Genomic DNA, 144,179 nt, shown 5'->3' with positions numbered 1-144,179 from the left:
TTAGGTTGAATTTTTCACCACCATTATTGCATACCAGGCAGGTTAATAATAAGTTCAGTAATTTTTTGCTCCCTCTGGAAGAGACTCCTGTCACAAGTGACATTCGATATTCTTTAGCACATGAGATAGTTTGTGATTTACCATGTATAGATGGAGAGGACCTACATAGGGTGGTATTGTTTTTAACTACCTTGCATACAGCATTTTCATTGCAATTACTCGACTTAGAATCACTGCTATTTATGGCATATAGTAAAACTTAGGGTATTTTTCGCACCATTTGGTACGAAATTTTGATTTTAAAGTATCCTTGGCCAATTATGATTAAAACAATTTGGAGTCGCTTGACAAATTTGCAAACCTTGAGGGACTTAATACAATTTTATGTGACTCGTCAACAAAGGACAAATGAATTCTTGTCAAGTTATATCCGCGAAGTGGATATTTATTTTCATATCTTTCCTTTAGATTGGACACAGGATAAACTGGTTGAAACTATAATAAATGGACTTAGTATGAATACTCGTTTGCATTTAGTGTATTATTCTCGTCCGAGGTCAATAATGGAGTTTATTACTATTGCTCAAGAAATATGGCCTATGGAACTTCGTGATTTTTCGGACAAGATACAACCTTCTGTTATTTCTAGAGCCACACAAGTTGAAATGATTGAGGATCGATTAGAGGGGGTTGAAATTTCTGTGGATGTTGAGTACTGTGAGAGACAGAAGGATGAAGTGAGGTCAGTTCCTCGGGAGGAAGATAAAGTCTCTACAAAATCTATTAATGTATTGGATACAGTTTTTACAGTTGCTTCAGAATTGCATTTTCAGTGTTCCTTTGCAGAAGAGGAAAAGTGTATTCCTGTTTTGACTGCTACTGTTAATTCGACTTCTTCTCGTTTGTTATTGGATTCTGGGAGTTCAGTGTCATTAATATCAAGTACCTTCTTCGCAATTTTAAAACAGAAATCACCAGTAGTTCATGATGTTACTCAGGACTTATTGTCGATAAACAACCAAACAGTTCACTTAAATTCCCGTACTGAGTTGTCATTGCGTATTGGACATTTGACCTGGAAATGGTATTTTTGGCTTTCTGATTCGCTCCCTTTTCCGATAATTTTAGGGTATGATTTTTTATCCCACACTAAAGCGAGATTGTCTTTCGAGGAGCGGATGCTCTCTTTTCCATTTTCAACGATTCCGATACACTTTGAGTCTTCAAAAAAAGAAAAGGCTCCTCCAGTTCCTTCTTCTGTTAAGGTTAACGATTCGATTCCATTACAAATTTCAGAATCTTCAGATCTTCAAACTCTCATGGTACGATATGAGGATGTAATTACTGAGAAGGTGGGCACATGTAAATTGGATCCTGTTTCAATTCCCGTGATATCGGATATTCCATTTAGATGTAGACCGTTCCAGTTGAATCCACACCAAACGGCAATTTTGCGTCAACAGATTGACGACTTAATAGAACAAAATATCATCGAGGAGTGTAGTTGTGCTTATTCAAGCCCGTGTTTTCTGGTTGACAAGAAGGATGGTTCTTACAGATTAGTATGTAGTTATAAGCAGTTGAATAGACTTATAGCTTACGACATTTTCCCACAAGCTCGTATTGATTTAATTTTCCAACATCTGCAGTCTGCAAAGGTTTTTTCTTGTCTTGATTTATGTAAGAGCTTCCACCAGATAAGATTGGACAAGAAGAGTAAGGATTTGATTGCGTTTGTCACGTCTTTTGGCCAATACCGTTACACCAGAGTTCCTTTCGGCATTAACTTAGGTACGCAATTGCTGACTCGAGCCTTAGACAAAATTCTAGGGAAGTTTAAATACAAGTTCTTAGTCAATTATGCAGATGACCTCCTTATGTTTAGTCCTGATGAAGAGTCTCATTTGGAGCACTTAAGATTGGTTCTTCAAGCATTGAGGGAGGCAGGTTTGACTGTTAATCCCAAGAAATCTACTTGGATGCTGCGACAAGTAAAGTATTTGGGATACATTTTGGGGGAAGGAAAATTAACCTTGGATCCGGAGCGAATATCTGCTATTCAACAAATCCCTCCTCCTAAGAACGTTAAAGCTATTCAGAGGATTTTAGGACTCACTGGGTACTATTCAAAATTCATTCCTGCATATGCGGAGTTAACTTGCTTTTTGTCCGACAAAAAGAAAAAGGGAGTTCAGTTTGTTTGGTCAGAGGAGGACCAGGTTAAGTTTGATCATTTGAAGAGTGTCTTTATTAAATATACTGTACTGGCTTTACCTGATTTTTCGAAAGAATTTATTTTGCAATGTGATGCTTCTAACTTAGCTCTAGGGGCAACCTTGAATCAACAGGAATCAGATGGATCGTTGCGGCCAATTGCTTTCGCTTCGCGAAAACGCACTGATTTGGAACGAAAACAGTCTATATATGAGGCAGAGTGTTGTGCCATTGTATATGGATTTAAGAAATTTGAAACTTATCTTACAGCAAAACCCTTTGTTCTACAAACTGATAATCAGGCTCTTTCTTGGTTATTGCATCATCCTGAGCAGTATGGAAAATTTGGTCGATGGTTGTTGTACTTACCTCGCTTCTCATACACAGTGGAACATATTCCATCTAGATTGAATCCGGTGGCTGATTGTCTGTCTCGGATGTATACACCGGATGAATTTCAAGTATCTCAACCGCCTATTTCTAATTTTGCGTGTGCTGCTCCTAAGTTCCAGATAATTCCGTTTGATAAGGCCGATATAGTTCATCTTCAGGCTCAAGATGCTAGTTTGTCTCCTATTATTCAGGAAATCCAGTCTGGCAAAACAGTGAAGCATTATCGCTTGTTTCAAAATTTGTTGGTTTGGCAACCTTCTAAGTTGAACCATTCTCTTGTTGTGGTACCAAGTGCCTTACAATTATTAATTTGTAGATATTATCATGATGTTCCTGCAGATTGTTCACATTTGGGGGTTCGAAAATGTCAAAAGAAGATTTCTGCTCTTTTTTTGGTGGCCTACATGTGCCCAGGATGTACGTAAATACATTAAATCGTGTGATACTTGTCAACGTGCTAAACTAGTTATACGTAAACCCCCCGGTTGCTTATCATCAGAAGTCATAAAACATCCTTGGCGCCGTTTATACATAGATTTGGTCGGTCCCTTGGTGCGTTCCTCAAGGGGAAATTGTTTCATTTTGGTGGTAGTTGATGCCTTTTCAAAGTGGGTCTCTTTATATCCACTGCGATCCGCGACATCGGTACAGGTTATTGACAAACTGCGACAACTCTTCCTTACATTTGGAGCACCTTGTGAGTTAGTATCGGATAATGCTACATATTTCAGATCACGTTTATTTAATGACTTTCTGTTTGAAGCACAGGTGAAGCATATTTATACCAGCGTATATTATCCAAATCCATCATTGGCTGAACGTTTCATTAGGAATCTTAAGGCTTCTCTTATTGCGTATCATTCAGAAGACCATACTAAGTGGAATTTAAATTTAACTGCCATTGCATTTGCATTTAATACTGCCGTACATGATAGTTTGCAGACCAGTCCATCACAAATTATTTTTGGAAGGGATATTGATGGTCCCATGAATTTTCATTGGGAGCTTCAATCAGACGTAGAACTTGGTGGTCCGCCATCTGGTAGTCGGGCTCAGTGTTGGGCGGAAGCATATTCTCATCTCTTGAAGGCTTGGAATACTAGGAAGATACGATGCATCGAGAAAACCAGTTTCTTATAAGGTTGGAGACCTAGTTCTTTATAAAACTTGTCCACAAAGCAAGGCCTTACAAAATATTTCGGCTAAATTGATGGAACGTTGGTCGGGTCCGGCCCAAGTTTTTAAACTGTTGGGTTCTGTCACTGTGTTATTGGTGGATCCGGATACTCAGTTATATTTGAGGAAAGATCATGTAAGTCATATCAAGCCCTATCACTCAAGAGAAGATCCTGATTCGGATATTGCTTTGGCTGATTCTCAGGTATCTGATATAATGCAATCATCTAATGTCTCAGGTCAGAATTCTGGAATTCCAGATAATGCTAATAATTGTTTACAATCTAGTCCGGCTAATCATATTTTCTGTAGATACTGTAAAGAATCGGGACATTTGATTACTCAATGTAACAAAACACCTAAACGTTCCCACAATAACAATTTGCAATGTAGAAATTAATGGTATGTTCTTTGTATTTTTATATATCATGTATTAGGTTCATGGCATTTTCTTGGTTGTTTACTGTCTGTTCACAGAGGGTCCTCTGATGTATTTATCGAGTGTGTCATGATAGCAAGACAACGATGGTAAAATAAAAAAAATAACTATGTGTATTTGTCCAAAATTTTGTCCTGAGGTTATATGTCAGACTAAGATTCTATAGCTATATACTTATCAAGGGAGTGACCTTTAACTGTTTTCTTTAGTATGTCATTTGGATTCATATATTTTGATTGAGTAACTAAAGTATGTTCTTGTTTCTGACTAATTTTTTTGGTACTATCTATATTTTTGTGTTGAGGTTTAAAAAAAATCATAAATGATCATTGTCACATGCATGGAGTTAAAAATTTTCCTCCCAGAGATTCTGTAATAGATGGTCGTTTTTCTAGTGTTTTCCCTGCTAAATTGTCTCGTTTAATTCTCAACTCTTTCCTATTACTTCTTCTCTTCAATTTTTTTAATTTTTATTATTTTTTTTCGTTGCATGAAAATTTTCGAGAAAACTGGGACAACAAGCCTTTGGAACAACTGCAACAAGGAAACTTATAACGTTCATCTTTAAGGAAGATTTGGCATGGTTACTGGAATGTTATGCTTAATTGGATCAGCATCATCTTATGCAGCGATCATCAAGACGTCTTGGATCATCTTGAATCATTTGACAACCATCTAGAATCATCTTGAATCATTTTGACAATCATTTTGGATCATCTTGAAACAACCTTATTATGTTAACCACCGTCAGTTGTGTATCATATATTTTTGAACTCACTATTTTTTTTTGCTCTACATCAGTTATGAAGTGTTATGTTTATTATTAATTATTGCTGCGTTTGTGTCATAAAATCTGTATCTATTTTAGAGTTTTGCGAATCATGAGGATTAGTTTACTTGATATTTTGGTTATTGGAGTTATCATGTTTTTACAATAATGGAGTGTAGTTTTAAGTAATTAATTCTTGAGGGCAATTCCCAAGAAGAAGTCTTATTGGAAGACAAGGGTAATTAAGCATTTCCATAGTAAATAACTGGTTGATCTGCCTGTTAAGTTTCAAGTTGGATAAATAATTTCCGGCATAGTGGTAGTATTATAATGTTGGTCTTTTATGGATACTGAGATGCTCATTTCGGGGTTGGTTTTCTTTCATCGTCGGTTGGGGGAATTTGTAACGGTGATGACGTGAATCTGTCATTTGTAAGTCCCGGTTTACGTCATCCCATTACATTAAGTGAAAATTTCCCACCCGGGAAATTTCGCATCCATAAAAAATCCCCTTGAGGTTATTTGCCTCATTACATTTTATATCGATAGATGTCTCCCCAGTCACTTTACACCCTTTTCTTTTTTTTTTTTTTTTTTGCTAGCAACGGAAGATTGCAAACATCAGTTCGTCACATTCCACTCAAGGTTCAACGTCGTATTTGTATTTTTATTCTCAACTGGGGCAAGTCTTTATATATTGAACCGTGTGCAACCTTATATCGTAAGTTGAGACTTTGTGAACTTTTCGGCATGCATTTTAAAAGTTACGTGCTGTTATTTTGAACTTAGTTTTTTTCTTGCAACAAGGAGTCACGTCACGAAAAACATTAGTAAGGAATTGTGCATTGGATCTATTTTTTCGTGAACCAACTTTCATTTTATATAAATAATCTTGCGATAGACATTTTTGTGGTAATCGGTCACGCCCAGTTGTTTTTTTTTTTTTAATTTCGTGGTACCATTTTTTATATATATATATATATTGCATGACCAGTATTCATTTTCGAAATAATTAAGTGAGAAGTATTCGCAACTAGAACTTTCGAAGGTATGTAAGAATGCGTGTGTTTATAGTGAATTGAACTTGTGTAACAAAACTCAAATTCATACTTGCCTATTTACTGCAAAAGGGGATATTTTCTGAATGGCACATAAATGAACTTGTGTAACAAAACTCAAATTCATACTTGCCTATTTACTGCAAAAAGGGGATATTTTCTGAATGGCACATACTTTACTATTCACGCGGATTCTTTTGAGAGCCATGCCCACTTATCGCTGTTAAAAATTGTGAACCTTAATATATCGATGATTTGCGGAAGTGATTTTTTTTGCATTACAAAAAAGACGTGATAACAGATGGGGATTTTGATTGTGTCATGTGTATAAAATAAATATCATGAGTGAGAAATAGATATATACTTGTGCGTGTTCTAAGTAATAGTGTAGAACAGCGTCACAACAGTAAGCCAAAGTGCAACCAATCCACATTTGACCTAAGATTGCAATTCTGCGAATAATCATTCAATCTCAAGACATCGTAATAAAAAGGTCCTTTTACTTGCAACAACAACAAAAAAAGAGACGAATAGTAACCAACAGCGTATCTAGAATTTAATGAGCATCTAATTCTCTTAAAAAACGGGCAGAAATTTAAATTTTTTAATAATTACAATTTTATGTATTTTATAAATTAGTAAAACTCATGTATTGATTGTTGAAACGCTAAAGAACTTTATATGAAGTAAATTTTTATCTGCAATATTGCTGAAGGTAATAAAGGCGTATTTTTTAATTGGATTGTTGTTTTTTGATGATAATTTATTCTGTCTAAAAAAATACAAAAAAAATGAGAATTGTCTGTTCGAACTTAAACTGGAATTTTATCGTGAAAGCTTATTAAAAGGAGAACGAAATATTGAATCAATGTTGCTACAACTAAATTGTTAAATAAACGTGTATAGTTAAATGTGATACCTTTTTTTATTGGTGTGAGTAACGATTGGCGACGGAACTGATATAAAGGTTTGTTGTATAACTTACCGAATTTTGGAAGGGTAAAGAAGGGCGTGGTTATACATCACGTATTTCTCAAACTGTTGTTATTGTGGGAATTATTCCGTATACATATCGGTGAACCCCGTAACAAGTAAAAACTGTAATTGTTTTTCCTCGATTTTATTTGTCCATGCAAAATTATACCTCTGCGCGTATTGGTCTCGTTTCCATGCTTCCATTTTTAGGGACATCGAGGAACGGCGTTACAAGGGTCAAATTTCCTTACCTGTAAAGTATAACTCACTGAGTTATGAAATGCCGTTTATAGTAGGAGATTTAAATGATTTAAAACCTATACTTGGTCGAGCAGGATTGTGTATTCTCTTTGGCGATTGGAGAAGATGTTTGGTAATTGATACTATACAAGGGCAAATGGACAAAATATTTTGGAATAGTATTACAAGGAGATTGTACACAGACACATCGAATGGGGAATCAGCGAAGTTGAAATCTGATATTTTAGTAAAATTTAAAATTTTGTTCAATAATGACATTTCAGAACCTATAAGAAATATTAATGTTAGAATTCCATTGAAGCCTGGATTTGTACCTGTGAAAAGGAAAGGTTACAATCTACCTTACTTTATGCGTGATGAAGTAGGCAAGGCAATAAAAGATTTGTGCCAGCAAGGAATCTTAGAAGAAATAGAAAGTTCTGATTGGAGTAGTCCTGTAGTTCCTGTGCGAAAAGCAGATGGAAGTATTCGTGTATGTGCTGACTATAGCAAAACTGTAAATCCAAATGTAGATACTTTACAATATCCACTTCCAACTTTTGACGAACTTTATCATAAGTTAGGTTCACATAAGTGGTATACGAAGATTGATCTACGTTCAGCTTTTCATCAATTATTAGTCGAAGAAAAGTCTCAACGTGTTCTTACCATTGTAAATGAAGGTCATTTGTATGTTTACCGTTTGGAACTAAAATACGTTCTCAAGTATTTCAAAGAGCCATGGACACAATACTTGGTGGTATTGATTTATCGATTTATCATTTATTGATGACATTCTTTTAGGAGCAGATACATTGTATGACTGTTACAAACTAACTGTATTAGTTTTTGGAAAGACTGATGCAGTACAATGTGAAGGTAAATTAGCAGAAGTCTGAATTTTTTGTTCATGAAGTAAATTTTCTAGGAAGGAAATTCACGGAATATGGAATTTTACCTACAAATGAACATGTTCAGGCAGTGTTAAAATGTAAGGTGCCTGAGAATAAAAAGGAATTGGCGACATTCATGGGTTTAGTGGCGTATCATGCACGATTTTTGCCTAATTTGAGTTCTAGGATACCTAATCTTTATTTATTGCAAAGGAAGAGTGTACAATGGTTTTGGAACGAAGAATGCGAGAGGGAGTTTCAGCTAGTTAAGCAGCTATTAGTTTCTGCACCTGTTTTAGTAGCATTTAACACTCGATTGCCATTAGTTTTAGTCACGGATGCAAGTGGCTATGGGATAGGTTGTCAGTTGACACATGAAATAGAAGGAGTGCTGAAACCTATTGCATGTTTTTCAGCTACTTTAACAGATAGTCAAAAAAGTTACTCTCAAGCTGACAAGGAAAGTTTGTCAGTAGTGGAAGGTATAAAACATTTTCATATATATATTTGGCAGGAAACAAATTTAAAATTCTAACAGATTCTTCAACAGGTAAATCGATATTAGATCCGGACAAAGCAATTTCTCCTGCAGTTTCTATGAGATGGCAAAGATGGAGGTTACTTCTAGCAAATTATGATTATTCCATTCATTACACGAAGAATGTAGGGATAGCTGATGTCTTGTCCAGATTACCTGTGTCATGTTTAGTGAATGAAGAAGAGGATTTACCTATTTATTTTTTGGGTAATGAGAAATTGATGAGTAAAGATCCTTTAAGAGTTGATGAAGTAATTGAAGCAATGAAACAGGATGAAACATTGTTACTAGCATATGAATACACAGTGAAGGATTGGAGGAATATAGCACGTAAAGAAGCTGATGGAGAATTGAAAATTTATTCTCAGAATGAAAATGTCTTAAATTGCAATAATGGAATGTTATGCCATGGTGAGTGAATTGTAGTGCCAAAATTATTGAGAAATAAGGTTCTACAAGACTTGCACAAATTTCATTCTGGAGTTGTGAAGTCCAAACATGTTGCAAGAAAGTACTTTTGGTGGTCGAGCATGAACCAGGATATAGAGAATTATGTTCTGTCGTGCGATGTGTGCAGAAGACATTCAAGAGCACCAAATAAACAAGAGTATGTTTCATGGAAGCCCGATAATGAACCATTTCACAGAGTACACATAGATCATTTTTTCTTCCATGGATATAAATTTCTTATTTTAGTGAATGCATTTAGTAAATACGTAAATGTTTGGCAAGTTGTTCATTTAATGGCTGAAGAAACTGTTGAGAAGTTGACAAATCATTTTTCCATTTTTGGAATACCAAATACCATATGTTCTGATGGTGGCCCTCCATTTGCCAGCAGGGATTTCCAGAGATTTTGTATCAATCATGGAATAAAATTAATTCACAGTCCACCGTATAGACCATGTGCAAATGGAGAAGTTGAAAGGCATGTACAAATCATCAAAAGGTACATGACTTTAATAGGAGAGATAACAAAAGGCAACGTCAACAGACGCAATGCTTCTGTGGATAAATTCTTAAAGAGAATGTTGTTCTATCACAACAATACTGTAAATGTGATTATGGGGAAATCACCAAATGAAATTTTATTTTCATACAAAGTAAACGCCAATAAATTAATTCATAATGATAGAACAAGGGTTATTTATGAGGCAGACCATTATAAGAAAGGATCTGGAGTATATTATTATTGTCCAGAAAGAAAGCAGTGTGAAAAAGACGAGATAGTAGGACAACTATCGCACTCAATTTTCAAAGTTAAGAGGGACAATTACACAAGAAATGTTCATTTTTCATTTTTGAAGCCAGAGATTTCCAGAAGGAACGAGAGTGGAAGATATGGTAATGGTGAATGCTCGACACGATGTACTGAAGAGTTTGGTGGTGAGCAAAATCAATTTGCTAACTTGGACTATATGGAATTACCTTCTGTGGCTCACAATGAAGAAATGGAGCAGCAGAGACAAGGAGGTATGCAGGGTCTGGAGAAGCCAGGATGTTCGGAACAAGAGTCCACTGCAGCAGCATCATTTCCACGAAGGTCTGCAAGGATACATAAACCACCTTGCAGATATGAACCAGATTAGAAATGTTAAGATTATTGTTATTATTATGTTTCATTTTTGTAACCAAGGGGAATATTGTTATATATTAGTGGAAGTTTAGTTATGAAGCCATGGGCTGAAACAGCCATATATATTATTGTTGTTATAGTTACTGGTTATTGATTTTTTATATACATGTGTTATGGAGTTAATATAAAGATGTTCGAACCCAAGTGTTTCATTAAATAAGTTCTTTGAATCAATACATGATACTAGTAAGCTGCATGAAAACTGACATACGTGTATTTCAGGATAACTATGATAGATATGAACAAGAAACTGTATTAGCCTTATCTGCGGATGTTTGAAAAGTCCTGTAGTAATATCACAAATTCGTCGTTCCGGTTCAATATGAGTAATATGCATTGGCTGTAAATAGTTTTAATTGTATCAAAAATGCTAAAAGTACACATTTTACTAACTACACGACTTTCCCAATGATTCCAAATGACTAACTTGGAGTGATATTCATGTGCATTAGCACTGGCCTCCGTGATGGAGTGGTTAGCACATCCGGGAGTTCGAATCCCGGCATGGATGCTCTTTGTGAGTGTCCGTTCATCAGTTTCATCATATAATTCATCCTCAGGCGGAGCACAAAGCACGACGCCTTAGGTTGCAAGACACGTTTTTATTACATTAAGAAAAGAAAGAACATCAGAATCATCTCACCTAGGATAATCCACCAACTACAGAAAACACAAAAGAATGTCTTCCGCCTGTTCTGCACATGTGTCGCAACAGGCTGAATAGCTATGCACTACTACAAAACATCGTTATTATTTTCCTAGTTTACAGCACCATACAGGAGAGATATCCTGCTACTCGATGTTATAAACTATTCCATATATGTAGGTCATAGGCGTGTGCACGGTAGGGGGGTAATTGCCCCCTAATCACGGACGTTCGCAGATTTTTCCACAAAGGGACAAGAAAGGTATTTTTTTCATGGGGCATATTACCCCGATACTAGTGCTGTCCCCTCTAAAAACACCACTTGAATTTGAAATTATCGCATTCCTGTGTCCCCATTACATAATAATTAATGTAAATTACTATGACTGAAATATAATTATACTTGTGAAATATATACTTTTAGGTTGACCTTCGTTTTCGAGGTGTGGTCATCCTTGCCCCCCTCCCAGACGTTCCAAGCCCCTATATTATTATACTTTCACCTAGAAATTTAGTGGAGAGCAATATTGTTGCTGTTATTAAACAATATTATACACTAAAAGGAAATGGCGCAACCACAAGGGGACAGGGGGGCATTGCCTTATGCCTTTTTCCAACCTTGGACGGAAATCAATTATAGGGGGGGGCATACATTGAAGTAAAAAAAAGCAAGACTAGCAGAATCTATACTAGTAGCAGGACAAAAGGATACTCAAGACGGAATTAGTTTTCACGTCCATCTTGCATTATTTCTTCCAGACGGTCAGAATCACTTGCATGGGGTTACAGAGGGACAATTGTCCCCTCGACTTTAAATTTTATACAAATAAAAATACATTTCGTAAAATTTTCTTTCTCGCTTCGCTCGCGGTACCTGCTTTTATTGCATATTTGTCAACTTCCAAGCCGTAGCTAGGAAGTAGTAGGAGTTGGCCCTGGGCGCCGAACAATCTGATTGAGAAAAATTGTAAAAGAGAATGCCATGCCGTCTCATGAAATTTTTTGCACCCTATTAAATCAATACTGTTTTCAACTTTCAAAAATTTGGATCGAAAAATTTTCTTGCTCGCTTCGCTCGCAGTTTCTTTTCTCCAATACATTGTAAATTACCAGAGAGAAAGTAAGAACAAATAAGTAATGCAGACAGTTGCTGCTATAACAGTTTAGTTTGGAGGAAAACGAGCGCTCACATTTCAGAGACAATCTATATAATTTTTGCTGTTGGTTTGTTAAGGGGCGGATGAATAGATTACGTAATGTATTTAAATAATATGTTAATACCTAGGTATATATATATATATATATATAATATACACGTGCGCGCATGCGCGAACACACACACACACACACACACACATATATATATATATATATATATATATATATATATCACATCAATGCAAAAAACTAAAACAGTGAGATAAAATGAGGTTTTCTTTCCCGATCTGACTGAATTTTCAAGGCTCTCCCCCCCAACCCTTATCAGAGAGTCTGCGCACGCCTATGATGGTGGTACCTTCTTCTAATAATAAAAACAAATTAAAATAACTGTAATATTAAATTAATAATTAAAATATTAATTAATATTGTTATTACATGAATGGGAAAAAGACGGCATATGAATAGGAATATAACCGCACATGTTCATTATCTAGCTCATGAATAGTTCAGATCGCTTCAATTTGTATAAGAACAACTGCCCTGGCAAGGTGATTGTGAAACAGATAAGGAATTGGATATTGTTTGAATAACGAAAAAGGATGTTAGATCCATTTGATGAAATGAAAAGCTCTTAATTTAATATTTAATCATATTACTTGAGTAGTGGTGTGCATAAATCTTATTTGATACAGTCATCCAAAGTTGTTTGACCCCAATGTACTCCTTCCCTTAGAATATGTTTGACGGAAATACACGTCTCTCGATTATACGACAGATGCTAAACAAAACAAGCATATTTACATTATTTAATTTTAGTACTTCGTAAGTCTCTCGTGGAAGATTCAGACTCCCTGGACACCCCGCCTCCCCTAAATAGTAATTGGCTCTCAGTTGTATTGCGATGTTCGTCAATGTGTGTTTTTCTCGTCTATGGTTTTTCTTCTTTCAGACACTTGGAAAAAGTTTTGTCTTGTAACAGGAAACCTGTTATGGTCAGACTCTTGAGCGGGGGGAAGAGTAGCGGACAGGGAACCTTGTGGTCTGCTTCTTTCGACAGAGCAACCCCTCCCTCCAGCAAAGTGCCATGCAATGGATTTGCCTTCGAAGGGGGAAATGGAATCAATATTGGTAAGACTAGGAAGAATAAATGACATCTGTCTGCTGCTTTTTTCGAGCGACGCTGATACGGGCTCTTAATCGTTAGGGCATCTGACTACCATGCAAGAGACCCAGGTTCGATCATATCACCCCCAGCTTGGCAGAGATCAAGAAAGTGTGGGGCCCTAACCCCACACCCCCTATACACCTTCATGGTGTGGTGCAAAGCACAGGGGAGCACTTTACTTTTTTTATCTCTTCTTTGAGACCAAACATATCCAACACATAGGGATGCAAAATATTTCCTATAAACCACGATGTGCAATGACAAAACCAGTTGAACCACAAATGACATTCTGTAAGAAAGATCATAATGTAATAATTCCAGTTTTATACTTGTAGAAGGAAAATGCTCACATCATCATGCAAAAGAGGTTTCCCAGAGTTTCACTCTTGCAAAATGAGGTGGGAGGAAAAAGGTGAAATTTCTCGCTCCTCTAGCACCTAAACAGAACATCCCAGAAGAAAAATGCACAGAACATGTTTTGTAGAGAATTTTATTTACATTGATTTTTGTTGTAACCTATGTTGCTGTAAAATGCTTTTCAAGCAAGATATTTGCAAAACACTGATTTTGGGCGCCATTTTTCAAAGATGGCGGTCAAAGCAGGGGTGGTAAAGGGGTGCAAAATTAATGTGTTGTTAAGAACACTTTTACAAAGATAATAAAATTTGTTTCAGCTTTCCCGGATTTTTTTCATTTTTGGACCCCAAAAGAATCCCTTGTTGACTGGCCTAATTATGGAGAACAATTAAAATACACCAGACAACTGGTCCTCTGTTTTCTCACACACACCTGCAAGTTTTTACTTGTCTTTTTGGCAAAGAATTTCAGTTTGGCACCAACCATGAAACCAGTACCTGTATATTGCCTGACATGCATTCCATTCTCATGGCAACAATTGTGCACTTGCTGCTAATGCTTTTGAAGGAAAAATAATACTAATGTAAATGCAGTGTTTTTTTATTATTTTGCAGTAAATTTTTAATTCTGCAAGGTTTTCAATATAAATTTATATCACAGTAACTACAAATGCTAGAATTGCACATTTTAGCTCGTTTTGTTCATTGCAGCCTATGGTAAAAAAAAAACAATTTTCTATTTACCAAATAAAAGAATAAGACGGAAAAAAAAAGATTTCTTGAATGAAAAATCAGTCTCCCATGTAGGCAATGGTGGGATGAGAGGATTCAAAACAGTACCTCCATATTGGCTGACATGTGTTCTATTCTCATTGCAAGAATTACACACTTGATGCTGATGCTTTCAGAGAAAAAAATATTCTAATACAAAAGCCACGCTTTTTTTGGTGGGAAATTTAAATTCTGTCAAGGCTTCCAAAAAAATTACATCTCAGAAACTATGAATGCTACGTAAGGTAAAGTTCCCCCTGTGCCATGAAGGCACATTTAGGGGATCTGAGGGTAGGGCCCAATACATTCCTGATCTAGACCATTTTGGAAGTGATGTGATCAACACCACACTCCAGTCACCTTTACACCCTAAGGTTGCCCCCAGGTACCCACTGATTTGAGGCTGGGTGAAACCCAGAGTAACTTTATGCGGGGACAAGCCCGGAAAAATTTCGACCACACACACCCCAGGGATCAAACCTGGGTCTCATGCATGGCAGTCAGATGCCAGACCAGACCACCACAGCTCCTATGTATGCTAGAGTTACAAATTATAACTTGGTTTCTTCAGTACAGACTACGTTATGAGCATATGGTCACAAAAACTCATTTATCAAGTATAAGAAGTTGAAATGATTTTTTTAGGGCTCAGCCGATACCGAACTGGTGGTATGGCATCAGTGAGTATCGGCTAATTTTCTCTTACCGATAACAAAGATTATCAGTGGCTAGAAATGTGGGCAAAGGTAACAGCTCGTCTGAACATTTGTCCTTTTTAAAAGTCCGTTCACCCTTCCCTGTGACAGATTGGGAGACCAGCACAGGAACTTCCATAAATTTTCCTAGAAACACTGGATAATAAACCCCCACCCTCCTGAGAAGCAGATGGCAAGGTCAAAGACATGGGTAAGTGAAGGCTGAACCCAAACATGACCATGAAGGCACGTATCTGCTTAGTTAACGCTCTGGGAAATTCAAAAAATAAAAGACATAAAAATTCCTTGGCTCTTTCTACAGACCACATAGAATCAGTTCTTTGTACCTCCTGCAAGAATGCCGCGATTCTTTGCTTGCAGCAGTTCCTCTAGGGACGTTGCCCTTTTCCTCGACTTCAACCTCTCTATTGACTGGCAAGACCCTGTGAATGGAACAGCAAAGTGTATGAATGATGCATGGTTTATTGAAACTTTCATTTGTGGTTTAAACCTGAAACAACATAATTTGTTCAACACCAGGAAGGATAGCAACCTGGACTATGTTCTGTCCACCCTGAACAAAATTAGTGTCACGCCACGCAAAAACCTCCTGAGCTCGGACCACGACAGTTTGGAGGTGTTCATTTTCATCCCCCCACCCCCTACAAGAGGACGTCAACCCCTGATCCAGAAGAAGCGCTACCTGTGGAACCGAGCACCGTGGGTGGAGATAAGAATTTCCCTCGACTCCTTCCCCTGGGGCCTTTTCGAAGATGGAATCGTCGACAATGCAGTTGACCTATTTACAGCTGTCATTCAAGCAACAGTGACGGACCTCGTGCCTACAGGAAAAATAGTTTTCCATAGATTTCCGTGTTGGTTCAATTCTGAGGTGCGGGATGTACTGGCCAACAAGAAGCGAGCGTGGCAACTTTGGAAGGACTTTCCGAGTGAACACACAACACCTTCGCTGTTCATGTGACGGCATTCAAAGTATTTTCTCCGAAACAAGTATAAGAAATACATAAACAATATAACTGCAACAATCTCTGAAAACCCAAAAAACTTTTTCAATCTTATAAACTTGAGAAGAAACAATAGCAGAATTCCTGTTGAGATTACATATAATAGTGAAACCGTGGTGGGTGACCGAAGGGCAGAACTCTTAAATGCTTATTTCCATGGTAACTTCTGTCCACCGTCCTCCCTTGCAGCATTGCCAAACGTAAGGCCAGTCTGTTTCTATTCTCTAACGACGCTTGCCACTACACCCGATGAGGTGAAAAATCTATTGTCACCTCTCCCAGCTCACCGTGCTCTAGGACCGGATGATATCAATGCTGTGTTCCTCAGGAAAACAGTGCATTGTTTGTGTTATCCCTTCTCCATTCTCTTGAACAGATGTTTCTCAGAAGGTGTATTTTCCCATGCTTGGAAACAAGCTAACATCACACCTATTCACAAAAGTGGTAACAAAAATCTTGTTTCTTCTTACAGACCCATCTCCTTACTCTCCCCTCATCTGTGAAAAAATAATCAAAGATAGACTATACAAATTTGTTTCTCCGTACTTAAGCCCAAATCAACATGGTTTTCTTTCTGGTAGCTTCTGTCTTATGAACCTCTCTGTTTTTCTCTCACATGCTATGAAATGTATTTCAAATAATTCACAATTAGATGTAATATACTTTCATCTGGCGAAAGCTTTTGATACTGTCAGTCATTGTCTTCTGATTCACAAATTATGCAATACATTCAACATTCATGACAAATTTCTTATCCTGCCCACAGATTACCTTCGCGATCGCCAATAACGTGTCATTCTTCCAGGTACTGTTTCTAACTTTCTTCCTGTCCTCTCTGGAGTTCCACAGGGTAGTGTTCTAGAACCTCTCGTTCATATTATTCGTCGACAACCTTGCCGATCATCTTGCAGATCCTTTCAGTAATTATCTTATTTTCGCAGATGACTGTAAAATTTTCAGACAAATCTCCACTTCCGACAATACTCATTTTCTTCAGAATGACATACGATTTACTTCCTGGTGTTTGACATGGGACCTTACATTACACCCTGAAAAGTTTACTACTCTCACTATCTCTCTAGAAAAGAACCTGTTGAAGTCATCTTATTCCGTCTCTGGCATTAACATTCAAACAGTATCCTCTCACAAAGATCTTGGCATTGTCTTCGACCAAAAGGTCACATTTCAGGAACATATTACAGGTACCACAAAAAAGGCTATGCGTCTCTTAGGCTTACTGTTTCGTTTCACTGAAATTAGTGACATCTCAGGCCTCACCTTATACTTCAAGACATTTATTTCTCCAATAATAGAATACTGTTTGCGCATCTCGTCCATAGTATGTCCCACTCAGCTCTATAGAATCGATGCAGTCTTTCACTTTTTTCCTAGCTATAGTCCATTACAGGGTTCCCTCATTACACAATTTTTCAACTCCACATCTCCTGTCCTCCCCACCAGCGCCATTTGCAGAATGACTTCAACTCAGTGGCGCAACCACAGGGAGGGCATTGCCCCCCCCCCCCCCCACAACCCTGAACCGGTATGAGTTCTAGGAGGAGCAAACATTGACGGTCAAGTGTACCTACAGGGTGCAATTACCACCCACAACTTCAAATTTTATGCAAATAAAAATACTTTTCAATACCTGCTTTTCTTTGCCTTATCAAGATCAGAACGGTAGCTAGGTAGCAGCGGGAGTCGGTCCTGATGATCTAAATGAAAATAAGTTGTACGATTGATTGATTTGTGGTTGTGAGTCCACTTTACGCACAGAGAGGCTAATCGGGACTGGACCTACAGTTTAAATTGGGAACGACACCACTGTGCCTCCACTGGGTATCGAATCCGTGACCCCTTGATCACACGGCGATGATGTTAGCTACTACCACTACACCATCGGGGAGGCAAAAAAGTTGTAAAAGAGAGAATGCATTGGCGTCCAGTGAAATTATTTGCAGCCTATTAAATCAATATTGATTTCAATCTGCAAAATAATTGGATCCAAAAATTTCCTTGCTCGCTTCGCTCGCGGTTTGTGGTTGTTCTCTGTAATGCATTGTAAATGACCAGGCAGAGAAATAAATGATTCTTCTAAATGTTTTAAAATGTTCTAAATGCATGAACAATTGTTTCGAGGAAAGGGAGTGTGAACATTTGAGACAATTATATATTGATTGATTGATTTGTTTTATTATACTTTGCATCTTGTGCCATGTTTGGCTAATTTCCGAAGATGGGAACAAGTAATGATATGATGAAATTGATTAATGGACACTCACAAACATTCATGCGCAGGCCAGAATCCGAACCCTGGACCCCTGGCTTCGTAGCATGATGTGCTAAACCACTCCACCATGGAGGTCGGCTGACAATTTATGTAATTTTTGCAGTTGGATGTTGTGAGATGGATGAATAGGTTGGTAATGTATTTAAATAATATATGTTGTATATAATATGCATTAAAGAAACTTTGAATGCATACAGAATTTAGTGTCCACGTCGCTCCATGTTGCATATATGTGAAACATATCGTGCATGAAAGTTTACGTACATGTTAATGTAAAAAAGATTTATATTTGGAATGCATTTATCAAGCACTTTCTGTCTTTCAAAAATAGTTTATGTGCTTGTTTTCCATTATTAATGTGAAATTGAATGTGTTGAAAAAATAATTCAAATCGTTTGTTCGAACACAAATACTTTAGCACCAACTTCTACCCCTTTTTTGCATAATTTACAAGGGTAATAACATCTTTGATACTATTAGTACTACTACTAATAATAATAATAATAATGTTGGTCCCAGGTTCGAATCCCAGTTTGGACATGGATGTTTGCGAATATTCATTCATCAATTTCACCATATCATCACTCATCCCCATCTTCGCAAATTAGCTAAAAGTGGCACAAAAAGTGAAATAAAATAAAGCAAATCAATAATAACAATAATAATGTTATAATAATAACACTATTATTATTAGCTTTATGATTATTAAAATAATTATTATAAACATTATTATTAAATTATTATTATTATTGGTACATTTACGCTGGTACTTGCCGCTCCCAGACAAAAATTCATGGTTGCACCTGTCCTTCAACTATCTATACAAAATTATGAATGGCAAAATCAGCTGGAACACACACCTTCAAGATTTCCACTTTTGTGTGCCTATGCACACAACACGTAACACAAACCTATTTTACAAAGAAAAACCTAGACTTGAAATTCAAAAAAGATCTCTCCTCTACAGATTTCCCATGTAATATAATAACCTCCCATCAAGTGTTGACAAATTCAATACAGAGTACGCCTTTTGGTCCTCCATAAAAAAATGTTGTGAATAGAGAATGTATAGGTAATAGTGCAATTGACTTAATTTTGTTAATATTGTTATGTTAATTTTCTTTGTTTCCATTGTTGACAATTTCAGCGTAAAATGGCAACTTGTGCTGTATCTGAAATTTTCTCAATCAATCAATAAATAAATAAATTACAATTGTGAGGATACTATTCAACATAGAGCCTGGCAGTTTGTGGCATTATGCAAAGTAACTCAAAAAAGTTTCTTTAGGTGCTGAGTAATTAGCAACGATGACGACAGCACAAGAGAGTGCAGTGCGTGGTGTGGCATGCAGAAACGAATTTGCCAATTTCAGTCCAAAGACATTTCAGATGTGCATTTCAATGGGAACCATCAGACGCAAAACTAATCAAGGCTTGGTATGACAAGTTTCTAGTCACTGGGAGTGTTAACTGACAGTCAGGTCGATACTTGCTTGAGAACGAGTATCTACTACACACTTTAAGGGTTAAGAAAGAAGCCCACATAGAAGTGCAGGCTCTATGTTGAAGTTTTCTCACAATTGAAATTTGAAATCAGGGAGGTTCCATGTGGACACGCTGTATTATATATGCTTAGAATTCCTTCTAGAGCAGTGGTTTCCAACTTCAAAAGTTCCGAGGGCCAAAATTATATCCAGCAGTTGATCGGCGGGCCGCATTTGTTTTGGGGGGATTAAAAATTACAAAAATTGTAAGTACTGAACTGAAAATGTAGTACTTTCGCATGACCTGAATTTCTAAAATGAGGCAATAAAAACAATGGAATCACAAATCAAAATTGTATAATTACAATTTATTTCACAAAAACCCAATACTTATGGATGAATTGAAAGAAATGAAAAACACACCATACAAATAAGAATCCTTCATAGTAAGTGTTCAATGTGAAAATTGAGGCGATCTGCTTCTTTTATTAAAGTTGGAATGTCCACTTCAATTTCTGTATTTGAAAGTCTCAGAAGGTGAAGCAGTGAAGAATATGCCAGTCGGCTTCAGTAGCGATGAACTTCATTGAAGAAAAAAACACTTTCACACTTGTATGTGCTGCTGAACATCGATGTCATTTTTTGTCCAAAACTACGAAGGTTTGCAAAGCGTTCCTTTGAAAGGTATTTGAAAATCTCTGGCCCCTTTTCTTGCCTAGTTTGAAGGATTTGGTTGATTTGTTGATTTAAGTCCACTTTATGCACAGTAAGGCTAATTGGGACTGGACCTACAGTTTAGAGTGGGATCCGAACCACTTGTGCCTCCACCGGGTATCGAACCCGGGACCCCTTGATTACAAGGCGACGACGCTACCACTGCGCCATCGGAGAGGCCACCTAGTTTGAAGGAAATCACACAATTCAAGTTGGAGAGAAGCTATTTTCATTTTCAATCTTACGTTTTTTTGGAGATATTGCTCATTTCAATATTTGCACAAACTTGAACAATCAGTCGCAGTACAATCAGAGTTGGAACACTGGAAATCTCTTCGTACTTCGTGCATAGTAAAACAGATCTCTATAGCGCCGCTCTGCAGTTTGTTTCTAAACACAAAGAGTGAATGAAGCATTCGCGGAAGCTGTGGAGTTCATTTCGCATAGCGAAGGGGTGGAATGCATGGTGTAAAGAGAAAGTCACTTTAAATTCTTTTGATGATCATTATTGACTGCCAAATCAATTCTACCTGTGATATTGTATTTCTTCACAGAGCTTTCGTTCCTTCAGTAAAAATAGAACGTATTTTAATAAAAATGAATAAAATTAATGTTTTTTGCAAACTGGCTTTACGGGCCGCAAAAAAGGCAACGAGGGCCGTATGCAGCCCGCGGGCCACCAGTTGGAAACCCCTGTTCTAGAGCATTCGTGTGACATGTGGCTTGCTTTCACCATTGCCTATATAATATCAATAGTTCAGGCTTAGGTAGCTGCGAAACTATTGAGAATACCTAGAATGTTCTAGAAGAAAATCTAAACACGTAATTTTTCCGATTTTGGAATATTGTAGCAATTTCTCAAAAGGAGACAAAAATTATGCTCTGGTGTCGGTCAAATGTTCAACCAAGCCTAAACCCATTCTTCACATTACTTCCCGTGTTTTCTGGAGAACGATTTTTCCCTTGCGTATACCCTTACATGGTTCTTGGTTTGCAAGCAGACATTTATTTATTGTTGTCTTGCGTAAGGGTTGCTACTGCCATCTATTTCATGTTCACAGGGTATTACGTCCATAAATACTTTCACTGTTAGGTTATGTGGGAAAGGTTGAACACTCCCAGCATTATTAAAACATCCCTGAAGGCTTTCATTGTTGGTTAGGTGGATCAGGTTTAGGGTTTAGCACTAATGTCTAAATTTTTCCACCAACCGATCACATATTATCTGGTCTGAATCATGAAACCCCCTTCATGCTTTGTACAAATATCTGCCAGAACTATATGTCTGTGAAGACTGTATACCAACAATGGCAGCTCTCTGTGAAGTGCAAATGCTTGTGTTAGCTACTTTTCAAATCATGATTTCTCCAGTGAATAATACTTAGTGAAGATTTTAACTGTGCTAATTTGTTTCTTAAAGTTTTGAACTTAATTCCAGATTTGTTCAAAAGCACTCCCTAATACTTCTATAAAACTCGCAAAGGCCCAAGTTGCTTTTGTTTTATTGTGATTTCATCATGCCACACATGCATTTTTTACACGGTTCAATTTCAATTTATGTCTGTCAATATATACTGCAGAGTTTTAGCAATTACTTACTGCATGTTTCTTTGACACAGATTTTACACTTCCATACACTTCAACATAATTCTGTACTTGGCAACAGCCATTTGTATATTATCGTCTTAGTTACAAACTGCCTCTCCTACCTAGGTCACATATGTGAAGTTTCCGGTATCAGTTCATGGAATCTGTTTGTAGCTATAGCATGTGGTGTGGAGATGTGTACTTTCTTTTCGATGCCAAAATATTTGAAGATTTTGTTCAATAAATGCTTTTGTAGTTAAGTTAGGCAGGTCAGATTTAGTTTATTTAGCATTTTAATAATAATCCTAATGATTTTTTTGGTAGCTTAGGCAGGTCAGATTTAGTTCTCTTTGCATTAAAATATCATCCCTAAATACTTTCATAGTTAGGTAAGTCAGGTCAGGTTGAGTTTGGAACTAGCATTTTAATAATAATCCTAATTATTTTCTTTGTTAGATTAGGGGGTCAGGTTTAATTCTCTTAGCATTACAATAAAATCCCTAAATAGGGTAAAATAGAACATTCTATTTATTTTCTTCTGAGCGAGGTTCAGCCTAGGGTTGCTCTACCACCTAACTACTACTGATCACAGCCAAAATGTTTGAAGATTTTCTTCAAATGCTTTCGTTGTTAGGTTAGGCAGGTCAGTTTTATAGCCGAGTCGGCCTAGAATCCTGCAGCATAGGGACTTCCTTTATGGCAGTCACCCGCTGTGAATTAGGCCTACTATTGCTAATCTCTCCTCCCCGAAGCAGTCAACAGGAAGACAGGAAATTGTCAAAATAGCCGATCTGTGCTGTGAATGGGGGCCATCCCAAGCCTAACTCAGGAATTCTCTTTGCATTAAAATAATATTCCTAAATGTATTGTACCCTATATACTTTCATAGGTTAGGTGGGTAAGGTTTAGTTCTCTTAGCATTTTAGTAATAATCTAAATTGTTTTTTGTTTTTTTTGTTTGGTTAGGTGGGTTACGCTTAATTTTCTTAGCATTAAAATAAGATCCCTAAGTGCTTTCTAATACTTATTGCACTACTGCTGATCTCAAACAAAAACAAAGCTGGCATAAGGTAATTTTAAAGTTGTTTTTTTTTTAATATAAATAACTTTTTTTGAAAACCAAACCGTGCTCATTACTTTATGGAAGATTGAAAGTGACAATGATTGCCAAAATTCTACAATAATTAGTCTTCCTGCTAGGAGAATTTGAAAAAATCATGGAACAATTGGAAGTGTTACCCTTGCAAAAAATCATTAAACATTCGGAACTGTTACCCACGAGAGAGACAAAGTGATTAGATATCATCAGTACCATTTCATATGCAGTTAATTCTTACCCATATACCGAGACAATTCTTAATTTTCCATAGAATATCCATTCAATTTTCTTCTGCCTTGAGAATACTTATACTTTCATTTAACTAGTTAGCTCTGAGCACAAAAAGCATTTTGAATACGCCATCACTTCACATAACTATTATAGCATTAACGAAGTTATTTTTCATCCTTGATTCATTCATTCATTCATACTTTAATGGTTTTAGCTGTTACACCAGCTCTACACCAAGTGTCCTAAAAATATGTCATATATGTTACTATTACATCAAATTACAAATTTTGAATATATATACAGTATTCATATACATCATATCATGCAAAATCTAAAACTGATTATAAATACAATTGTTATATCTGGTGACTATATCAAGTTACACATTTTGAATATTTACAATTTTCATATTTCTATATTAATATCATGAAAAAATCTAAAAATGATAAATACAATTGTTACATCTGGTGACGATATTAAAGAGGCTAAAGAAGTTGGGAGAGGTATTACTTTTTTTATTAAATTCTTGAATAAGATCTCCCTTTGAGTGGTATAAAGTGGACATTGAAATATATCATGATTAGCATCTTCCTGGTCTAGATTGCACTTGCACATAGGTGAATTAACTACATTAATTTTATATAAATGGTGATTTAAACGTATGTGACCTGATCTCAATCTTAGTATTGAAACTAAAAACTTTCTGGGTAGATTAATTGTATAAAACCACGGGGTCTTATTGTTTAAATTTAGTACACTTTTATATGAATGACCCATATATGTAACTTTTTGTTTGACCCATATCTCCCAATCTTGTTGAATTTTGTTTTTAACTCTTGGTAACATATCTGTATATGATAATAATATATTCGTTCTGTGATCCATTATTCTTGCTTCTTTAGCATTTTTATCTGCCACTTCATTATAATGGAACCCTGAATGTGCTGGTATATATGCAAAATGAATTGCCCTTCCGTTTGTAGTTAACTTATCATATAATCTTATTATGTAAAGCACTAATGCTCATCCCTTATATAACTTTTTATATGACGATTGTACACTGTATAAAAGACTTTTAGAATCTGTTAATATTAGTATCCTTTTTTCTGGAATGTTATTGATGTACATCAATGCACGATATATTCCATATGCTTCTGCCGAGAAAATAGAACACTCTCCAGGTAGTCTAAACTTTTTAATATTTCCATTAGAAGAGTCAATAAAAGCACATCCTACTTCTTCTTTATTTTTTGATGCATCTGTGGATATGAATCTATAGTTCTCCCAATTTGTAAATATGATTGAATATTTGTATAACTTGTTAATGAAACATTTCTTACTGGTATTTGGTCATATGAAATTTCATAAATTGGATGTTTGCTATGTGTTAGTATTGTTGAAAATAAATCTTGAAATTCCATTTTACATTGTAGGAAAGTTGAATATTGTCCCTTTATTTTGTTCTCTTGATATAAAATCCATTGGTCTTGCATAAGTTTATTTACTGGGTGTTCTTGTGTTTCCCAGCAATTGAAAACAAATTTATTTGTAATCCATATGCATCTATACTTAAAAGGTTTCTCTATGGATTCTAAATAAACTCCAACATTGGGAGCTGAATTGATGAGTCCCAATGAAAATTTTTTCACCTTTAGCTTGTAAATACCTCATATGATCCATCCACATCAATTTTCTATCAAAATTAATTCCTAAATATTTTATTTTATTTTGAAATGGAATACCAGCAATTTGTGTCAACGTATTTGGAAATTTATGTTCACTTATGTTATTAAAACATACAGCTGCTGACTTGTTCTGTGATATGATAAAGTTCATTCCCTCCAGCCAACATTTCACTTCATAAAAATTATTTTCTATTTTCTGAATACCTTCATATGGATTACAAAATGATCCTAATATACACAAATCATCTGAATACTGAATTATTTTTATTGTAGAATTATGAAATTGAAATATTCCTCTCATATATATGTATTAAATAATAATGGACTGAGTGGGCTTCCCTACGGTAATCCTTGTGAAGTGGTATCTTCCTATTTATCATCAAATTCCATATTATCTTCATAATTATTTTCGGAATATTTGTCTGATTTAACATATCAATTAATATACGAGGTGTGACACAAAAGAAAACGAGTCTGTTCCAAAAAAAAGTGAGTGTACTTACAGAATCAGTTCTCCGTGATATTATCACCTTCAAAGTAGTCACCTTCAGCATTCACACACTTCTGCATTCGGTGCTGCCATTGCTGCTAACAATGCTGGAATGAGGTTTGTGGAAGGCCCTTCTGGAGATTCTCCGTTTTATCCTGAACCTCTTGAACTGAGGGAATGCAGTTGATTTTGACATGCGTGATTTTTCTGGTCTTGGGGATCCTGGAGACTTCCACTGCATCCATGTTTCATCACAAGTTACAACAGATTCCAACAAATTTGGCTTGTTTGCAATGCGATCTAACATGTCCACACACACGTCTTTACGGCACTGTTTTTGGTCATCGGACAGAACTTTTGGAAGAACCTTCACACAAATCTTTCTCATGTGTAATTCCTCAGTTAAAATGTATCGAACAGATTCCCTATCCAAGTTCACCAACTCCGCCACTGCACGAACACTCAATTTTTCGGTCCCCCCGGATCACATCACGAACTTCGGCAATGTTTTGGTCTGTAATTGCTGACCTTGGACGCCCAGCACGTTCATCATCTTCCACACTGTCCCTTCCCTCCGAAAACCGCTTATGCCATTCAAACACATGTGCACGAGACAAAGTTTCATCTCCATAAGCCTCGGTTAACATTTGAAATGTTTCAGTGGCTGATTTCTTCAGTTTCACAAGAAACTTGATGTTGTCTTGCTGTTCGGTTTTTACATTAGACATTTTTCCAGCAGAATGCAGTTGCAGGTGTTCACTCACTGACGCAGTACTCCCAACTGGCGTGACCGGTTGAGTCAAAACTGGCCGCATGGATAGAGGAAGTGTGTGGGATGATGTCACCAAAACAGTTGTTGCCAACCCCACTCCTTTTTCAAGTTACACACTTAGTCTCGTTTTTTTTTTTTTGTGTCACTCCTCGTATGAGGATCAACGCTATCATATGCACCTTGTATATCTATAAAGTGAGCAAACATATATTGTTTCTTATACATTGCATTTTGAACATGAAATGTTAATGTTGCTAATGCATCAATACAACCCTTGTGTATCCTGAAACCAAACTGATATGGATAAAAATGCTGTTCTTTCTCAAAATACCACTCTAATTTTTTTAGTAATAATCTTTCAAATATATTTTCAATTGTAGGAGCCAATGTAATAGGTCGATATGATTCAGCTTCTTTTGGATCTTTATTTGGTTTAAGTATAGGTAGTATCACATGTGTTTTCCAGTTTTGTGGTACATTTCCACTTCTCAGAATATTATTATAAATATTTACAAGTACATTTAATGCATTATCCGATTGATGTCCTATCATTTCATATGTTATTCCATCGTATCCTGGGGCAGTTGATCTTATATTATTTAGGGTTTCTCTTAATTCTTGCAATGTTATTTCCGAATAAAATTCATCACTGGAATTTATATTATTTATAATTTCGGGTTTTTTATTTCTTACATAACAAGGTGTAAACTTGCTTTCAAAATTTTCTTGCCAAATTGTTGTTATAGATGAAACTCTAGTTTTATGTCCTTTCCTAAGAATATTTTTTTTTTCCAAATTGTGTTTGTTTTAACAGATGGTGATAATGATTCAGAGAATTCTTCCCATGCTTGCCTTTTGCTTTAGCTATTACTTGTTTCAAATTTATCCAATTATTTGGCAAAGGTTGTTCAGCAAATATTTCAGACAATCTTATTCTTTCTTCTTTTGCATCTTGACACTCATCATTCCACCAACTTATAGTAGGAAAGTTGTTTTTATTATTAATTTTCTTCCGTTTAGCTACAAGATCCATTGCAAACGTTATTAATTGCAAATAATGTTGACACGTTATATTTTGATCCTGTTTAATATCTTCCATTGAGATATAAGAGTCGAAAAGTACAGAATATAATTCCCAATCGATGTTTTTAACCTGCCACCTTCTAATTGGTAATGAATATATTTTAGGTACTGAGTGTGCATCATTTAACAGTGTAATGAAAATTGGCAAATGATCACTACCCCTATTCACAAAATCTACTTCCCAAAACAATTTATTTAATATATTATTTGACACAATAGTTAAATCTATGGCTGTTGGTGATTTACCATTCCATGGATAATGAGTAGCTGACCCATCCTTCATGAAATGTAATGATCGATCATCAACCCAGTCCAAAATACTACATCCTAATGCATCTCTATAGTTACAACCCCATGCTTCATGATGAGCATTCATATCACCTGTGATAATGACATTGTCCTGGAAATAATATAATAATTCATTAAAGTGTGTTACTTTAATATGTTGAGATTTATAACTCGATGGAATATAAATTGATACTATTGTACACTCTAATGTGTTCATCTTAATTTTCACTGCTATTAATTCTACATTAAATAATTTTATCAACCCTAATGATTCTGGTAATGTTATTATCTTAAATTTTATACTTTCATGTATATATAAACCTACACCTCTTGTATCTTTAGTATGTAAATTAGATATTAAATCGTAATGAGGTATTTGATAATATTGATGCTGTCTACCACGAAATTCGGACAAACTCAATATACCTGGATGCTCATCTATAATTTGTAATACTTCTAATCTTCTAGCTGTAAATGAATTTATATTCCATTGCACTATAAAAGACATACCTATTTATCCTTTTTTATAAGTTTAGCTTTCTGATAATATTGCAATTATCTTTCCTACAATTTGTTGCATTGAAATTAAAATCTTCTGTTTCTTCCTGTAATCATTTAAATCACGAACTGATTCAATTCAATCATGTCTGGTAAAAGGTCCAACAATGACTGGTATATTTCATTTTGTCTACAAGAAACTGATTTACGATCTGAATATCTTCTGCAATTTATATTGTCCATATTTTGTTCTTCCTTACTAAAAGGGGATTCTCTCAAATATACTGGATATTTGTATTTTATTTGTTCTTTTTCTGTGTCTGATGAGGATGAAGAATCTACATTCACATCCTTTTTGTTTTCCCGTGGGAGTTGTACAATATGTCTTGTAGCCGTCTTCATAATCTTCTTTGGAGGTGATGTAACAACTTTGTTTTATTGTACTCTCATTTTTTGACCATTATTCTCTTCCGATATTTTCTTTTGTTCCACCATTTGAATTACAGAACTTGCACTATAACTCTCTCTCCCCTCATTGCAACTATTACTTGTTGGTGCATTCTTCTCATTCACATAACTCTTTTGATGGGAGGGAATTCCAATCCGTTTCTTCGAACAGTTTCATGTTGAAATTGATACCTAAATAATTTAATTTCTTGTTCACATGATAAATTTCTTGAATTATTTCCCGTCACCATACCTTTTGCTTCATAATATGAGATGTTTTTCTCGGCGATAATAATTTGAATTTGCTTTTCATCCTCATATTTTGAGCACATTTTGTTGCAAGCATTATGATCTCCATTGCAATTTATACATGTTTCACTCATTTCGCAGTTTCCTTCGTGATAATCTTGGACACATTTATAACATTATTTTTTACCCTTGCACTTTTGACCTGTGTGGGCAAATCTGAAACATCTATTACATTACAACACTGGTTTTACACGTGGCACTACTTCAACTATTTGTTTTCCAACTGCTATGTATTGTGGTAAAACTGTCCCCTTAAAAGTCACACATGAAGACACTTGAGTAGGTTCAAGCTTAAATGACTCATTCCACCATAATTTCTTCTTCATTCTTTCCACCTTAGTCACTAGCACTGGGCTTTCTATACTGCATTTCAAACTCTGTGGGTATTCCAAATACAAGGCCTTCCTTCTCCACTAAAGATTTAGGAATTCTGGCATTTACTCCTAACTTGTCAAATAACACTTTATTTTTCACAAAGTTATTAGCTTCTTGTGATGTGTTGAATAATGCTCGAACTCTATTTCGTTCACTTCGATCTACATATTTAACTTTCACATTATTATCCATCAACATATATCCAACTTTAACGGGATGCAAATTCCTAACTGTTGATTTCTACTTTCTATTATCACTAAATAGAGTTCGTTGGCACCTATGCCATACTGGTATATTTTGTCTTCATGATTGGAAGCGTGTTCCATCCTAGAACTTTTGTTTCCCATTTTATTTTGTGTTGTATTGTTGTTTCTTTTATTTAGCCCATTTACTTGTGTGAATTAACATCATTTCCATCATTTTCTTCATGTTTTGAATCAGATGATGTATTATTGCATATCGCACTATGTCCGTCCTCAACAATTCCCTTTTGATCCATTATGATAAATAAACGAGACAGTTAAAGCACATATCTATGCAATCCAAAGGGATATTGAACGTTTTAAATTGTAATTGATTTGATTATTATCAATCAACTTTTGTCCTTTTCTTTCACAGTACGTAAATTATAATCTAAACACTACTTAGTCTTACTACACAAGTCCTTCAATTAAATTCAAACACCACTCGATTCAATCTAGCGAACAATCTTGCTTATTGAACCAATATGCCATCTTTTTTCATTTTCATCCTTCATTTACTACAAGTTTCGGTTATACACATAATTTTCTTAGAAGGGTTGTACTATTATCGTATACAAGGCAGCAATTTAGAAAACTCTGAAGATTTTTGTTTACAAACAGACAGAAGTCACAGAATACTTAGTACACGTAAGCTTGCACAGTTGCTTGCCTTTTGATTCCCATTTTGGCCTCTACTTTTTTTCTCCTACATACAAGTGGGGGCAATGGGGGGCCTTGGCCTCCCTGGAAAATAAAAGTCAACCATAAATTGTATATTTGTCACATATAATTTCATTTCAGCCACAATAATATGTGTTAATTATTGCATGAATATGATAAATTCAAATTTAAGCAATGTTTTTTGAGAGAACAACACTATTATTGGTAAAAATGTACCTTGTTTGCCCCCTCTGGAAGAAAATACCTTCCTTGCCCCTCCCTGGAAAAAATCCTGTGGACCTCCATGCATACAACATACAGGGTAAGTCAAAATGATGGACCCGATTACAGAAATTTATTCTGTGAAATCTAATAAACATATGTTAGTGTGAGACATGCGCTTTGAAAGGCCAACTTTCAAAGTTTAGTTTCCACGCAGTGTTTCCACTTTCTACCACTAGGAGTCAGCAGCGAGCAAGAAAATGGTGTTGACTGGAGAACAGAGATCTTTCTATGTGCTTGATTATCGTGTGAACAAGTCTGTGATTAGTGTGCAAGGGCATTTCCGTACTAAATATCGGAGAGAGCCACATACGGGGAAAGCCATTTGTAAGTGGTATGAACATTTCAGAGATTCGGGCTGCATCTGTAAATGGAAATCGACTGGGGAAGAGACAGTGGAACGAGTGCACACATGTTTCGTGCGGAGTCCACAGAAGTCCACTTACCGGGCACTTAGTGGGCACTTACCACTTACTTCAACTTCCACAGAAAACTGTCTGGCGGGTTCTGCGGAAATGTTTACAAATGAAACCCTACCGCTTGCAACTAGTTCAAGCCTTAAAAGACACTGATTATGCTTTGCGCGCGTCCTTCTGTGCTGATTTCCTCGCATTAATGGAAAAGGATGGGTTCTCTGAGAGGTTAATTTACAGTGATGTAGCAACTTTTCACCTTTCAGGGGAAATGAATAGACACAACGTAAGGATTTGGGGAACTGCTAACCCCCATGAATTTCTGGAACATGAACGCGATTCTCCCAAAATGAATGCCTTTTGTGTAATTTCCCATGAAAAGATTTATGGGCCCTTTTTCTTCCATGAACGTACTGTGACAGGACTTGTTTCCCTTGATATGCTGCAACTATGGCTCCTTCCACAGCTTGCAGAGGATAGCGCAGATTTCATTCTCCAATTGGATGGTGCCCCTGCGCATTACCATGGCAGCGTTCGGGACCATCTCAATGGGGCATTGGAACAATGTTGGATAGGCCGTGCATCTCCGGAGGATCGACCTCTCCTTCATTGGCCACCTCGTTCGCCCGACTTAACCCATGCGATTTCTTCATGTGTGGTTTTGTCAAGGATCATGTTTCCACTACTTCCAACAACATTGGATGAACTGCGTGCCCGCATTACAGCAGCCATTGCTGATATTGACCGCAACATGCTACACAAGGTTTGGCAGGAGATAGACTATCGGCTTGATGTGTGCCGTGTTACGCGAGGTGCTCACATAGATCACTTGTGATTTGTTTGAAGAAAACTTTAACAGTTTACCTTTCTTAGCGCATGTCTCACACTAACATATGTTTATTAGATTTCACAGAATAAATTTCTGTAATCGGGTCCATCATTTTGACTTACCCTGTACATTACATCGAAAGCGAAACCAAAACTAGAGGTGTGTGAGATCGAAAAAAGTCGGTACCAGGATCGGGACAAAAATTCCCATCCCAATCCCGACTTCGGGAGATAATTACTGCTTGATAACCCGAACCAAAATGGTTACTTTTGGGACAATGAAAAATGGACAACTTAGCATTCTGATGTCACCGAGTAGTAATATATGCTGATATATTATTTGGTCAGTGGTTGGTCTGTGTTTGTGCGTGTAAACAACGCAACACAGGGAATGTGATCTGTGAACAACGTTTGAGTTGCTGTTAATGATGGGCATAATCAAATTATTTGAATAATCGAATTACAATTGATTGTTGGAGAAAATAATAAATATGAAAAATCAAAATATTTTTTTGGAAATGAGTGATTTTGAAGCAAGTTATGGAATGTGAATGATTTTAAATCAATTATGGATGATGAATGATTTTAGATTATGGAATATGAGTGATTTTGAACTGAATGAATTGATTGTGCTTACGCATGTGCAGTGATCGAAATTTTATAAGGAGCGGATTGGTGGGATGAAATCATTCGAGTGGAAGAACTTGTACTGACAAGAGCATGCCACTTACAAGTGTGACAGCTGTACCATGCTGTTACGTACTGAAACATGTTGCCTCAGTGGTCGAGCCCAGGCACACGTGTGGATGTTCCCCACAATCTGTAAAGCAGTTCCATGTAATCATCCTCGTCGTCACAACGGACCTAAATTTGGAGCAAAACGACATAAGGTAAATAACATTAATGGACCCAGCGGCAGGGATTAGGGTAGTTTCCCTGACTCTTTGTAATACATCAGGATCACGAAAGAAAACCTTCGTAAGCACTGCTACATTAAATAAGGTATAGAGAGCCTGAAGAGTAAAAATATTCCATCAGCATATTTGCAGTCTAAAGCTCTGTTTGTTTATGCATGCATTTTTTGTTGGATGTTGCAGTCTGAAGATATCCAACAAAAATCAATTCCATAAGAGTGCCATGCATGCAATTTCTGTCGCATGTTGTAGTGAGATACTTTGTCGGGTGGCGATATTCAACAAAACTCGTATGTATCAATGTAGCCATTTGTTACCATGTTCCTTCAGTTTGTCCAACAGGATGTCTTACTACGATGTCCGACTGTGCCACCTGCTCCCATCCCCTCCATCTGTTGACAGTTCTGTCCCCTTACTACTCCCATACGGACAAGAAAAAAATGATAATTCAATGCATTTTCCCCATAATATTTAGAGGCTTAACACATTGTTCTGCTCCTCCGGAAATTCTCTCTCTCTTTCTCTCCTCCTGCCATCACTGGTTTCTGGCACCGTAGTTGTGTTGTGTATAAAAGGGGCCTAAAAGTTGAGGCAGAAACTTAGCAACAAAATTTCCTGTTCCCGCATAGTTTCATAAAGACATAAAAAAAAAGTCAATCAAGATAGAATTTCCTGACTTTTTTGACACCTCAAATTCTCTGACTTTTCTCGGTTTTCCAGGTCTGTCGCCACCCTGACATCTAGGAAGGTCACTTGGTTATTGGAGTGGAACCAGGTGAATTTGAGGGTGGTGAAGTTGTTCAGTTGGTTTAGGAAGGTGGTGAGGGAGGGTTTGCCATGTGTCCAAAGGAGAATAATGTCGTCAATGAATCTGAGCCAGAGGAGTGGTTTCAGTTGTTGGGAGTCTAGGAACTCTTGCTCCAGCCTGCCCATGAACAGATTTGCATAGGAGGGGGTCATTTTGGTTTCCATGGCTGTGTCACATAGTTGCAGGTAATGCTGGTCTCCGAAGCAGCAGTTGTTGCAGGTGAGTACAAGGTTGGCTAGTTGAATCAGCTGGGGCTGTGTGGTTTAGGTCGTCTGTTGAGGAATGATTCTGTGGCACAGAGGCCATGGGCATGGGGAATGTTGGTGTGTAGGGAGGTGACGTCAACAGTGGTGAGGATGGTGTTGGCTGGCAGAGGTGCTAGGTTGTGGATGATGTCAAGGAAGTGGTTAGTTTCTTGTAGGTAGGAGGACAGGTTCTGGACAATAGGTTGAAGATGGGAGTCAACAAAGGATGATATGCATTCTGAGGGTGAATTGTAACTGGACACAATGGGTCTCCCAGGGTTGTTTGGTTTGTGGATTTGGGGGAGGAGGTAGAAAGTGGGGGTGCAGGGATTGTCTGGTATGAGGGTGGAGTTGGATAGGCCTTCAGGAGGGCCTCGGGAGAGGACAAATTCATGGAATTTTTTCAGATGTTAAGTGAATAAATCAACCATGGTGGACTTGTAGATGGTAGGGTCGTAGAGTTGGCAGGAGGCTTCCGCCACATAGTCAGAAGAGTTCACGACTACTGTGGTGGACCCTTTGTCGGCAGGGAGGATTTTGATATGTGTTGTTGCAGAGGAATTGGAGGGCTTCGTGCTGGGCTGGGGTTAGGTTGTGGTGGGATGGTGTTTTGGAGTTATTAACCATCCAAAACGTTGGTGACGACAACACAATGTATCTTTTGAGGGGGTTGTTGTTGGGGAGGAGGGTCGTGAGAATAGGGTTGGCAGAACTGGAGGAGACTGGGATGAATGTCTGCGGAATTGGTGTTTGATGGAGGATTCTTGGCCCAATAGTACATCCACTTGGAAACATCCATACATATCAAACCAACCAAACACCTCCAGTATCTTCACTACTCCAGCTCTCAGCCCCACCACACCAAAAAAAAACCCATACCATTCTCCTTAGCCCTCAACACCTCAACTCATACCCCTCATCCTGCCAAAACTACAACCTACGCCTGCACCAAGCTCTAATCAACCGCCTCTATCCTCATCAACAAACAAATAACCAGAGCCACGTCTCACACGCATATCATACAACCCAAAACCAACCTTTCCACTCTGATCACCCAATACCACACTCACCTCCTGAAAATTAAACATACTATCCACTCCCTCCTTCCCATCCTCCACAGTGATCCCGACACCAGAGACAACTTTTGGGACAAACCTACGGTCATCTTCCGATGCCCCCCAACCTCAACAACATCTTGGTCCATAATACACCCACCGCTCCCATCCCACCACCCCAGCCCACAAGTGCAACAAACCCATATGCAAGACCTGCCCCACACTTATCACCTCCTCCACCCTCCAGATCCTGACTGCAGCTGGTAAATTCACACTTCACTCAAAGGGCACCTGCCACTCTACCAACCTAATATACACCCTCATCTGTCAAATCTGTGGTTACTTCTAACCCCCTGAACCTCAGCATCAATAACCACAGAGCTTCCACCCAAAACTCAAGACTTCACCGTCACCACCCACACCAACAGCCACAACACCACCTTCAACAACTGTTTCCATGTAGCCATAATACACCTATTACCCCAGCACACTGACACCTCCACCCGCAGGCAATGGGAAAGGGCCTACATTTCAGGAATGCACGCCACCATACCCCCCAGACTCAACCTAGCCACCCAATAAGTATTCTCCCAATCCTCCCCTAACCACAACCCAACCACCCACCATCCATCCTGCAGTAAACACTGGTGAAAGGATCTTTTTGCAAAACCAGTGTTCTATCACTTGTTTCTGGCACCACTGTACTGACGGACACTGGTGTCAGTATTCTGTGCCTCTATGCTTGTGTACTCCATACTCTCTATCTACTTTGAAAATGAGGTCATGACCTCAAAATATCAAACTTTCTTCAATTGTGGTAAGTGTTTATTGTCTCCTACGGCATTCAATAGTATAGCATGAGTATAATTATTATTATTAAATTTTATAGATATGTATTTCTGACAAGCTGCGATGAATAAATTAACCTACAAAACAATGCTCTGTTGCAACGATGCATCTCAACTTTACGGTCATTTTTAGATCAGTAACAATCAATCAGATGTTTAGAAGGAACTCCTATGGGGATAATTTCATGTTACCCTTGATTTGCAAGATACTTGACCGCAAGTCTTATCTGCGTATGGATCTTTGTCACGTACTTGCTGTTTATGGAACTTGAGTACACGTTCAATTAACAAATGCACAAATACATTTTTTTTCACCTTTCTTCAAAGCCAAAGGTAAGTTGGAAAAAGTGAACGAACCTTTGAAAAGAAACAAATGTTGGTTTTTGGATGTGCCACAAAAAAAACAATGGTATTGGCGGAAACATTTCAGCAGAAACTTATCGATACTGCTGGTATCAGCCAATACCAATAAATCAGTACTGAGTCAGCCCTAGGGTTTTTTTCGTTTTTTTTCCCCCAGATGTTCACTTACTTCCTTTTCTCGCCTCTAAATGGTGGAAATTCAAGATGGCGCTTTCTGGAGCTAAAAAGGATTCTTGTGTGTAACATTTTGATCAAACAAAGAGTGCTACAAATGACCAATGGAAATTTTAGGAGCAAATACGGGAAAGAAGCACAAAACCGGAAGGCAATCTAACATTGCTTCTTCATTGAAAATTAACAAAATTGACAAAGTCATTTGGAACGTGGAATATTACTTCTTTAACAGGCAAAGAAACTGAAATAGTTGGAGAAATAGGAAAATATAAAATTAAGGTACTACAGGTGGATACTCTAGGACCATGATAAAATTCAAGAATAATTCCCGGGTTCTCAAGGCAAATTTTCCGAAAAAAATTCAAGGCTACAAGCACATGTTTTCTCTATTTCAACCTTACGTATTACCACCTCTCATCACCCACACAAATATATTAACAATATAAAAGGCATGTGTGATTCCAATGTATCCAAAAATTCTAATTAAATTAAATGTTTCATCATCTTCAAGTTATCTTATCTTTAGTCTGCGACATATTGTTCTGTACAGGACACTAACAAATTAAACTGATTGAGAAAATTCTGTTTTATTTTCCACGCAGCTTTCTTTTCTTTCCTCAATAAGCATAAAAACTAAACTGTGAAGATTGTGCCTTGGAGCATTTATAAATTGAATGGGATTTGGATTAATAAAAGTTGCAATTTGTGATAATGGGAGATTGGAAATGAAGGAGAAAGAGGACATGGGAGTATGGGAAGACATGGAGCTGAAAGTACAATAAATACAAATGAGAGCGAATGATAAACTTCTGTATAGATGACAACTTGCTCATAGGTAACACATTTTTCCCTCACAACCAGATTCATAAATTAACTTTTGAAGCTGGAAATAGAGGAGCCAGAAGTACAATAAATTATTTTACATACACTAGGACAATGAGATATGCAATACATGATGTAAGGGTATATAGAAGTGCAGAGCTAAGCACTGAACACAGACTACTCATCATGAAGACAGGGTTTAAAGAACCAAGGAAGCAAAAAACAGAATGATACACAAAAATAAAAGTAGCCCAACTACGAATCCCAGAGAAAAGATTACAATTTGGAAGACGAGTGATGAAAGAATTGAGCATAAGAGAAGAAATTAATGGCGAAGATACATTGGAAAAGAGTTGGAATGTGTTAAGATCAACTCTGCTTAAAAAAAAACAAAACAGAAGAGTTGTGCGGACCTACCACAATAGGAGGACAAAAGAACAGAACAAAATGGTGGGGCAATGCAGTTAAAGAGGAAGTTAAAAAGAAGAAAGAAGCTTGGAAAGAGTATATCAGAAATAAATCAGAAAATAACTGGAATGAATATGTACAAAAAAGAAATAGTGCCAAGCAGGCAGTAAAACAAGCAAAACTGAAAGCTTGGGAAGATTTTAGAAGAGAAACTGAAGAGAACTATCAAAGAAATGTTAAACAATTCTGGCAGAAAGTCAAAAACCTTAAAGGGAAATATGGAAAGAGAATAAGGAACATAGAAGATAGAGAAGGGAACATCAAAACAGAAAAAGAGGAAGTACTAAAAGTATGGAGTGAATATTATGAATAAATGTTCAAACAAAATCAAGAAAAGGAAGAGAGAGGTAATGCTGAAGGGAGAGTACAGGGTGAGTGCCAAGATAGAAAATGGAATAGAATTGTTTGAAGTAGAGCTGGCAATAGAAAAGATAAAGCTTGGAAAATCAGCAGGTGCAGATGAAATATCCCCAGAGCTTATTAAATGTGGAGGAAAGGAGGTTATACGGTGGATGTGGAGAATATGTACAGAAGCATGGGACAACAATGTACCAACTCACTGGGAGAAAAATATAATACCAATTTACAAGAAGGGTAGTACAATCAAGTGCAAGAATTACAGAGTCTTATGCCTGTCCTCAGTAGCAATGAAGGTCTACACAAGAATTCTGGAAATGAAATTACGAAACGAAGTGAAAAACAGACTAGAAGAGCAGCAAGCTGCATTTAGAAAGAATCGTCAGACACAGAATCATATATTTACACTGTGGCAAGTCATTGAGAAGGCATTAAATAAGGAAAGAGAAGCCTATGTTGCCTTCCTAGATTTGAGAGCAGCTTTTGATACGTTACCAAGAGAACAACTATGGGATGCACTGGTGAAAATTGGAGCATCTCCTGCTCTTGTACAGAGAATACAAAGTGTGTACAAGAGAGTGAAAGGAACAGTCAGATTAGCAGGAAAATGCTCAGATGAATTTACAAATACACCACCGACTGAGTTACAGAAGGCGGTAATAGAATGGACAAGTACAATAGAAGGCAAAAGAATGAGCATGAACGTGGATAAGAGTAAAGTTATGGTGGTGACAAAAGAAAGAGAAAATGTACCCCTAAACATACAGTGGAAAGAGAAGCAGCTGGAACAAGTAAAGATATACCCATACCTAGGAACAGTCATAACGTCAGATGGAAGAATGGATGAAGAAGTGAATAATAGGGTACAAAAGGCAAACCAAGTGTACTATCAACTCAACAACACATTAATTGGTAAAAAGGAAATAAGTGAACAAACAAAGATGATGATTTACAAGACAATCTACATTCCCACATTGCTGTATGGAAGAGAGAGCTTGACATTATTACCAAAACAGAATAGCAGATTTCAAGCAGCAGAGATGAGATACCTACAAAAAGTAGTAGGAAAGACTAGAAGAGATAGGATTAGAAATACCACCATTAGAGACCAGTTAGCAAAAACCACTATTGGAAACAATAGAGAAAGGCACTGCAATGGTTTGCACATGTTACAAGAATGGAGGAGGATCGGAAGGCAAGAGGGGATGGAAAAGAAGAGAAAGTCATCTTCTCTTTGCTTCAATTCACAGCAAAACTGGTACTGCTTTTCTTTGTCTTTGGGATATAACTTTTGAGCTAACTGTATTTTGGTGGTTTCATGCACAATTTGTTTACACAAAACACTCTACAGTCATTAAATGGCATAACCAGGACATGTGAAGCACCGAGTGTGGATATCTCTAAGTCCTTGTGAACACCTCCCAACGTCACCTGGCTGACTTATTTTCTTCTCACACAAGCACCCAGTTGCAACTTATTTCCAATGCCAATCATAGATGGCCTTCCTGCATGGTACTTCTTTTCCGTATTTGCTCCTAAATTTTGGTTGGACATCTGTGCCACTCGTTTCTCTTCAAAATGTAGCTCACAAAAAACCTTTTCAGCTCCAGAAAGCAATTATTTGAATTTGTCACCATCTAGCAGCGAGAAATGGAACTACAGGGAACACTCACAAAAAAAAAGAACCTACAACTTTACTTGATCAACTAATCAGGGTTCCACGCAAACTCCAAATCCATTTTCCTGAGTTTTCTAGAATCCTCATATTGAATGCACAGTAAATGACTACTATAATTTTATAATGGTCTCCTCCATTTTCCCTCATAGCCATACCATCTTCACCTTCTTTATTGCTGTTGTTTTCTGATGCAAATAACAAAACTAGTTCAATAATAAAATAAAATTACACTTCTTTGCATGTAATTAAGAACAAAGTTTTCTATAACTTTAAACAACTCTGAAACAATTTCTTACATATCTGATATAGAACATTGAAATGTTTTCCCACTTTTAATAGATGTTTATAAATGGATGAAATATCAATTAATCTGTAATGCATACAATAATAGTTAAGACAAACAAATTATTGGAATTTTTAAAACATATAAAAATGAAGTGACAATTATTAGTACTGATTTAAAAAGGAATAATACGTTACTGAGACTGAAATATAAAACAAGAACTGTACTTAATGTCTGATACAGCAAATTAAAAAACTTTACTTCTCAGAAGCTTCCACATTTCTTTCTCATCTTCTGCAATGCTTCTTCCTTTAACACTCTGGATCATATCTTTGCTTACTTCTACATTTGACACTCCTCCCACCACTTTCACTGCATCATAAACTTGCCGAATAGCCACAACAGACTATTCTTTCAAATTTTCTATTAAAACCTGCTTATTTACAGAATACCCACTTTCCACATATGCATTGCCATGTGATAAAATCAAAACCAACTTAACAGTGCTTCATAACTCAGAGAAGTCATCCTTGCCCTTCATGGCATCTGTAAAAAAAGAATCTAGTGCATCAGTTTTGATTGAAAAGTTACAAAACTTTTCTTTCAATTCCTTTTCACTACTGACATTTGTAACGTATTTCCGCATTTATTATTACGTAAATTTTGTTACAAGTTTGCCGCAGGCGCTTGTCGCCTGATTGCTCCCATGTTTGTGTATATGGACCACGTAGTTCGTTGAAATGATACGAGATGGCAGCACTAGGTTAGTTAGCGTGTGGATGACGTAACCGCGTCACTTGATGGACGATGTCTCAGCAGGTTACGGCAGCTCGTAATCACACTCACGCTTCGACCACGCAAGGAGTCAACATGTTCACTACAACATGTACACTACGAGACTAGGAACATTGCGGAATGTACTGTCCCTGCAGACTTTGATTACAGGAGGACATGCAGTGAAGTGCTACGTTTCTACAATACCCCTACAAAAACAGCAATGGTTGGCTGCATCAACAGGAATGGTTTCTTTGTCTGCCCCAATTAGATGATGCTTGGTGAAGAAAGCATGGAGCCCGTGCTTGGTGAAGAAAGCACTTAGATGACGCTTGGTGAAGAAAGCAAAGGAGAAATGGGAAGAGCTCTTTCCGTTAGAAGCCAGGCAAAATTACGCTGGGAAGATGTAATTTGGGACTTCATTTCATGAAGGAAGCTGTTTGACCACATTTGCACACTTCTTCTGATGCAGCAGGGGTATTATGCCACAAAAGAAGTGATGTAAGTGAGGTGACAAAAGGAAATTTTATAAAGAATATGGAGGACAGAATCAAGAAAATATGCACGAAAGAATGTGAAAAAGAAGGCAAAATAAATACCTATGGAAACAGCTGGAAAAGAATGGCTATGACAGGGAGGATAGACTGGACATAAACAGAAGAAGGAAGAAAAGTGGCAGGGGAGAATTGGAAGAGAAAGAAAAAGAGAGGTGGTTTGGAATAAGGAGTATGGGGAAGACCACAGAAAAGATATGCAAAATGCTTAGGAAAGCGGGCATTAAAACTTACAGGAAAGGAGGGAGAAGCATCTTAAGAATAGCGAAGAATGCAAACAAGAAAAAGGAAAACAGAGAAGAGGAACAGGAAGAGATTATCTACCAAGTGAAATGTAAAGAATGTCAGTGTGTGTACATAGGAGAAACAAAAAAAGAGGCTGAAAGACAGGTTGAAACAACATAGGGACGATGTACGACTCAAGAGAGAGAGAAATGCTATATTTAAACACACGAGAGAAACAGGACATGACAGAGTGGGATGAGGCTAAGCAGATATGAAGGGAGAAGAGAATACTAGTGAGAAAATGGAAGGATGCCAAGGAAAAGAGAAGAAAGGTGAAGACACAATGAACTGGAATGGGGGACTGGATAAACAAAAAATAGAAGGTGTTAGAAAGTGGAAAGGACAAGAGAGAAAGAGGAAAGAAGAAGGAAGAATGAATGAAAAAGAGCATGAGATAAGAGTCGAACCACATTCTAGATGGAAGAAAATATGTTTAGCCTTTTAGGGGAAAGTACAGTTGACAAGGAAAAGCCACCTGCTAGAATGTTCCAGAACAACTTTCTAATAGTCTGGAGGGGAGTAATGTTTGTGTATATATATCGTCCTGTTTTGTACCTTGTTACACTTGTACTTGGTGCAGAGTCTGAAGAAGAACTTGCTAGAAGGTTGAAACGTTACGTTTAGTTTGTGTTTTAAAACTAAAATAAATTTCTGCCTTGGTCAGCATATTGAGTATTTCATATCATGGAAACAAGGCTTAATGGTGTTACAACCCCAAGATGCTGAAGCTGCTCCACGACCAAGATACAGTCATGTGCCTAAAAGATCAACCAGGATTAAGGTACCCCCTGACAGATACAGTTACCCTTGTTAATTTTTTTTGTTGTTGTTGTAACTCTGGGAGGAATGTAGTGCTGCCTCCTAGAGGAAGAAGAAGCAAGCTTCTGTTGCTAGACAAGAGTGTGCAAACAGAACCTGGAATGGAAAATGTAGTTTCGTTATAATGTAAAGTGTTACGTTGTTTTGAGAGTTCCTTAATAAATTCAGTTAATCTTGTTAATATATGTGTTTTCCATCGCACAACACTATTTTGTAAAAAAAAAAAGAAGGAAGAAAATACTTAAAACTACTCCATAATAAGGGAAATCAGATGAACACTGGTTAACTTTACATCAGGTTATCTTTATTATGCATTTTCCACATCTTGAAATATATCTTACGTCATGTAAAAGATCAAAATCAGCTAATTAAATTTTAAAAAGGGCACCAGCACGGGAATCACATTTAAAAATAAGAAACAGACAAAAAAAATAGATATGAGTTACTTGCTGAAAGAGAAATGCTACAACAGCCTGGATTATCCACTGACAGGAGCATATTATAATCTCTCAGTTTTGCTTCATGGGGAACCATTAGTCAATTACAAGATTTTCCCTGAAATTTGTATTTTTTTTTCAAATTCCCGGAGATTTCCAGGTTTTCCAGATGTGTGGGACTCTATGTAGATCCTGTACTTTAACATGCTTGAATCTGAGGATTGTTGCAGGTGAAAGATGGTTACAAACCTGAATGATAAAATTAAGTGTGTCACCATAAAAAAAATATACTTATTGCTTTTTTTTTCTGGGAAGAAAGGTTCTGGCACTATTCAATTCCAAACTATTCACACTGCATGTGGATGTTATGCTACTCTGTTAGTTTCATAATGTATTCATCATAACAACTACTCAGAATTGTGTTATGTTCATAAACTATGATGTATCCAAGTGCAGATACCCATTTCTATTTTTAATAATAAGATGCAAGTATGGAGTACTGTTGTGTGCTACCCAGAAAAAAAAAGCACTGGTTGTAACATATTATCTACCACCTGCACCCCTCCCCTTCCCTGATCATTTGATACACCAGAGTTTGTGCCTCCTCAGAAATGGAACCTTGAAAACTGATAAAGCAAAAATATTAACTTTTACACCATTCAGGAAGAGTATAATTAAACTGTAGGACAAATAATTTAGAACAGAATATGTTAACAGAAATATTTAATAGTTCTTGATTCAGACATCTAAAACATTAGAAATTCAATGTTACTATACATTACTACCAGGGGAAAACTTCATTTTTAAATTATATATTTTTACACCTAACCTGAAAAAAACAACAATAAAAATCCAGTTTTGAACAGGTTTTATCTGGAATAAAAACCTGCCAGGTTGTTTTTATTTTAAAAAATGCTCAAAATGCCAACACGAAGATAACAGCTACTAATTAGCTGGGATTGTATTATAGTTATTTAAGTACCTGTAAGGTGAATGACTATTTCACACAATAGTCCTATTCAATAATACATGTCTACAAATCCTCCTATATATTTACAATATCAAGATGAAAAAGCAACTACATCAAATTATTACAATCTACTAAATATCACAAAATATGTCTAAATAATGGAATCAGCAGTATGTCTAACAAACTCATTATTTACAGCACTACAAGAAGCACATTTGGATTCCTTATGGTGGGACACTGTCCTTACAAGTATGTTTAGGCAAGTTTTGATAGCAAATGTTTATAGTGGGCAGATTTATTAAGAAATAAAAACATTTAACAAATAACATTTCAAACCTGTATCAGGGTCTTCCTCAGATGAAGGTCAGCAACTTAGTGTTTTCAAATGCTTATCCACTCACATTTAATCTGATTCCCCTTAGAGTGAAGATAGGAGTGATGGATCAGGCTATATTTCACAGTGAATCGAGTTCCCCTAAGAAGTGACTTCACTACACAATATTTAACAATGATTCATTTCGTATTTTTTACAGAGCATCCACCACACTGACTGTAAGAAGATATTGTGGATGCAAAATGAGTGTTTAAATTACCAGTTAAGGACCTTCCCTTTAAAAAGGTTCTCTTGAATTTGCATGAACTTGATGTTTTCAAAGATTTTTTTTAAAAATGATTCTGATCAATCAGAAGGGAAAATATTATCATGCTTATCCATTCTAAATTTGTCTGGAAAACACTGATTACACTTTACATAGAGAACCGTTTTCCTTTTTCATTAAGAACTTGATTTGCGGATATTTCATAGAGCCAAACTGTGTGAACCATTTGGTATAAATTTTCCAGAAGCATGGTTTGTTACCCCATGACAATGGACATGCCTGTTAAGCTGTGATTTTAGCTTCAAAAACATTTTAAATATGTCAGATTGAAATGGTGTTTACATGTATGGCTCGCACGTGTGAGTTAAGAACTTATATGAACTTGACTTTTTTCATATGTCCCACTGAAATAGTCTTTAATCCATATGACAATGCATGTGTAACTTGAGATTTGATTTACTGTTGAATGACTTTTTGCATTTATCACATTTCTCATGGTTTCTCACCCGTATGCCACAGCATGTGTCTCTTAAGATTTGATTTACTCACAAAAGACTTTATACACATGTCACATTGGAATGGTTTTTCACCTGTATGACAATGCATGTGTAAGCTAAGAACCGATTTATCCCTGAAAAATTTTGAACATATATCACACAGGAATGGTTTCTCACCTGTATGACGCTGCAAGTGTCTCTTAAGACTTTTTTTTTCGATGAAAGACATTGTGCATATGGCACAATGGAATGGCTTCTCGGCTCTATGAGACCACATGTGGACGTTAAAATGTGATCTACACTTGAAACGCTTTGTACATATGTCACAGTGGTATGGTTTCTCACCTGTATGACACCGCCTGTGGATGTTAAGGCCTGATTTATCCCTGAAAAACTTTGAACATATGTCACACTGGAATGGTTTCTCACCTGTATGACACTGCATGTGTCTGTTAAGGCTAAATTTACTCTTGTAAGAATTTGTACACATGTCACACTGGAATGGTTTCTCATCTGTATGACACCGCCTGTGGATGTTAAAAACTGATTTATCCCCGAAAAACTTTGAACATATGTCACACTTGAATGGTTTCTCATTTGTATGACACTGCATGTGGATGTTAAGACTTGATTTATCTCTATAAGCCTTCATACATATGTCACACTGGAATGGTTTCTTGCCCGTATGACACCGCAGGTGCAATTTAAGAGTTAATTTACGCTTGAAAGACTTTGGACATATGCTACAATGGAATGGTTTCTCACTTGTATGACACAGCATGTGACTTTTAAGGCTCTGTTTATGTGGAAAAAAAATTCCACATATGTCACACTCAAACGGTTTCTTATCCATATGACACTGTATGTGGATATTAAGGCTCTTTTTATGCTTGTAAGAAATTTTACATATGTCACACTGGAATGGTTTATCACCCATATGACACCGCATGTGGATGTTAAGAATTGATTTATTGCTGCAAACCTTCATACATATGTCACAGTGGAATGGTTTTTCACCTGTATGATACCACATGTGGATGTTAAGTTCTGATTTAAGCTTGAAAGACTTTTTACATGTGTCACAGTGGAATGGCTTCTCACCCGTATGGCCTCGCATGTGGATATTAAGGCTCTTTTTATGCTTGTAAGAAATGTTACACATGTTACACTGGAATGGTTTCTCAGCCGTATGACTCCGCATGTGGAGGTTTATTTCTGCTTTACGCCTGAAAGACTTCATACATATGTCACAGAGGAATGGTTTCTCACCCGTATGATACAACATGTGGATATTAAGTTCTGCTTTAAGCTTAAAAGATTTTTTACATATGTCACAGTGGAATGGTTTCTCACCTGTATGGCCAAGCTTGTGGTAGTTAAGGCTATTTTTGTACTTGAAAGACTTTTTACATTTGTCACACTGGAACAGTTCCTCACGCAAATGACATTGACGGTGCATCCTAAGGGATGATTTGAGCCTGAAATACTTTTCGCATATGTCACATTGAAATGGTTTTTCAATTCCATGAAAAATGGAATGCATGTTTAGCATACTATCTCTCTTACACTTTTCACCACATATTTTACTAACATACTTTTTTTCTGTACATGGGCAATGGGACTTTGGAGAGCACTTTGCAGAAAATGATCTCTTACATGCATCACAGCTGTAATTCTTCTTCACATCAGTGTATCTCCATATGTAATCATCATATCTATTCTTTTGTTGAAATGATGGTCTTGCGTTTAAGTGGGCCAGAATATGATTTTCCAAAGAACTGTCATTTCCGAAACTGTTCTTGCAAATGTTGCATGAAAATGTTTTCTGATCTGATTGAATGCATCTGTCTATCTTCCAAGCACTTTCAGCAGACACTGTTTTATTACAACTTCTCCAGGTGGGAGAGTTAATACTGGCACCACCATGAAGGTGATTAATTGTGGAGGAAGATTTCTCCACATGCATCGGTTCCATGGACACCCTGAATAAGAAAGAAAAAAGTAAAAAATTGTTTGTTAGCAATATATATATAAGTTGCAACAGAACATTTCTAAGTTAGCAACATAAGTTGCAACAGAACATTTTTAAGTATTTCAATGCATTATACCATGTAATTAGAACAAGTACAGTGTGTTTCAAAAGTTGTGCATTCCAGATTTTGTTTGCTTATAACATGAAAACTGTAAGAGATAGTTGCACAAAGTTTCCAGCACTATAAAAGTCCCATCCATTTTTCTTTCAGCACTTAACATTATCATTTTACTCCATACAGAATGTATCTTATAAAATAATCAAAAACGAGCCAGCAGCATTGCTTTTCACCCCCAGAATGCCACTTTTGGGTGAGAGGTGTGGGGGTAGGTGTGGGTGGGTTTGGGTGTTATTCGTAAGAGAGAGAAGAAAGAAGCAAAGAAAGGGGCTTTCGTTTCTTTTTCTCTCTCTTCTCTTCTCTCTCTCTCTCTCTACTTCTTTCATTTTCCCTCATCAGTTTTCCTTCTTTCTTTTCTCTAGGTGTGGGTGGGTGTGGTCTCTCCTCTCTCTCTCTCTCCAACCCTCTCTTTCCCAGGTGAGGGGATGGGTACTCTCTTTTAACTAATATTTTTCCTTTCTTCTCACTACTTCTCCTCTCCTGTTCTCTCTCTCTCTCTCTCTAACTCTCTTTTATCTCTGTCTCTCTCTCTCTCACAGAGAGAGAGACAGAGAGAAAGAAAGAAATAAAATTAGAAAGAAGAAAAGAGAAAAATAATTTCTTCTTTTCTTTTTCAGGTGGGAGCAAGGTGGCAGAGAGAGAGGTGCAGAGCAGGCAGAAAGAAGAAGAAGAAAAGAGAGAGAGAGAGAGACAGAGAGAGAGTGAGAGACAGAGAGAGAGAAAGAGAGAGAGAGAGAGAGAGAGAGAGGACAGAAGAAGGAAGGGGATAGGAAGTTCCAGAAGGAAGGCCGGAGAAAGAAGAAGAAGAGCTCTCTCTCTCTATCGGAGATGGGGATGAGTGAGGATATGCCTTTCTCCCTCCCTCTTTCTCTCTCTTTGTTTCTGAGAGAGAGAGAGAGAGAGAGAGAATACTGAGAGAAGGAAAGAAAAGAGAGAGAGAGAGAATTGTCTCTCTCTCGCTTTGAGAGAAAGAAGAGACAGAGAGAGAGAGAGTGTAACTGCCTCCCTATCTCTCACACTCTCTCTATGAGAGAGAGAGAGAGAGAGAGAGGGGGGGGAAATCCCCCTCTCTCTCTTTCTACCCTATCTTTTGCCCCCCTTTGCCTCCCCCATATACTCCCTCTGTCCCATTAAAGGAGAGAGAGAGAGATACAGAGAGAGAGAGAGAGTGAGAGACACCCACTGGAATGGGTTTCTATGTATGGATAAGATTTAAGAGCACTTGCTAAACTGTAGTTCAGATGCCATACTTACAAATTAGAAATTAAATAAGGGATTAATTATGTACATATTATTTGAACTTTTCTGTAAATAGCCTTTTGCTCTTAATAATGTGAGAATAAGGTGAGAAAATATTTTACCCTATTCAGGCCCTATGCAGGTAAAGTTTGGAAGTTTATTCCTAAGGTACGATATTTAAAATCATGCTAATACAGTGGGCAAACTTACAAATGTCTAGCTACAAGTAATTCTTAAATTCACCCAATGCATTAACATGATTTTACTTATGTGAAAATCTAAGGTATAAAGTTCAAATTTTACCCGAATAAGGTAAAATAATATTTCATTCAAATGTGAAAGAACCATTGTAAACATTCAAGTGAATATATACAGCACCTATTATCTACCATTCCTAAGCATTTAAATATATTATACCCTCTTCTGATCTATCAAAGCCTCAAAATACAAAAAATACTTATACTGTAGCTAAAGATAGTTGTGATGATACATAAGAAGTTTATAGTGGAGACCAGGGTGTAAGGTCTAATGATAAAATGAACGGCAATAATTACTGTGGAATTTCTCTATTCTCAACATCAGTATTATCTAACATTCTGTTAACAAGACTAACCACATATGCTAATGAATTTATAGGTGAATATCAATGTTTATTTAAATGTAACAGATCAAATTTTTCACATCAGACAGACACTTGAGAAAATGTGAGTATATGTACATCAGGTATTTCATTGATGTTAGAAAAGCATATGATTCAATTAAAAGAGAAAAATTATATATTAGTTGAGTATGGAATACCTAAGAAGATTGTTAATGATAAAAGTATGCAATAATGATAGAAACAGTAAAATTCGTGTGGGGTATTAATATGTCTGATAAATTTACAATGCACGAAGAGTTAAAACAAGGAGATGCATTATCTCCATTGCTCTTTAATTTTGCTTTAGAATATACTGTTAGGAAAGTAAAGGAACTAATGAAGGACTAAAATTAAATGGTCTGACTCAGTTGATAACGTAGACTTACTAGGGGATGACATAAAAAACAATTAAGAACAATGCTAAAATATTTTTAAAAGCAGCTAGAGAGATAGGTTTGGAGGTTAGCAAAGAGAAAACTAAATATATGCTTACAGGCTGAAACTCGTTTCATTCAGTCTCTAAACTGAAGTACTTAGGAGTAATACTAACAAATGAAAATTATATTAAAGAGGAAATAAAACTCAGACTTAATTCAGGAAATGCATGTTACTTTTCTCTTCATAAACTTTTATCATCTCGCATAATATCTAAGAAACTGAAAATTAAAATATACAAAACAGTAATTTTGCCTGTAGTATTATATGGATGTGAGACTTGGTCACTTACATTAAAAGAGGAAATAAATTAAGAGTATTTGAAAATAAAATCCTTAAGAAAATATTTGGACCTAAAAGGGATAAGGAGACAGGTGAGTGGGGACAGTTACATAATTTAGAGCTACATAATTTTATTCATGTCCAGATATTATTAGAATGATTAAATATAGATGACTTAGGTGGGCAGGCCATGTGCACGACTAGGAAAGGAAAGAAGATATTATAAGATTCTCATTGGGAAACTTGATGGTAAGACATCTGTAGGAAGGTCAAGACGAAGATGGAGGGATAACGTTGAGATGGACGTAAAGGAAATTGATAAGAATGGAAAAGATAGGATTGATCTCGCCCAAGATAGGGACAGATGGAAGGTTTGTTGTTGCAGCCATAAACCTTTGGGTTTAAGAAGACTTGAGAGTGAGTGAGTTAGGGTGTGAGAGGAGATATGTGGAGAGAACTAAGTGGGAGTCAACAAAAATTCCTTAAAATAGCATTTATATTTTATGCAACAAAAATACAGACACGCAACTAAAATACAGACACATGATGTCAGGTTGCACAACCCAATGCAAATATCGATGCCCAACATGGGTACTTGCAGGAAATATACCAGAGGAGAGAGAGAAAAAAGGGGGGGGAATGAAGTGATGCCTTGCAGTTACCTTGTACCTGCGAAAATGTCCAATGAAGCTGGACAATCGTCTATGGTGTTCATGTACATCTGTATGGGAGGGGTGTCATAATTTCAATGAGGCTTTTGTGACAACATACCTTCTTTTGTGATATGAAGTTTCGTTTTTTGTTCTTTATTCTAAACAATATTTTTGTGAAAATTATGTGGAAATTATGGCAGGTAAAAATGAGTTTATTTTCAAGTCCACTTTATGCACAGTTTAAAGTGAAATCCAAACAGAACCACTATGTGCCTCCATATGGCATCGAACCTGGGGCACATAAAGATACAATGACACAATACTGGGATTAGAAAATTACTAGAAGAATTCTGAAATGATGGCTAAAGTGATGGTTAAAATGATTGTGTTGAACATATTGTTGAGTAAACTGTGGAAACTGATATTGACCATGATTACAAAGAAGAATCTGATACAGACTCTGAATGGGAATCACCACACAAACAGAGAAAGAAGGAAGTAAAGAAGAAAGTGTCAGGTAAAACTACCGGTAGTTTTCGTTCCTCCAATTGCAATCTAACCTATGCCATCCGGCGCTGGTGAAAGGACCTGCTCGTCTGAACCTGTGATCAATCACTTTTCTCTGACAACACTGCACTGATGCCAATGTTAGTATGCTGTGCCCCTACGTTATTGTGACTTGTTCTCCTACTCTACTGTGAAAATAAGATTCTAGCCTTGAAATATAGACATTTCCTTTTATTTGTGGTGTTTACCATTTCCTATGCCATTTTTGTTTATCTGCCCTTCTGGCACTCTTCCTCATTCTATTCCTTTAAGATCTTATGTACGGTTTATAGCACATAACTATCAAACAAATAAATTCTAAACCTACTTTTTTTTTATTTTCTCACAAGATCCAGATGAAATATAGTTGTTTTTCTAAATAATGGTACTAAAAAAAATATTATATGTAGTTTTATAATGACAAGTATATAAACTAACAGCACAAACATAAAAATTATAGAAGATTAATTTTATAACATTTTTTAAAAGATAAAAATTGTTACAATTGTGTGTACCAATCCCACATATTATATGTCAAAATGTGTTCACATTTTTCAGGGATGGTTTTGTATTGTAGGTTTAAGATGGATGGTACATTGGTAATATATTCCAACAACTTCTCTCCTTTTCCTGTATCATGTATCTATATGTTTTCATCCTGTTTCCATATCCATAATTGTTTTAAACAGATGTTTCCACATTTATGGACTACAAAAACATAATTGCATGAGGATAATGGTTAATAATCTGTGTAAATTTAGCATAGCGATGTGCTTCTCATGAAATTCTGGTCCATTTTGACTCCTTTTTATTTAAGAAAATGAAGTTTTCTCTGAGATAGCAGCCTCAAGCTAGTTTCCCTGTTATTTCATGGATCCCTAGCTTTTTTTTAACAAAGATTACAGTGTCAAGTGCACTGCATTGTTTGTTTCTGGTTATATGCAGTTCTGATTTTTCTCCCCTCATTTGATTAATCTAAATCAATTGATCAATCAAGATTGATTGAGTCTGTATTATATGTCCACTTTGTGAACAGTAAGGCTAATCAAAACTGGACCTACAGCTTATAAAGTGGGATCCGAACCACTGTGTGCCTCTATCAGGTATTGAACTCAGGACCCCGTGATTACAAGGTGATGATGCTTTATCACTCTACCATTGGGAGGTCCATTTCTCCCATCTTGCGATGCTGGTAGATGGTTGTTGGCTGAATCATACGAAGTGTTCTCAGATGGCAGTTGTGATTTATAACTTGTGTCGGAATTGGTGGACGATGATTAGCAGATTCAGTTATCTGCTGTGTTTTGCTGCTTCATGCTGTGAAGGTTCTGAGTGAGTTCTGCATGAACCACGGTATGTATAACACCTTCCCTCGTATTTTAGGTCCTGAAATTACATAGCCATAACATGGTACCTGCAGTCTGTTGCATACCTTGTTTTCTCTTGGGAACTGGAGTTGTTCTCTAATCTGGAGATAGGATCGACAACTGCAGAGCCATTTTCTACAGACTGGTCAGAATCACTGTCATCAATTGATGTTCCACTTTGCACATTGACCTGGAAAACAAGTCCAGTACGGAAAATGAACCTATTACACATCATTATGAAATAAAGAACATACTGTGAAATGATCTATGGATTAATTGAAGTATTTGAAATTCGTTCAATGAATAAATTCCTGTTTCTGTGATACATAAGGTCATGCATTTTTCATTTTTTATGGTAACAAAAAAGTGTGAGATTGCACACTGCAATTAGTTTATTTCTTCTAGGGGGTCATCTATATTTTCCTGCCATACATGGTTATAAAATGATGCCAAATCAAGTGCAAAATGCAAAATAAATCTCTAAATGGTAAAATTCACTACATGTTTACCATCACAGCACTTTTTGCAGTCTGCTTTACCTGGTGAGTTAAGCAGAAACCCAGAACACTGGTTAGTACTTAGTACTGTTGCAAAATTTGGGATGTGTAAATTGACTTCTCTACACAAGAAAACATAACATAAATGAACCTAAATATATTTTATAATTAATATAATTTAATAACGTTGGTGCAACAAGCACAATATGCTATTTCTTTCTAATACATTCAGGCCAAGTTTGAAAAAAGGACATTGAGAAGTTCCTATCCTGAGAGGCTTATTCAAGGAAAATGCTGCTGTACTGTAAACAGCTAAGCAACAGCAAAAGCAAAGCAAACCACTCAATGATTCAAATGAATGTATTGGAACAAATTCTGAGAGATGCAATTGTTCACAGTTTAGAATATCAGAGCAGCGTTTTAGACAAGAGGAAATTTCAAAAACAGCTTCCCTGGCATTGGCCAAAGGACCAGCTGAGAGAGACATAATGGGAACAACAAATGGAGAATAATTTCTGCATCAATTCCAATGTCTCTACAGCCATTTTCACCTTCAACGGAAATGAAATGACAGAGAACATCGAAATCATTTTAATCGAGACTCCTTGGTACTACAATGCAAATCAGATAATGGAAACCTCCAAAATAAATAATCCAAAACAAAATCATCAAGTTCAAGCATATTGTCAAGATAGACTGAATGAGTAGCACATTGCTTTGTTCGCCACCATTTAAGATCTGCCACACTTGGTAGATGCAAAAATTGGATTTTGGGAATTTTCACTGTGTTATTCAGGGACAACTAACCTCTCTCCTCAAACTTTCAGCTTTACACAATTTTTTACAAGATAAAATTTTCAAATTACTGGGCTACATGTAAAAGTACAGTGGTTTCAGTTTCACAGCTATGTGTTGAATGCTTCAGCCTCTGCAATTTTTTAACGAATCCCACATATTATATGTCAAATTAGTGTGCTTCTAATGGCATATTATTTTTGCAAAATTTAGCACTTTTTGTATGAAATCCACATGTTATTCAACTATTTTTTTAAAAAAATTTCTATTAATTTTATATGCATCAAGTGTTATCTAATATGAGACTGGAAACAAAGATGCATGAATGTCTTTTGTAAAAAGTTGGTGCAATTTGGCCTAATGGTTAAGAAAACATGCTTGAAACATGGCAATGTTATAATCCTATATTGCTACAATAATCTTGGGGTCTAGCTCAAAAACTCTTTCTACTCCTTTACAGATCAAATGTGAAGAGTTTCATGCTTTCTTCTAAAAATGCAAAATTTTCTCTAATGGCTGAACTAATTAAAATGTTTGTAAATTAACATTATTTACCTGTTCTCTCTCTCTCTGATTGAATTCCACCCTCTTTATGGACATCTTATCTTTCAGCATCATGTCAGCATTAACACATTCTTTGAGGAAATCGTGAAAACCATCAATCTCTTGCATACATTGGATGCACACAATATCTGATGAACTTATTGAAGTTGTTGACTAAACAAAATAAGGAAAAAGATTTATGAGATAAATAAAATAGCAGTAGCCTAGGTCCATAATTGTAGCATTAAATAATAATATATATATATACACAGGGTGTCGCAAAACAACTTCAACAACACTTGGGTACTCGTAAGCGCTTACAATCTATCCTGTATGTATGCAACCCAACGCAGCAAAAGACCACTCTGACATAACTTACAGGGGTGGGCAGCAGGGTTGCCACTAGAGCCACTTTGCAGTCTTAACTGAACAATATACAAAACAATAATGATACTTGCGATGTTGTACGAAATATTTACAATACTTACGAACTTACCAAGGCAAAGGATTTCCAATAAGTGAGGAGTCAAATTCAAGAATGCTCATTATAAAAAGTCTCCATCGTGTTTTGACTGTCACGTAATACAAAAAATCCGGAGAGGCTTGCAACAGATGTTGATGAAATCGACAAAGGATATAGATTTATGCTCGATAGACTTACAGGGCCAATGGTTATTGGTAAACATTGTGTCTGTGCCCGAGAACTGTGAACTTTAGTGTCGTTCCGCGATGATGTGTCTGTGCCCGTGACACACAGAAATGTGGAAGTTTGTGTCTTTGCACAAAAGAGTAATGAACAGTGAAAAGTTCTGAGAAGTGTATCGAAGAAAATCATGGACTCACAAAAGAAGTACAGTTGTTGTGACGTACGGAGTGAAGAAACAGATCACTTCCAGTGTTGCCGTTGTTCGTTACACTGGCACTTTAGTTGTGATGGACAAGACATGACCATGGTAGAGGGTGATGTTGTGTGTAAGATGTGCAGATCCGCACCCAGTACTGAAGCAGAGCCTATTGCTACAATGGTGAAAGGCTGAAGAGGATAGACGAAAGAAAGAGAAAGAATATGAAAAGAAACGAGAACAAGAGAAAAGAGATGACGAAAAGAAATGAAAGAAAGAATTAGATACTCTGATTCAGTCTCAAGACAAGAAACGAAAGGACGAAGTAGATACTCTGCTTCAGCGTCTAGGAGATGAACGAAAGAGAAAGAAGAAGAAGAAAATAAACAAAATTAAGAGAAAGAAGCTGAAGAAGATAGTAGAAAGAAAGATCTAGATTCTGTGTTTACGTCACTAGGAAAGAGACTCGAGGAAGAAGAAAGAAAGCAGAATGCTGAACGAGAGCATGAACTGGAGGGAATGTGCTTGCTGTCTCGTTTCGAGCACGCCGACTCTAACAATTTATTTGGAAATAATACCTTGCATGTAGCGTAATTTCTAATCAGTCCCTCACATAATACGGGAGCAAGGCCCATAGTAAAAACAAATTAATGATGATGGCTCTTGCAATAAAATTAATAACGTCGTTTAAACATCAATTAATTCAGAATAAAACTGACAAAGGAATCAACACCTTATTAATAACTAATTTCACACTCATGCCAAGCACTGAGCTGTATAAGATAATAGTATTTAAAGAATACTAAATTAACATCATTCTGTTGCATGAAACATCTTATTCACATGCAAGTACCATGTAAGAAACACAGAGCAAAGCAGTATAAGGCAAAGGTAAAAAAATTAGCAACATACAATAGAAATTCTGCAAAAGAGTGGAAAGAAGGATTCACTAATCATCTACTGCCTAAGAACTTCAGTGACAACTGATATGCATGTGAGGAAAATTAGTTGGTGTTACAAAAGTGGGTCTCATGAAATTTTATTTTCAATACTACAGTATCAATCCTCTAGGAACATGTGAATTAAAAACTGTGTTACAACTAACTCTCTCGCTCGCCTTTTCTCTATCTATCTAGACAAACAGGGTCATTTCAAATGCTCTATTAATGAAGATCTATCAAGAATGTTATTTTTTATCAAAACAAATTACAGTGAGTTTGGTGCTTGTGCAAGTTTATTCAAGGCTCCACGATAGCTAATGACTTTGGTTCATGGACAGAGATTCTCGCTCTTCATCCTGTATTTACATATGGGAACAAGTTTCCTTATTTTGTGTTTTTGTAGCTGATTTTTATCATCGAATGAAAATTAACCAAGCAAAAAGATCTGTCACACATGTCCCTTGCGATTATTGATATTGTATTGCACTCTAAAAATGGTGGAGGCATTTTAGAATGAACATTGAACACTCATGAATTTCAGTCTGCATTCATTCGAAATTCTTTGCATTCGTCAGTTTGTAAATAGTTGTTACATCATCGCAAGCATTATTATTCTATTGTATTTGCTCAAGTAAGACACCCAATTTGTTGCTTTCAAGTCATCTCTCTTAACAAGAGATGCTAGTAGCAACCCTGCAAGGCATCCCAGCGATCGTTTGCTGTGTTGGGTTGCATACATTCAGGTAATATTTTAAGCGCTTGTAGTGCAGAAACTAAGTGCTTTCGAGGTAGCATTCAGAAGGAAAAGTTACTAGTTTTGTTTTTATGATATCTACCAGCACCCAAGCATTGTTGAAGTTGATTTGCAACACCCTGTGTGTGTATATATATATATATATATATATATATATATATATATATATATATATATATATACTGGGGTGTAAGCAGTGACCTTCTTGCAAGACATTCAAGTGTTAATTCACTTCCACACAGTACATTATTGAACTGCATTGTTACAGACTAAGGAGGCTCTGGTGCCAAAGACGGTATTCAAGTAAAAATTGTATGTAGCTCCCAGTACAGATGCATTAACACTGCAGTGATCACATGGGAAAAAAAACTAGTCATTGGTTGCATGGATCACTATTGCAAGCTGTCAAATATTATTGTTTTTACTCATTATGAGGGGGTATCGTAAAGTTTAAATTATCACCATGAACTAAATGAAACAGAAACTTTATTTTAAGTTGTGGTCCTTAAGACTTCTCTACATAGTCACAGTTCAGATGCACACATTTCTCCCACTGTTCCTTGACCTTCCACAGGCTGTCACTGTAGCAGTCCTCAGATTGTGTCAAAAACAAGTGTTCCACTTCTTGCATGACATCATTTGTCTTTCGAATCACCGACACAGCAGTGGATTTTTCATTTCAGAGAACAAGAAAAAGGTCACTTGGGGCAAGATGAGGAGAATAGGGTGGATGCAGCAAGATTTCAAAGCAGCATTGCTTTGAATCCACAGCAACAGTTTGAGATGTGTGAGTGGGTGCAATGTCAGTGAGGGCAAGGACCGTGCAACTCAGCATGCTGACACTTTAGACACGTAGAGTTCATCGTGAATAGTCTTCCATACACTGTTGTAACTAAGACCAGTAGCATGCATGATCATGTGCAGAGTTACTCGTCACTCTTTCAGGATGAGATCCTCCACATTCTTCACTGTAGCTGCATCGTCTGCGAGTGATGATTGTCACTTCTTGGTTCGTCTATGAGGGACATGTAGCCAGCCACTTTGAAAATTCCACTTCCACCTCACAACAGTGTCATATCATGGGAAATCATCATCATAAATTTGCCAGGCACTGTAACACTTCAAATGCAGGAACTTAATCATACTGCAAGCCTCTCTCTTCTCCATCTTGCAGTTTATTGACATCTACTGCCACCCACCAAAAAAGTAAATGACATACTACGAACATTTTTACACCATCATCCACACAAGGACCAGTGATTACACTGGCAAAATTTCATTCAGAGTTCAATAACTTCCGGATGATAATTAAAACTGTACAATACTCCTTTGTATTTGCCAAAAATTTATCTGGTTTTGTAGCAAGAATGTCCTCTTTAAAGTATTTTGATTTACTTAGCAAAAAAATTTAAGTTAATTTACTCAACGCAAACGAATTACAGCAGGGAGGGAGTACTAAACATACTGAATTACAGTTGAACGTGATGAAGCCAAACAAAAATACATAAAAGGTATCTTAGAATTTTACTTTCATTTTTCTATTTCCACACAAATTTCGCAAACATGTTTACTGTGGTCGAGGAACACCAACTTCATATATTTATAACAGATTTTCTGAAACATTTACTTATGCACATGACAATCTATGTGCCCAAAAATGCTCCCATCAATAATCACACAAATCACTATTGTGCTCCACTGAAATGCAAGCTCTATCACACATCAACAATTGATCTATTTCAAGTAATGACTGAACAAATAGAATTTTTGGATTGTTCCACAAAGCTATACTGGGGGAAAAGGTCAACAGTGTTGCCAAACAGCAGTAGCACGGAAATATAAATGACTCGATCACTATTCTGATCTGCACCACCACTGCAGTGTTAAGCATACATTTAACCTACAAAATGAACATACTTCTACAGTAAAGTGAGATTTTCAAAACTTCTATTACATAAAAGATAGATACGAAATTAATTTTATTTCAGGTCTCTTAACTCTTAATGGTTTTTCAGATATTACAATTGCTATGAGCAAACAAATTATCCACCACACCGACTCCCACAATAGAAAAAAAAATCCCTGGGGCCACGATGCTTTATGAGACTATAAAATAAACATTGAAAGCAATATGTATCTTGATGATGGAAAATTGCTATTTTTAATTATTTTATGAACGTGAGTCATATGCAAGTCAAGGGACGATAGAATCAATTATTACGCTGCATGCCACATGCATTTTCGTAGCAAGACTGGTAAAATTATTCACTTATAGTTTACTTGTATAAGTCACAAAGAACAGTTGTGAGAGGATTAATTATATAGTTGTTTATTGGACACAGCAAATTCTCTGTCATTCCCTTCTGCTCAGTTAGTTTGGCAACAGCACAATAGCATGTTCCTTCTAAAAGTGTACACAGTATAGCATGAGTTAAATATGTCTCTCGTGGCAGTTAATCTTAAACTTATTTCCACTATTCTAAAGCATATAAAGCATATATAATTCTCCTATAAAACATACAAACATTATTAAACATTCAGAACCATTCCCAAAAGCGGTAGAATGCAAACACTATATGAATCAGCCACTTAGCCAACAAGGTGGTGATAACCTTCTCATGTGAGCATATAGGAGTGGGATGGTAAAATCATTGGAAAATCTGGTCAATGAAGGACTTGTGTGTGCATGAAATAACATGACGAGACACACCTTATTAGCTGGGACAGTCCCATCTTTTTAGTCTATGTCACACAATTGTTTTCAAAAGTAAAACACGATGCCAAAATGTCCCCTGCATTGTGACAATGACTTACCAGCATGGAAAGTGTAACAATACACCTTCTCTACTATGAGTATGAACTATGACAAAGTAATATTCAGCCATTCACATCTCGCTACAGCATAGTTTACATGGAAGGTCTGCACAGCTGCAGTTATGTGGGAGCATAAGAAGCGATTGATATGCCAACTTTTGTCGCTTTGCATGTTGGTAAGAACAAACAGACGGCTACTTGGAGTTTCTTCTACATTTAACTGGAACTAATGCCCCCACCGAACTAGTGTTTTCATGCATAAATGGTTTGTGGACAAGTGATAAGAACGCTCTTTCAGTACAAACTTTGAAAGTGGTGTTGATTCAAGTGGTGAACTTTCATCACACGTGCATAAACTTTTACAATATGAAAAGAAGGATATATCTGCAAAATATCAATGAATGAGTTCTAATTACTTGGTTGGAGTGCATATCACCACATTATGTATGTTACTTATTATTTTTTTACAATTAGTTTTCAAACATAAGTATTTATGACAAAACAGTTTCTATATTAAAATGTGCACATTTTGCCGTCCCCTTTTCATTCAAGAAAATATGAAAAATGTCCTGTTTTGTTGTTTTACAAATCTGCTTAGAGTGCATGTTCATTGATTGATTTAGTTTATTTTACTTCGCTTCTCTACCACTTTTCGCTAATCACGAAGAAGAGGATTATACAATGAAGGAACACAAAGTACACCCACGTCCTGGTTTGGATCTAAACCCGGTAAACCCTGGGGTCGAGCACACTGAGCTAACAAATTCGCAGTGGAGACCATCTTTTAGTGTGCCAGAGTGGCTACAGACAAGCAGAAATGAAATTCCCTCACTTTTCCAGGTTTTCCATGACAAATTTTGCATTTTTTCACAGACAATTTTGAACTAAATTCATGTATTTGTACATGGAAAATAAACTCGTACAGCTTTCAGGTATGGACTGTATTGAGTATCTACATTAGCTTACAAGAAATTGACTTATGTTTTCTATGATTTACATTTGTTAAGAAAAATAGTGAATTTAAAAAAAAGATTACAATTCACAAGCTAGGGAGGGACTTTGGTAAAAATTTACTATAGTTCAAACACCTATAATTTCTTCGTTTCGTCAATTTTTGACATTCGTACTTACCTATCTGCTTCGCGGAACATTGCTTAACATGTATTGACATTTTTTTGATCAAAGTAATTGCAATTTTTCACATTACGAGTACTTCTTTCTCGTAGCCTTTTCGCTTGCCTCAGACACAATATGGCGCGTACACCTTCCTACATAATCGCGTGTCGTGCTTGTCTTTTGTCGATTTTCATTCGTTATGCAGTGTTTCAACCTTCGGAACCCACGAAATACCCGTGAACAAAGCTCACTCATCTGATGTAATTTTTTTAAAAAAAAATTTTCGCATTTTTTTACGAAGGAATTTGTAATGTTTCGTGGCGCTATCCATGAATGGTTTTTGGGGCTATCCATCCCGGAATCGGTGGGAAATTTAAAGTAAAAATTATTTTCGTTTGAAATTTTTGAGTCCAAATTTCCCACCGATTCCGGGCTCCGCGTCTGGGGTAATTGACCTACCGCCCCCAACCGCTACCGCGGCCATGCCTCCACTCCGCTATGCTCCGGCTTTTTCTATAGAGTCCCTGTTAAAGGCATGTTAGATATTGGCCGGAGTCACCTGCCCCCAAACTTTTAAATTTGAAGAAATCAGTTTCCAGGATACGGAAAACTTCCTGAATTTCACCACGCATCCACGACACATCATATTAGGCAATAGGCATATACCCACAGCCCATTCCTTCTAACGAGTAGTTTACATTCACTGCCACATTTTCGACATTCCTTTCCTTTCTTCACGATCCCATGTTCAATTAAATTAAAAAATCCACTGGATCTTCCACACATGGTACGAATTTCACCACGCATCCACGACACGTCATGTTTCTAACTTTTGTTGCAAACGCAGACAGTTCGAAACATTGGATGCCCAATGAACATAAACAAAACACAATCACAACACATGATGATGTTCGAAGGTGTACGCGCAAAAGGCTATTCTCCATCGAAGCGTGAATTTTCAACGAAGAACATGAATTTTCGCTATGATACATTCCCACATCACACAAAACACCTTCCCGATGTTAGACAATGCTACAGGAACTTATTACGGTAAGTAGTTTCATCTGTAAAAATGAAGAAATCTGTTTGAACTATAGTAAATTAGTACCGGGACTTTTACAGGGCTTTCCTCATTTGCAAGCAGGCTTAAATAAATTATTTGATTATTTTTAAAATTATGACTAAATGAGATTAGAGTAAATTAGTTGTTTTTAATGAAGACATTTTGTAATTTCTCATTCTTCTAAGCCTTTCTCGTTATTAAATGTTGAAATTTTGCCTGCTGCTTGAAAGAACCATGACTGCAAACTTACTTTCAAAGCATTAACGCTTGTATCCTACGTCTCATTTCTACATAAAGCAAACAAACAAACGTAATCCATGCACACATGATTGAGATATTAGTATGGTGAATTCGCAGCTTGTTTGATGTGAACATGGCAACACATGGCATCCGCTTGGCACCCAAAACCCTAACATATATTAAACCTGCTTCTTGAGACTAAACGTTCTGAAAGTGAAGCAATGTACAAAACAAAGTGTCATATTACCATACATTATCAATGTTAATTCTCTTTCAGTACAAACATTCACAGTATATCCAAGTACTGTGAAACTGACAACACACTGTTACCTATATTGCTGGCAAAACAGTGTGTGTGTATATACACATATATAATATTTAAAACTTAATGCAAGAAATTTTATAGTAGGAGAATCTACGGCACTGCACAGGCATCTGATTTTGCTAATCAAGACAGGATAAGATAGGAACATGCTGTTAATAACAGTGTCCGTAAGTTTATACATGAGGCATGTCCAGAAAGTAAGTACCGATATCGTTGAAACGCTGCGCTAGTGGTTGGAGCACGACGAGCACATACAGATAGGAAGAGGTGATATGTGTCTGTAATGTGGTGCAGTTGCATTGTTGTGAAGGGAGTCTATTTAAGAACAGTGATATACCAGGGCCAAACTATCTCCTGGTTGTATTCACAGTGCAGAATGGTTGTTTTGGCAAAATCCTTTTTTCCTACTGACCGCTGCAGGGAGGAGGGATTCTAAGGTTCGGATTGTTGCTCAGAGGGGAGGGGGGGGGGGCAGCAGGAGGCCTAATTGGCTGTTTGACAGCAAGTTTCTTCGTAGGTAAAAGTGGCAACAGCGGGTCACTGCCATAAAGATGTGCCCTGTGCCAGGAGTTAGCTTGGTTGGTTGATTGATTGATTTGCTTTTTTTTACTTCGAATTTTGTGTCACTTTTGGCTAATTTGCGAAGATGGGGATGAGTGATGACATGATGAAATTGATGAATGGACACTCACAAACACCCATGCCCAGGCCACGATTAGAACCCGGGACCCCTTGTGTTGCAGTGCGAAGTGTTCACCACTCTGTCATGGGGACCGGTAGGTTGATTGGCTCAACTCTATGAGAAAGATGGCAGTTCTCATATACGGACTATGTGCTGTAATCAGATTTTTGCATGCTCAGAAGCAGATGCCAGCAGAGATACACCGGAACTTGTGAGAGGTGTACGGACTGGATACCATAAGTGACAGTATAGTCAGACAATGGTGCAGATCCATCATGAACAACCCCACACACCTGACCGCAAGTAGGCTCTATTGCATCACTTTAAGTGGGAGCCCTAACCTCATGCTTCTTGCATCCTCATTCATCTCTTCCTTCAGCTGAAGCAGTTTCTGGCAGTACATACGTTTTGACAGTAACGCTGCTGTACAGACGATTCCACTTTTTGGAGGCAGACACATGACATGGGCATACAAAATTTAGTGCCACACTACAACAAATACCTGAAGAATGGTGGTGAATATGTCGAAAAGTAAGTCATGGGTCACTGTAATTAAGACAATAAAATGTCCTCAGATAAAGCTTCAACCTGTTAAATTCAATAACAGTAGACGACAAGTGAAAATTCACTAGAGCTGGCAGAGGAACATTGATTACTGACGAAAATGATATGTTTTTAGGATTGAGAGCCTGAAAGTTTGTCCGATGAAATGTACTACATCAGACAAGGATGCATAAGAGTGCCATGCATGCATTTTTATGCCGCAGCGAGACATTTTGTCCCAGTTCAACATTAGTCAGATATAAGTAAGTCTTGAAGCTTTCCTGGTGACGAATGATGACATGATTCTCTCAGGCTATCGGCCAGGTGAGTTGTGGAAAAATTCCAAACTTTCGAAAGCTTGGAATCTTTTCCACAACTCACCTGGTCAATAGCCCGAGAGAATCTTTTCATTAGTCGGATTGGAGCGAATTTACAATACCGGAAGTATCTTCAATTGCTTTCAAATTCGGCATACTCACTAATTTTGGCCTCGTAATCACGAATCTGCAGTTAAAATTTGGTGGTCACGTCTAGAAATTGCAAAATAAGACGAAATAAGTGTGTCCGTGAACGGAGTAAACACCCTTGATTTATGAAGAAAACAACTATTTTTTGCAATGATTAGCATTTCAAAACTATGTTTATGATGACCATGCATTTTAACTATGCTTGCCTAACCTAACCTTACAGTGAATGGTTCGTGGGGCAAACATTTTTACCACCTTTTGTAAGACGCCATTCTCTCAGACAGCGTAACAAATAGCGAACTTCACTTGTTCACATCATCAAACATGGTTACCATATTAGTGTATCGACAATCATAGCGGTAATATCTGCACGTAATTTTGCAATTTCTAGACATGACCGCCAATTTTTTACTGCAGATTCGTGATCACAAGGCCAAAATTAGTGATTATACCGAATTTGAAAGCAAACGGAGATACTTCCGGTATTGCAAATTTATACCATCAGATTTATCTGACAAAAATCACATGCATCAACGGAGAATAAATATTCGGCGGATCAAATGTCATTCCACAGCATACGCCAAAAAATTCAGGTTGGATAAAAGCCCTCATTCGTTTCAATGTTCCATCAGAATGTCCACACAATGCCATACTATGGTGCTGGACAACTGTTGGACGGTGCCAGAGTGGGTGCACTGTTCTGATCGACCGGTCCGACCCCTTATAGCTCCCACAGACAAGAACAAAAATATGTCAATACATTTTAAATGTGATTTAGAGGTTCATCAAACGTGCCTGCCTCAGTGGAAATTTCTCCTCCCCCACCTTCCTTCACTTGTTTCTGACACAGTGGTTGTGTCCAATGTATAATAGAGACCTAAAAGTTTAAAGGCTGCAAAGATGAATTCCCATTTGGTAAAAGTTTACTATCCGTTGGACACCTATAACTTCTGAGTTTCGTCAATTTTTGACATTCGTACTTACCTATCTGCTTTGCGGAACATTCCGGGAATAGATTTTGGGGCTATCCATCCCGGAATCGGTGTGAAATTTAAACAAAAAAGTTATTTTCGTTTGAAATTTTTGACTCAAATTGCCCACCGATTCCAGGGTCCGCCCTTGTGGTAATTGACTTAGCGCCCCCAACCGCTACGCTCTGCTCCTGCTCCCCGGCTTTTTCTATAGACTCCCTGTTAAAGGCATGTTAGAAATTGGAAGGAGTCACCTGCCCCCAAATGAGCCCCAAACTTTTAAATTTGAAGAAATCTGTTTCCAGGATACGGAAAAATTACCTGAATTTCACACAAAACACCTTCCCGATATTAGACAACACTACAGAAACTTATTACGGTAAGTAGTTTCTTCTGTAGAAATGAAGAAATCTGTCCGACTGATAGTAAACAAGTACCATCCCATTTAAGTGCAGCGCTTGATAACAGTTAGATATAGTGGAAACACATTTCTTCAAATTTACAGGAGAAAAGATGGGAAAGTACTTACGGAATTGAGTTCCTGTGGACTTTTGGAAGCTGGGAATAGTATTTTTTCCATTCGTGCAAACTTATTCGGCCGGTAAATAATTAATTTTCAACATTCATGTATCTCCCTTGCACGATAGCCCGTGCCACCATTACCGTTGACTATGTGAATCAAATGTTCCGTGTGTTCAATTATGTAACCCCCTGTCAGTGTAGCAACCACGCGGTAGTTTTACAAGATGACGTGTGAGCGTTTTTTTTTTTCAATTTAATTTTCTGTTTGCCTAACCTAACTGAACCTAACCTAACCTTCCGTGAATGGTTTGTGGATTAATTTTAGAATAAAAACCATCATTTTTTGGTTAATAAGTGTTAGTGTAGCAACCACGCGGTAGTTTTACATGATGACGTGTGAGCGTGTTTTTTTTCCAATTCAATTTTCTGTTTGCTTAACCTAACTGAACCTAACCTAACCTTCCGTGAATGGTTTGTGGATAAATTTTCGCTTAGAAACCTTTTGTGAATAGTTTGTGCAGCATTTATCGGTTCATAAGTTTGGTAACACTGCACATCAGCTGACGACACTGCATATCAGCTGATGATAGACAACATGAGTCAAGATTTGGCCGCCAATTAGCAACGACCAATAAATACTTATAATGTTAAAAATAATGCTTCTTTCATTGAAAAAAAAAAAGTAATCCCAAGTTGAAAAATGTTCCGCTATGCATATGAGGTAAGTACAAATGAATAGAATAGAATACTTTATTAGTCATTAGACAACATGATTGCAATAGACTTCGTCATAATAAGTATATAAATGTTAATATAAAAAATTACAAAAGAAAATAAAATTAAAAATACATATTAAAATATTACACATTCAACAATACAGTTTGCAAATTAAACTACATGTTTTATTACAGCAAAACCAATTGGAAAATAGTACTCTATTTTGATTACAATACAATACCTACCACATGGCGCTACAGCTCCTCATGGGCTTTGGCCTCCTCAACTATGTGCCTCCATCTATTCCTGTCCTCTGCAATCTCCCACCATCTTTTCACCTTCATGTGACGCAAATCTTCCAGGACACCATCTAGCCATCTTGTCATTGGTCTTCCTCTTCTTCTTGTTGAATAGATTTTTTCTTGCATCACTTTCCTTTGCATTCTATCCTTTCCCATTCTCTGTACGTGACCCAGCCACCGCATTCTTTGTGATTTAATAAATCTCACAATATCCTCTTTCCCTAGTATATGGTTAATTTCTTCATTAGTTCTTATTCTCCAGAAATTATTTTCATTAACTGGTCCATATATTTTGCGTATCACCCTCCTCTCAAATCTGCGCAATGCTTCCTCTTCTGTCTTATTCATTACCCATGCCTCTGAACCATATGTTATTATAGGTCTTATTAACGTTTTATATATGGTAATTTTGAGATTACTGTTTATTAGTTTGCTCTTTAATAATTGCATGTTTGCATAATATGCTCTATTCCCCATGTATATCCTTTTCTTTATCATGCTATCTTTTTTATTTTGTTCATTTATGATCAGCCCTAAGTATTGGAATGACCTGACTCTTTCAAATTCCTTCCCATTTATTTCTATTCTTTCCTCTCTATATTTGTCAGGTTTTTGGGTAACAATCATGTACTTTGTTTCATTGATATTTGTTTCTAGTCCTAACCTATTTGCAGTTTCTTCTAATCTCTGGTATGTTTTCTTTAAATCTTTTCTTGTTCGTGCTATTATTGCAATGTCATCTGCATATGCGCATATTTGAGTGCTCTTTGTAAAAATTGATCCTCTCTTATCTACCTTTTGAACGGCCACGTGTAATGCTAGTATGAAGAGTGTGGTTGACAGTCCATCTCCTTGTTTGACTCCTCTGTAATATGGAAATTCTCTACTTGTTTCATTCCCTATTTTCACTTTTGCTCTGGTCTGTTTCATTGTCATTTCTATTAAATTTATTAACTTGATGGGGATTTTTAATTCTTGCATAGCTCTACTCAGTTCGGGTCTCCTTATACTATCAAATGCTCTTTTGTAGTCAATGAATAGAATTAGGAGGTCTATTGCATGTTCATAGTGTTTTTCAATTATCTGTTGTATAACGAATAATTGATCTGTTGTATCCCTACCTGGTCTAAATCCACATTGATATTCTCCTACTATAGCTTCAGTATATTTCTTCAGTCTTTCATTAATAATACTGGTAAGGACTTTGTACACCACATTTAGCAGCATTATTGGTCTATAGTTACTACATTCCGTTCGATCCCCTTTTTTGTGTATTGGGCATACTATTCCAACTTTCCATCCTTCCAGCATTTGTTCTTCTTTCCAGATCCGTTCCAGGAGTTTATGGATTTCAATTTTCATTGTCAGTCCTGCCATCTTTAGCATTTCTATTATTATACCGTCTTCTCCTGGTGCTTTGTTATTTTTCACTTTTCTAATTGCTATTTCTATCTCCTCCATTGTTGGTGGGTCTTCAATGCTTCCCTCATTGTATCCATCTATTCCTGTTGTTCCCACTAGTTCCTCTTCTTTTCCTAGTTGTTCTTGATAATATTCTGCCCATCTCTCTAATTTTCTATGCTGATCTCCTATCACTGCTCCGTTTTTATCCTTATAGCCAATTTCCTTTGGTTGGTATCCTTTATTTACTTTTTTGATTGCGGTATATACTTTTCTTGTTTCATTTTGTCTACTCAAGTCATCTATCTCCATCAGCTGTTTCTTCATTATCTCCTTCTTTTTCTGTTTGCATGTTTTATTAGCTATATTCCTTTTTTCTCGATACCTTTCGACATTTCCTCTCGTTTTTCTTTGTATCATTTTTTGTCTAGCTTCGTTCTTTTCCTTTATTACTTTCTCACAATCCTCATCGAACCACATTTTTTCCCCTACTTGTTTATCTTCTCCTATTATTTCTTCTGTTACTTCTTTTAGAGTTCCTTGTATTTTCTCCCAGTGTTTTTCGGTTGAGCTCCTCTCTTCTGCTGTCCAACTTTGTGTTTTTTGAGCTATTTCATCTTGGTATCTTTGTCTGATTTCTTCTTTTTTCCATTTTATTCTTTTTAGTTTTTCTGTCTGTTGTCTTGTTCTTATTCTCTCTCGAACTTTTACTTTCAAAAGAAAGTGGTCAGAGTCACAGTTAGGTTCTCTGCAACTTCTAATATCTGTGATTGAGGAGGAATATCTGTGACCTACCAAAACATGGTCGATTTGGTTTGTTGTTATTCCATCTGGGGATCTCCAGGTCCCCAAATGTATATCTTTATGTGGGAAACACGTGCTTTTTATTATCATTTTGTTTCTAATTGCAAACTGATAGAGTAGATTGCCATTATTATTGCTTTCTCTATGTAAGGTATAGACTCCACTTATTCCTTTTCTCCTATCCTCCTTGCCAATTTGTGCATTAAAATCTTCCATGATAATAATTGAATCATATCTAGGTGTTTCTTCTAATGTTTCCTCCAGCTTATCATAAAATTACAATACAAGCCATGTACAAAAACCCATTTTACAGCTCTGTGATGCATTATGAGTAGACATTTACATTTTACAGGCCCTGATGGAAGTGTTCTTCAAATTCCGTGACACTATATATCAGGGCATGAAATTTCAAGTTTGAAGTAAGTCGCCAGTCTAAAATCTTTGGTCGCCACTATTTTATATTGATAAATAATACAAATATGAGCAATTATTAAAAAGAACATACCTTAGGAATTAATGTTTGTGTAGCACTGTCGTTCTGCACTGAAGTACCACTTATCAATCGCAGCTGCTGGGTCAAACTCTGACAAGGGGGGTCCATTTACAGAAACTCTGAGCAAATCATCTAGTGTCTCAGTCTTCAGGCAGTCTTAAGTCTGTTGTGACAGCTGAAACCTCTCTCACATGATGCTGTGCTCACTGGTAGAACAGCACAAAATGTTAAAATCTGGAGCAAATTGGGGAATCTTGCTGAACACTCCTCACTGTGAATCTTCTCCAGCGTCTGATTCAAAGTCAGAGAAGGAAACAAAAGTTTATATTCTGCCCACTCTGCTAACAGAACATCCAAATTCTCATCATAAAGGCTCGGGTTCAAGTACATGTAGAGCTTCTTTATTTCTTCTATCCCAAACTGAAGAATATTTGCTTTGGGAGGCCAACCCAAGGTGTCGAAAACATGCAGAGATGCAATCACATCTGTTGATATAGATTGCAATCTTTCTGTGATGTACACCTTTGCATTGTTAATTAAGTTTCCTCTAACAGTCTGAAACTCTTGCTCTCCATTTTGAATGTTTGTGAGCTGCACATCCCTGATCTGCCCTGAAATGGATACATGGTCCAAGAAATCTTGTTCGCTTGGTCCAACATTAGATTCCAGGTCAGCCAAAACTGAAATACAGTGTTCAATTCTAATTTTCAGAGATGAAATCAAAAGATTCTTATTTTGTAGTGCCACGCTTAAAGGGTTCAATTTCCTGTAGAAATCCGAAAGGAGTGCAGAAGCTTAACAAATTTGAATAGCTTCAAACTTTTCAGCAAACCCTTAGCTTTAGCGCCATCATTGTCTTTCCATGGGCCACCTGTTCAAGATGGGTCACAACAGCTTTCCATGATTGCAAGAGAGCTCTTACAGCACTTTCTTTGCTGGCTAACCACCTAATAGTGTGGATATCACTCAGTTTTAGAATTTCGTCTCCAATAACTTCTGCCGTTTCTCTCAAGAGGTGAAGTCTTTTAGCAGAGCCATGATAAAACTGAAAAATATTCCTAACCACGGAATCAAATGCTCTAAGATATTCAACTTCACCACACACATCCAACTCCAAACGGTGTGCAAGGCAATGAATATTACCATTTTATTACAAATAGCTTTCATTTGCACAGCCAATCCTGATTTGTGCCCGACCATATTTGCTGCACCATCAGTACCCAAGCCTACAATGTAACACTTGTTTCTGTATTTATTTGGACCTATTGCCTTATCTAAATAATCAGTTACGGCAGTGAAGTAACCAGCAGAAGTAGAGTTCGGGAGCTCTATTAATCCTAAAATGTCCTCTTTGATGTGACCATCATTTGCATCCACGTATCGAACATACACATTTGCATGCTCGACTGTTGATCTATCTGTGGATCCATCAATCAGAAGGCTGATGTATGTACTTTTCTTTATTTTCTCCACTAGATCTAACTTCAAAGTTTCAGCTATGAAATGAATAAATTCTCTGCATTGCTTTTCATTGCCATACTTAGGTAGAACACTCACACTTAATTTTCCTGCCAAACACAGCAGATCTACAAAGTCTTTAAATGGTTTCTCATGTTTAGCTACATTAAATAAATTTGTAAGATGAGAAAACATCTGGTGATCCATTTTTTAATGCATTTTGCCATCTGTTTTTCTGTCGGGCATTCTTTTGCCTTTGCACTGGCAACATTTTCACTATGGACTTTACTCTGATTATGCTTTAAAAAGGACTCCTTTTTAAAAGGTAAAGAAAACCCATTGACCCATTTTTTATCAATGTTACTGGTAGGCACCTGTTTACAATATTTGCAAGATGCGACATTTGTTGCTTCGTCATACAACAACCTCAAAATGGTATAACCACTCTATATTAAATTTCCTTTTAACTGGAAATGACAATGAATCACTATCACATTTCCTCTTACCACTTTTAGCACAGCTGGGAGATGAGGTAAGCTGAACACTGCTACTAGCTGATTTTGATACATCACCCGTAACGAAAAAGGATCGAATGTTTGTTTGCTTCTTCTCCATAGCAGTAATTGAACTAAATAAAACTAATTCTCTGGAACCACTTCACTCACAGGCAACTACCACCGAACCAAAAAGAACGAGGTAAACAGAACAAACGTTACTACCACGTCAACTAACGCTCACGAATGCATTTATAGCATTCTTTTTTTCAACGAAACGAAGACTGGACACTAAGCACGCGAGAGCAGTTCACAACTGTGAAAACTGAGTTTTTTCCGTGCACAAGCAAGGAGCCATGGTCTGCTCCACTCTACCCCTCAAGTCCGAACGGTGCACGATGCATATTCTGTTCGCCACATCTTCGCGACCTTACCTCACTCACCCCTCTTGCTGCCAAAATCTCAACGCGTATCTCCGTTGACAGTCGAAACGTTGCCACATCTTTTCGTGCTTCACGGGTGTCAGAAGTCAGGCCTCCTCTGGCTATGGTCACTGCATCGCTCAGCGACATGTTGGGGGAGGGATGAAGACAGGCCCATAGCGAGCAGTAGGTGAGGAGGCTGGCAAAAGAAAGAGGGTGCCGCCATAGAATGTTTTTTTTTTTTTATGGCAGCAAAAGCAAAGTCAGGTTATGCGAGGGAGATATTTACAATTAGGAGATGTATATTCCGTATGAGTAGTTGTAAGCCCGTTTTACCTGGGCTTTGAGGTACAGGGAAGTTTCATTTAAACATTTTAGGTAGAGCTTAATAATGTTTGATGGCTGAACCTGCTCCGTAGGAGGGTAGAGATATGGAGAGTTGGTGTAAAAGGTTATTCACGCTTGTTCATACCTGGTAGATGTGTGTGGTGTCTTGTCCTAATGCTTCTCGCAGACCGAATCGTGAAAGTTCCAAGGTTCTATCCAGCGACCCTCAGTTCACCAAGCCAAGCGATCCCTTGCGCCTTGTAGCATGCTAGGCAGCGGTAACTCCGTGTTCCATCGTCGTAGTTAGCAGTGTAACGTGTTGTAGAGTAATCGGACTAGTTATCCATGTAGCGTCGATGAGTGTCAGAATCAAAAGAGTAGTTTACATCACCCCATCAGCTAACTGGTTCAGATCCCTTCATTCTATAGAATGACACGATTCTAGTTACACACTGTTAAAATGTTGTTTCCCAAATTAGCAGTAATGTAGGTATTGTTATTTTAATTTCAATTTTATGATTTGTAAAGAATTACGACTGAAGCTCTGCTGGCCCCTTGAGAAAAATCCTGCGAGCGCCCTTGGACCCATGCTTGTCCCAGATAAATTAAACATCAATGTATAAAGTATGTATTTCACACATCACACACATAATCTTATTCAAATCACAGAACTTTGCATTTTAGAGCAGTGCAGGCTGGCACTGGAACAAGATAACTTTAAATTGGCGCAGTCATTTTTTTTAAGGGAATAGTATTGTTTTTGTTTTTAAAAATGTGCCCTGTCCTGCGGAATAATTTACTTAACATCGTTTTGGAAAAAAATCGAAAAAAAAGCACCTGCAAGGCGAAAATCCGTGATAATAAATAATTAAAGATTGTCGCTACCCTACATTCTCTTTCACTTAGCTTTATACGCGTAATAAACACAAGTACGTTAAAACAACAATATTTTTTTTAAATTATTCTTAAAATCGATGTAATCAAACATATTTGTGGCTGACACATTTTAAAAAAGTAACATCCACGAATTACTTTTTCAGTGTACATTAATAATATATTTAATAATTTTATTTCTGTTCATAGTCTTTGTTCTTGGGCGACGTTAATAAATGTTCCGTTATTTTTATTCAACCGCGAAGATGTGGATGTGCGGTGATGGTATGAAAGTTAGGAAGGGACACCCAGGCCGGTATCTGAACCCAGAAACTCTGGTGTCGTAGCACACTGTACTAACGACTTCGCCAAGAAGGTCGGTGGAAGGTAGCATTTTGAGCAAAGCAGAAATTAAGTTATATATATATATATTTCATGTAAGATATGATGGTGGCACCGAGGCACATAGTGCTTCGGATCCCACTTTAAACTGTAGGTCCAGTCCCGATTAACCTACTGTGCACTTAAAACGCCAAATTAATATCAATCAATTTAATATATGAACCAGCATGTAGTGCATCTCCACTGCATATCGAATTAGGGATCCAGTTTACAAGGGGATTATATTCTGTACTCTTCACAGTTAAAAGTGTTAACCCACTGAGAAACCAGCCAGCAACGTGGCGGATTGGTTGGCATTTCGCGCTACAATGCCACGGGTTTCAGGTTCAAATCCTGACATGGGCATGGATGTTCGTGAGTGTCCATTCAATTCCATCATATCACCACTCATCCCCATCTTCGCAAATTAACCAAAAGTGGCACAAAAAGTGAAGTAAAATAAAGCAAATCAATCAATCAAACCACTGAGAAACCTAAGTTTTATATTTTGGAATCTCTCTAATTGAACTGGGCCTCCTCCAGGACGTAGTGATAACGTCACTCTGAAATCAAGGGGAGCAGAATTCCTTACCCAGTGGGGGTACAATGTAGTTCGAATCCCACTTTAAGCTGTAGGTTCAACCCCGATTAGCCTTTTTGGACATAAAGTGAACTTTATAAAAACAATCTTTCGTTGAACTTGATATTGGTTTACATTTTTTACATGTAAGTTTGAATATGCATAATAATAATGATTATAATTAATAGATGTAATGAAAACTGAAATGAACATTTTGCTACGCTTGGAAAAACAAAAAACAAAGAAAAAAGCAGTCGAACGAATCAGGGAAGAACGCCCTCCTCCCTGCTCTGTTTAAGTGGGGGGAGAGTAGATGGTCGGACGCTTGGCAACTCTTAACTAGCCTTTCTTTGTCGGTGCGTTCTGCACCCCAAGATTTATAGTTGTGGTTTTGCCTCCGATGGGGGACACGGAGGTCCGATTAGATGGTGTCGGCGTTGAGTGGACACAGGATTTTCAATCGGCTCGCTTTCCAAAACCATGTACGAACGTTGGATTGAGATGTTCAGGCATGTTTGACTCATATTTGAAACAACAAAATTTTAGTCGCCAGCTTCAAAACTTTTGGTCGCTAATGGCGACCGGAAATTTCGTGCCCTGCTATATATAGAATATTGTACTAATATATTATTAATGTGTTTAGCAAACTGCTTGTTTTCTAAATTACATATAGAAGCTGGTAGCAAATTGAATAATCTCATTCCAGTATGTTTAAAATTTTGTTGAGTCTTGCATAGTCTAGCGTACGGCATTTCTATATTCAGATTGTGCCTTGTATTATAGTCATGTACATTAGATCGCAACCTAAAACTGGGGAGGTTTTCCTTTATGTACATTAAACTATGATAAATATTTATAGAAGGCACTGTCATAATACGGTATTCCTTAAAGAATTCCCTACATGACTCCATATCCTGTACTCCTTTAATACAACGTATAGCCTTCTTTTGCCATTTAAAGACTTCCTTTGCACCTGTAGAGTTTCCCCATAGTAAATTTCCATACAGTAAGTGTGAATGGAAAAGAGTGTAGTACACAGATATCATCATTTCCTCACTTACAGACCTTTTTAATTTCTGCAATACATATAAGACACGGGCAAGTTTCTTACATAGTTCCTGGGTATGAACTGACCAGTTTAATTTTGTATCTAAATATATGCCAATCAATTTTACATAATCCTGATTACTTAAGGTGCATGGTGGGTTGTAGAAAAACTGAGTTTCTGTTTTTGTCGTATTTAACACCAAGCTATTTGTTTTAAAACATAAAGAGGAAGCATTTAACATTTCTTTATTTTTGATACTAAGGTTAAGAATAGTATGATCATTTGTAATAAAGGTAGTGTCATCAGCATAGATAGCTGTTTTATACAGTAGGCAATTAGGTAGGTCATTCATATAAACTAAAAACAAAAATGGACCTAATACTGATCCTTGGGGGACACCAGACAAAACGTCTATCTCATCAGATTTCTTATTATTAAATTTTACTATCTGTCGCCGATTAGTGAGATAAGACTTAAGGGATAATTCATTTCCCTTTATTCCATAATACTGTAGTTTTTTAAGCAAGATTTCATGCGCAACTGTATCAAAGGCCTTACTTACGTGTATATGAGCCAGACTCGAAACCATTAATTATCTCATTTACGACGGTCTCTACCGCATTAATAGTAGATAGCCCCGATCTGAATCCAAAGTGGGCTACATTAATAGGTGAATTCTGTTCAAAATAAAGGGTCAATTGCTTTTTTACACAGTACTCTATAATTTTAGAAAACACTGGAACAAGGGATATAATTAAATTAATGAAATTAATTTGAAAATAAACAAGTTAAATGTGTTTCCGCTATATCTAACTAGTATCCAGCGTTTAATAAGACATCTTCAAAATCAAATGTCTGACAGGTTCATTTCATCACATCGCATCTACAGTTCAAGAAAAAAACATTTGTCAATGAAGACAAAATTCCGACTTTCTTTGACCTCTCCAATTCCGACTTTTCAAGGTTTGTCGCCACCCTGCGTGCGTGTGTGTGAGACAGAGAGAGAGGGGGATCTCATTTCTATCAAATTATGTATGAATAATGGGTAAATATGCGATAACGCCCAGACACCTTTCACTCATTTATTTCCTTAATTTTACCACTGGTACTTACCTATTTTGCCTTGCGGAACATTCTTTAAGGTGAAGTTATGCCTTTTTCCATAAAATGCTGTCAACTTTTCATATTACGATTGATTATTTGTCTTACTTCATCTGCTTCTGTAATAGACAATATGGCGTGCACTCGTAATGGATCATCGCGCGTCATGACGCGCCAGCTTGTGTTTTGTCGATTTTCAGTGCACAAGCAGTGTTTCAAACCTTCATGACCGAAAATTACATACTTTTCATTTTTTTTTCATGTTTACCTCCACAAACCATTGACGTTAGCCCCAAAATCCATCCATGGGTAGCCCCACAAACCATTGACGTTAGCCCCAAAAACCATCCACGGATAGCCCCACAAACCATTCACACAAGGTTAGGTTAGGCCTGTTAGGTTAGGTTCCATTAGCACTCATTTCACCCCTAAATTCATCGAAAAAAAGAAAGCGCGGCGAACATAGTTGAAAATAGAAATTTTCGTAAAAAGAAGGCACGTTTGGAAACACTGCAGAGATCGCGTGACTTTCAACGCTCTCGCCATCTGCACGCACACAATGAAAACAACGGCATAATGTGGCAGGTAATGACAATTTCTTACGCAAAAAGTGATTAATTGTTGTTCTGCAGCATTAAACTACGAAGTTTTTACTTTCCGTGAAAGAAAATTCCTCCAAGAACGTCCAGAATGCTAAAGAAACTCATTTCAGTAAGTACTTTCTTCTGTAAATTTGAAGAAATCCGTCCGGGCGATATCGCATATTTACCGAGTAATGCTTACCAATATGCCGAGGCACCTCTTAATTTTCTTTACAATGTCCATTCCATTTTCTTCTGCCTGGAAAATACTTATACTTTCCTTTGAGTTACACAGTTCGGAACAGAAAAAACATTTCGAATAAGCCATAATTTCGCACAACTACTGCAACATAAACTTAGTTAATTTTCATCCTCACTTATTCGCTACAACTTTACTTAAGAGGGTAGCACCCCATAACATATATAAAGAAAGGTATTATTTTTCAAATGCAAAATTTGTTTTCACGCAAACACAGACCAATACCAGTGTTGCCACAATCTGTAAGCACAATTTCCCTGTCCAAGGGGTAAAATTTCCCTTTTTTCACCCATTTTTCCCTTCATCTAAAGAATTATTATTATTATTATTATTAATAATAATTAAATATTATCGTTGACCCATGTTCGTATGTATGTATAAAATGTTAATCCATTTCACTTTTAAATGCTACGACGCCAGGGGTACCGGGTTCGAATCCCGGCCTGGGCATGGCTGTTTGTAAGTGTCCATTCATAAATTTCATCATATCATATTCATCCCCATCTTTGCAATTAGATAAAAGTGGCAGAAAAGAGAAGTAAAATAAACCAAATCAATAAACAATAAAATCAATAACTTTTAAATGTTTTTTTGGAAGATTTAGATTTTATTTCTATTTTTTTCTTTGTTCTGAAGATTTTCATCAGTAAAATGCAAAACACACAAACAGAGATTGGATTTAGGGAGCCAATGCCCCTTGTATTCATCACACCATCAGAAGAAAATTAAAAATATTCTACACAAAATGCTGTTCTAGTAAGGCGCACATATGAAGAGTTTGTGTGAAAAATCACATTTTTGCCTCCCCTTAAAAATGTTAAGTTCGGCGCATGGATATACGCGTTTTATTAAAAAAAGATATATATATATATATATATATATATATATATATATATATATATATATATATATATATATATATATATATATATATATATATATATATATATATAGTACATACCTGAGCAAATGTTCTATTTTGGTAAATTTCACATATTAGGTGGAAACTTCTAAAACACAGCAAGTTTTTTATTAAAATTTAATCCATTGTTGGTCACTTCTTGCCACTCTGCACGGAATTTTTTAACTTGTTTCCGCGGTATTTTTTCATCTTCCGATAATTCTCCACGACGTTTTCGAATATATTCTGGAGTTACAGTTAGTTTGGTTAGTTTCCTTTGCTTCCCCTGTTCTCGCGTCGTCGAAGACGGGCACAGCCTTCCACCAAACACTCGCACACCACGAATAACCCACCCAGTGTCCAATGAAGACTGAAGTAAAGATAGGTTTGCGACAAAGATAACTTTATGGTTTGCACGTGTAGTGTTTGAGGCAAAATTCAGAGAACCGGGGAAACAATACCCTCGGCAGGCCCGTAGCTAGAGGTGGGGCAGGGGGGGCAACTGCCCCCCCTGAGAGCCTGCTTTGCCCCCCCTGTGAAAAATACAGAACACATTCCTACCTGGAATTCTCACAAATCTTTACAATTATATCATGTGTTACTCTAACAACATAACAAAGACACTTATTGATTTTGTGATTTATTAGGGTGTATGGGATTCCGTATAATGTCGTATCAGAATTGGGGGAAAAAATTCACTTCCAAATTCAGACTTCGGGTAATGATTTCGCAATTTTCAGTATCTAGAACAGTTGTGACATTTTGAGTAGTCTTGTATTAAAGGTAACCTAATGTGTTCGGATGTTTTTCTTGAATGTGTTGCCCTGAACTTGGAACTGCTTACATTTTTATTTCCAAAGTCTACCTTTTGGTAATAGTGATTCATGTGGTAGAGAGAGGGAGTGGATATTTGATTTTTGTTACTTAGCGTTGCTTTTCTGCCTCATCTAGCTTATCGCAACAATGAGTGATGACGTGAAATTGATGAAGACACACTCATATACAGTGCCGCAACTACAGGGGGCAGGGGGCATTGTCCCCTCCCCCCGACATTGGACGGAAGTCCATTCAAGGGGAAGCAAACATTGAAGTAAAAAAACAAGACTAGGAGAATCTAAGAATAGCAGGACAATTGGATGCTCATGATGGAATTAGTTTTTACGTGTTCCTTGCATTTTTCTTTCAAATTTTATACAAATAAAAATACATTTCGTAAAATTTTTTTGCTCGCTTCGCTCGCAATGTCTGCTTTTCTTATAGAACAAGTTCAGAGCCATAAATAGCTGTGGGGCGACGGGAGTCGGCCCTGGCAGCCAAACGATACATATGAAAAAAAAAAAGAAATCTTAAGAGAATACCATGGCGCCCCGCCCTATTAAAACAATTTCTTTCTATGAAACTTAATATGAAATATTAATGATGACACTGTAATCCAAGAAGTCATTGATCAATCGAGGGATTCCTATTTGTTTGTCAGGTGTCAAAACGTGTATTTCAAATAGCAATATAATACTGAACAATTCACACAATATTTTGCAAAATGGTTAACGTAACCAGTAGGCAAACATTGTCTGTAGTGATGCAAGAGTCTCCCCTTTGAAGGAAATAGAGTCCGTGGTGAACTAATGTGAATTAATGTTTTAGCAAGTACAAAAATGTATTACAAATTTTTACAGAATTCATCAAAGTGTAGATAATATGTAACAATTATTATTTAATTAATTCGATTCTTCTTGCATAACACAACACAATGGTGTTGTTGGATTCTCGTTAGATTCCTTTGTGCGTAAAGATCTTGCATACTGGAAACTAGAGGAAATCATTATGAAGCATGATTTATAAAGGGCTCCCTTAATCAGTCCTGCAGAGAGGCCCAAAGCTGTTGGCAGTGGCGTACGCAAGGGGGGGGTTACCGGGTTTAAACCCCCCCTTGAGTTTTTGAAATATTATGGAAAATGCTGTAGAAAAAAATAAAAATGGCTAATTTATCAGTCAAAGATCTGCGACAGTAATAATAATAATAATAATAATAATTTGAATTATTATTCCCATGCAGCATGAAGAAAAACACAACATTCCAAACACAATCTAAGCGGCCGCCAAGTTCAATTTTGCAATTTGTTTTGCAAAAAGTCGCGCAGTGACTCTCGCGAGAATTGTGAAAATTCCTTGCTTCGTCTTAGTGTGCCGACCTTATTTCAAACGTTCTTCCCGGTACTGATTTCACATCCCCTTGTGAACTCTCAAGTGATGCTGAGTCTACATCCACATCATTAAATAATGTTGAAGAAGTGCTTTGTGAATCACCTAGAAGTGATAAATGTGTTGGAATGTCTATAAACTTACTTTTCAACGAAAACATCGACTCAGTGGAATTTAGCAACATGTATTCTCGCGCTTCATCATCATCCTGGGCGAGTTCCATAGGTAAAGGTAATGTAAATTCCCCCGTGCATATAGCACCGTGCCATGAAGGCACACGTAGTGGTGTGGTGGGCCCCAAAGATTCTCGATCTCGAGCAATTTTGCAGGTGATGTGATCAGCACCATGCTCCGGCAGCCTTCATCCCCTAGGGTTGCTCTCAGGTACCCATTGCCATCAGGCTGGGTGCGGAGACAAGGTTGGATAAATTCCAACCAATTCCGGGAATCGAACCCGGATCTCCCACGAGGTTGTCAGACTAGACCAGCGCGGCTCCTTGAATGAGTTTCATATTTCGATTATTTCAATAAATTTAATATATTTGCTTGTTTTTATGGATTTTCTTCACACTTAAAATGTCTCACTTATCATATACAAATAACCGTTGACTAGACAATTATTTTGTAACAAAGAAACAAAAGAAATGTAATTTTGTTCTATTTCTTTCATAAATAGCTGCATTACTAGTAATTATTATTTTAATTAAACTAATTAATTAATTAATTATAAGAATTATTAATTATTATTATTATTATTAATTAAAGTATAATAAAACAATGGTAATGTGAATTTGTAGAAAGTTTTCGAAATAACACCCCCCTTAATGAATTCCTGCGTACGCTACTGGCTGTTGGTACATATTAATCATCTATTAACATTATCGACCTGTAAATATCAAGTAGATACAGTCCCTATTAGCCTATTTATGTTAAACTTTATATTCTTTGGCAATCTGGAAAAGTCATTATCGTAATATTGCTATTTGATGTTGCTCGAAGTTTTTTTTTGTTCGTTGCAGTTTCAAGATATCATCCCTTTTCTGTTACTATCTCTTTTGAGGGAGGGGGCAAGTGCTTCTATGTACCCTGCCAATGCGACACAATATATTAAAAATCTGCCCCCTCTAGGATTGACTTCGCCCCCCCTACAAAGAATTCCTGGCTACGAGCCTGACCCTCGGACTCCCACTCCCATAAGGGTGAATGGCCAAAGACATCCGGCCCCAAACGGTAGCCAGATGTGGATGTGGGTCAACCCAAATTCCACCCTTCCTCTCAGAACAAAGTATACGACAAAATAAAAAAAAATAATAAGTTCTCATTTTCAAAACTGGAATCTGTTGTTTAATATAATTAATGTTTAGTCTGTCTTAAAATTTCCCTGAAAATTCGCTATTTTTCATCGAATTTCCCTTTTCACTTAAAATTAGCTCCAAATTTCCCTTCAAAAAGGGAAATTTCCCTTCATGTGGCAACACTGACCAATACCAAAGACAGCATTCTTTCATGGGTCTCACTTATCGCACAACAATTGAGCAACCACAGGTTCTAACGTCACGGGACACCGCTTTTTAATTTTATGCTAAATGCTTATGTTGTTAGGTTATGCTAGCTATGTCTAGTTCTCTTAGCATAAATAATAATTTTTCATTGTATTTATGCTAATGGAACCTAACCTAACCTCGTAGGTATCCCTCGTCTGACGTCAGAACAACAGGTAGCAAAATTGTTGTGCGAAGAGGAAGACCCTTCTTGGGTCGACGTGCATATATCTCTTCTTCTTCTCTTCCCCGTTTTGACCAGATTACAGCGCCTTGAATAACGTAGTGTGGAAAACGACCCAAGAAACTGGTTCCCCAGACGGATGAGAAACATAGATGGCAGTGCGATCAATGTCGGTGCTAATTTTCTTATGAAAGTAATGCGGCTTTGTTAGTTTTTGGAATATATTATGTAGATTTGTTTGTCTTGAAAGGCGGTACGTGAATTGATGGAAACAGTTATATTTGTGGAGTGATTTGCAGTCACGAAATGACATTAATTTGGAAAGAAAAGTAAAATAAAATTAATAAATAAATAGCATGCGTAACACAAGAAGAAACATCGCAAAGTGATTCCGAGTATGTCTATGGATTTGGACCAACAAAAGGTCCCGCAAATAACGTTAAAGTAACTTATGTTTAACCCGACCCCCGTGACCGGCCCCCACTGATTGGTGTGAACCAATATCTACGTATTTAAAGCATCCTTGCCGCCAATCAGTGGATCCACCTGCTTGTGGTAGAGCAACGGTGAGCAGCAGAGGCCGGGCGGACCTGGGCTTGGCGCCCCAGGGGGTGGGTAGCCGCCCTCGGGAGTTTTAAAGTGTTGTCCTCGTTGAATTTTGTGTTCTCCCGAGAGGTTTTAAAGTGTGTTGCTAAAATGTGCTCAATCGATATTTTTAGAGTCTTAAATGTATGTTTGATATTGTATAACCTGTCTTTGTGTAATCGTCAAGATGAATCAACAGGATTCCAATAAGAGAAGGATGAGCCTTGATGGGCCTGAATCTAAGAAGAGGAACCAGGGAGAGGTGAATGAGGAAATCGGAACCGAACTTAACCAAACGTTTAGAACCGGTGTGTTAGGAGACGAGATAGAGAGAGAGCGAGAGATTCCAATCACTCATGATTCTGCTTATCAACTTAACACCTTTAGATTTATGATAAATGAACTCCAACTATGTATTGCAAGAGAAAAGCTGACAATATCTAGCAAGACCTTGTTTACCACTATTTTGTCCAAACTAGAGGCCATTTATGAGGACAGCAGAGATGAGATTGAAACCTTGAATGCTGTGAACAAGGAAATAAAAGAGGACAAAAAGTTCTTACAGGGAGAGATAAGAACTACTAGAGAAGCACTAACAAAACAAAGCACAAGTGGTATAAATAACCAGCCCTTGTATACAGATATTGTCCAGAGTACTCATACTCCAAAGAACATTCCAGCTCAAAACAAAAAGACGCAAAGAGCAACACTTTTCCTAAGATCTGAAGATAAATCTCCAAGAGAGATACAAGAAATCGTTACAAAGTATATCGATCCAGCTAAAGAAAAGATACGGATTGGAAATGTAAGATCGAATAGGAATACTCTAATACTAGATGTGGCAACCGAGGAAGAAGCTACAAAACTGAAAACACATAATCAACTGGTGTCAAGAGGCATCACATCAGAACCTATTAAGAAAAGAAATCCTCGGGTCATCATTTATGACGTGCCAAGGTCCTACCAGGATGAAGAAGTAATCGAAAACATTCATACTCTCAACTTTGAAACATCAACTTCGCTGGAGGAATTCAAACAAAATGTCAAGTTTGCTTTTAGGACTGGTAGGAGGGATTGCGTTGCTAGCCATATTGTGCTTGAGACAACTCCGACTTTTAGAAACATGTTTAAGAACAAACAGCAGATCTATCTTCCATTCTCGATACACAATACCAAGGATTTTATTTCAATCCCGCGGTGCTATAACTGCCATGACCTTGGTCATGTTAATAAGCACTGCGAGAGGGAACCAGCATGTGAAAGATGTGGAGAAAGCCACAGAACCCAAGAATGTAAGGAACATAAGAACTTCAAGAGATGTATACCTTGCAAGTATAGAAGGCGTAACTGTAATCAAGAGGCCTGTCCAACGTTTCATGATTTGTGGGAAAGGACAATCAGTAAAATTAACTATGGCTAGCAATCAAAATGTATCTTATAGGAACAACAGTGAAGCCATAAACATTTTACAGTTAAATGCTGGCAGGTCTCAGATGGCTACCGAAGAACTTAGACATATTAGTGAACAGACAAATACCGATCTTATACTCATTCAAGAACCTTATCAGGTCAAAGGTGCAATAGTTGGATTCCCAACGACAGCTAAAATCTTAATTCATGGAAATGAACCGCAAGCAGCGATAATTGTACTTAATAATAATTACAGAGTGCATTGGAATAAAAACCTGTCGTCAACACACTGCCAAGTGGCTGAAATAGACACTGGGAGTTCGGTTTGGATTTTCCTCAGTATATACTGTCAATACAAAGATCCAATTATCCCGTTCCTCAACGTTATGGAACAAATAATTGATTGCTACTCAACAAATCAGATACTCATAGCAATTGACAGAAATGCCAAATCAAAATTATGGCACAGTAAGACAACTGATGATAAGGGTCGACTAATGGAGGACAGTATCGCATTAAAAGACTTAATAATATTAAACAGAGAATCAAACATACCTACGTTTAAGAATAGACAGGGTGCAGAATCTAATATTGATATCAGTATAACAAATCGAAAAGGAGCAGTAAATAATATAGACTGGAAGATTTTTGATAATGAGACTGTAAGCGATCATAATCTCATTAGAATAACAATACAAAATAAAGGTCGTAAAAAGCGGAACACACAATACCATAGAGTAAACTGGATGAAGACAGACTGGGCAAATATAAGAAGACACATAAGTTCAGAATTGCCCCGGAAGGAATTAACGAACTTGGAAGAAGGAATCAAAGAACTCTATAAAGTAATGGATTTCATCTTAAAAATGGAAGTAGCAAAAATTAAGATTGGAAACCGCAAAAACACTAACATGTGGCCTGATTACTTGTTAAAAAGAAGACAAACAACCAGAAAACTAAGGAAATCATATCAACAGGCGAAGACATTCCGAGATAAGCAGTTTTTCCTAGAGAAATATAGGGACTCCAAGTGGAGGTATAATAACTTGCTAAAACAACATAAGCAGAAATCCTGGGCGAACTTTGTTAAAAGAGAATTGGCTCGAGATCCGTGGAGTTTTCCTTATAGGATGGTGACTGGCAAGTTAAAGCAATCAATAATACTCAACAATTAAGAAAGAAAATGGTGAGTATACTAAAGATTGGGAGGAAACGGTGAGTTACCTCATGGAACACCTTCTTCCATTGGATTATCCCCAAGATGATAATGATATACAAGCTGAAATAAGAAGCAGAAGAAGAAATCAAATATATACATCAAAGACTCTTTTGTTACCCTTTACGTTTGAGGAGGTGGCTTCTGTTATAGATAAATTAAAGCCGAAGAAAGCGTCTGGGCCGGATGCAGTCCCGAATGAATTGGTTAAGATTTCTAAGAATGAGATATCGTATCATCTTCAACAGATCTACAACCTATGTTTAATAAAGGGTGTCTTTCCAGAATGCTGGAAAGAAGCCAATCTAACCCTAATACTGAAGAATAAAAATAAAGATCGAACTGACGTCAAATCCTATAGACCAATATGCCTGCTGGACACTTTTGGGAAGATCCTAGAAAAACTACTGCTTAAAAGGATAGAGGAAAGAGAGCTCCTCAGAGGCACACCACAAAGGCAATATGGATTTAGCAGAGGACTGTCAACGGAGGATGCTATTAACCATGTTAAGAGAACAGTCCATGAATCCACGTACAAGTACGTACTTGGAATAGCTGCTGATATAAAAGGAGCTTTTGACAACGTATGGTGGCCCTTTACACTCGCTACATTGAGGGAACTTGATCTCCCAACAGCTCTTTATAACGTGATCAGTGATTATCTAAATAACAGAGGGGTCAACTACGTTTGGCAGGATCAGTGTGTCCATCGTGAAGTCAATAAAGGATGTCCCCAGGGCTCCGTATTAGGCCCCAAGTTATGGAACATCACCATAGAACCGCTGCTGGAAGAACTGAATGAGAATCCCTTGTCCATTGGAGCAATTGCTTACGCAGATGATCTGATGATCATGGTAGGCGCCAACAATAGAAGAGAACTGGAACTAAAGGCTATGAATCTTTTGACACAGTTAGATGCTTGGTGTTGCAAGGCAAAACTTACCATTGCAACTCATAAAACTCTCTCAGTATTACTAAAGGGGAAGCTTATGAGATCTCCTAGTGTAAAACTTAATGGTAGACCAATTCGGAATGTTAAGTCCCTTAAATACCTAGGAGTATATATTGACTCCGGTTTAAGATTTAGATCGCACGTTGACTATGTTATAGAAAAAGCAAAGACGGAGTTACATCGAACGTTGAGCATGGGGAATACAGTCTTCAAGGTTCCTTTTCATATCGCATTGATTTATTATAAAGCGATTTTTCTCTCAATTATAACATACGCTGCCAGCACCTGGGCTAATATAGCTTTTGAAGAACGGGTGAAGTCCAAACTTAGATCAGCGCAGCGCAACGTCCTTCTTCGGATCTTGGGAGGTTTTAAAACCACTCCAACTCTCTCACTTATTGCGATTGCTGGGGTCCTTCCCCTGGACATTGAGGTACAGCAGGCGGCTACCAAGTATTGGATTACCAAAGGAACGGGACAGAACTTCCTTGCGAACCATCATATTAATATTATGAGGAAGCAAGAGGTTAAAGCCTTCTTCGCAAATAGGTGGGAGCACGAATGGAGTCAAGATGCTTCAATACGTACTAGGAATTTCATAACGACCATTGGTAAGAGGAACAAGTGGGTATACTTTAAACCATCCAAAGGTCTCACACACTTTATAACAGGGCATGGGCCCTTTAAAATGTATCTCAGGAGATTCAACCTGAGAAATAGCGACACCTGTGATAACTGTGGCGAATTGGACACACCCGAACATAAGGTGCTAAAGTGTAAGGAACACGCCTCAAGATATGTGAGTGAACTTAGACGTAACCTAGGCCAGTTCAATAAGGAGACAATTTTTGACAGCCAAATTAAGTTTAATATTCTAAATAAACTATCTGCTGAAATTTCATATATGGAAGAACTTAATTATAGTGTCAGATCCTCGTCGCAACAAAATGAAGTTTCGTCTGTTCCTACATATGTGAGAACAATCAATACAAGATCAATGACAAGGAGATCACTCAGGACAGAATCCCCTGAACAGTGTTACACTAGATTTTATGAAGGTCCCTCTTGCATAAACAGACGGAAATTTTATATTACGTCAAGTAGATCAAAGTGAAATCGGTGGGTGCCGGACTATTTGGCCCCGAGACAATAACGGAACTAAGTGATCTTAAGTGATAAGTCTGAATTGGAAGAACTGTATGCAAAGTGCTCTTAGATTGAGGCTCGTGTGAGTGTGGAATTGCCAACTTGGCTCTAGACCCTTTTGAAGATTTAACCGGATAAAACTTCGAGGGATTCAAGTGCTGTATTAGAACGGAAGAAGTTTGAATGAATGTCATGGACAAAGACAACTTAAGAACTTAGAACTCCCTTGTTGGGAACTATTCTTCCCTTGGAAATTCCCTCAGGGAAGCCGAAGGTGAAAGGATAAGGAATTTTATCATATCATCTATTCAAGAAGTCCGACTTCCAAACATCTTCCACTGCCTTGAAGAGTAGGGAGTAGATTGAAAATGAAGAAGAAATTATGGAACCCTCAAGAGTTAAGGTTACACCAAGAAGCCAGATTGAATCCACAGCCGAATGATCCATCCAGAGCTCCAATGCCAATGGTGCATTAGGGCTCCCTGTGTGCCACCCAGGTTAGAAGGAAGTTACCAGAAGCCAAGAAGCCACCAGAAGCCAGGATGACTACAAGACTGGAACTTCCCATACTTCGGGAAAGTCCTTCCTTGGTTAATTCCCTTGTTTTTCGGGAAGCTTTAGGTCCAAGGACCTGTAATGCATATATATTATCTATTTATCTGTACACTGTTATTTTCTTGTATATATTTATATCTTGTATTTTACATAATCTATCATATTATTATATTATAATATTTTCTCTATTACAGTGTATCTAATATATATTAGATTACACAGTCAAATAAATTTAGAAGACTTAACACTTAGTCTAAGGACTAATTTAGTAAATACTTATTACATTTTGAACATCTTAACTTACTGCTTATTTTCTTTTCATTCATATATTCTCTTTCTGAGTTCTAACTAATTAGTACATACACCTTGGTTTATAACATAGGTATCAAGGTATAGAACCCACTCTCCTTTCCCTGTCCTCACCTATTTACCAAGCTGTAAATCTCTTTACCTGCATAATGAATAACCTCTTTCTGATTTCCATAATCCATTATTGGGACGAAACCGCTCTCAGGAAAAAAAGAAAGAAAAACTAAGCTCGATATGCAAACAACGAAGAAAAAAAAACTGAGAGAGAAGGTGAGGTTGTGAGAGAGGCGAGAGGAGGTTGGAGGACCTCGTCCCTCAACGTCCCAAATCCTGTCGCCTATCTGTTGTTCGCACAATTAGCAGCGAACGCTTGTCAATAGACTGAAGCACATTTTTCCAGGGTGTAGTTTTTAAAATTGTTGTAAAAAAAATTGAGAGGAAATGTCCATTTAATGCTTCGTTCTGAGTACAGCTTCACGTTTGTTAGAGTACCTGGAATTCACATCGCATTTGCAATATTTAAAAATAATGCGTAATTTAAACGTTTTCTACCGTACCAGTCATGACAACATGCTGCTATTTTGTACTACTTCTGAATGTAAACAAAGATTTATCCTACTTAGAGCGGCCATATTGGAAGCGACACTAGCGCTCAGGCGATAGTTTTAATCGCGAATTTTCGCAAGTGTTGGGTGAAGAGTGGAGTTGAACTGCAACTGGTGGTTGGCTGACCAAGCAACTATTCAATATTCTGTGACGTTTTAGGTGCGTCTGTGCACGAATGTGTAAAGACACTATACATTATCGCACAACGCCAGACAACCTGAGCAACCTTGTGCTGTGACCTCAGAAGTGCAAATCGTACGTTGTTAGTTGTGGTCCCTTTAGCATAAATATACATTAGATGTGTTATATATGCTAATAGATCTAATCCTAACAAGCCTAACATAATCTTAGGCACATAGCGTAACACTGAAATATGTGTACGGATGACGTCAGAACGCGCTGTTGCTCCTGCGTTGTGCAATAAGGGATACCCTATAAAGCCTTCAAAGAACGAGTTGGAAACTTTCATCAAAAATCATATATAGTAATACCCTCTTCAGTAAAGCATATGTGAGAGAAAGTAACAGTGAATTAGTGATGAACAGTAACTACATTTAGTGCTGAATTAGTTTAATGAAATAATGGCTTATTCGAAATGTTTTTTCTGTTCTGAAGCAAGTAGTTCAAATGCTGGTATAAGTGTTCTCAAAGGGGAAGAAAATGGAATTCAAGTTCTAAGGAAAATTAAGAGTTGCCTTGGCGTATGGGTAAGAATCATATAAACTATGTAGATCTCTCCCTCCTCCTCTCTCGCTCTGTCTCACGCATGAATACATACGTAGCTTATCACAGTCTCTGTAGTAAAGTAGTTGATTTTTATAGTGGTTAGTAACATTTCAACTGCAGCAGGGACCTTTGACCCGTTGCAACCCCTCGAGAACTACATGGTTTTTTTTTAATCAACAGATTTCAATGTTTTATATAATATAAAAGTGGTTCCAGCATTAGTAGAACACAAATAGCGAAGATATTTTATCCCAAAGTATTGTCCATGAAACTACTTACGGAAATGAGTTTCTGTAGCATTTTGAAAGTTCGTGGAGGTCTGCACAACAAGAAATAAGCACTTTTGATATAATAAACTTGCATTTTGTGCAAACCAGAAACATTATGCCGTTGTTTCCATTATGTACCTGCAGATGGCGCGAGCGTCGAAAGTCACGCTGTCTCGCCAGTGTTTCCAAACGTGCCTTTTCTTACTTGAATTTTTTTTAACTATGCTTACGTAACCTAACCTTGCCGGAAATGGTCCGTGAGGCTATCGTGAATGGTTTTTGGGCTATCCGTCAATGGTTTGTGATGACACAATGAACACGAAATTAGATATTTTTTTGGTTAAGAAGGTTGAAACACTGCATACCCACTCCAAATCGACAAAATACAAGCACAATGCGCTATGAGCCACAGCTGTGCGTGCCATATTGTATGTTCCGCAATGGAAGAAAGGACCCAAAAGAATTACTCTTAAGGGTACTATTATCATATGAGGGAAACACCTACGAATCATATATTTCAGACTTCTTTACATTGCTAACGTGTTATTTTCGAATGTGGAACATTTCCTAAAGTGAAATAATTCATATCAATGTCTATTTCTTAGATTTACGAGTACTTACTCTTACTTGTTGTGGTGAAAATTTACAGTAGTAACTCCACCGGAAGTACCTGCCGCCATTTTGAAAATCACGTCATCATTCCAAACTCTCATCATAACCAATCAAAAACGAACCGCCATATTGAAAATACAAAATTAACAATTTCCGAACACAAAAACGATTTACTCCTTTTAACACACAGTAAAATCAAATTGGAACCACACCAGTAAACACGAGGAGGAAACACGCCAATAAACTCAAGGAAGAAATGCGCCTTAAAAATGAAAATGTAACCACGCCAGTAAACACGAGAGAAAAAGACGCCACTAAACACAAGGAGGAACGACAAAAAAATAAATGATTTACCCCTTTCAACACACAGTAAAATAAAATTGGAACCACACCAGTAAACACGAGGAGGAAACACGCCAATAAACACAAGGAAGAAATTCGCCTTAAAAATGAAAATGGAACCACACCAGTAAACACGAAAGAGAAAGACACCACTAAACACAAGTTGGACGACGCCAGTAAACACAAAGGGGAACGACACCAGTAAACACAAGGGGGAACGACACCAGTAAACCCAAGGGGGAACCACTAAACACAAGAATAAACCACTCCAATAAAAACTTTCAATTAAAAAATCTTCATTTATACTACTGTTGGGGGCTCCGCCCCCAAACCCCCGAACCAATCCAAATCACTAAATCTAAATTTCTATGAGTACCCGAATTTAAAACTAAACGAAAACTAAAAAATTTACATTACAACCACAAATTACCTACTCCAAAATAAAAAGAAATCAAACTTACCTTACTAATCACAATTAGCTGGAACATAAACTGGTGAAAATTTACAGTAGTTTCACCAAATTCAACGTCCGCGGACGTAGAAGCCGAGGCCATACCAACAGGACCCACCAGTAAAACACGCTCAACCGGCAACTGATAACAAACTACTACACAATCTGTGACTACACACCAAGCACTAGCTAATTGAACATCACCAGAGCCACCTACCATCAACTTACTAAAATAAACATACGCTCGCTGACTTACCACATACAAACCACAACTTCCGGTGGATACACGGCAGTAAAGTTTAACCCTTGTTGTTTCGAATCTGTAACACATTATGGCCGTGATAGCGTACTGGTTTAGGGGGCGTTCTGAGAGTGTTTTGTCGATTTATGCAGTGTTGCAACCTCGTTCACCGGAAAATATCTACTTTCGTGCCCGGATTTGAAATTATGCTAATACGTCGCAAACCATTGACGTTAGCCCAAAAAACCATTCACGTTAGCCCCAAAAACAATTTTCCGTAAGGTTAGGTTAGGTTAAGTTAGGTTAGGCAAGCATAGTTAAAAAAAAAAAATTATTAAAAATACTCGACACGTCATGTTCTAGTGAAAACACGGCGAGGCTGAAACATTAGCTACGGGTTTGCATCATCTTAACACACGGAACATTGCACTCTCGTGCAGGAAGCGAATGGCGGGAGCCGAAACAGCGTGTCGGACAGAGATTTCCGCAGAAAACAACACGCATTCACATTAAAATGGATCAAATCTACATTCAAGAACTTCCACAACGCTAAAGAAAATGATTTCCGTAAGTACTTTCTCCTGTAAATTTGAAGGAATCCGTTTCCCTCATACGATAATGTTACCCTCTTAAGGTTAAAAATCGAAGTTATTTTTGTGTAAAAATCATAATGGCACCTTCGACTATGTTCCGCAATACACAATTGGTAAGTACGAACCATTTGAAAGTGAAAATATCTGATAGAAATGTGTCTCCGATATAACAGTCATTTACCGTAAAAGGAAGCTTTTATGCTTTACTACTTTCACTCTTTTTTTCTGTAAAAATTCCGGTAAATATTTACTATCACATAAAGATATTTCTTCATTTTTTACAGAAGAAACTACTTACGGTAATAAGTTCCTGTAGCATTGTCTAACATCTGGAAGGTGTTTTCTGTCATGTGGGAATGTATCATAGCGGAAATTCATGTTTTTTGGTGAAAATTAATAGCCTTTGGCACGTACACCTTTGTAGATGGTCGTGCTTGTGTTTTGTCGATGTTCATTGGGTATGCAGTGTTTCCAACCTTCTGTGTTTCGAACCAAAAACACAAATATAGTTAAAATCCGTTGAACCATTCACAATAGCCCCAAGAAACATTACGTAAGGTTAGGTTAGGCAAACATAGTTATACGAATTTTAACTATGTTTGAGTATCCTAACTAAACCTAACCTAACCTTATGTAATGTGTCTTGGGGCTATCATCAATGGTTCAACGCATTTTAACTATGTATTTTTTGGCTTAAGAAGGTTGGAAACACTGCATACCCAATGAAAATCGACAAAAAACGAGCACGACGCTCAATGATCTACGAAGGTGTACGTGCCATATTGTGTCTTACGGAAGCGAGAAAACGAAAAGAAAGAAGTACTTGTAATGTGAAAAATTGAAATTGCTTTCATCTAAAAAAAACGTAAATACACCTTAAAGAATGTTCCACGAAGCAGATAGGTAAGTACGAATGTTCAAAATGACGAAACAAAGAAGATAGTAAATTTTTACCAAAATTCCTAAGCAGCAGCAAAAGCAACACTCCTAACATAATATTGTGAAATTACTATCGCCACTAAAAATAACTCTCCTAATCTAACAACCATTTCCAACATGAATGATAATATATAATTTTGCAAAGTACTAACAAAAAAAGTCAAATTGTTATCGCCACCAAACCTAACCTAACCTAACAACCATTTCAAATTAAATGAATATATATATATATATATATATACACTGCTCAAAATAATTAGGGGATCAGGCAAAAATAAGAAGGGGATCAGACCAGATATCAAAACTCATGTAGGCATACTAATACCAGATCCTTTATTTCATTCTGAGATTAGTTACAGTAAGATATGCTGTCATGATACCTGATGTTAGTGACATTAATGACATGTGATGCTATATGACAATTAGAGCATCAGTAGAAAAGCACAAAAACAGACACAAACACTACAGCAACTCTCCTCAAGTACAGTGTATGGTCTCCCCTAATGACCAACACTGCTGCACACCTGGGTGGCATGGTATCGGTGAGCTGTTGGGGGATACGTCATCACTATGCCAGAAGGGCAATTTCCAGCTCTGCACAAGTTGTGGGATTCGCTGATCGAGATGCAACTTGTCGGCCTGGTGCATCCCAGATGTGCTCGATTGGATTTAAGTCTGGAGAGCAAGCTGGCCAGGGCAGACGCTCGATACCCTCCTGGTTCAGCATGTCGTCCACCAACCCAGCTCGGTGTGGACGAGCATTGTCATCCATGAAACGGAAAGAATCACCAATGGCACCAGCGTAAGGCACGACATAAGGTCGGAGGATCTCGTCTCTATACCTTCGAACTGTCAAGGTGCCATCGCGGATGATGTGCAGGTCCAAATGTCCACCAATACTGATTCCTGCCCACGCCATCAGTCCACCGCCACCATATCGGGAGCGTTCGTGCACAAAAGCTGGGTTGTTTAGTGTTCCGCTTTCCCTCCAGATGAGAACACGACGACTGTCAGGTTCCACGCTGAATCGCGATTCATCAGAGAACAGAACGGACCTCCATTCGGCATGTCCCCAACCACGATGTTTCTCCGCCCAGTTTCTATGGGCTATACGGTGTTGTAACGTTAATGGAACACACACCGTGGGCCTAAGTGCATAGAGGCCACCTTCATGAAGACTATTACGGACAGTTTGAAATGACACTCTGCGTCCCGTTGCTGTTTGCCAGGCACGTTGCAGTAGCGTTGTATTCTGCTCCCTGTTCCGACGGGCTGTGATTAAGAGATAACGGTCCTCCCTCGATGTTGTTGCTCGTGGACGACCTTGTCCTTGTCTTCTGCAAACACTTCCTGTTGTTTCAAAACGATTCCATAGTCTGGAAATCACACTTTGCGACACTCCAATGGCGTGTGCTACCTGGCGTTGTGACTGCCCAGCTTCAATCCTTCCTATGGCTCTCCAAGCCATAGCTTCCGGTAAATAACGTTGGTGCGGCATTGCCTTTCTCACCTGAACCTTTGCCTTCCCCATCTGAACTGTATCGCTAACCAGAGACGAATAGCATACAACTCCACCACGCACACAGTCCTCCCCTCTACCCTTTGATATCACCAGTGCAATGGTTACGTCATGTTTAAGGCACTGGAACTTTTGTTTAAGGGGCTTTAGCAGCTGATTGCAGCTCATACAGGTGCTGACAATATATCCTGTCTGACCACCTACTTATTTTTGCCTGATCCCCTAATTATTTTGAGCAGTGTGTGTGTATATATATATATATATATATATATATATATATATATATATATATATATATATACATACAGGGAGGTTATTTCAGTCGTTCACCGCCAGCGTGACGGCCGTTCCGCGGACTCTTCATGCAACAGGTCCTGGCAAATTGCGTTCAGGAAGTCCGTAACAGAAACCGCTTGTTTTGTAATGTTTCCACTTTTCACAATTACAGTTACAATTACAATTGAAATAAGCACGTACCTTGTCGCACGGATGCAGGAAAAGGTGTCCTCCCAAATACAAATATTTCCGGCACCTTATTTCTGACATCTAATCTTAGATTAGACATCGCTACTTTATCCTCAGTTGACAGAAAGGGAAGACAGCATCCCGGCGCATAAAGCAAACCGAAAGCGTAAAATGATATTTAAAAGTAATAATAATGATGATCACTAACCTCCTGTGTTATAAGAGATGTTGAAAATGACTTCCTTCAACAGCAATACAACACGTTTCTTAGGTTCAAGAGATCCTGTCTATCGTAATCCCTGACCACTTTTCTGCAAGAATTCGTTTTCACGTAATTATCGTACATAAAAACTCTCTGTTCAAGACTATATTTGTTTAACGACATAAGTAATGAATGAATAACAATTAACACACAATAAAGCACTGGCTGAGTAAGCACATTACAATAACACAGTATAAGCAACACGCGTACTGATAAATGAACAGAATTGAACATGAACGTACACTGACGTCTGGTAGCCGACAGTGTTGCTAACCATTTTTCGGCAATGTCCCTACAGACGTAGTCAAAATGTCCCTACAACTGACCAAATGTCCCTACGCCAAGTAAAGTGACTAAAAAAAAAAACCTCATGAGCATGCAAACAGAAGATAAAATATACACATTTACTTACCAAATCTTTCTGCTCGGTGCTTCCACAATTAATGAAGGAGCGAATTTACAATACAGGACCTCTCCCCGATTTTTTGTAATATTTCGCATACTCACTAATTGAGGCCTCCTAATCACGAATTTGAAGTTAAAATTTGGGGGGTCACGTGTAGAAATTGCAAAATAAGTGACATTGAGTGGTCCGCGATCGGCACGATTGCTTATTATTTACCGGAAGATTTTGTGTTTCCAATACTTAAAAAACGAAATATACATTCCTGATATTACTACGACCCCAAATTTTAACTATGTTTGCCTATCCTAACCTAACCTAACCGTACCTGAATGGTTCGTGGGGCTATCCGTCAATGGTTTGTTGGGCTACCCGTGCATGTTTTTTTCGAGCCCAAATTTTAACTATGTTTGCCTAACCTAACTTAACCTAAACTTACGGAGAATGGTCAGTGGGGCTATTCCTGAATGGTTTTGCGGTAATTGTGATTACGAACCGATAAAAAATATTATTTTCGTAGCACTTTAACGGCAAACGTTCATCATCGAAGACGCCATTTTCGTATCCTGTAATTTTATGATTGATGTACTGTTGCCAAATTTACCTGTAATCAAATCAGTTCTTCTACATCGTGATTGTCGCTGTCACATGTAAGCACGTTCTTTGGGCAATATACTGAAATCCATAAGTTTATTAATTAGCCCACAGCCATCCTCCTGCACACTCCACCTAACAATCTGTACAACATTAACAACTTTTTTACTGTTCTCTTCCGCCATTCTTACACGATCCATGCTCTCCAAGTATGAAATCAACAGTGTGGCAACGCTGTAGACAGCGTAACTAATTTTAATTTGTTCATATCAACAAATATGGCTACCATACTTGTATACGGAGAATCATTGCGAGAATTGAAAAGCTTATTTTACAACTTCTACACGTTAATGAACATTTTTCCCCCTCACCCCAACATGTTAACTTGAGATAAATAATCACGAATAATTATTTCGTGAGTATAAGACGTAGCATAGAAATTACAGAAGGGTCCGGTATTGTAAATTCTTGCCTTAATGAATAATAGGGGTGTGCTGGACAGAATTTTTTGGGTCGGGACGGGATCGGGACGGTAATTTTTTTAAATCCCGACATTCGGGACTGAAAAATTTGCAATTTCCCGACCAAGTCGGAAAATTTTCTGGACGGGAAATGTTCGAAATTTCCCGAAGCACTGGAAATCTCGAATTTTACAAGTAATTTTCACTTTAAGTGATTGTTTTTGCATTTCTAGAATAAAAACTTACAACTTTCGATAAGTTCCAGAAACTTACAAGGCAGAAAACGTCGAGAATTAACGACTTTTTAAAGTAAAGAATCCAGCACACCCCTAATGAATAACGTTGAGTCGTTTACTGTTGATTATGTTATTTGAAGTCATACATGCTGCTGCTGTGAAGAGATAGATGTTGGTTGGTGATGCTGTATTTCCTGCATTCTTTAACAATTTTGGTCCCATTTTATTTCCCTTTTTTGTTTTTGTATCACTTAACATTGAAAATATTCTTTCCGTTTCCGCGTTAGAATGCGGCAATGTTAGCACTATTTTCGCGAGAGTGGAAATGTTTTCAAAAAGGAACTTGCCTTGAAAGTTTTTGGTAACCGATAACATGTTCCAAAATTCTGATGGAGATCTGTTAGTTAGTTCTTTTTTCTCCTCCTCGCTAAAGTATCCAGATAAACTAATTCATAAAATGTAATTTACCAAGATTGAAAAAAGTACCTACGTTTTCCCTCATTTGGCAAAATCTGTCCCTACGTTCCTACGCGGGCGAAATTTAGTGAAAAGTCCCTATGCGTAGGGACATGTCCCTACGGTTGGCATCACTGCCGACACGTGCAGTATGAAGCGCCCTCTCGCGGCTGACAACTCACCCAACCCCCGATAAGCTGCAGGCGCTGTCGCGACAACTGAGAATAAAGTAGCGATGACTAATCTAAGATTAGATGTCAGAAATAAGGTGCCAGAAATATTTGTATTTGGGAGGACACCTTTTCCTGCATCCGTGCGACAAGGTACGTGCTTATTTCAATTGTAATTGTAACTGTAATTGTGAAAAGTGGAAACATTACAAAACAAGCGGTTTCTGTTACGGACTTCCTGAACGCAATTTGCCGGGACCTGTTGCATGAAGAGTCCGCGGAACGGCCGTCACTCTGGCGCTGAACGACTGAAATAACCTCCCTGTATATATATATATATATTTATTAGTTACTGTCGGAGATGTACAAAGGGAAACTGTACAAGATCACAGAAATATAATTGAAAAAATGCATGTCAGACACAGTTTCATATTTGCAATAGATGTTCTGGTCAGATTGGAGAAGTTCAACTTATTTTTGGAACATCTAAAAAAGAATTGCACCAATGTCACTCACTTTCTGCTCACTGCCGTGTTTTCAACTTCATCCCGACATTCCTGCAATATCGTCTGCTGCCCTTGACATGTTTCTTATCAGTCACTAAACCAGTGGTTCCCAAAGTATGCATTGTGGTTCCCTGGGGCACCATGGATGACTTGCAGGTGCGCCGAGAAATTTTCTAATATTTTCACTGAAATGACACTTATTCCAATGTATCTGCTTATTTAGTACTTTTTATGTGTAAAATGTTTCTGTATTTGAAATGTGTGTTTATTTTTCAACTTAGGGCAAGTAACGTAACCACACTAACTGAGCATTGCAAGTGTTAGATAGGTCTATATTCTGACTTGGGTGCCGTGGAATAATCTTGAAACACTAAGGATGCTGCAGAAAAATCTTGAAATGCTAAGGGTGTCATGAAACAAAAAAGTTTGGGAACTCCTGCACTCATGGAAATAAATCTCCGGCTCCCGAACCAAAAATGTAATAATCTTGAATATATAACACTGCCAAATTTTGGTTCATAAGCAGTTGTCATACTGGAGACGCATGCCTACCATCCAAACCAAAGCCAAGTACCATGTGACATGAAGGTCTCACTCATTGCACCAAACTCAAACACCTTCTTGGTCAAGTGCTGTATTTTGTCTTGTGGAAATAAGGTGCTTGACAAGAAGGTGTTTTGAGTTTGGTGCAATGAGTCATACCAGTGAATATTATGCACTGAAACATCATCTGCAGTATATCTCACTGCTCCCCCCCCCCACGTCATATCAGGATTGCCAATCTCCGATACTTTGAGTACCACCCCAAGATAAAAACCACAAACATAATGTAACAATGAGTCAAATTTCCTTCACATTTATTTGTCATTCTTCTGTCTAGTCATAACTTTCAATAGCAACATCTTTCGATAAAAACACTACAAAAGCAATGCATAATACATAATTCCGTAGATTTAGTTCATACCACAGGCAGTATCATACAATGTATTACAATGAAAATGATGTAGTAAATTGTACTACCAATAAAATTTCATTATTCCACTATAATACATCTCCAAGAGCTAAAAACTATATAAATTGTTTGTATGGGACATATTCTTCGTATATCACATAAATTCTTTTAGTTTCTTGTGGGGGATGGAGGGTTAAGGGTACTCGGCAGCAGTCAATAACATAAATAATTATGCACACATGTGGGTGACGATTTGAAATGTTTAATGATAGGGAGTATAGGGCTGAGCTGATACCGAAGTATCGGCACCAGTGAGAATCGGTTGATTTTCTTTAACTGATACCATCCGATACCAAAGATTTTCAGTGGCTAGAAGAGCAGGCAAAAGCAACATCTCGTCTCAACATTTGTCCTTTTTTAAAAAGTTTGTTCACCCTACCTTGTGACAGATTGGGAAACCAGCACATGAAACACTGGATAATACCCCACTCTCCTGGGAAACAGATGGCAAGTTCAAAGGCATGGGTAAGTGAAAGCTGAAACAAACGTGATCATGAAGGCATGTATCTGTTTAGTTAACGCTGTGGGAAATAAACCATTCATTGCCAATTCTTGCTTGAAACTCGTGGTGGTGAGATAGGTGGATGTTTTTAAACCACCCGCCCTGCTAAAGCTGGGTCAGGTAGTTGTGGAGTTCTTGGAAAAGAGGGATGAAGGTCACTGTGAAATTAGTTTTGTTTTATCTACGTTCAAGGGGGAAGGGGATTCAGCAATTTATTCTTGTCCTCTTCCCTTCTGTGTCAGTCTTTTGTGTGACTGCAGGTATCGGCCAATGAGGGTTATTTATTTCCGCAGAGATTAGATTGGGAACATACGGCTTTGAATGACAGTACTAAGAAAGATTGAGTTTTTGTTTCAAGTCCACTTTAGTCACAGATATGCTAATTGGGACTAGATCTACATTTTAAAGTGGGACCCGAACCACTATGTGCCTCCACTGAGTATTGAACCTGGGATCTATTGATTACAAGGGAGACCCCTGTAAAGATTTATGTACACCACTACTTAACAATAATGTACCTAAAATATTTATCAGGAACTTTACTTTCCATGAAATGGACATCATTCTTTTTGTTTGTCAGTAAATATTCCATTTTTTCTTTTTTGACATTAATTGCCTTGCCATGACAGTTGTTTTTACACAAATTTTAGCAGTTGTAACTACAAGTAAGGTAGATGATGACTATTTGCTGTTTTATCTCTGATTTTATAGCATGTTTTTACTATTTATGTAATAATAATATTTTTTTTAGTCTAGAAACAAAGAACAAAATAGGTATTAGCATTGTCTTTCCTCCGTTTCTTAGTCCATACACATCTGAGAAATTAAGTACTAATTAATTAATTTACGTATTATTACAAATGGACCTATAAATATATTAACATATTAAATAGAAACACTTTTATTATGATATTTCTGAGACACTTGGCTCGTACTGGCTCTCAAAATATATTTCTAGATACGTGCCTAGTGATGTGACGAGTTAGTATGACTCGGTAACTTGCCTTTTTTTATTTTATACTGGAATTATAGAAGTATTGGCATTGGTATCGGTGGGAATCGGTCATGGTATTGGTATCAGTGTCGGCAAATGGTGTTATCGGCTCAGCTCTAAAGGAGTATTAAGAAGTGTCATAGTACAGTGCTCCTCAACTGCTGGCCTGTGGCAGCAATTACACCAGGAAGTAAGAGTTTCTTCTGGCAATTACCAAATCTATTTATTGATGTTGGTTTGAGGGATCTACACAATTTCATTTGATCTAGTGGTGAACAATTAATTTAAATCTAATTTTAAATTATCAAGCCTGAACACAATTGAACTATGACTTTCTGATTATGGCATAATTTATCTATTAATACTTAATTTCAAGGGCATATTAGTTAATGTGTATTTTTAAAAAAATATAAATTTATTTGAGTAAAATTGATGAAATCAGGGCATCAGCTTTTAAAAGAAAGCAATTAACTTTACTGTGATGCTGATCACATCACCTCCAAAATGGCCACGATTGAGATTGTGTGGGGCCCTACAACCACCTCCAGTAAATGGGCCTGCATGGATACATGGTAGATACATGATGCATGGTACAATGCTACTTTACTTACTTTACCATGGTTTCACAAACTTCAGGGGTGATAATAATCATGATGCCCACTTCAATTTTGCAACCTTTATTGGCCAAAAGATGGAAGAAAATGAACAACTGGCTCTTCACAGATGAAGCAACTTTTCATGTCCAGGGTGGAGTAAATAAACACAACTGCATTATTTGGTCCAAGGAAAATCCTCATGTCTCCTACAAGCTGGAAAGGGCAAGTCCAGAAGTTAAAGTGTATGGACCACTTTTCTTTTCTGAGAACACAATACGTCATATTCCTCACTTAGGCATGTTGCAGTTGTTTCTACTGCCCCAACTCCAACAAGACAACAACTTGAACATTGTGTTTCAATTAGATGGTGTATCCCGTCACTGGGCACAAGTGGTTCATGGATTTCTTGATCAACATTTGAATCGTCATTGGTGTAGCCATGGGTGACCAATTGCTTGACCTCCCAACTCCCCAGATTTAACCCCTCAAGACTTCTTTGTCTTGGGTTTTGTTAAAGACACTGTCTATTCACAGAAACCCACAGACATTGATGATTTGAAACTCAAAATCACAAAGGCTTTCGACAGAATCACCCCAGAGATGTTACACCAAACGTGGAATGTATTGAATCACCATTATGAGTTGTTCAGAGTTCACAATGGAGGCCATGTAGAAAACTGAAAACTGTACCAAACTGTTAGTAGCGTATAAAAATAAAAACTTCCACCATTCAGTCTTTTGTATACAATATTTCAGGGAATTACCATTTGACCAAAGAAAAATTCACATTGATTTTATTTTATCCATACCCAAATGGATCACCCGGTATAATATTTGCTTAATTTCACCCAGAAATAAAGTTCCTTAATTGAATCGAGTTGAATAATGCATAACTTGCTGAACACAAGATAGCTGACTTTTAAATCTGCTTCATGCTATTTTTGTTATCAGTTTTTCACAGATGTGTTTTCCATTATTTTTCTGTATGTTGCATGTATAAATATTTCTTCTGTACATCAACCATGCAAAGTTATAAGTCTATCATTGGTTTTGCCCAAATGACATCTCTAGGATGTGTGTCTACTATGAAAATTTAAGTTCAAAACATCTGATTTTATGGCTGTTCCCTTGGTCAAAACATTGGAAACCCTCCATTTGTACACCAAACCCTTCCCAAACATGCACTATATTTCAAAAAATTTCATTGCCATTTTTCTCCCCTGGCAGTCATGGCAGTAGTGTACCTGAAAACTGAATTTATATTGATTTTCTAGACTGAATCACAAACGAGTTAATGTTGTTTAATTTATCAAAAGAGGTCTATTATAACCTGAGTAGAAAGTTCTCACATTTTTGTCAACATGCTCTTGATCTTGAATTTCTCACACTTTTGAAATAATTAATCTAAATAAGTTAACTAAAATATTCTATTCTGTTGCTTGGGTGCCTTAAAGAGCATCTAGGAAGGAAGTAATTCAAGACAGATGAAGTACTGAAGAAGGCTCTGAAGTGACTATTGCAGCAGCCCAGTTCAGGGAATGTGATTTCAGAAGGGTGGGCATTTCATTTTAGAGGCAATGAATTAATATTAATTTATTGTCATTAAGCTTGTACAGCAATAGACAACGTCAAGAAACGAAATACACATGAATACATGGTAAAATAATATTAAGTTATAACCCCTTTTATACTATTTGTTGTTTCCTTTCTTTTTTAAAAATGTTGCACCAAGATACAATATTTTTACTTTCAAAAAATGTGTGAAGTGAGTAAAATAACATGGCAACTAACCAGTCATACGCATACAGCTTATGTTTAAATATATTCACAGGCATATTTGTCACATCTGGAGGTAGCTAGCTTATTAAATAGTCTTAATACTTGAGCTTAATAACTTTCCAAAGATTTAGAAAATAGCGTAGGAGTGTATATATTGTCTAATTTGAAGTTGTGACAAATTTTTCTGTATGTACATTGGCACAGTATAATTATATAGATTATCACAATCTTACATTTTAAGTTAAGGAACAGTGGCTTACAGTGAACTAATTTGTGAGAGTTGGTAATTATTCTCATGGCTTTCTTCTACAATATTAACATTTCTTGTACATAACTGCAGTTCCCCCAAAGTAAAATTCCATATGAAATAATGCTTTGAAAGATAGCAAGGTAAACTGATCTTTATATTTTTCAGGTACATGACTTTTTAAATTCCTTAACAAGTATATAACCCTGGAGGGCTTGACAGTTATGTATTTAATATGTTATGTATGTTAGTTTATTATCAATGGTAATACCTAAAAAATGCATATTGGCCAAACTATTATCTATTGGGGTGTTTCAAGGACTGAAAAACATGTGTTGAGTTTTACTTTTCTTCAGCAGAAAAACATTAGTTCTGATTCACATTGAAGATTGAGACGAATATTTTCAGTTATGGCTTTGAGAGTGTTAAAGTCGGAGCTGGCATTGAAGATAGTAGTATCATCTGCATATAGTATTGTGTGAGCAGTGACACAAAATTGTAGATTATTTAAAAGCAAACAATAAAGGTCAAAGGGTCAAACCTTTTTGTATGCTGCATTTGACCTCTCCATTCTTATGCAGACAATTTGCCTATGCTTCTGAAGGGATGAATGAATAAGTTTGAGGTCTATACCACCAATGCCATAGCATGGCATTTTTATTAAGAGTGAAGGTATTCTACACAATCAAAAGCCCTGCTCAGGTCACAGAAAGTGCTTAGTTTTGAAAGCCTTAACTACATTTTTGACTAAAGAGTCTATGGCATCAACAGTTGTCTTACCCTTCCTGAAACCAAACTGTGATTCACAAATTAAATTATTGTGGTCCAAGTAATTGCATAACTGAGAATACATAATTGATTCTGAAACATTTGAAAGAACTGGATTAGTGAGATAGGAAGGTAGCTGGCTAAATATTTTTGTCACTTTTTTTTATGAATTGGGGCAACCCTTGATAGTTTCAATGCATTTGGGAAGGTTCCTTCCCTAAGACATTTATTTATACAAAAGGTCAGTGGAAAAACGATTCAATCTGACTTTTTTCATGAGATTAATGGATAAATCATAAATATCTGCACTATCTGAAGATTTCAGCTTATTTACATCTCTGGAATTATATCAGAAAAATATAATTTTATTTCAGAAAGTCTTATGCTATGCTGCTCGAGTAGGTTAGAAACAGTTTCAGATGGTCGTTAATTGTTGTTAGGGATTTCCTCAACAGAATTAATACAAAATGCCGTAGAGCTTACAACTCTGCACTGTAAAAAGACATGTGAAGAAACAGCAATATGAGGCCATGGATGTTCCCAACGTAATATATTCCGGAGGTAAAATAGTCCCCCATTCGGATCTCTGGGCAGGGACTACTTTGGGAGGTCCCTGGACTAAGGATAAGATTGTACATTAGGAATAAGGATATTAAATTAGGCACCTGGAATGTTATGAGCCTTTACCAGCCTGGGGCATTTCAGTGTGCAGTTAATGAGATAGTTAAGTATAAATTAGATGTAGTAGCTGTCCAGGAAGATAGGTGGCCAGGAGAAGGGAATTGTAAAACTAAAAATTATACTTTTTCTATGGTGGCACTGAAAATAATAATTTTGGAACAAGCTTTTGCATAAATAATCGAATTATCTCGGCTCTTAAAACAGTAGAATTTATTAATGATAGGATATCATATGCAGTTTTACAGGGTAGGTGGTGTAAAATTATTTTAATAAACATACATGCACCAACGGAAGATAAAGATGATGTTTATGCAGAGTTAAAACAGGACTTTGATAAATTTTCTCAGTATGATATGAACATTCTGTTAGGTGACTGTAATGCACAGATTGGCAAAGAAGAGACATTTAAACCCACGATTGGTAAAGAAAGTCTTCATGAATTAAGTAATGATAATGGTATAAGATTGATTACTTTTGCAACCTCAAAGATTTAATTGTGAAAAGTACCACTTTTAAACATAAAGATATCCATAAATATACCTGGTCTTCTCCAGATGGTAAAACTCATAATCAGATAGATCATATTCTCATTGATAAGAGAAGGCATACTAGAGTTGACGAGCTGTATCTTTCCGGGTGGCCTTGGCTACTCCACGCAGAGTGTGAAAGAGATATGTTTATGTAGTTGCCACCTACTCGCCCTTTGGGTGGTCGACAGCAAGGACAGAATGCAAGGTAATGACGTGCAGCCGCTAGCTCCTCCCCCTTGCTACTGCGAGCCAGGCTTGGGCAGGGTTCACCCGCAAAGATACAGCTCGTCCACTCTAGTATAATTGACGTTCGTACACGTAGAGGTGCTGACTGTGCCAGTGATCATTATTTAGTAATTGCTAAATTAAGACAAAGACTCGCAGTGATAAATCATAAGCAACAAAATCTAAAAGTTATAAAATTCAATACAGGAAAATTTGCTGATGAAAGAATTAATTAAGAAAGTAAAATTCGTGTGGGTATTAATGTGTCTTGACAAATTTACAATTCATGATGGGTTAAAACAAGGAGATGCATTATCTCCATTGCTCTTTAATTTTGCTTTAGAATATGCTGTTAGGAAGGTAAAAGAAACTAAAGAAGGACTAAAATTAAATGGTGTGACTCAGTTGTTAGCATATGCAGATGATTTAGACTTATTAGGGGATGATGTAAATATAATTAAGAATAATGCTAAGATATTTTTCAAAACTGTTAATGAGATAGGTTTGGAAGTTAACAAAGAGAAAACTAAATATATGCTTACAGGTCGAAACCAAGTGTTAGGTAATAATCTTCTTCGTCTTCTCCCTTAGGCGTCGGGTCCTTTCAGCCACTTCTTAAAATAAGTTCTATCCTGTGCCAGTCTTTTCACTTCGTCCGGTGTCTTCCCTCTCTTCTGTGCCAGTCCATAAATGTACTGGTTCCAGTTCAACCTGGGTCGTCCCCTTCCTCTCTTTCCTTCTGGTCGGGCCTCAAATATTTGTTTCGGTATACGCTCTTCCTCCATCCTAATAAGATGTCCCAGCAACCTAATTCCCTCTTCTCGATGATTTCAATCAGTGGTTCCTGATTCAGGCATTCTCTTCTTATTGTTGTGTTTCGTATCATATCTCTCCTTGTCTTTCCTACAGTTTTTCTTAAGAATTTCATTTCAGTAGCAGTAAGTCTGCTCTCCAATTTAGTTTGCATTATCCAGCTTTCTGATCCATATAATAACATGGGGAGATAGACTGTTTTATATATTTTCATTTTTGTTTCTTTACTAATCTCCTTTTTACCTATAATGGTGTTACTAATATTATAGTACAGATTATTTGCTTTCTGAATTCTGTGATTCATTTCAGAGTCCATTTTCCCGTCCGCAGTTAGTATGGTTCCTAAATATTCAAACTGTTCTACTTGTTCTAAGGTCTTATTATTCCAATGAATGCTCATCCTTGCTGGTTCTTGTTTAGTGAAGTGCATGACTTTCGTCTTGCTAACATTGATTTCCATCTTTCGTTCTTTGAATGCTCGGCCCCACTCTAGGACAGCATTTTGTAGGCTGTTGCTATCTTTTGCTAGGAGAACAATATCATCAGCGTATACTAATGTTTGTACCCATACCGGTTTCATGTTATAATTTCCAATTTTACATTTTCTTGTTCTTCTTTTTCATTGCTTTATAATTTGATCCATGAATAATATGAAAAGAAGAGGACTAAGTCCATCACCTTGTTTTACACCTTTTCCCATGTTAAATTCCTTGGAGGATTGTCCATTTATTCTAACCGTTCCTTTAACGTTCTTATATAGACTTTGAATTATTCTAGTCAGTTTTGACGTTACTTGGAACTGATGAAGGGCCTTCCATATTTGTCCTCTTGGTACTCTGTCAAAGGCAGACTTTAAGTCAATAAAAGCTGTAAATATTTCCCCTCCTCTGCTTAGTATCTTCTCTATTGCGTTCCTCAGGGAGAAGATTAGATCTTGAGTTTGACGATGAGGCCTGAAACCTGCTTGCTCTTCTTCCAATTTATCTTCCACTTATTGCCTTAATCTTTTTTCTATAATGTGTGAATATAGTTTCTGGGCCACTGGCGCTAAGCATATTGCTCTATAGTTTGAGCAATCGAGGGTACTTCCTTTTTTATGTATAGGAATTATTACATTCTGTTCCCAATCTTTTGGTATTCTCTCTGTTGCCCATATTAGTCTGTATAAGTCCCATATCCATTTTTCTATTTCCTTTCCTCCATATTTTATAAATTCTGGATGTATATTATCCCAACCGGGTGCTTTACCAGTTTTTAAGGCTTTAATTGCCTCTTGTACTTCTTTTAGTTGGATTTCTTCCTCAGCTTCCACGTTCTCATTTTCTTCCCTCATGGGTCTTTCCTCATACAATTCCTCTTCTTCTTCTCTAAAGTTTTCTGCATAATATTCATTCCACGTATCTAAAATTTCCTTCATATTGGTTTTCACCTCGTTATTCTTGTTTTTGATATTCCTTATTTTCTTTCCTCGTTTTCCTTTCAGATTTTTCAACACATGCCAAAATTTTCTTGGATTATTTTTATGATTTTCTTCTATTTCCTTTCCAAATTGTTCCCAGGTTTCCTTCTTTGCTGTTCTCACTATCCGTTTTGCTGTATCTCTTGCCTGTATATAAGCTTCTTTATCCTCCATTCTTTTGGTCTTTAAGTATTTTAGCCATGCTCTCTTTTTAATTGCAACTTTTTCTTTCACATTATCGCTCCACCATCTTGTCTGCTTTTTTTTATTTGTTATCTTTACTATTCCACATATTTCTGTTGCAACTTCATTGAGTCTTTCTTTCATTACTTTCCATTTATTTTCCACATTCCATTCTTGTCCATGGTTTTGTTCTTTTTCTCTAAGTTTTATCATATAAATACAATTAAGACTAATGGTAAAATATTTTTCAAAACTGCTAAAGAGATAGGTTTGGAAGTTAACAAAGAGAAAACTAAATATATGCTTACAGGCCAACACCAAATGTTAGGTAATAATCAAAATCTAATTATTGATAACAACTCGTTTGAACCAGTTTCCAAATTCAGATACTTAGGAGTAATATTAACAAATGAAAATTATATTAAAGAGGAAATAAAAAGTAGGCTTAATTCAGGAAATGCATGTTACTTCTCTCTTCATAAACTTTTGTCTTCTCGTTTCATATCTAAGAAACTAAGAGTTAAAATATACAAAACAGTAATTTTGCCTCTAGTATTATATGGGTGTGAAACTTGGTCCCTTACATTGAAAGAGGAAGATAAATTGAGAGTATTTGAAAATAAGATCCTTAGGAAAATATTTGGACCTAAAAGGGATGAGGAGACAATTGAGTGGAGAAGGTTACATAATTTAGAACTACATAATTTGTATTCATGTCCAGAAATTATTGTAATAATTAAATCAAGAAGACTTAGGTGGGCAGGCCATGTGGCACGAATGGGAGAGGAAAGAGGAGTTCACAGGATTCTTGTTGGGAAACCCGATGGTAAGAGACCTGTAGGAAGGCCAAGACGAAGATGGAGGGACAACGTTGAGATAGACCTAAAGGAAATTGGTAGGGATGGAAAAGAGTAAATAGATCTTGCTGAAGATAGGGAAAGATGGAAGGCCTTTGTTGCTGCAGACATGAACCTTCGGGTTTAAGAAGGCTAGAGAGTTAGTTAGTTTAGAATGAATACAAAAATTATTGAAGTCATTTGGAGAGATTTCTACAACACCTTTTTTTTACTGTATTTGGCCATAGAAATAATTAATTTTCAGCCCGTCTTGCATTTATTCCTGGATGCCTCAATATTAGTTAGATACAATTTTTTTCATTCATTTATAGCCCATTTGTATTCTTTTCTTGCCCTCAGGTAGAATGATTTAGACAGATCTGTCTTATCCCTCTTAAATATATCTAGATGCAATAATACCCTACTTTTCATATCAGCTAACTTAGGAGTGTACCAATCAGCATTCTTATTTGATATTTTCATCATCTAACTTTACATTTTTTCTGGGAAAAATTCCTCTCGAAAATATGCAAAAAATACCCGTTGGAAAGTTTTCAAATGTTATATAAGCCAGTGTGTGGTCTGTATCCAAGGATTAAGGTGTACTTAACAGATCAAGCCAGTTTATGTCACTGAGCAAGTTCCTGAAAAATAAGTTTCAAACAATTTATTTTGAGAACACCACTGTATTCTGATGGATATTTTATATTCTCTTTTTGTTGTTTTATCATGTCTCTGTTTCTAATCATGCCATGATAATGAATGATGATGATGAGATAAAACTTATGAATAGGAAGTCACAAATAATAACTTATGCTCAGGTTGGAACTTGGACCCAGAATCTTTGGTTGAGAGGTTGTGATTTGACCAATCAATATGCTCAATCCCAGAGATGTTCATCTTATTTCTGCAGCAAGTTCAAGATCCATATTTTATTAATATATTAATGTTACTTGTGAACTTTCTCTACTATTTTTTTTTATTAAGTCGTGTTTGATTTTGGTGACCACCAATCAGGATGCACTTGAAATACTGTTGATTTTCATGTTTATCTAAGATTTTGTAATGTCATCTCTGACATGTGCAAGTATATATGCACATAATATACACATGAAACTGAAATATTGGAAAATACTTTTTTGTATTTAATGCTGTAATTATGGGCAGATTTATTGATTACATAACTGGTTTTTTTTTTTTAGGCAGCAACTCAACTTGGTTCATCAGATATTTTGTGCAACCAATGTGTGCAAGAGATTGATTACTTCCACAATTTTATCCTTAAATGTGTTACTTCTGATATGGTGATGAAAGATATGACATCCATAAAGAGGGTGAAAGTCAATGAAGAAGTGACAGAACAGGTAAATAATATCAGTTTACAAAGATACAAGTTAGACAACCAATACAGAAAATTGTGCTTTCCTGAAAAAAAGCATGAAACTTTTTGATCCATGAAGTTTACATTTAAACACATAGTATGATGTAATGTTTCTCTTGAAGAAGTGAAGAACATCACGATTTCTATGCCGAGAATGCAAAAGTGTATTGACCATAAAGGAGAATAATTCGAAAAACAATAAAGCAGTTTTCAATGCCAAATTCCTGTTTTTTCATTGTTAGGCTCAAAATATAAATAGTGACCCTCGTACCACTGTAGACCTACTAAATTCATCTATAAATATAAATATATATTTGTTCCCACTATGCCCGACCCTGTGGCGGAGTGGTTAGCACATAGCGCTGCGATGCCAAGGGTCCCGAGTTCGAATCCCGGTCGGGCTTGGTTGTTTGTGAATGTCCATTCATCAATTTTCATCCTTTCATCACTCATCCCCATCTTCGCAAATTAGCCAAGAGGCACAAAACATGAAGTAAAATAAACTAAATCAATCAATCAATCAATTGTTCCCACTAGGAGTTGCAATGTCAATTGGACCACACATATCTGAATGCACAATATGTAATAATTCTTTTGATTTTTCAGTTTTAATTTTTGGAAATGGTTTACAAGAAATTTTACCTTGAATACACTGCTCACAGATTTTAGTTACATAACATACATCAATATCAACACCTTTAACTAAATCTCCTTTACCAAGATTTTTTAACATCGTTGCATCTCGGTACCAAAGATTAATACATTTCCTTTCGTTTTCATGACTTACCTTGTGCAATTGATTTACAGAATGTACATTTGAAATAATATTCAACTTACATAAATTGTCAGATCTGCTGTTGTAACAGCCTTTCCATCTTTACTAATTGTACTCTTCGCAACATCTTAATTGACTGCCCTGAAAAAAATTCAATGTCCTGAATTCGTAAATTTGGCAACATAGCACTTTAGAGTCCACAAATAGTATCCAACTTAGCAACAGTTTTTCTTTCTAAACGAAAACGCTCTTGTGAATTTCTTTCATTCTTTTACATTCCATGAAGTTAGAAACCCTAAACCAGTATTATAGTATGCAATTAAACAAAAATCGTAAATTGGAAATAGAAATGTTGATTTTTTTTTAAAGACTATTCGTTTTGAAATAGAAAATAGGGGAATTTATGTGCAGTTGGAAACACTGAACTCGTTCTCCACCACCTGAAGAGAATTGAAATCACATATCAATGCAATGAAGCAAATTTCACTCGATTTTAGGCAAAATTACAGTAAAGATAAATTGCACAATACCAGACGATTCTACAAAATGCGTCTTTTCCCTGATCTGTGGCGAAACATGGTTCAGAACTCCGGCAAAATGTTATTTCAACTTAGATCAACTTGTTTTACAGGCTTTCACGTTAACAATCCCTTGGAGCATTTGGTTAAGCTGTCGTCTCGTTTTGCTTTTTCGTCAAGAACGAAACATCTTAGGTTCAAATCTCACCCACTCCTGATTGCTTTTTTTATTGTTATTTACGTAGTACGAAGTGTTGTAATAATGTAATATAAGATTACATTAAATGACTGTAAATATTTATATGATGCATACCTCGGAAATGTTTCTACTCATCTTCTTGATTTTTCAGTGATTGGCAGGATTTTTGGCAAGACCTTTCTTTTCATTTAGCTGTCAAAAGCTATGTTAACACACATTAAGAAATAATATATCATAAATACATGTTCTTAAACAGCATGTTGTAATCAAGGTGTCCCCGTTTTAATATCAGGTGGAGGCTTATTGCACAGTGGTTCGGATCCCATTTTAAACTGTATATCCAGTCCCGATTAGCTTTACTTTGCATAAAGTTGACTTAAAACACCAAATCAACCAATATATCTCCTTTCAGAGTGGGCCTTCTACGATACTGTAGTTGGCCAGCATCCGAAAATACAGTTCTGCTTCGCGTACACTAGAGTATAATTTCATTTAATATTGTGACTAATTTTACTTCAAAACCACAGATTAAAGCGATAATAGGGTTCAGAAAAAGAACCTCAAAGTAGTCTTCACACAAAGTATTTTAATCCATTGCCAAACATTTCAGTTAAGAATGATATTATGCTTTTCCATTGACCGTATTTTCAATTCATAGCGAATTTGCTAAAAGGTCCATGTCAAGAAATCTAAATATGTAAGTTTTACTAGTAAATGCATTTAAAATGCACGAAACAACAGGGGAGGGAAAAAATAAACCTCAAAAATAAGTAAAAAATGAAACAAAAACTGTTAAGAATACTGATAAATAAACTAAAAGCCAAAAACGGCTGAAAAATGCAAGAGAAATGTAAAATAGAAAGTGTTTTCAGGCTCTAACTGAAGGGAAACGGACATGATATCAGGTTTGGCATTGTTTTTAAGGGTCAGAAAAAAGTTGATTTTCCCTCAACTTCCGGACCCTAATTACTAATTATGACCATTGAAAAAGTTGGGAAGTAGTCGGCTTACTTAAATTTTTCTTGCTGAGGGATCGTATCTTCCCATATCTCCACTTTCTAATACAGAAAAAAATCAAGTTCATATTTCGAAAATGACTTGCAGTTTTCAATCACGAAAATATGTTTTCATAGTTTGAAGTTCGTTAGTATTATCTTGCATGGTTTCCATTGTTTTATTTTCACACATATTTTATATTTCATATGTTGAATATCCCTTTCTTCTCTCTTTTCATACAGTCTTTGGAAAAAAGCTGAAGTTCCTTGGCAACCGGGTTCTGGTTCAAATTACTCCTTTTCGCTCTCCTGTTCCTACCTTAAAGAAATAACAACAGACTTTGTAACTAAACAATTGCTTGTTCAAAACACGAAATTTTTACACAATTTACAAAATATGACAAAACACCAATAGACATGTTATGTTCATCATCTTTCCCTTTCATCGTTTCTCGATTTTTTCTGAATTCTTTTCCCCATGAAAATTGCCATGAATTGTGAATTGGTTTCTTCATACTGGTAGCTAATCATAACATGACCTACTTGGAGGAAAGGTAGTGTGCTTGATTCTCTCGAGAGAGGTCGTAGGTTCGATTCTCCACCTAGGCAGTACTTTTATCAAAGTTTATCCACCATGCTAAGAAGTTAACATTGGTCTCTGTATTTCACGAGGTGAAAGGAAATAGTAAGAGAAAGTTGTTTCAATGATAGGACGAAGCCGCATGCCACGTGGAATGCGTAGAATCAAGTTACGTAGAGCGAAGTCTGTAATGGTGGTATCGAATATTCCAAAGTTAGTGGGGAGAGTTTGTTATATCTGATACTCGTACTTTCTGTTCAAAGAAGACAGACATTTTAGATACAAAAGCAGTGACGAATAAACAATCATTATGAGGTTTTGAATTTTTTGTTTGTCACTCACTATATAAATACTTATTAGTAGTTTCTTATCGAATAAAATGGTGGGGAGGGGATTGACAACAGTCATTACGAAGGAACGGACATAAAATTACCAATCTTAGCAATTTGAACTCATTAAACGCTCTTCTTCTTTACAGTAATGCACTACATCACTACTTAACATAACTGTATATGTTTGTTTTAGTATATCGAAATCAAATAATCAATATTTTAGGTGTCAGTAAAGAACAAACAATACATAACTTAAATATGTAACGTATTTCCGCATTTATTATTACGTAAATTACGTTTACAAGTTTGTCGCTGGCGCTTGTCGCCTGATTGCTCCCAAGTTTGTGTATATGGACCACGTAGTTCGTTGAAATGATACGAGATGGCAGCACTAGGGCTACTTAGAGTAGGTATGACGTAACAGTGTCACCTGATGGACGATTTCCCAGTGGGTTACGGCAGCTCGTAAACTCACTCGACCTTCCATCACGCAACGAGTCAACATGTGCACTACGAGACTGGGAACATTGCGGAATGAACTGCCCCTGCAGACTTTGATTACAGGAGTACACGCAGTGAAGTGCTATGTTTCTTCAATACCCCCCCTCCCCCACGAAAACTGCGAAGGTTGCCTGCATCAACAGGAATGGTTTCTTCGCCTGCCCGAAGTAGACGATGCTTGGAGAAGAAAGCATGGAGGATGTGCTTGGTGAAGAAAGCACTTAGATGACACTTGGTGAAGATAGCAAAGGAGAATTGGGAAGAGCTCCTCCGGATAGAAGCCAGGATAAATTACGATGGGAAGACGTAATTTGGGACTTCATTTCACGAAGGAAGCCATTTGACCATTTTTGCTGATACGTGGAAAATTGGAAGCCTCGTGCCTAGTACACGTCACATTTCTATACAGGTATGAGTAGTGAACTTTATAGTGCAACGTGTGTGTTTTTGACAAGTACCCATTTTGACCCCTTTGAAAATTGCGTCGAATGCCGAAATAGCACAAGTACGCGTAATTTGATTTTGCAGTCGTACTTTATAGTGTTGGATTACGTGACAGCAAAGAAGTAATCGGAACAATTTGATGGTTTGTAATTTGCCGATAATTTTTGCATTGTGTTACGTAAGGAGGTTACGAGTGACCACCGGATATTAGGATATGTACTTTATGATTAGAAACGGCACGTGTTAAATCCATGACATGCATCTCGTGCTTTTGATATGAATGCAAAAACACGTTATTGGTTGCAAAAATGTAAATCTGGAAAAATCGGGACAGTCTTGTAGTGCGACTCCCAATATTTTACCTAGCTTACCAATTTGCTTCCCCTTTTTTACGAGCAACTTATAAAATGATATTATCATTGTAACTGTAAATTGAAGGCATGCAACGGTTGATTACGGAATTTGAAAATTACGCGAGTTTGTTAAAATCGTAATCGACACGATAAGTATAATTGATATAGTATAATATTGAAGTAGTTTTGCTGGTCAAAACGAGAGAAGTAACTTTCGATTGTGCATTGTAGTCAAAGTGAAGGATTAGTTACACTCCAGCTTAATTGAGGTGTTAGTGATGGTATGAACGAGTCTGTTGAATAAAACCAAAGAAATGTTCTTTAGATACATTGGTATCTCATACTTTCTGTGATATTTATACATATATGTAAGATACCATAAACCAAATAAATTGTTAACGTATAAATTCACGAATATTTAAATTTTGAATTGTTGAGTGGGATATACACATATACAGTGCGATTTTGTTGAATTGCCGACTTGCGTAGCTTCGCAAATTCATAATTGTTTGCGTAATTGTTTGATACAATTGTAGACAAGTATACGCACAATAAAAGATATGTTATCAAAAATAAATGCAACTATAAATATTTATTGATATTTGCCAAAAACTTGAAATTGATTATAACATTCAAAAAAAAGTGTCCAGTATTTCTGCAGGTAGTATGTATTTAGTGATGGTAGAGGGGAGTAGATTGTAAGAATGGATTTGTTATTGTGTGACGCATTTTTGGAAAAGCTGTTTCTTTCTGAAATTATATTAGATGTGAAGTAACTATTCATACAGTAAACTTTATGGTGACGATTATTGGCCCAGTACCAATCAACTTCCAGTATTATTTGAGGCGTCGCGAAAAACGTGGCAAAAGCCTCCAACCCAGTAATTTGTACGTTCTACTGACAAACGCTTACTTAATCTACGGCCTCTCTCATTTGTTTAATTTTATGGTAGCTTGTAAATATCCAGTGAACTAAAGCGAGTAGAACGTTACAAAATTCATGGTACCAGAGCAAGGTTCTTTTACTTGAGCTGCCTACATGTAACATGCACAGTGGAATTTTTTTTGGAGGGGGAAGGGGCAGTCAAATTTTTTTTTTTTGTTTTGATAATTTTTTTGCCAGAATTAATTTTGATCTTTGGAATTTTGAGATTTTTTTTCCCATTATACATTTGAATTTGACATCAATTATTTCTGCTTTTGACCTTGACGGTTCTAAAACGACATTTGTATAAAGAATATTAGGATTGGTGAGCTAGATTTTTTTTTCCTCATTCAATACCCCCCTTTTTTCCTCCCTTTTTGTACCTTTTGGGAATTTTGTAACGTTAAGACGTGAATTTTTTAATTTGATTTTGGAAATGGTTTTTGCTATTATTTTTGGCCATCATTCTTTAAGATCCCCAACATCAATCCTATTTTATATAAATTTCATTTTTTGATTGTGCATTTGTAATTTTAGGGGGCGTTTTCATTATTCATTTATTCCCTTAAAATTTGCAAAAACGCCACTTCATGAATATCCTCTTAAAGATAACTAAATAGTTTCCTCCCAGGTTAATGCTTCATTTTCCTTGCCAGGACACTTGGTCCAATACTGCTGGAAGAAAAATTCCAGAATGCATACACAACCATAATCATGAGATAGTATTATTCCTTATTGTTGGTTTTAATAAATATTGAAAACTTATATTGAATCTCTCTATAATGTTTTTCATGATTGTTATTATATTTACAATCTAATCAACATTGCCAATGAATTTTACAAATTAAGGCTCTGTTGAGGTTTTGGTAGTATATATATTGAATAACGTGTATCTTATTTTGATTGATTCAGGTATTTCCCATGTATTTTGATGGTGTACACATGTTTATTTACTATGTTATTTGAAAATGTTACAGCATTTATTTATTTAACTTATATTCAGGTTTTCAAAATTTTTCAATTCATAATTACTAAATTCCTCTTGACTATGCCTTCAGGCAGTACGTCATGCTTATATATATATATTTTTTTGTATGGAAAGAAATTAACTTTTTCAATTAGAGATGCCTTCTTGCTACCTTAGAAAAACTTATTGTGCTTGATGTAAAGTTGCTCATTCCTTTTCCTTTCTTATCATGACTGAAATTAAATTTTTCTCATTCTATCCTATAACTTCTTCTCTTCCTTATTCTAATTTTCCGTTATTTTTTTGTTTCATGTCATTTTCGAGAAAAAATTCGTCCATTAAGAATTGCCGTCCCATCTGGCTTCATATGGAATTGGATCTGCACATCTTTACTTACTTCACGTTCCTTATCAGGCTACTATGTCAACTGAAGCTCTTCGATTCTTAATATCAATATGCAAGAGCCTATTTTTTCATGAAGGCATTGTTTCATATATTAGTGAATTATTTAGATTTCTTGAATTGGAAATTGATGATTTTTCCTTAATCTTAATAGGTTGATAAAATGATGGTATTAATATTTATTGCAAAACTTTTCATTGTCTTACTGTAATCAATTAATCAATAATATTTTTCAACTACCTGATGATATATATTTATGCTCTTTGTAATCTTTTACTTGTATGCGGTGATATGGTAATTCCTAGGAAAAAGGTTTATATTTAAGGGTTTTATAATCGTATAATTATGTGGATGTCGGAAAAAACTTTACTAGTATCATGCCTGGTTTAAAGGAATGTTTATCATTGTTGCTCAGGGATAGGCTCTATTATTTTTTTTTTTTGCCAGTTGCGGGTGATTTGTAACGTATTTCCGCATTTATTATTACGTAAATTACGTTTACAAGTTTGTCGCTGGCGCTTGTCGCCTGATTGCTCCCAAGTTTGTGTATATGGACCACGTAGTTCGTTGAAATGATACGAGATGGCAGCACTAGGGCTACTTAGAGTAGGTATGACGTAACAGTGTCACCTGATGGACGATTTCCCAGTGGGTTACGGCAGCTCGTAAACTCACTCGACCTTCCATCACGCAACGAGTCAACATGTGCACTACGAGACTGGGAACATTGCGGAATGAACTGCCCCTGCAGACTTTGATTACAGGAGTACACGCAGTGAAGTGCTATGTTTCTTCAATACCCCCCCTCCCCCACGAAAACTGCGAAGGTTGCCTGCATCAACAGGAATGGTTTCTTCGCCTGCCCGAAGTAGACGATGCTTGGAGAAGAAAGCATGGAGGATGTGCTTGGTGAAGAAAGCACTTAGATGACACTTGGTGAAGATAGCAAAGGAGAATTGGGAAGAGCTCCTCCGGATAGAAGCCAGGATAAATTACGATGGGAAGACGTAATTTGGGACTTCATTTCACGAAGGAAGCCATTTGACCATTTTTGCTGATACGTGGAAAATTGGAAGCCTCGTGCCTAGTACACGTCACATTTCTATACAGGTATGAGTAGTGAACTTTATAGTGCAACGTGTGTGTTTTTGACAAGTACCCATTTTGACCCCTTTGAAAATTGCGTCGAATGCCGAAATAGCACAAGTACGCGTAATTTGATTTTGCAGTCGTACTTTATAGTGTTGGATTACGTGACAGCAAAGAAGTAATCGGAACAATTTGATGGTTTGTAATTTGCCGATAATTTTTGCATTGTGTTACGTAAGGAGGTTACGAGTGACCACCGGATATTAGGATATGTACTTTATGATTAGAAACGGCACGTGTTAAATCCATGACATGCATCTCGTGCTTTTGATATGAATGCAAAAACACGTTATTGGTTGCAAAAATGTAAATCTGGAAAAATCGGGACAGTCTTGTAGTGCGACTCCCAATATTTTACCTAGCTTACCAATTTGCTTCCCCTTTTTTACGAGCAACTTATAAAATGATATTATCATTGTAACTGTAAATTGAAGGCATGCAACGGTTGATTACGGAATTTGAAAATTACGCGAGTTTGTTAAAATCGTAATCGACACGATAAGTATAATTGATATAGTATAATATTGAAGTAGTTTTGCTGGTCAAAACGAGAGAAGTAACTTTCGATTGTGCATTGTAGTCAAAGTGAAGGATTAGTTACACTCCAGCTTAATTGAGGTGTTAGTGATGGTATGAACGAGTCTGTTGAATAAAACCAAAGAAATGTTCTTTAGATACATTGGTATCTCATACTTTCTGTGATATTTATACATATATGTAAGATACCATAAACCAAATAAATTGTTAACGTATAAATTCACGAATATTTAAATTTTGAATTGTTGAGTGGGATATACACATATACAGTGCGATTTTGTTGAATTGCCGACTTGCGTAGCTTCGCAAATTCATAATTGTTTGCGTAATTGTTTGATACAATTGTAGACAAGTATACGCACAATAAAAGATATGTTATCAAAAATAAATGCAACTATAAATATTTATTGATATTTGCCAAAAACTTGAAATTGATTATAACATTCAAAAAAAAGTGTCCAGTATTTCTGCAGGTAGTATGTATTTAGTGATGGTAGAGGGGAGTAGATTGTAAGAATGGATTTGTTATTGTGTGACGCATTTTTGGAAAAGCTGTTTCTTTCTGAAATTATATTAGATGTGAAGTAACTATTCATACAGTAAACTTTATGGTGACGATTATTGGCCCAGTACCAATCAACTTCCAGTATTATTTGAGGCGTCGCGAAAAACGTGGCAAAAGCCTCCAACCCAGTAATTTGTACGTTCTACTGACAAACGCTTACTTAATCTACGGCCTCTCTCATTTGTTTAATTTTATGGTAGCTTGTAAATATCCAGTGAACTAAAGCGAGTAGAACGTTACAAAATTCATGGTACCAGAGCAAGGTTCTTTTACTTGAGCTGCCTACATGTAACATGCACAGTGGAATTTTTTTTGGAGGGGGAAGGGGCAGTCAAATTTTTTTTTTTTGTTTTGATAATTTTTTTGCCAGAATTAATTTTGATCTTTGGAATTTTGAGATTTTTTTTCCCATTATACATTTGAATTTGACATCAATTATTTCTGCTTTTGACCTTGACGGTTCTAAAACGACATTTGTATAAAGAATATTAGGATTGGTGAGCTAGATTTTTTTTTCCTCATTCAATACCCCCCTTTTTTCCTCCCTTTTTGTACCTTTTGGGAATTTTGTAACGTTAAGACGTGAATTTTTTAATTTGATTTTGGAAATGGTTTTTGCTATTATTTTTGGCCATCATTCTTTAAGATCCCCAACATCAATCCTATTTTATATAAATTTCATTTTTTGATTGTGCATTTGTAATTTTAGGGGGCGTTTTCATTATTCATTTATTCCCTTAAAATTTGCAAAAACGCCACTTCATGAATATCCTCTTAAAGATAACTAAATAGTTTCCTCCCAGGTTAATGCTTCATTTTCCTTGCCAGGACACTTGGTCCAATACTGCTGGAAGAAAAATTCCAGAATGCATACACAACCATAATCATGAGATAGTATTATTCCTTATTGTTGGTTTTAATAAATATTGAAAACTTATATTGAATCTCTCTATAATGTTTTTCATGATTGTTATTATATTTACAATCTAATCAACATTGCCAATGAATTTTACAAATTAAGGCTCTGTTGAGGTTTTGGTAGTATATATATTGAATAACGTGTATCTTATTTTGATTGATTCAGGTATTTCCCATGTATTTTGATGGTGTACACATGTTTATTTACTATGTTATTTGAAAATGTTACAGCATTTATTTATTTAACTTATATTCAGGTTTTCAAAATTTTTCAATTCATAATTACTAAATTCCTCTTGACTATGCCTTCAGGCAGTACGTCATGCTTATATATATATATTTTTTTGTATGGAAAGAAATTAACTTTTTCAATTAGAGATGCCTTCTTGCTACCTTAGAAAAACTTATTGTGCTTGATGTAAAGTTGCTCATTCCTTTTCCTTTCTTATCATGACTGAAATTAAATTTTTCTCATTCTATCCTATAACTTCTTCTCTTCCTTATTCTAATTTTCCGTTATTTTTTTGTTTCATGTCATTTTCGAGAAAAAATTCGTCCATTAAGAATTGCCGTCCCATCTGGCTTCATATGGAATTGGATCTGCACATCTTTACTTACTTCACGTTCCTTATCAGGCTACTATGTCAACTGAAGCTCTTCGATTCTTAATATCAATATGCAAGAGCCTATTTTTTCATGAAGGCATTGTTTCATATATTAGTGAATTATTTAGATTTCTTGAATTGGAAATTGATGATTTTTCCTTAATCTTAATAGGTTGATAAAATGATGGTATTAATATTTATTGCAAAACTTTTCATTGTCTTACTGTAATCAATTAATCAATAATATTTTTCAACTACCTGATGATATATATTTATGCTCTTTGTAATCTTTTACTTGTATGCGGTGATATGGTAATTCCTAGGAAAAAGGTTTATATTTAAGGGTTTTATAATCGTATAATTATGTGGATGTCGGAAAAAACTTTACTAGTATCATGCCTGGTTTAAAGGAATGTTTATCATTGTTGCTCAGGGATAGGCTCTATTATTTTTTTTTTTTGCCAGTTGCGGGTGATTTGTAACGTATTTCCGCATTTATTATTACGTAAATTACGTTTACAAGTTTGTCGCTGGCGCTTGTCGCCTGATTGCTCCCAAGTTTGTGTATATGGACCACGTAGTTCGTTGAAATGATACGAGATGGCAGCACTAGGGCTACTTAGAGTAGGTATGACGTAACAGTGTCACCTGATGGACGATTTCCCAGTGGGTTACGGCAGCTCGTAAACTCACTCGACCTTCCATCACGCAACGAGTCAACATGTGCACTACGAGACTGGGAACATTGCGGAATGAACTGCCCCTGCAGACTTTGATTACAGGAGTACACGCAGTGAAGTGCTATGTTTCTTCAATACCCCCCCTCCCCCACGAAAACTGCGAAGGTTGCCTGCATCAACAGGAATGGTTTCTTCGCCTGCCCGAAGTAGACGATGCTTGGAGAAGAAAGCATGGAGGATGTGCTTGGTGAAGAAAGCACTTAGATGACACTTGGTGAAGATAGCAAAGGAGAATTGGGAAGAGCTCCTCCGGATAGAAGCCAGGATAAATTACGATGGGAAGACGTAATTTGGGACTTCATTTCACGAAGGAAGCCATTTGACCATTTTTGCTGATACGTGGAAAATTGGAAGCCTCGTGCCTAGTACACGTCACATTTCTATACAGGTATGAGTAGTGAACTTTATAGTGCAACGTGTGTGTTTTTGACAAGTACCCATTTTGACCCCTTTGAAAATTGCGTCGAATGCCGAAATAGCACAAGTACGCGTAATTTGATTTTGCAGTCGTACTTTATAGTGTTGGATTACGTGACAGCAAAGAAGTAATCGGAACAATTTGATGGTTTGTAATTTGCCGATAATTTTTGCATTGTGTTACGTAAGGAGGTTACGAGTGACCACCGGATATTAGGATATGTACTTTATGATTAGAAACGGCACGTGTTAAATCCATGACATGCATCTCGTGCTTTTGATATGAATGCAAAAACACGTTATTGGTTGCAAAAATGTAAATCTGGAAAAATCGGGACAGTCTTGTAGTGCGACTCCCAATATTTTACCTAGCTTACCAATTTGCTTCCCCTTTTTTACGAGCAACTTATAAAATGATATTATCATTGTAACTGTAAATTGAAGGCATGCAACGGTTGATTACGGAATTTGAAAATTACGCGAGTTTGTTAAAATCGTAATCGACACGATAAGTATAATTGATATAGTATAATATTGAAGTAGTTTTGCTGGTCAAAACGAGAGAAGTAACTTTCGATTGTGCATTGTAGTCAAAGTGAAGGATTAGTTACACTCCAGCTTAATTGAGGTGTTAGTGATGGTATGAACGAGTCTGTTGAATAAAACCAAAGAAATGTTCTTTAGATACATTGGTATCTCATACTTTCTGTGATATTTATACATATATGTAAGATACCATAAACCAAATAAATTGTTAACGTATAAATTCACGAATATTTAAATTTTGAATTGTTGAGTGGGATATACACATATACAGTGCGATTTTGTTGAATTGCCGACTTGCGTAGCTTCGCAAATTCATAATTGTTTGCGTAATTGTTTGATACAATTGTAGACAAGTATACGCACAATAAAAGATATGTTATCAAAAATAAATGCAACTATGAATATTTATTGATATTTGCCAAAAACTTGAAATTGATTATAACATTCAAAAAAAAGTGTCCAGTATTTCTGCAGGTAGTATGTATTTAGTGATGGTAGAGGGGAGTAGATTGTAAGAATGGATTTGTTATTGTGTGACGCATTTTTGGAAAAGCTGTTTCTTTCTGAAATTATATTAGATGTGAAGTAACTATTCATACAGTAAACTTTATGGTGACGATTATTGGCCCAGTACCAATCAACTTCCAGTATTATTTGAGGCGTCGCGAAAAACGTGGCAAAAGCCTCCAACCCAGTAATTTGTACGTTCTACTGACAAACGCTTACTTAATCTACGGCCTCTCTCATTTGTTTAATTTTATGGTAGCTTGTAAATATCCAGTGAACTAAAGCGAGTAGAACGTTACAAATAACATTACATTTTGCATCCTGAATACATATATGTGATTTGTGAATTAATCATGATGTGTGTGTAACACAACATATGAACAATAACTAAAAAAAAGTTTTAACTTTAAAAACTGGAAATCTGCAACTTCTAAGGGGAAATATGCGCAGAAGGGACGTCTCTCATGTGTGCATCGGATTTATTTTTTAAATATTCTAATATCAAGGGTCTCTGTTCAGCCAAGAAAAATGAGGTGAGGGTGGGATTTGAACCCACGATCTTTCACGCTTGACGAAAAATAAGGAAAACAGGGTGTAACCAACTGCTCTACATTAACTTCATGACATAATACCTTTAAAAACATGTTGACGTTTATGAAGACTCCCACCTTCCTGTGTTCCAAGCACATTTTCTCGACAAGTCGTGAAAAATATAATTTTTTGAGAACTGTTCGATATTATGCAAGCTATTGTAAATAAAATGTCGCATGAACTCCTCACAAATTTGTTTCTTTCTGCACAAATTTGATGGCAATTTCCTCCAGTTGGAGAAAAACTCTATTCAGTTTCAAACCCCTCTAATTTCAAGTTGAGAAAGCAGAATTGTAAATATTCCTCAAGGTTCTTTTTCCAATGTATTATTTCTGTTTGATTGTGTATTATAATACTGGTTTATAGTTTCTAAGTTCATGGAAAGTGCGAAATTGAAAAACTCTCACCACAGTGTTTTTCGTCTAGTGGAAGGACCAACTCAAAGTTGGCTACTCTCACTTGGAGCCGAAGAGCAATGTTGCTAAGTTTACGAATTCGGGACTTAGAATTCTTTCGGGGCGGTCAAATAAGATGTTGCGAAGTGTACATGTGTTGTGAGGTTCAACATTTAAACACTTTTTGGTAATACATTTCAGCTAAGGTAAACTACACATGCATTTCAGGTACAAACAAGACAGGTTTTCCAAGGTGGATTGATTTAAATTGCAATTTAAGTCTTAAAACAAGATTTAAATCAGGTGAATCACTGGTTCAAACTACTTTAAAGAAATAATTGATAGAATAATGTACATAAAGATTTTGTAGATATCAGAATCAGTTTTGGTGAAACTGCATTAATCTCGTAATCATTTAATGTTGTTTATTAGGATCTAAGAAAGTAAATGTAATATGTAAACTGTAAACACACTTAAATTTCTCTTGATTTAAAATTCAGTAATTCTTACAGACAGACAACGAAATCGAAGAAGGATTGAAACAGTATGAGCATTGTTATTTAGCGGTGTGAATGGCTCTACAGTCAGATTTGCAAAAAATGCTGGCTTTTGAGAATATATGGTTTTCCTGATAAACTATTGTTTTTTGTTTTTTTTTTAAAAAAAGAAATGGCTGCCAACAGAGGCTAACCTATTCTAAAAAGATGTGGAAAAAGTTGTTTTCCAAAAAGCATTTTTTCCCCGCTAACACACAACTCCAGTTAACGTCTTTCCTGTAATTTTTTTTTAAATGTAGCTAATGGAATGGCACTACAATGCAACGTGCAATTTATACATTGGAATGTATAAGTCTGTATGAAATGTTGAAGTCCTCCACTCTGATTAGTATTATATTAGTGCAAATATAACATCCACAGATCATGTTACAATTTGTCTTTTATTTGATAGAATATAGATAAGTAACCGAAATAAGTTGATTTTCATATTAATTTATTTGTTTTGTCATCTGTGATACCATTAAACACTTCATTAGATCAGCATAAAATAATTCTGCAACAATAAAATATCATTCTTCCTTAATTTGCTCATGAGACAAACTGTGGACTGTATCAACTCCAATTTGTTTTCTTATGCATTTTAACAAGCATTATGTAGCTGTAATATGTTGTAATTCCCATGTCAGTTACAACTTTATTGTTAATTTGTTTACCTTTTTCTCCAGGTCAGTGTGGTGAGTGAAACTCCAAATGCTGACAGTGATTCCAATCAGTCTGAAGAAAATGACTCTACACTGGTTGATTCTAATTCTTGCTTTGGAAATAACTCCAAGTCCCAAGAAGAAATTTCAAGGTATGTAACAGATTTCATGTAGCATGCTGTGAGTAGGGCATGGATTTTGAGGTTATAAAACACGTGGTCACTGATTCACTTCTTCGTTTTCTGAAATGAGTTATAATTCACACAAGAGGATTGTTAAGAAGTGAAATTTCACTTTCTTGTAACAAAAGTTTTAAAAAAATATCTTGTAATGAAAAATATTTTAGTGCATTTTTTTTAATTGTTCATGAGGAAATATTTAAATAAAATATCTCTTTGTTGCATGATTTGGTGATTTTTTATAGTTGGATTGCTGAGAATTTGTAAATCAAATATAAACTTATATTCAAATTCAGAAGAAATATTGCACATAAACAATCTGTCCATTTGTGTGAACTGTTCATGTACAAAGACACCCAAGAAATGTCTACATATTTTAATGTAAAATGACGCACTTACAAACATCAATGTCACAAATGTTGAAGATCTGCTGTGAGGAATGTTTAAGTATGACAATGACAATACTCGGTGTACTCGCAATTAATATGAGGCTCTTTTGAATTCAATGAACTATTGAATCAGCAACTTTAACATAGATGTCCACTATGGTGACTACATATTGTCCGACACCCGACCCTGTGGCCGAGTGGTTAGCACATCGCGCTGCGACGCCAAGGGCCCAGGGTTCGAATCCCGGTCGGGCTTGGTTGTTTGTGAATGTCCATTCATCAATTTCATCATTTCATCACTCATCCCCATCTTCGCAAATTAGCCAAGAGGCACAAAACACGAAGTAAAATAAACTAAATCAGGTAAGCATGGGCCATTCTCAGCAGTTGCTCTTCTTCCTATCCATGGACCTGCCAAATTTTCAATGTGCCAGCATTTTATTTGACAAACATGATACTTGCATTTAGAAAGTGGTAATGGCATTGGCGTAAAAATATGCCTAGGATGTATAAACATTGCAATGAAATACATCATCATTTAATTTTTCCAAAAGAAGGTTTACAAAATATTTGAGATTTAGATTTACATGAAAAATCTTGTCTCTTAAGGGCATGAGGAAGGGTTTCCATTAGCCATGAGGTTCTCCCCTCCATGGCAGCCATGACACTGTTGCCAACTTAGCTCTTTTGGAGCCAGATCTGACTCTTTCGTGCACTCATTCTGTCCCCTCGCTCCACTATGATGTCATCACTGGCTCCGGCCCACATAGAATAACTTTTGCCACGAATATAAATTTTGCACATGATATTGTTTTATTGGCTACTTCCCCTCACCACCCTCTTACCTCCCCAGCTACTTTTTTGTAGCACCTTGGCTGATGTGAAAATGACAATATATTGTTATCCAGGAATCCTTTGTTTTCGAACATCGGTCGATTATTGACATGGGTGATGGTGCCAGATCTAGACGATGAAAGCTAAGAATAAATCGTCATCACTTTAAAGTTAACAGTAATATATCAGCACCCTCCCCCCTTGATACCTAAAATTACCCTAGAAGGCACTTCATCCAGTCTTCGTAAATCTAGCTCCTTGAAAGTTAACTTTAAGGTGAAATTGAGCTATTTTATGTGCATCAGGTTTAGCAACACTGTCAAGATGGCCGTAGGGGGAAAGAAGAAATGCATTATGCTTATGGGAGTATTATTTGATTTGTTCGATTTGGATTATTAAACCTCCAATGGCATAGAAAAGTATGGATGGAAAAAGGACATGTGGAACAATTTCGTGGTCTTAGGAAAATCAAAACTTTCATTTGATTAGCCGTAACTTGAAATTGATTCCCCATAAGGAATATGTGGGATTCTGTAAATACTTATTCATCATACTTTTCAAATATCTTTCCTAACTTAGTCAACTTCAAAAACAGCTTCTGCTTCCAACATGGAGAGAAATTCATGCTCTCTTATCTGGGCATTTTTTTTTCTAATAGCAGTGCCCATTCTGACGATATTAAAATAAATATACAACTGGTGCAAAATTGTCACCCTTTCCATTAAGATAGGTTAATTTTGTTGCAAACTCATACATCAAAATACTTTTCTCACATTATGTGAACAATGAATACACAATATAGGGATACTTTCAGATGAAGTATATTACCTTCAATAAATGTAATTAGCATGAAGATACATTACAAATTTGGAGGTGGACAGGTAAGTATAAGATGTTAAGGGGAGGTAATTTGACCAGCATAATTTCTGCACATCATCTTGTGTCTAAATCGAATAATCATTAGCTTTATAAACTAGAATACTATGTTCAATTCCCCACATAGATTTGCCCCATCCCCCCCCCCCCCCTGGCAACTGGATGACACATGAAATTTTTAATTTTTCACTGTTGTCACACTGATTGTTGTAGCCTTACACTTTCTTATGGTACAAATGCATGGTAATAAATCACATGGAAGAGGAAACTGCAAGAAGTGCAAAGAACATGCCTTACTAAGGTAAAGGTAATTTTATTATGTCATTCATGCACCACCCCTTTCCTCTTAAACACACACACACACACACACACACACAGCAATATACATACATATATATGTATGAGGAAGTTTCTGGCTCACAATCATTGTTTGAGAATGCAGTAATTAAATGGAAATTAAATGTGAAGATTGTGAGTTCTAGAGTTACGGTGTTTTTATACTCTAATGCTGAAAATCTTTCCAGATGCTAGCTTTCCCATTGATAAACCATTACTTTGGTGCTACATTTTGCCATCAAATATGAAATAATTGTAATTTGCACACACAGTAAACCATCGCATCATTTCCCATGCTTCTACCGGGTTAATCTTTGTTTCAATAAGCCATCTGTGTAACGCATCTGTTGCACCTTCTATTGGGACACACTATTGGATATTAATTTTCAACATCAAAATTTGCAATACGATACTCGACGTTTTTAGTTTTTCTTTTATTTCATGTGGATTTTTAACAGTGAAAGTTGTTTATTGTTTAATTACAGCAAGCCTTACAATCAATATTTAATCATGTGTTGTCCTGAGACGTGAAGAAAAAGTGTTTATATGCTTGTAACAACCGTAAACTAAAAGAAAAATAATGTATCATGAGTGTGATTATTGTGGAGCGATGGTGTTATTAGGATATGTGATTATTAGTGCTCAGAAGTTTATGACCTCAAAAATTGACAGAATGACCTTAAAATTGTTAAAATATAAATTGAAAATTTTAAAAGATCACCTAAACATAATTTCCGCAATTAAAATGGAAGCTTGATTTTTCATAAATTATGAAGAGACCAGTTGAATAATTTGATAAAATCTGTTTGGTGGTCTAAACTGATAGTTCAAAGCAAATGAAAAAAGAAAAACAAGTGCTAATGTATGTTTTCACATAATACTTCATTTAATGTGATCAAATGCATTAAAATTCATGAAACAACTAGAAAGAACAAAAGAGAAACTTCAAGAATGATAAGGAATGAAATAAAAATGGCAAAATATACTGAAAAATGACCTGAAACTAAAGAAGGCCAGAAAATGCAAAAAGATGCCAAAACTAAAGAAGGCCAGAAAATGCTAAAAGATGCCAAAACTAAAGAAGGCCAGAAAATGTTAAAAGATGCCAGAAAAACAATGTTTTCTGTTTCTAACTGAAGTGAAACTGACTCCTATCAGTTTTATCATTGTCTAGAAAGACCAGACAGAAATATGATTTGTCATCAACTTCCTACCTCTATTGATTATTTATAATGTTATATGTAATTTAGTAATTGTGTGCTAGTGACCAAACCTGCTCTGGTATCCAGAACAGATTCTGTTTATGTTTTATCCATAAGTATGATTACGTACATGAACTACACATGAAGCGGGAGTGTAATATTGTTGTGAGGGTATGTACTTGTGTAAAGTAATAGTGTAAGAGGCAGATACACAGGATTATGTTACACTATAACCAATATATATATATATGGATGCTACAAGGTATTTAATCAATATCCAGTATACATATAGAATATTATATTTTTAACTTACGAGCCAGTAAATATGTTGTTTTTTCCTAATATATTCACAATGTGCCTCCACTGGGAATTAATTTTGAAAATGTTACATGGTTTTTCAAGAGGTTGTATAAAATAACCACAGAAAACAATAATACCCACAATATATAGAGCCGTAGTTTTGAAACTGATGAGACTAGAATTAACTTACTTTCCAAAATTCACAATTGTTTTTCCCCAACTATCAAAATGTTCTCCTCAACATTCCTGTCTATGTTTATTGTTGCCCAGTGTTTCACCTTGGATCTCCGTTTCCTGTCAATACTGTTGGCAGCTCTACATGCAGAGTTAATTGATCAGCTGCGAAGACCCCAGCATGATGATTATCCATTTTCTATTCCTCCATTTCATGCCCTGCTCTTCAACAACCAAGGCCCACCCCCATCTATAGCTCTAAATGCTGTTGAGTATATATATAAGTAGAGAGTTTTTATGCTTCCCCTTTAAAAATATTATATACCCTCTGAAATTCTTCCAAAAGTATGCATAAACATTAACCTTTCTTCAATATGATAATGAGCCTCACCTATCTTTGCATGTTGTATTGAACCCTCAAAAATGCAAATAATGCTTAAAGTTCTAGACACGTGACAATTCACTCACTGTTGTGTGTGATTTTACATATCTGCAGTATTTAAGGATTAAACTACTAACTTTACCTACACAGTGCCTGGATGGGATAAAATATTCTCGATCAAATGTGAAACCATATTTTTCACATTTCATTGAATATATATAATGCCAGAAGAAAAGATAGTGTTGTGTCAATAGTAAACCATTTATTACCCTTCTAAGTCTAAATGTGGCATCTGCAATACAGTTCTACAAATACATATTAGTCTTATTACTGCACATGGAGTTATTCTGCAATCCTGTAGTAACTAGTTTGTTGAAGCACTTTGTTTATTTGTAATGTACAGTGCAAAATGATAATTAAAAATGTTCTGTTGTAACAACAATCCCTTACCTATTTTTCTGTCTTATTGTAGGGGCTTGGTGGAAGTAGTGTACATGGAAAAATCTACATGCCCAATAAATCACCTTCACCATGATACCAGCGATGAGTCACACACATGTAGAATTTGTAATAAGATATGGTATGATGAGAGAGACATGCACATTCAGACAGATCAGAAAACATTTTCATGTGACATATGCAAGAACAACTTCCTCAGTGAATATTCTTTGAAAAATCATTTGCTGACTCACTTAAATGCAACATCACATTGTTTCTCATTGCTTGAAAAACCATGTCCAAAACAAGATAGACATAATACTTGCTTGCAGAGATCCATTGATGTGAAGAGTTATAACTGTGATACTCGTAAGATATCATTTATTGAAAAGCACTCTCTAGTATCTCATCTCCCATGTAAAGAAATGAAGTATGTCTGTAAAGTATGTGGTAAAAAATGTAGTGCTAAAAGAACACTAGCCATGCATTCCAGAGTCCACATTCAAGAAGCGTTCCAGTGTGACATTTGTAAGAAGTCTTTCAGGTACAAGTCACAACTTTTAGTCCATATACATCATCATACAAATGAAAAATTATTTCAGTGTGACATATGTAAAAAGTCTTTCATGCAGATATCATCTCTTAATGTCCACATGCGATGTCACAATGGTGAGAAGCCATTCCAATGTGACATATGTAAGAAGTCTTTTGTGGTGAAATCACACCTTAGGGGCCATATCCAGAGTCATATGGGTGAAAAGCCTTACCAATGTTACATATGTAAGCATTTTTTTTTGCGTAAATCTTATGTTACCATCCACATGCGGTGTCATACTGGGGAAAGACCATTCCAGTGTGACGTATGTAAAAAGTATTTCAAGGAAAAAAAAGCACTGCACATGCACATGCTTGTCCATAATGCTGAGAAACCTTTCCAATGTGACATGTGTGAAAAATCTTTCAAGCAGCAATCGCAACTTAGAGACCATGTAGGGTATCATATGAGTGAAAAACCTTACCAATGTGACATATGTGAGATGTCCTTTAGGATTAAATCAACTCTTAATATCCATATGCGGCGTCATACTGGTGAACATCCATTCCAGTGTGACATATGTAAAAAATCTTTCAAGGAGAAGTCAACCATTAAGAAACATATCCAGGATCATACTGGAGAGAAACCATACCAATGTGACATGTGCAATAAATCTTTCAAGTGTAGAAGAAACCTTAACCTCCACTTGCAGTCTCATACAGGTGAAAAACCATTCCAGTGTGACATATGCAAGAATTATTTCAAAGAGAAAAAATCACTTATAATTCACATACGGTGTCATACAGGTGAAAAACCATTCCAGTGTGATATATGTAAAAAGTATTTCAGAGATAGGTCAACGCTTACAAAACATTTGTGGTATCATACGGGAGAGAGACCATTCCAGTGTATCATATGTAAGAAATCTTTCAAGGATAGGTCAGCTCTTAGGAAACACGTCCGATGCCATGTGGGTGAAAACTGATTCAGTTTTCTCATGTAAAAAGTTTTTCAAGCTGAGAGGAAGCTTTAACTTTCACATGCTGTGTTGCATGAGTGAGAGACCAGTATGTTACCTGTAAGAAATCTGTTGTGGAGAAATCAAAGCTTAACATCCACATGTAAGTTAATACAAGTGAAGTTAGATTCCAGTGTGACATGTAAAAAGTCTTTGAGTGCAGCTGAAGCATTTAATTCCATGTCCAGTGTCATACGGATGTAAAAGCAGGTCCGTGTACAATATATAATAAGACTTTCAAGCAGAAAGTTAAAAATCATTTCACAGTGACGTGCAAAACGTTTTTTCAAAGTGAGAAAACATTTACTTCCAAGTACAGTGTCATTTCAGTGAAATATCATTCCATTGTGACACATATGTATAAGATCTTTCTAGCAGAAATAAAAACTTAACTTATGCCTGTGGTGTCATACGGTGACAAAACATACTTGTGGAAATTTTGACCAGCGATTCACACAGTTTGACTGTGAAAACGGATGTAAATGAAATTCATTTGAAGATAAAAAATCTGTGTGGTAACCATTTTTATTCTATACAACTCTTAGAATTTAGATGCATCTGAGATAAATGCCTTTTGATGTTCATCATAAAGGCACATTTACATTTAAATTCAAGATAGATACTAATGTGAGATTATTGGTTATAACATCTTCATATCAATTTTGCCACCACAGCATATTGTTGTAACCGATGTGGTAGATGGAAAGGAAATCTTTAATGCGTTTATGGTAAATTAGAATGCTTTCCTGTGTCATACATGTGAAGAATCATTGACTACTAAATCTTACCTCATGAATCATTTGCATCTACACCATCTGTTGGAAGGCATTTGCTACCAAAGGTTGCCTAAAAGTACACTCAAGTATTCTCACTCAGCATTGGAAATTCAAATGTGCTTTATGTTACATAGTACAGGGTGTGGCACTTAAAACCTTCATAAGATATCATTAGCTGAACAATTTGAATGATTAAGTGAAATTAAAACAAAATCAAACAAAAGCAATACACCAAATGAAATTTAATGTTGTGTGTTAAGATTTCTCACCTTCACAATAGATGCTGAAAGTGTCCTCCACCCACTTCAACACACGTCTGAGCACGTTTCAGGAGATTCATGTACACCTTTGTTAATTCTTGAGTGGTGATGCTCTTCATGATATTCTGGATGGAGGTCTTGAGTTCTTCAATTGTGTGTGGATTTGTTTCGAATACTTTCCCCTTTAACATTCCCCACAAGTAAAAGTCACAAGTTTACAAGTCGGGTGACCGAGGAGGCCAGAGGCCTTTGCTAATTGTCCTCTCTGGAGTAAACATTTCATGCACACGGGATAGTGAAGCATTTGATGTGTGGCTTGTTGATCCGTCCTGCTGAAAGTAACAGAACTGACGCTCCTCTTCTGTCAATTGTTCATAAAACTCTTCCAGAATTCCCAAATACATGTTACTGTTTACTGTGGTTTCAAAAAATATGGGCCCCATAACGCGTTGTGCGGAAATGGCACACCAAACACCAATCTTTTCGTCATGCAATGGCTGCTCGTGGATTACGTGTGGATTCTGTGATGACCAATAGCGATTGTTTTGGGAATTTACGTATCCCGACAGGTGAAACCGTGCCTCGTCACTCATGATGAGCATCAATGGATCCAAAACACTACTGGCAACATTCGTCAATAGCCATGAACAAAAATTCACCCTCTTCCCCAGGTCAAGCTCCCTCAGTTGTTGTACTACACTTATCCGGTAAGGTTTTAACTTCAGCACCCTTAACACACGTCTACAACTTCGCTCACTAGCTGGAACCTGTTGACTTAATTTCCTCGTTGATTTACGAGGACTTCTCGCCATTATGTTCTGCACCTGCCTCCATAATTCAGGTGTGCAGACAGATGGTCGTCTGTCCCTGGGAGCATTTGCAACAGATCCTGTACGCCTCCATTTCCCAATCAAATCCTGTATTGTGCATTTTGCTGGGACAGGACGTCCTGAAAATTTCTCCTGAAACAACTTCTTTGTTTGCACAAAGGATCCGGTGTGCACAAAAGCTTCAACAATTGCAACACGCTCAGGAATCAAATACGGCATTATCATGGCTTCACCCAACAAGGCCTGATTCTCAACTGCTTTCACTCGACCACGGGTTCACAAGTCACCTGCTGGTGAGAAACAGAATTAGTAACTCATGAAGGCCATCTTCTGTTGACATGTTCATTTAGATGTTTTACATGTTCATTAGCAAAGCAATTACATCGGGATTACAGCGGTTTTACGTGCCACACCCTGTATATGATAATAGATCAAGTCTTGAGATCCACTCGAAAGTTGCAAATTTTGTGAATGAAATTGAAGGTTTTTGTGTCAAATGTTACTGTGCAATGGATGGAAATGCAGGCAGTACTATTTTTTCTGTGTTAAATGATTTGCTTGTCTCTTATAATTAGAGTTGGAAGTGGTCGGAAAAAACTAGCTTTTTTGTTTGGGCTTTTTTCGGCTTTTTTCACAAAAGTGTGTCAATGAAAATACAGGAGTTGGCAGTATTTTTCCTCTTCCATAATTTTCGTTTATCTCCCTACTGTAAAACAGACACACTTTCTAAATATAAAATACAATTTACAATATGAAATTCGCAGCTAGACATAAACAGTGTTTTCAAGAAAGCTGGTTTTTTTGAATGGGCAGTTCTTTCCAAGTGTTATCTTCATATTCGGTAGGCTTGTTGAATATATCTATGTAGTATAAACATATTCACATAAATGGAGTAGTTTTTGTATGCGTTTTTAATAGAACCTAATAATATATGATTTTCAATGTTTGAATTTGTTATACGAACATGTACATGAAAAAAGGAAATACTGCTCTACCTTTTGAAAATCTAGTATCATATCTTTTTACATTAAATTTTGTGTTCAGTAAAATATATATTTGTATTCTGACTTTCCAGTACATCATGTATAATTTGGTTAAATGGCCGCTAAAGTTCATGACACAACAATTATAGTGTGTGTGTGTGGGGGGGGGGGGGGCATCTTGTTGGAACATGTACCCATGGGATACAGCATACTGTTCTAACATTTTAAGGTAACTTGCTCCCGTAACTGTCGCCCCTTCAAAGAAAAAAGGCCCAATTACAGAATCTTGTGTCAAAGCACACCACACATTTAACTTTGTGCTGTCGCGTTCATGTTCAATAACTGCATGGGGATTTTGCTTACCTCATATCCTGCAGTTATGCCTATGCACTTTTCCCGATGTATGGAATGTAGTTTCATCACAAAAGGCAACACGTGTAAGAAATTCATTATCCTGATTAATGCGTGATAGCATTTCCACATCAAAGTCAAACCTAGCAGGTTTATCAGTGCACCTAAGTTTTTGAACCATCTGTAACTTGTACGCTCTGAGCCTTAACCTTGTATGTATGATATCGTTCACAGTTGAACACGGAATTTGCAGTTGTGAACTCGCACTTCTAATTGATTTGCGCTGTTTTCTCTGAAAAGCTTCCTTTACTGCAACCATTTTCTTCTCGCTCATATGCTTCTTACTACTGCCTTTCATCCTCAACAAGGAACCAGTTTCCAGCAATTGTTTGTGCCATCTAACAATGTAATGACGATCTGGTGGTTCTTGTCCATATTGTTGCATAATAATCCTTAGCACTGTGACAGGGGACTTCAATTCTGCAAACCAAAAGCAGCACTCAACTTTCCGATGCACAGTAAACGATGCCATTTCACTCACTACTCAAGAACAAAGTAACTCATGCACATACTCATGGTAAAAGAATTCTATCATACCCTCTTCTGAACACCTGTGCAAGGGTTGGACGATCTACAAGAAAGAATTATCAATGCATGTGCATCTGTGACATGTCAAACATTGCGGAACGTATGGATTGAGGATGTTTGTCGAGCCACGAAAGGAGCTCGCATTGAGATCTACTAAGGTGAGTACTGCAATTTTCTTTTGCTTATCATAAAATTCTATGACTCCCTCTTCCAAATAAAGGTAACCGGACATTTCTATCACCAACTGTTGCAGAGTAATTGAAATTTCTTATTGGTATATTTTCATCCGGACACACTGTATATATATTTTTTTATTAAATGATACGTATTAGCAATGATTCTTATAATGAACATGTCTGAATGTGAGTTAACTAAGAAAAATTATCATTTTTCATTGCCACTGAAGTTCGATGAAACTCGAGAGAGGTATTAAAAAGAGTAGACCGTCCCAACTAAATCTGGTCCTCTCGTAAACTTGCATCAATAGTGATAAAACTAAAATTACCAAATATTGTAGACTGCAGCTGGAGCCTGCCTCTTTCTACAAACAACCCATTCATATATGCAAGGACAAAATAAAATTCTTGCAAAATCTTTCGTGGTTTTTCATAGCTTCACGTTAAAACATTTCATAGTTTGAAGGACCTGTCCCTGTGGTGGAGTGGTTAGCACATCATGCAATGACGCCAGGGATCCTGGGTTCGAATCCCAGCCTGGGCATGGATGTCTCATCAATTTCATCATGTCATCACTCATCCCCATCTTCGCAAATTAGCCAAAAGTGACACAAAAGCGAAGTAAAATAAACTAAATCAAACAAATCAATCATAGTTCGAAGGTAGAAAAATGGGCAATTGCCCAGCTCTTGAGTCTGTGGCTGAACCTTGTGAGTGTCCATTCACCAATTTCATAATTATTGTTCATCCACATCATCATCCTTTTGATTATCCAAAAGTGTCAGAAAAACTATGCTAAATAATAAAAATACAAATTCAAATAACAGGGGGCTTCAATTACTTCCCGGTATGAAATTGAGGGTTACAAGCAACTTCATAATGTATATATGCTTATTTTGTGGAGTGAAATGCCGATAAGGGAACAATTAGAAAGACCGTTACATATTTCCATTGGGCTCTTAGTACACAGTGGTAAGCATACCTAAGAATTATTTGTCATAAGTTTCTGCAGTGACATATCCTCTATCTTTTGTTATTATTTTCCTCATTTTACGCCGCTTTCCTGCCTAGACTAGAATGACAATGAATGGAAATTAGAGAAAATTGAAGAGTGGAAACTTACAAAGTAACACCCATATGCACACGAGGATTGAATCCGGAGCCGTCAGTCAATAATGTGAATGGACTCAGCCACCGATGTTTGCTAGCAAATTTCTACCTCCGAGAAAAGGAAAGTGAAAATCAACATAATATAGCAACTGAGGAAGTGTGAGATCGTACTGCACCACGCAAATTTTAGTATTTATCCCATGAACATAATTAGTGTTTATTTTTAATTAATGCACTTTATACTATGTTCTTATATTTGACATTTTTTTTTTAAGTATATGAATATTTTTGATTACAGTACAATGCCATTAACATAAAATCTCTACACAATCCGGAGGCCAGAAATGAGAGCTTTGCACTTTAAATATTGTGATGTCTTTCTTGCACCAATGGCCACTTGCCTGTAAGTTCCAAGAAACTCTCGAAGTCTGAATGCATATCCCTTGAGAAAGTACAGCAAACAAAAATAGCGACATGAATGACCACAGCCATCAATCCCTGGAGGTAGGGGCACCTTCCTTTTCTGTGGCACCGTACCATGTGATGGAATTTTCCAGTCGCTGACCTTTCCAAGAAATGCCCTCCTGCTCACTTCTTAACAATAAGCCATCTGGCCACTACTTCAGTAGTTGATGGTTCCTTTGGAATCTGTATGAGTCATGTTCAGTTTCGACTGAATCAGTTGGAAATGGAGTCACTGATGGTTCAACTGAAATTAGTTGTGCGATTACTTCGACTAATATTAGTCAAACGACTAATTCGACTCATATTAGTCAACTAATTTTCATTAGTCGATGTTTTTATCGATGGTTTTAATAATCGACTAATATTAGTCGACTAATGCGCATCACTAATTACAAGGTGACAAGGCTACAAACTGCACCATCAGGGAGGCTATAAATCAAAAGGAAGAAAATGAACATAAGAATAAAATACAAGATGTTTGACAGGACAAAGTGATATAAAACTCTCAATAATAATGTAAGACAGCTCAATGTTAAAGAACATGTAATCCAAACATATATGTATGCATTCAGTTATTCTTAGTGACATTATATTGAGATATAAGATTATGCAAAAACGATTTCTTTCCATTATATTTATGTATTACTGTTAGTGTACTTCCACCATATACTGGGATTTCTATGCCTACCAACTCTGGCTAGGGTATTCATTTTTAAACTTATGCTTGCTGTTCCATTCTTTCTCTCATAACAAGAAGACTTTTAAAGAGATGTATTCTCTTACATAGATATATCTGTATTGTGTGTGCCTGTGAGCTGTGACATGAGAATTCAAAGATTTGAAAAAATAAAATGAATAGAGAATAGATTTGAACAACTCTCTGTTAATCTTAATTACAAACTCTCCAGAATTATTGCAAATAATGTACAAGAACAAAAACTCCTTATCGTTAGTTCCAAGTATCAAAAACAATGGCAATCATGGGAGGCTCATAGTAGAAATAACGAAGGAAATCATACCAAATTTTCATTTAAACCTCTTCAAAAAGAGAATGGACAAGTACAGGAAAAATAATTGCAAATAATACATTTAAAAGAAAACCAAGTATTTAGTTTTTGTGTGTAATTGTAATAAATATTGATCAAGAAGTAAGTTAGTCATAACAACCATACCATTTTACTTTTTTAACATTTCACAATTTGGTTATATTTCTGATAGTTAAGCACTACACCATTTTCAGTTTCCTGGATTCAGAAAGTTAAACATATAGCAATACTGTATTTTTGTTTTTCCAAATTGCTCCAATTTTCTTATAACCACATTACCATAAGTAACCAGTATATAGATTTCCAGATTTCTGCTTCAAAAATTTAAATGTTAAATATGGTAAACCAGCATTTCTGTATTTTCTTAGCTTCGCTAAGCTTCGTTAGAGGTCCTGGATTCAAATCCTGGCTTGTGCATGGATATTCTTTGTAAGTGTTCCTTCATATCATCAGTGGCGATGCTACATAAAGGGCAACTAGGGCACTGCCCCACAACAATTTTAACATAAAAAGTTCATCTGAAGAGATGATCGGTATACTATACGCGTAAATATTTTTTTGGTTTTTTTCCCTCAACCCCTACGTTGCTGCAACCAGACTTACAGGGCATGCACCCTGTGCGAGGTTAATATATTTCTCCGTCCTGTTGGAGAGAGTCCAATCTCGGCTCTGCCCCGGAGACGTGACGTCACTGACTGATCCAAACATTTACAGCATAGGCAAGGGACGGTCCCCTCACAATGGAAAAGCGCAAAATTCGTAGCCGTCTCTGGGCAGTAAACGAGGTGCCCTGCCCATTCATGTTTGCCTCGTTCACCGTTCAGTGTTTCCAACGCTTGGCAGGCAGTTCATTCGTTCTTCCAGCCTGCAGCAATAAGATAGAAAAAAATCCCTCGAATGCTTTTCTTCGCGCTTGTTCCGGCGACCTGAAAAGTTGACAACACTTTTTATTGCACAAACTAGTCCCTCGTATTTTCAAAAAGATCCTCCTTTCCTCTTTTCTTCCCATTGTAATACGGCTTTGGATTTGAGTTAGTGTGTGAGTTTGCGTTGCGTTCCGTCTGTGCGTATTGGTCGCTTATGAAATAATTAGTTTTTCGCGATTTTATAGTTACTGTACGTGTTTATTTATTTGTGTAATTGTGTCTGTGTTCCAGCAACTTGACATGCAGAATATCTTCGTAAGTATAAACGAACTTTTTGGGGGTACATGGCCAATGTAAAGTGTTGTAACTGAACTTAACGCTGCATCATCTTCCTACTTAGTCATTGATATTAGTGGATACTTGGTGAATATGACATTGAATCATGTAGAAACTTCAATATCTATGCCTTTCAATTCATTGACAATGGAAGAGAAACTGCAGTGTAAAATTTTCCTTATCATTCCAGTATCTACCCAAAGTTTAGTTACTGCAAGCGACGTCAGTATTCGAGGTTTTTTTTTTATTCATGTATTTTTGTTCCATATGTTGCTGATTTTTCGTATTCCTACGTAGTGAGTATTTAATGCTCTTTGGAGAGATATCTTCAGAATGTTAATTTTATTCCAAATTGTTCGAACAATTTATTTACTCCATATCAAGGAACTCCCCTCAAAAACCTTAAAGAGGAATATAGAGGCTAACTGCCCCCCTCCCCACCCAAAAAAAGTGTGTCGTGCCTGACTGAAAAGGCACGCGCCGCCCCTGCATATCATTATTCATTCTCGCAATTAGTCAAAAGTGGCAGAAAAGGGACACAAGATAAAAAGAATCAATTAATCAAATCAATAAATCATTTTCGCAGTAGCATAAATAATTATTAAATACTGATTTTACTTTATAGCTTTAATAATATAAAAATAATATGATAATCCTATATTTCATACCATTTGAAATTTTCAAAATCTGCTGTATGGAGGTAGTTCTACAACCAGCATACTGCTTTTCAAACTTCCACAATCAAAAATTAAAACAAAATTTGTCAGTCCTGCATTTTTGGTATTGTAAAACATCTCTATTTAGTTATATATGCAGCATACAGATTTTCAATTTACTAGTTAAAGAAAAAATAGTTTTAGATATGACAACCAACCTAGTATTTCTAATTAATAAAAACTTTCCTATTTGGCTTTATTCACGGTAGCGTAAATAATGAGCATTCCGATCTTCAACTTTCTACATTCAAGAATTGAAAGCTTAATACTCGGCTGGATCTTTGGCAGGCGTAAGGGTGAATTTTTTCGAAGTTTCTTCTCCATTTGAAAAACCTCTTTGATATTCCAAAATACGAAAAATTACATATGCTTAGAATTCCTTCTGGAGCATTGACGTGAATTTTTGGGGAGTTTGCTTTCAATGTTATCTAGATATTATCAATAATTTAATAGACTTCTGTAATTGCGAAACTTTTGAGAATATCTAGATAACAACAAAAGCAAACTACATGGAAATTCCTGTTAATGCTCTAGAAGGAATTCAGAGCATATGCAATTTTTCATATTTTGGAATATCACAGCGATTTCTGAATAAAGAGGAAGATTTTAAAAAGAAAATCCCCTTACGGTGGCCAAAGGTCCAGCCTAGCCTTAAAATTAGCAACCAGCATTTCCAATTACTTTAAGCTCTGTCTTTTAACTACAGTATATTCAAAATAGCACATATAACCAGCATATTGATTTTGAAGTTTATCTTGAAAATAGATTTCAAGTATTTCAAATGAAACGGCTTGGTCTTTTGTCCTCTGTACACATTGAATCGTTTTTTCCTCTGTGTGCATCACAGCTTCCTGGCATTCTGAAGGTTGAACCAATACTATGCAGAAGTTTGACCAATTTCAGTCGCTCGAACCATTATACTGGACCAAAACTTGCCTCCGCCGTGGCGTGGAGTGTAAGCTCAAACCGATATGTCAAACTGCTGTCCTCGAAACTTGTTTCTGAAGTGGTGCGAATCAGAATGCTTTTGCATGAGGAGCTTCGAGTTTCATTTCGTCTGAGTCAGAGTAGAAACTACCAGCGTCAATTTCAGTTTGAGTCTGAATTACCTTTCCGATTTCAGTCTACAGTGCCAAACTGGTATTGCGAGGAGTGAAATCAGTCCAACCTGAACCATAACGCAAGCTAAAATGAATTTGTCGCGATCCTTACTTGAAATTGCAGTGTTCTGATTATAACACCATTCAGCCTTGTTTCCATGATATGAAAAACTCAATATGCTGACTAAGGAAGAAATTTATTTTATTATAAAACATAAACTAAATGTCACATTTCAACCTTCTAGCAAGGTCTTCTTCAGACTCTGCACCAAGTACAAAAGAAACAAGGGTCTAAACAGGACGATATATATACACAAAAATTACTCCGTTCCAGACACAAGACCATTAGAAAGTTGTTTTCCTGGAACATTCCAGCAGGTGGCCTTTCTTTGTAAACTGTACTTTCACCTGACAGGCGATTTAGCTAAACATTTTCTTTCATCTGGAAGGTAGGACTCTTTATCTCATGCTCTTTTCCTTTTTTTCCTTTCTTTCTTCATTCTTCTTCCTTCTTCTCTCCTCTTTCTCTCTTGTCCTTTCCACTCTTTCTAACACTTTTTTCCATTCTTGTTTATCTTCAGTCCCCCATTCCAGTTCATTGTGTCTTCACCTTTCTTCTCTATTTCCTTGGCCTCCTCTTCCATTTTCTCACTAGCATTATCTTATCCCTTCCTATCTGCTTAGCCTCATCCCATGAATGAATGAAGAAAGAAAGGAAAAAGTTAACATGTACAAAACAGTCATTTTGCCTATATTATTTTATGGATGTAAAACTTGGTCCATTACATAAACTAAGTTTATTGGAAAATGAAAGCCTTAGCAAAATATTTAGAACTAAAAGGGATGAGGAGACAGATGAGTCGAGAAGATTACATATAATAGCTTAGAACGGCATAATATGTATTCATAACCCGATACTATTAGAATAATTAAATCAAGGAGACAGATAGGTAGGCCATGTGGCATGAATGGGAGAGGAAGGAAGAGTTTAGAGGATTCTTGTTGAAAACTTGGTGGTAAACCTGCAGGAAGTCCAAGGTGAAGATGGAAGGATAACGTTGAGATTGACCTAAAGAAAATCTGTAAGGATGGAAAAGATTGGATTGATCTTGCCCAGCATAGGGACAGATGGAAATCTTCTGTTGCTTCAGCCATAAACCTTTGGGTTTAAACATGCTAGAGAGTTAGTTAGTTAGTTTGCTTCAAGTCTTATGATTTATGAAATGGAAAATTATGCATTTTGAGTATGGACAAATTACTGGAAATATTGTATGATTCAGTAAGGAATCTCATTATAATACTAAAAAATCTACCTTTCCATTTTAGTAGCATTATCTTTAAATATACTAATGTCACGCTTTGCAAGTATGAAAGCTAATTAAGATATTTTTGGTTGCATCACTAGTCTGAAATATATTTGTGTGTGGGGTGAGGGTGTATTGTACTTTATAGTGAAATAATTGGATAATGTTCTAGTGAAAAACTCTTCAAGGCGTAACTAGCATTAAGCCCATTATCGGTATTCTCCTTGTGCTAATTTGCTTTTTTGTCATTTCTCATTACTTTTTATTTTGCAAACTTTAATCTCTACATTAGATTTTTAAAGTGAATCTTTATAAATGATTCGGTGTTTTTGTATATTCAGATAAAAGTAAATCAATTTCAGGTTTCATGCTAAATTATCACTCCCATTGAAATAGGTTAATTGTTTTGTCTGCATTGAAACAACACTGCATTCTATGCATTTGTGTGTAGTCTGGTGAGGAGATGAACAATAGTAATCAGTTGCTACTTCAAGTGCCGAGGTCAACGCATGCCACTGATAGTAACATGGGTAAAGCAATGTCAGAACTATGCTTGATTCTTTGAATTAGGTTTTTACTTCACTTTTTTCTGCAACTTTTGGCTAATCAAGATGACGAAGATGAGTGATGAAGGGACATTCACGAATAACATGTCCCAATGTGCTAACCACTCCATCACGGGGGTTTGGATGTACAAAGGAAGACTTAAAGAAACATTTTTGTAGTGGGAAAGGAGGAAACACTTTTCTTTGCTCTTGTGTGATTGGCTTAGCTATATGTATGATAATGACAAAATAAGTTTTTGCTTGAATTAATTTATAGCAGAAAATAATGATAAAAATGAGGACCTGGTCCTAGGTGGTTTATTTCGAGCACTTAAGAGCAAGCTCGCTTTGGATTTTTTTATTTTTTATTTTGCAAAAATTGCTAAAATTGTTGTGTTGTTAAACATAAAACCAGTTGTTTTTAGATGAAATATAGATGTAAATATTCACAAAATACCTGGCCTCCCCAATGGTGCAGTGGTAGCGTTATCGCCTTGTAATCAAGGGGTCCTGGGTTCGACACTGATAAAGGCACACAATGGTTCAGATCCCACTTTGAAACTGCAGGTCTAGTCCCGGTTAACCTTACTGTACATATAGTGGACTAAATACACCAAATCAATCAACCATAAAATACCGCTAAATAACAATGGACCAGAAGATATTTTTCAACTGTCTATTTCAGACTACAAGTATGCCTTGTACCTGACTGGCAATACGTAGAGAAGTCAATCAAGTCAGTAGCGGATGGTAACCATATTTTACAATTATTTCATAAATGGTTTGTTTGCAACCCCATGTTTACCGAGACATTTTTGCTTCTACTTTTGTGTATTTCCACCGATTTATTTGTGCTACCACTTTTGGTACACCCTGTATAAGAAGCCCAACCTCTGCCAAAGCTTCAACAAATGGTTATTCTATGGACCGTGTTTTCTGAAATATTTTTGTTGTATTGAAATTCCCCATTTCTGTATAATTGCTTATTTCCAGCTGGAAATATCTAGTAGTTCCAATTGAAATTTCAATTGGTTTAGGTTCAATCACAATCTCCACTGAAACCAATTGGAAATGAAGGAGAATTTCCATATGTTGAATTGTATCCAATTGTATGATTTGAAATAAATTGCTTTAAATTGTAAAATCAATTGGAAATTTCATTACTGTTTACAGAGAACAAATTCTACTGTTTTGAATTATCTGCTATGTGAACTGAAATGTATTGAAACGCAATTGTAGGCCTACTATGATGGAAAAACACTGTTTGCTACAATATGTCCCAGCTGGAAATATTTCCTATTGGTTCCAATAGATAATACCATTTTTTAGACACACTACTGAAATCAAATTAGTGAATTTTTATAAATTGTGTTAAATTGGAACCAATTGGTGAATTGTAATAAATTGTGTTCAATTAAGATTGCCAGATCACTAGTTGTGAAAAGTAGGACATTTACAGTAAACAATATAAATTCCTAGAACATGTTAACTAATGATGTAAA

At 36.6% G+C, this 144,179-nt stretch overlaps 3 protein-coding genes across 4 annotated transcripts; 2 read left to right on the top strand and 1 right to left on the bottom strand.

The window, feature by feature from the left end:
- The first annotated feature begins 37,974 nt into the window (after window positions 1-37,974).
- On the top strand, window positions 37,975-39,276 carry LOC146002929 (uncharacterized). Its single transcript, XM_083141086.1, has one exon. It carries the CDS (start codon window positions 37,975-37,977, stop codon window positions 39,274-39,276), a length of 1,302 nt encoding a protein of 433 aa, XP_082997212.1.
- A 4,324-nt stretch (window positions 39,277-43,600) lies between these two features.
- On the bottom strand, window positions 43,601-76,739 carry LOC146002803 (uncharacterized). Of its 2 annotated transcripts, XM_083140754.1 has the most exons (4): window positions 76,489-76,739; window positions 54,037-54,198; window positions 52,255-52,379; window positions 43,601-46,859 (listed from the first exon to the last, which is right to left on the bottom strand). In XM_083140754.1, exons 1-4 carry the CDS (start codon window positions 76,612-76,614, stop codon window positions 44,873-44,875), a joined length of 2,400 nt encoding a protein of 799 aa, XP_082996880.1. In that variant the 5' UTR covers window positions 76,615-76,739; the 3' UTR covers window positions 43,601-44,872. The 2 variants fall into 2 exon arrangements, with proteins under 2 accessions (XP_082996880.1, XP_082996881.1); XM_083140755.1 differs by lacking the exons at window positions 52,255-52,379; window positions 76,489-76,739 and having other exon boundaries at window positions 54,037-54,174.
- An 11,852-nt stretch (window positions 76,740-88,591) lies between these two features.
- LOC146002802 (uncharacterized) lies at window positions 88,592-133,383 on the top strand. The gene is made up of 4 exons (XM_083140753.1): window positions 88,592-88,859; window positions 109,225-109,386; window positions 124,587-124,714; window positions 129,707-133,383. Exons 1-4 carry the CDS (start codon window positions 88,734-88,736, stop codon window positions 131,190-131,192), a joined length of 1,902 nt encoding a protein of 633 aa, XP_082996879.1. The 5' UTR covers window positions 88,592-88,733; the 3' UTR covers window positions 131,193-133,383.
- The last annotated feature ends 10,796 nt before the right edge of the window (window positions 133,384-144,179 follow it).

Source organism: Lepisma saccharinum, chromosome 19 (assembly GCF_977018435.1).
Source record: "Lepisma saccharinum chromosome 19, izLepSacc3.1, whole genome shotgun sequence".
In the NCBI taxonomy this organism is placed as follows: Eukaryota; Metazoa; Arthropoda; class Insecta; order Zygentoma; family Lepismatidae; genus Lepisma; species Lepisma saccharinum.
This window is presented reverse-complemented; position numbering and strand designations above follow the sequence as displayed.

Bases quoted from the DNA above. Each gene is read 5' to 3' on its own strand.
- LOC146002803 (XM_083140754.1), bottom strand. From the start codon at position 76,614: ATGGCTTATTCGAAATGTTTTTTCTGTTCCGAACTGTGTAACTCAAAG. The intron at 54,199-76,488 runs GTAAGCATTACT...TATTTTGTTTAG, and splicing joins AGAGGTGCCTCGGCATATTG to TCAACAACTTCAATAAGTTC. The intron at 52,380-54,036 runs GTAAATAATGTT...CTTGTTTTCCAG, and splicing joins ATCAGAGAGAGAGAGAACAG to GTCAATGTGCAAAGTGGAAC.
- LOC146002929 (XM_083141086.1), top strand. From the start codon at position 37,975: ATGCTGAAGGGAGAGTACAGGGTGAGTGCCAAGATAGAAAATGGAATA.
- LOC146002802 (XM_083140753.1), top strand. From the start codon at position 88,734: ATGGCTTATTCGAAATGTTTTTTCTGTTCTGAAGCAAGTAGTTCAAAT. The intron at 109,387-124,586 runs GTAAATAATATC...CTTTTTCTCCAG, and splicing joins ATGAAGAAGTGACAGAACAG to GTCAGTGTGGTGAGTGAAAC. The intron at 124,715-129,706 runs GTATGTAACAGA...GTCTTATTGTAG, and splicing joins TCCCAAGAAGAAATTTCAAG to GGGCTTGGTGGAAGTAGTGT.